This window comes from Lactuca saligna, chromosome 6 (assembly GCF_052625555.1).
Source record: "Lactuca saligna cultivar CGN05327 chromosome 6, ASM5262555v1, whole genome shotgun sequence".
In the NCBI taxonomy this organism is placed as follows: Eukaryota; Viridiplantae; Streptophyta; class Magnoliopsida; order Asterales; family Asteraceae; genus Lactuca; species Lactuca saligna.
In genome coordinates this window covers 103,966,928-104,111,106 of record NC_136422.1, presented here as the reverse complement: position 1 = coordinate 104,111,106, position 144,179 = coordinate 103,966,928, and the positions used below count along the sequence as shown (strand labels likewise).

General features: G+C 39.6%; 1 protein-coding gene across 1 annotated transcript; it reads left to right on the top strand.

Moving 5' to 3' along the window:
- Positions 1–92,720: 92,720 nt before the first annotated feature.
- On the top strand, positions 92,721–96,181 carry LOC145000165 (serine/threonine-protein kinase D6PKL1-like). Its single transcript, XM_078959357.1, has 3 exons — positions 92,721–93,029; positions 93,610–95,153; positions 95,254–96,181. Exons 2-3 carry the CDS (start codon positions 93,673–93,675, stop codon positions 96,026–96,028), a joined length of 2,256 nt encoding a protein of 751 aa, XP_078815483.1. The 5' UTR covers positions 92,721–93,029; positions 93,610–93,672; the 3' UTR covers positions 96,029–96,181.
- Positions 96,182–144,179: the final 47,998 nt, after the last annotated feature.

The window sequence follows — 144,179 nt, the reverse complement described above, 5'->3', positions numbered from 1 at the left end:
AGCTTTTTTTCAATATAACTCCCCAATTCAATCGGTTTTTGGCCAAGTTAAGGGTCGGGATGACCCGGATGACTATAAAAAGTTGAGAGAGATTTATTTTTAGTCAATATTATTATATGTGACAACCCGAAATTTTCATTCGGTCAAACCCTAAAGTCAATCACTTCAATTTATAAGTCAAGTTCATTTTTATTTGTTTTTAGCAAATTTAAAGTTCGTTTGATTATTTTATTAATTAATCTTTAAACGAACGGGTGAAAGGAAGTGTCGTCTCGAGTCTTAAAATTCCAAAACCGCAAGTACCACGTAGTTAAGAGATTCACGGCCAAACTTTTATGTTTGGTTCGCAAATCCCTCCAAAACCGTAAACTCATGCCTTAAGCATGAGTTTACTCCCCAAAATACATCACTTCTTACTTGCAATCTCAAGAGCAAACTCCAAACACTCTCAACTACCATCCCGTCTTTCACCTGATTTCCCAAAAACGTAAGTACTTCTTGGCTTGATTTGTTGTTATATCATAACAACTAGTGATTATACATCTTTTAATCCATCAAATTCCGTATTTTGATTAGATTTCCAAAACACCAAGAACACACACTAGTTTTCTTGGACTTTTAGTTCATTTCAAGCTTCCGTATAGTAAGTACTTCTATCCAAGAGTCTTATAAAGCTTTAACCGTAAAACCTTCTTTAACCTCAAAACCAAGGAAACACCAAGATGAAAGGTGTTTACGGTTCAAGAACTCCTTGAACCGTAAAACCTTCTTTAAGGGCCAAAGTGTGCCTTAGACCCTTCCTTCCTTGTGAAACTAGTCTAGATCCACTCCTTATTGTGTATAGGACTTGAAACATGAAAACTTTCCATATGGGTTTACGATAGTAAACCCAAAAGGAAATGGTATTGGGGCCGTAAACTCCTCAAAGGAGTGCAATGATGCCCTAATCTCTTCCAAAGGCCTAACCATCAAGTAGAAATGCTTCAAAGGACTTGTAAAACCTCAAAACAACTTATGGTCAAAAAGTGATGAGTTTACGACCGTAAACTATTGAGTTTACGACCGTAAACTCATTGGGTAATGGTCAAAAAAACCATAAACTCCAAAGGAGTTTACCCTTCAACCCCAAACACAATAGCAATGTCCTTTAGCACTTAGATGCAATCCTTATGACTTGTAGCACTTATATAAGGTGTTTTACATGCCTTAGGATGTCTTAACTTTGTCAATTAGTGGCTTAAAGTCTAATTGAATACATATATGGGTGGTTATATGTTAACGAGGATCATTAGGTGTGAACAAGTCTTCACTTGTCACCTAGCAATCCTACATCTTTCAGTTCATCCAAACCACCATCTACAGGTGAGTTCATACCTCTTAACCAATGTTTTAAATGATTTTAAACGCTTTAATGGGGGAATACAAGTAGAAAACAGTATGCTATAGAATCAATTATATGTGATTCATAACTGTGTTTTCATCCAACTGATTTCACTTACTTCAAAATGTGATGCATGAAATGGTTTTCTATCTTAAAAATACTTTGTTATCAAATGTATTAATTTTGAAATGTTTAATAAAATGACATCAACTCATTGTTATTTATTGTTCAAAACTTTTAAATGTCTTACAAAACCATTTTCATCATCTTGATCAAAACTATATCTATACAGTTATGTTCTTATATATATGTATTGATATGATAGCTTTCATCCTTCATTTAGTTCCCACACTCTTGTGTAGCAAGGGTGTATAAACCTTCTTGGACATCAGTTACCTCTCAGTAAACTATTGTAGGGATAGTTAGAAGATACAAAACATTATTCCTATTAAAAGGAATTACACCAGAGTCAGTTCATTCATGAGTCTATACTAAATGCTATATGAAGAGATATACTTACATGGATACTTGTACCTAGATACTATATGATGAGATACTATTACATATCATACGTGTAGTTTAGTTTTGTCTATCCTAGTACAAAAGGATATCATACGGGACTAACCATTCCGGCACCCACCTGTTAGCAACAGAGGTAATGAATATCTACGGATGCCTACGATTAATACTTATACTAGGGGACGAAGGAAGGAACTCGGCAGAAGATCGGTCTGCAAGAAAGGCCTACTTATCCACGGGTTCATTGACAAAACGCCATGGCCCAAACGAAAGTAAAAAGACTTCTAGCTCATAGTTCAATTGGACATGTAGGTTATATTCCCCGTAGCTCGAAAGAAAGAAAAAAAGCTGGCAAGGGACTCACTTATGAAACATAGTTGAAAGATGTTTTTATTTTGGATCATTGTTAAGTGGTAAGGGGTACCTTTACGGGACTAACCATTCCTACACCCTGTTGTTAGATACAGAGGATAATGAACATCTACGGACGTTCAAGGTTAATACTTTTCGACAGTCACGATGTCGTGTTTATCCTAATACAAAAGGATAATACTTATATGGCTATATTTCCTTATTACCTTTATTTTGTAATACATTCACATAAACGATGAGGTAGACTATATATTGTTAAATAGTTGTCATAAAAGGGAAAAACCATCATTGTTACTTTCAAAACATTCGGGTCTTGGTAGAAGACTACTTTTATACTAGTAGGAAATATGGGATTTTCTAGGGTTTTCATACTTATATCAAATGTTCATTCAAAGATTTACATAGCATTCATAACAGCTTTCCAAAACAGAGTAATGACACTTAAATACTTATGAATTCACCAGCTTTATGCTGATCTACTCTTTCAAAATAACTTGTATTCTCAGGTCACCAGTAGACAGGTACGATGACCAGGTTTTGAGAAGACGGAGCACAAACAAGACTCGTCTTTTATTTTGATTACATATTTTGGTGTCTTATTACTATTAAAGAACACACATGTATTAAAACTTTACTTTTAATGCAATGGATGATGTTGTAGCTTGTTTACAACTTTTCATTGTTGTGATACTGTACATGACGTCCTCCACCCCTGAACGTTTCCGCCGTTCTTGGTTTGGGGTGTGACGGATTGGTATCAGAGCATTGTTTATAGTGAATATAGTATATCAACCCATAAAAGATATACTAACTATAAATACATTGGGATTAAAACACTCTGACTAAGAGTTTATACTTTTAAATAATAAAATATTTTAGTAAGTTTACGTGCCTGCATTCATACTAAAATCGGTGTCACAACGACAAGAACAAAAGTATTACGATTGTTGAATATCACAAGTGAGCCTGGGGATATATGGTCAGTCTTGGGGGTGGCATAGCCTGATCAACTATGTTGGTCCAAGGAGTGATTAGCATATGGCCAAGAATGGTTGTGATGTGGAAACAAGTCTAAAACCTTACCAACACAAGTACAAATAAATACCATAGGGGTATTTGGTCTTACTGTAATTACTTATTTGAGAACTAAATAGATTTTTATTAATATGTCAATAGTTGTTTAGTGGATACACTAAACAAGTATTGAAGCAATTGATAAAGATCATCTTATAATTATCTTAGTTAGTTCGTCTAGTTAATTATTTCTTATATCCCTTTTCTCGCGTAGATATCATGGCTGGATTTCATCACGGCGACCCGTACTTCCCAAACCAAGGCAACATTGGATGGCTAAAAGAAGAACCAGAAGATGATCACCCAATCCCTTTGGATGATCACCATGCTGAGGGTTTTTCTGATAGTTCTGACTCAGAGCCTGAAGTCAAGAATCTACCTCCAGCTGCTCAAAACGCAAACCTGAACCCCCGTCCCGCATTTCAAGGACCAACGCCTCTGTGGGCCACAAACTTGAATACATGGAGTCGGGAACAGGGCCAACCTATCCCCTACAATGGAGACAAAAGCTTCTACAACCTCACTGAGGGAGGTTCTGCTGACAGGGTCCTACCCATCATGGTTTGTAAGATTTCTCGGAACACGATACTGAGTCAATCAACTATCAATCGAGTCTTGGAGATTGACACCAACTATGTTGTTAACACTGTCCACATTCGCCAACTAGAGTCTGCTCAGGAAAGGACTTTGGTCCGCAATGCAGCTATACAGAGAGAACTTGCTGAAACCCAAGCTGAAGTTAGGGAACTTCAAGCTCAGCAAGTGAGAGCTCACAAGAGTATGAGGGACATAGAATGCCTACTATCAGGATCAAGAACTCATGCTAGCAGTTCTCGTCGCCGATAGAATCTCATCGACTCATCTTTTAGATATAACCTAGTTTATGTAAAAACTTTGGTTTAATTTCCTATCCTTGTAAATCTTAGACCCGTTAGGTCTTGATCTAGTCGTAGTTCTGTCAAAATTTTCCTATCTTGGTTGATGTAAGGTCTACTTCTAGGCCATTTTCCCGAACTTGTTACATCTGTAATCCCAGTATTATTGACAGATATCTAATCATATGGAAATTATTATCCAAATTCTATCATCTTCATTCAATCATACTATTCATTGTGTTGTTGGACTATGGAGGGTTAGTCCATGAGTCACCCTCATTATTCAATTATTCTTATCAATGGTATCATCTTTTTAAACGTATAGTTAAAAGATGCTGCCATGCAGAAATCCAAGGCGTAACCCAAATAATGAAACACCGCTACCACCACCTCCTCCACCACCACAACAACCTCCTCCTTTTGATGCCACTATGTTCTAGGCAGCCTTCACAGCAGCCGTAGTAGCTGTTGTATCAGCCATCAATACTCCTACCCCTAGTAGATCAGGAACAAGTGCACATCCCTCCAACCACGACGAGAGCCATAGGAATCCCCGGGAATGCACCTACAAGGACTTTACGAATGCTAAACCCCGGAACTTCAATGGAACTGGTGGAGTTATGGTCTTAAGGCAATGGATTGAAAAGACGGATGCGGTCTTTGAAATTTGCGCCTGCCCGAAGGGCAACAAGGTCAAGTTTGCTACTTGTACCTTCTCTGACAGAGCACTAACTTGGTGGAATGGCCATGTTAAGTCTTTGACTATAGTGGTGGCAAACTCTATCAGCTGAGAAAAATTGAAAGCCATGCTGATGAGAGAGTACTGTCCTCGAGGGGAAATACAAAAACTCGAACAGGAACTCTGGGGTCTGGAAATGGTTGGTTCCGACATATCAACCTATACAAATAGACTCTGTGATCTGGCAATTCTATGCCCTGATATGGTTGCTCTCAAGAGCAAGAAACTAGAGAGAGATATATGGGGACTGTCGCCCCAGATCCAGTCAAGTGTGTTAGCTTCCAAGCCTGTCACTTTTGACAGCGCCAAGGAGCTAGCATAATCTCTCATAGATCACGGAAAACACTAGAACCCAACAATCCCTACACCCAGCCACAAAAGAGAAACAATGACGACAACAAGAAGAAGGGGTGGAACAAGAGAAAAAGAGGGGCTTTGCAAGAATCCTCAAAGAGACAACAACTTGTGGCGATCAATGCTGCCACGGTAACCCATATTGTCCCTGCAAATCCTTTACTAGCAAAAACTTATGTTGGAACCCTTCCGAAGTGCAACAAAAGCAACTTCTACCACCACGGACCTTGCAAGGAAATGCAGTGCTCTAACTTCAATAGGAAGGGGCATACAACCCGTTTCTGCAAGGCTCCAACAGCGCCGACCGCCCAAGTTCCTAACACCGGTGTGGGCCAAGCTTGCTACGGTTGTGGCGAGGTGGGCCACTACAAGAGGAACTGCCCTAAGGCGGGGATGGATGGTGGAGTAGGAAGAGTTATGGCCATGGGCCACAAGGAAGCAGTAGCTGATCCTACGATAGTTACTGGTACGTTTCTCCTCGATAACTCATATGCTTGCATACTTTTCGACAGTGGAGCGGAGAATAGTTTTGTAAGCCATAAATTTGCACAACTACTTAAACAAAAACCTCGTGCATTAGATAAATCATTCATTGTAGAGATGGCAAACGGGAAAACGGAAAGTACTAACTGCATATACGTAGGTTGTACTCTAACTTTAAATAGCCATACTTTCAAGATAGACCTCATGTCGGTCCCAATTAAATGTTTCGACGTTATCATCGGCATGGATTGGTTGAGTATTCTTGACGCCGACATCATGTGCTTTGAGAAAGCAGCTCGTCTTAACCTTCCTAACAATGAAACCTTAATTATCTACAGCTACAAACCGAGTACGAGCCATCGCATCATCTCATGCATCCAAGCTCATAAATTCTTACGAAAAGAATATCATGCATTCCTCGTACACGTCGTTCATACGAGTCAAGAAGTAAAAGACATTCAGAACATCCCAGAGGTGCGCGAATTTCCCGATATCTTTCCAGAGGAACTCTTAGGATTACCACCACAACGCCAAGTCGAGTTCAGGATCGACTTAGTGCCAGGGGCTACTCCTGTAGCCAAATCACAATGTCGTCTGGCACCGTCAGAGATACATGAACTTTCCAGTCAACTTAACGAGCTTCTCAAGAAGGGATTTATTAGGCCAAGCTTCTCACCATGGGGAGCACCGGTCTTGTTCGTCAAGAAGAAAGATGGATCGTTTCGCATCTGCATCGACTACAGGGAACTCAACAAGCTTACCATTAAAAATTGTTATCCTTTTCCCCGCATTGACGATTTATTTGATCAACTTCAAGGAGCCAACTACTTCTAGAAGATAGATCTACGATCCGGATATCACCAACTACAAGTGCTAGAGGAATATGTTCCCAAGACTTCCTTCCGAACTCATTATGGACACTACGAGTTTGTAGTGATGCCATTCGGATTAACTAACGCGCCCGCAGTATTCATGGATCTGATGAATAGGGTGTGTCATCCTTACTTGGATCAGTTCTTCATCGTATTCATTGATGACATACTCATTTACTCTCGAAGTAAGGAGGAACATGGTCAACATCTCCACAGAGTATTGGAAACATTACGATTGGAGAAGCTCTATGCGAAGTTCTCTAAGTGTGAATTTTGGATCCGACGATTCGAATTCTTGGGCCACGTTGTTAGCAAAGAAGGAATACACGTGGACCCTTCCAAAATCAAGGCCATTGAGAACTAGTCAGCACCAAACACACCTACAGAAATTCGTCAATTTCTAGGTCTCGCTAGCTACTATTGCAGGTTCATTCAGAACTTCTCCCGCATAGTGAAACCTCTTACAACACTAACCCAGAAAGGCGTGGCCTTTGACTGGGAAGAGAGACCGGAGAGAGCATTCCAAACGCTCAAGCGAGCCTTGTGCACCGCACCAATACTATCCCTCCCCGAAGGGATAGAAGACTTCATTGTCTATTGCGATGCATCAAATCAAGGACTCGGATGTGTTCTGATGCAGCGAGGTAAAGTCATCGCCTATGGCTCGAGACAGCTGAAGACACATGATGTTAACTACACCACCCACGATCTTGAACTAGGAGCAGTTGTGTTTGCTCTGAAGATCTGGAGACACTACCTGTATGGTACAAAAAACACGATCTTTACAGACCACAAAAGTCTTTAACACATTTTCGACCAGAAGCAGCTCAACATGAGACAACAACGGTGGGTCGAGCTACTCAGTGATTACGAGTGCGAAATTCGTTATCATCCTGGTAAAGCCAACATAGTAGCTGATGCCCTAAGTCAGAAGGAATACTCTGGTCATAGAGTCAAATCTTTGACTCTAACTATCCATTCACACTTATCCACGCAAATTAAGGAGGCTCAGCTCGATGCTTTGAAACCTGATATTGTGGTAAGTGAATCCCTGAGAGGGGTGGATAAGAACTTGGAAGTCAAGGGTGGCGGAGCCTTATACCTCATGGATCGGAACAGGACACCGAAACACGGTGGCTTCAAAGACTTGGTCATGACCGAAGCATGCAACACTCATTACTCCGTCCACCCAGGTTCAGATAAGATGTATCTGGATCTTAAAAAGTTATACTGGTGGCCTAACATGAAAGCAGGTATTGCTACCTTCATAAGTAAATGCCTTACTTGCACGAAGGTAAAGGTTGAATACCAGAAACCCTCCGGTCTTCTACAGCAACCGGAGACACCAGAATGGAAGTGGGAGCAGATCACTATGGAGTTCGTAACCAAGTTTCCCAAGACAACGGGTGGACTTGATTCCATATGGGTCATCATTGACAGATTGACCAAGTCTTCACACTTCCTACCTATCAAAGAAACTGAAAAAATGGAGAAACTTACGAAACCTACATTAGGGAGATTGTACGATTGCACGGTGTTCCCATATCCATTATCTTAGACAGAGATAGTAGATTCACTTCTAGGTTCTGGCAGTCGTTACAAAGTTCCGTAGGAACTAGGTTGGACATGAGTACAGCCTACCATCCACAGACCGACGGACAAAGTGAGAGAACTATCCAAACCTTAGAATATATGTTGCGAGCCAGTGTGATTGACTTTGGGAAAGCTTGGGATACTCATTTATCCCTTGTTGAATTTTCCTACAACAACAGTTATCACACGAGTATAAAGGCAGCTCCTTTCGAACCCTTCTATGGCCGAAAGTGCAGATCCCCTCTATGCTGGGCTGAGGTGGGTGATACCCAGTTAGCTAAGGGACGAGTTCCCGAAAGCACTCTCACAGGTCCGGATATCATTCGGGAAACGACAGAAAAGATTGTTCAAATTCGTGAACGATTGAAAGCCTCTAGAGCCCGACAGAAAAGCTACGTTGAAAAGCGAAGGAAACCATTGGAATTCCAAGTGGGCGATCACGTTCTACTGAAGGTCTCACCCTGCAAGGGCTTGATATGCTTCGGAAAGTGTGGGAAGCTTAATCCAAGATACATAGGGACTTTCTAGATTCTTGCCCGAATTGGCCCCGTGGCTTACAAACTCAATCTACGGTGCGAACTCAGTAACGTACATTCTACCTTCCATGTCTCAAACTTGAAAAAGTGTCTATCCGACGAGACTCTCGTTATCCCACTTGACGAGATCGAGATCAACGAGAGCCTCAACTTCGTGGAAGAACCAGTAGAGATCATGGACCGAGAGGTCAAGCAAACGAAGCAAAGTCGTATCCCGATAGTGAAGGTTCGCTGGAACGCCAAGTGAGGACCGAAATTCACTTGGGAGCGAGAGGATCATATGAAACTAAAATATCCTCACCTTTTCGCTTAGTTATCTGTAACTACTTTATTTTCTTAGACTTTAATTTCAGGACGAAATTCCCTTTAACGGATGATGTGACAACCCGAAATTTTCATTTGGTCAAACCCTAAAGTCAATCACTAAAATTTATAAGTCAAGTTCCTTTTTATTTATTTTTATCAAATTTAATGTTCGTTTGATTATTTTAATAATTAATCTTTAAACGAACAGGTGAAAGGAAGTGTCGTCTCGAGTCTTGAAATTCCAAAACCACAAGTACCATGTAGTTAAGAGATTCACGGCCAAACTTTTATGTTTGGGCCGTAAATCCCTCCAAAACCGTAAACTCATTCCTTAATCATGATTTTACTCCCCAAAATACATCACTTCTTACTTGCAATATCAAGAGCAAACTCCAAACACTCTCAACTACCATCCCGTCTTTCACCCGATTTCTCGAAAATGTAAGTACTTCTTGGCTTGATACATCTTTTAATCCATCAAATTTCGTGTTTTGATTAGATTTCCAAAACACCAAGAACACACACTAGTGTTCTTGGACTTTTAGCTCATTTCAAGCTTCCATATAATAAGTACTTCTATCCAAGAGTCTTATAAAGCTTGTTATGCATCTATACATCAAAGAAACTCAAGGAAACACCAAGATCAAAGGTGTTTACGGTTCAAGAACTCCTTGAACCATAAACCCTTCTTTAAGGGCCAAAGTGTGGCTTAGACCCTTCCTTCCTTGTGAAACTAGTCTAGATCTGTTGGATAAGGTGTCTAAGTCCATAACGTATTTGGTATATACTTGACCCGACCGGCATGGTCCATTTGGGTTGCATCTCATCCAAACTATTATGGATAATTTTATGAGAGTTATACACATATGTTTATTAATATATTATGAGTTATAATATATTAATATGAAGTTACGTTATTTAATTAGTTTTAGTCTTAAATTAATTATGAATTAATTTAGAGATTAAAAGGAAGACTAATTAAATTATGGGCTATTTGTTTTATATAGTGTGGGCTAATACTCATTTGTTAATGGGCTAGGCTTATATGGAAGTCCATGGATGATCCATGGAGCTTTTAACCCATGGATCCTTGGAAAAGGAAAAGACATGGGTTATTAGGGTTTCACCCTAACCATGCACACTATATAAGCATGCTTATGGAGCATGAAATGGACCCTAAGAGGAAACTAGTGAACTAGTGTGTGTGTGCATGTGTGTGGCCGATTTTATACAAGGTGTATACTCTCTCAAAGTTTTCCAAGAGTTTGTGGTGTTTGTGATTCCATTTGAGGCATTCACACTATTGGTGCTTGGCCCTCAAACTCCTAGAACCAAACTCACCAAAAGGTATGTAATCTCTTCTAACTCTTTTATGTTGAAATGTTCCCCATGCCATGTTAGATAGGTTATAAACCTTGGAAAATTATTATTTTGCATGTATTTAGACAAACATAGATCCAAGGTTTATTAGGGTTGCATGCACACTTAGGAAGTGTTAGATTGCTCAAAACCCAACAGTGGTATCAGAGCCTAGGCTTGCTTGTTTGATACTTGATGCAAAATAGTGAAAAAAGTCGAAATCGTTGCTGTCAGCATGGTGGACTCGCCGAGTCCATTGGGGGGACTCGACGAGTCCAAGGCAAACTTCAACCTACTCGGCGAGTAAGTTCATGCACTCGACGAGCAGGATCGAAAGAGTGCAGATTCTCGACTTTTGCTGCTGGAAATGGACTAGAAACATTACCCTAAATTGTTTTGGAGTTATAAAACTTATTTTAGTTGGTGTAATGGTTGTTCTAATCCATTTACAATAGCATATATCAAAATTCTATGATTTTATGTGTTCATATAATTCTTGAATTTTTGATGATCATGTTCATGTTCTTATGAATTTATATAGGAATTATTTGCTGAATTGTTTAGGATTAATTCTTTATCATTTATGTGTTTTAATGGAGTCCATAATTTGTCCTCAAGTTATGGATTACCAAAGGTCACTTTCATTTAACACACACTTAAAACACATAAGTTACATGAAAATGAAGAGCCTTCATTTTTATGAACCTTTAATTCATAAGTTATGAAATGAAGAGTTTTGCAAAGTTACAAAACTTGCCCTCAAGTTTTGGAATTTGTAAAGTTTCACACACTTTAATAAACTTTAATTCCAAACCTTAGAGTTTTAATAGTTAAAATTCAACCCTTATACTATTTATAACATTAATGGTTAATTATTATATATATGTATAAGAATAAGTCGTTTTACCGTTAGTAGGCCTCATTCACGAAGCCGGTCTATAAGGTGGGTATAAGGTTGTTGCCTATAAAATGGCAACTTAATGGGTGTATACTCTCACCCACCGCTTGCTTGATCGGTGGAGGGTCGTTAGCCGAACGGGTAGAACAATGACTTTAAATCCTCATTAAAAGTATAATGAATATTATAAAGTAACTAAACTCTTTTAATTCCCAATCTTAGTTATTTTAGGAAAATGTGAACATGGTGCTAGTCCATGGAATTCACACTTTGTACCTTACCAAGTCGTTGGTGGAGCGTGTGTGGTTAACCGGCACACTAACTAGGACTAGTAAGGATCACGAAGGGTGGCTTAATGTTTGTCATAGATCAATGGAGCGTGTGTGGTTAACCGGCACATTGATTAGGTGATAATATTAAGAGTACCAAGTGAATTAGCATGGTTATTCACACCTTGTTTTGTGATCCTCGGCATCCCAGTCACAAAACTTGAAGGACACAATCGAGATTGAAACATGCCATTGAAAAGTTCAATGAATCTCAAAAGAATCTAGGAATTTCAAATCCAATTAAACCTAATAAATCATTTCGTTTTCATGGTGGAAATTGGTGAATCGTCATTCACCTACCTTTCAAATATATTATTACTTAGATTACGGCATCCCTCTTCTAAGTGTAATATATTGTGATTGGATCCTAGCCTTAATATTACATTTGGGTGTCTTATTAAGGATCCTAAATATCTAATCTAAACTTACTTTCTTCTTTCAGATGTCTTCCAACACTAATGCTTCAGGCTCTAACCCAACTGGTTCTTTCTCTCTCATGAATCTTTGTGGGAGGGTCATCTTTGATGGTTCCAACTTCATGGATTGGATTAGGAACATCAGGATGGTTACTCGTTACGAGGACAAGGAATATGTCCTCAATAAGGAGTTAAAAGAACTTGATGAGTCTACTGCTACTCCTGAGGAGATCGCTGAATTCAGGACTCATGAGAGAGATGCTACTAAGGTGGCATGTATCATGATGGCCACGATGACAGCCGAGCTCCAAAAGTCGTATGAAGATTTCTACCCCTTTGAGATGCACCAAGACCTGATGGAAAGGTACCATCAGAGTGCTCGTCAAGAGCGGTATGAAATAATCTCCTCCATAATAACTACCCGCATGAAGGATGATGAATCCGTCACGGGCCACATGCAAAAGATGCAAAGGTATGTGGACCGTTTGCTGAAGCCGAATGTTAACATCCCCGAGGAGTTGGCAATTGACATCATTTTGCACTCCTTGCCTTCTTGTTATGATCATTTTCGAATGACATATCATATGAACAAGGAGGAAGTTACCCTCAGCAAGCTTCAAGGACTCTTGAAGACCGCTGAAACCGGTCTTAAGGGTAAAGCGGTTGTTACCTCTACTACCCCTACTCCAACTTCTACCCCTGTTTTAGCTATTGGGCAAGGCAAAGCGAAAAAGAGGAAGCACCCTTCGAAGGGTACCAAGGGAAAGTCTCTTGAAGGCTCCTCATCAAAGACTAAGAACGGTTCAGTCACTCCTTCTGCCATTCCCAAGGATGCTAAATGCTTTTATTGCCATGAAAAGCCACACTGGAAGCGAAACTGCCCTAAGTACTTGCAGGATCTAAAGGATGGGAAAGTGAAACCCACCTATGCAGGTATTTACACTATATTGTCTAATTACTCAACATACTCTAACTCTTGGGTGCTTGATACAGGATGTGGTATTCACATATGTTCTGATTTGCAGGGCCTAAGAAGAAGTGAGGATGTGGAGCACGGGAAGATAAACTTAATCATGGGGAATAGGAAGGCTTCACCTGTTTCCAAGATTGGAGTTTATACTTTGTTGCTTAATAATGGGTTAAAATTAGATTTGAATAAATGTGTGTACTCGTCTGAAATGGCGAGGAATATTATTTCTTTTCATGCTTTGTACAAACAAGGTTTTACCTTTTCGTTTGATAATGAATGTGGTGGTATTAATGCTTTCTTTAATAATGTGTTTTATTTTAAAGCATTACCTTGTGATGGTGTGTATGAAACTGTGTCGATTGTAGACAACTTAGGAAATAATGTGTTGTATATTGATTCTTCTACTAGCCTGGATAAAGCATCATTGTGGCATTATCGTCTTGGACATGTAAACAAGAAACGCATAGGCCAACTCCAAAAGGGTGGAGTCTTGGAATCATTTGACCTCAAATCAGATGATAGTTGTGAATCTTGTCTACTTGGAAAAATGACAAAATCACCCTTCACTGGAACTTGTGAGAGGGGTGAAGGTTTGTTGGACCTAATACATACTGATGTATGTGGGCCATTCAAAACCGCCACAAGGGATGCTAATCGGTATTATGTGACTTTTATTGATGATTTTAGTAGATATGGGTATGTCTACTTAATCAAACATAAGTCCGAAACCTTTGAAAGGTTTAAGGAATTCAAACAGGAAGTAGAAAATCAATTGGGCAGGAACATTAAGATGCTTCGATCCGATCGAGGTGGTGAGTATCTTAGTACCGAGTTCCTTGACTATCTTAAGGAGTGTGGGATTGTCTCACAATTGACTCCTCCCAGGACACCACAGCTGAATGGTGTAGCTGAGAGGCGTAATCGAACCTTGTTGGACATGGTTCGCTCTATGATGAGTCGAGTTTCGTTACCAATCTCTTTTTGGGGGTATGCCTTAGAGACTGCCGCCCATATCCTTAATCTAGTCCCTACAAAGAAGGTTACCAAAACACCTCATGAGATGTGGACTGGGAAGGTTCCCAATTTGGACCACATCAAAATTTGGGGTTGCGAAGTCTTCGTGAGGCGTGAAACTCATGATAAGCTTGAACCCCGAAGTGAAAGGTGTATTTTCATCGGCTACCCACAGAAATCCTTCGGTTACCTCTTCTACAGACCCAGTGAGAATGTGGTCTTTGTAGCACGAAGAGGGATCTTTCACGAGAAAGAATTTATAAGCCAAGGAGACAATGGGAGGCAGATTGATCTTGAAGAAATTCAAGAATCAATTGGTGAAGGAACCTCAGACACTAGCAATCAACCTGAGGAGGAAACTCCTGTTGATCCAGCTGACGAGTCTGTACCTCCAAGGCGTTCCACACGGGTTAGGAACACACCTTTGTTTTATTATGGTTTTCATATTACTACGGAAGGTGATACGTTTATTAGTGATAGTACACTAGTAAATTTGGATGAACCTAGCAGTGTTAAGGAAGCCATGGCAGGCCCGGAGTCTGCTAAATGGAAGGAGGTTATGGACAGCGAGATACAGTCCATGTATGACAATCAAGTTTGGAACTTGGTTGACAATGTACCAGGCCGTAAAACAGTCGGGTGCAAATGGATCTTCAAAAAGAAGACAAACATGGAAGGAAAAGTGCATACTTATAAGGCTCGACTGGTTGCGAAGGGTTTTACTCAAACACAAGGTGTTGATTATGATGAAACCTTTTCGCCGGTAGCAAAGATTAAGTCTATTAGGGTTATGTTAGCCATTGCAGCATTTCATGATTATGAAATATGGCAAATGGATGTCAAAACCGCTTTCCGAGTTGGCTGAGGATGTGTACATGAATCAGCCAGAGGGTTTTGTCAGTGCTGAGTACCCTAATAGAGTATGCAAGCTTGAGAAATCCATTTATGAATTAAAACAAGCATCTCGTAGCTGGAATCTTTGTTTTGATGAGAAGGTAAAAGAGTTTGGCTTCTCGAGAAGCGAAGATGAGTCTTGCGTGTATGTCAGAGCTAGTGGGAGTATAGTTAGCTTCTTGGTACTGTATGTGGATGACATACTACTCATAGGAAATGACATCCCAACCTTGCAGGAGGTTAAGTCCTGGCTTGGGAAGTGCTTTGCTATGAAGGACCTAGGGGAGGCTACCTATATCCTAGGGATAAGGATATTAAGAGAAAGGAGTAGAAGACTAATTGGACTTAGTCAGAGTATCTACTTGGATAAGGTGTTGAAAAGGTTCAACATGGAGAATTCCAAGAAAGGAGATTTACCAATCCAAAGCAATACCGAACTGAGTAAGACTCAGAGTCCGAGTACAGAGGCAGAGATAGCTGAGATGAGCCAATTACCATATGCTTCCGCAGTTGGCTCGATCATGTATGCTATGACTTGTACCCGTCCTGATGTGGCATTTGCTTTGAGCATGGTCAGCAGGTTTCAGGGGAACCCTGGCAAGGCTCATTGGACCGCGGTAAAGAACATTCTCAAGTACCTACGGAGGACTAAGGATTGGATCCTTACCCTTGGTGGCTGTGATGACTTGAAAGTATTAGGGTATAGTGATGCTGGTTTTCAGACTGATAGGGATAGTTTCCGCTCTCAGTCGGGCTGGATCTTTACCTTAAATGGAGGGGCAATTTCTTGGAAGAGTTCCAAGCAGGAGACGGTGGCTGATTCGACTTGTGAATCAGAGTATATAGCAGCGAGTGAAGCAGCGAAGGAGGCGATATGGCTAAAGAACTTCATCGAAGACCTTGGAGTTGTACCAGCTATTAAGGAACCTATAGAGATTTTCTATGACAACAATGGTGCGGTTATCTTAGCCAAGGAACCCAGAGATCATGGCAGATCCCGACACATTGACAGAAAATATCACTTCATAAGACACAAGATTGAAGAAGGACTCCTTGTGACAAGGAGGATATCATCGGATGAGAATCCTGCAGATCCCCTTACGAAGGGACTGACGAGGGTTAAGCATTTTCAGCATGCAAGACGCATCAGGCTGAGGGACGATATTAGTTTTACAGATTAGATAGTTTTCCTGAAACTTGAAAAATGTAATCGACGTTTGATGATGAATAAAATTTGTGATTTATTTATGAGTAAAGTGTTACTATCATTGTCAATTATTTACTATTGTTTCAGTTTTGCATGTTTTGACTTCCAGAATAATTAATTTATTCAAACCTCCACAATCGATCATACGTCGGAAGTAGGTATGAATCAAGATTGTCATGAATTGGGTTTGTAGATGCCTTAAAGGTGTTTAGACATGGAAATGGTTGCTGCAACATTCATGAGTACTCATAAGTTATGAGTATTGGTATAAACCCACGCTCACTTGTATCACTTCATGGAATTTATCTCGAGTGATCGTGAGACGATAACATCATATAAATCTTTAAACCTAGAGATATGAGTTGTTACCTATGAGTTGGTTGTGCATTGATTGCACGTAAACGCATCAGTAACTTGATGTTATAAAACGTGCCTTTATGTACAATTCAATAAGTAGTAGAACAAGCATATCAGTCGAAGTTTATCTGTTCCTTCTAGAAATAGAAGCGATATCTGGGCCCCTCGATGATTTTGTGTTGACCCATGTACCAGGCCTGGTCAGAACTAAACCGATGTGTTCAGTGAAGTTCTTCATCAAACAAATCGGAAAATCAAGAAACAACTTGTCCGGCTGATATCATGAGAACAGAGGATTATGTGATCACTTATCTAAAATGGCGCTTCATAGTTCGACAGAGTCTTCATTGTTCGAGGGAGTTTTCGAGAGCTATGATTGTTGGTTGGTTCCTGAAGTTATAGGCAAATATAGTTATTAGACTTATCCAAGTGGGAGTCTATTGGATAAGGTGTCTAAGTCCATAACTTATTTGGTATATACTTGACCCGACCGGTATGGTCCATTTGGGTTGCATCTCATCCAAACTATAATGGATAATTTTATGAGAGTTATACACATATGTTTATTAATATATTATGAGTTATAATATATTAATATGAAGTTACATTATTTAATTAGTTTTAGTCTTAAATTAATTATGAATTAATTTAGAGATTAAAAGGAAGACTAATTAAATTATGGGCTATTTGTTTTATATAGTGTGGGCTAATACTCATTTGTTAATGGGCTAGGCTTATGTGGAAGTCCATGGATGATCCATGGAGCTTTTAACCCATGGATCCTTGGAAAAGGAAAAGACATGGGTTATTAGGGTTTCACCCTAACCATGCACACTATATAAGCATGCTTATGGAGCATGAAATGGACCCTAAGAGGAAACTAGTGAACTAGTGTGTGTGTGCATGTGTGTGGCCGATTTTATACAAGGTGTATACTCTCTCAAAGTTTTCCAAGAGTTTGTGGTGTTTGTGATTCCATTTGAGGCATTCACACTATTGGTGCTTGGCCCTCAAACTCCTAGAACCAAACTCACCAAAAGGTATGTAATCTCTTCTAACTCTTTTATGTTGAAATGTTCCCCATGCCATGTTAGATAGGTTATAAACCTTGGAAAATTATTATTTTGCATGTATTTAGACAAACATAGATCCAAGGTTTATTAGGGTTGCATGCACACTTAGGAAGTGTTAGATTGCTCAAAACCCAACAAGATCCACTCCTTATTGTGAAACTAGTCTAGATCACGTTCTCCCTACCAGATATTCTGATTATAACTACAGGACTTTTCTGTTGTACTTAAGAGTACCATGAAGGTGAATGTCTTACAAATTTATCCATTAACAAGTTCACATAGTTTGTAATGAAATACCCGATTTGTAAATCGATTGTATTATTGTTTCTTTGTTAAACGAGGTGTTCAAAACTATGCCTATTATAGTTTATCAAGAGTGTTTTATGTTTTAATGAAAACTTGTTATTCATGACTTTTTATGTAAATAAAAATGAAATTGAAAATACTAAGTGTAAATCTTACACACCTTGCTCAGCATGTTACAAGGTGTGAATAACTCTTAAACTAGTTTTGACATTTTTACCTTTAACGGTCACTGTTTTAGAATATTTATAGAAAAATCATCGTAAGTCGAAAACTGAATCCATAAACTCTGAAAGTTTGAAAAATAATCTACTATGTTCATAAATTTTCCAATAATTTTTGGTGGTCTCAAACCAGTGTGAAAATGTTGATCTTCACAACCCAGTCCGATTTTGTTGCTGCAATGATAGGCAGTTTTGTAAAAACCACCATAAATTGCAGAAAAATCTTATGGGGATGTGAAAGTTGTCATTTTAAAGGTATAAACCTGAACTATTTGCATATTAAACAGCTCTGAAAAATATTAAGTTGATGTTAGGTAAAACAATTCTTAAATAGGTCACAATTTTTTGTTGTAAACTGTCAAGTTAAGTTTTAAATATGTTTTGGTGTTTTTACTTGTATCCCCCCCCCCCCCCCCCCTAAAAAGTAAAGAAAACTGGAAAATGTAGGGGTATGAACTCACCTTGAGTGATTTCTTGAAGAGTGGAAATTCAAAGATGAGGAGAATCAAGTCAAGAACACTTGATGAACTTGCGAAATTTAGGATGATCCTAAGAACGATTTTTGGTGTTAAAATGCGTGTAGATGATTCAAGGATGTTATGAAAACATGGAATAACATTTGAGTTTAGATAAAATACTTACCAAAAAGTGAAGTAATAGCTCAAGAACTCCTTCAGAAAGTGGCTGGAAGTAGAGAGAAAAAGAAGCTTTCTTGACGGGTAAGAGAAGTGTAAGTGTTTGATGGTGAAGGAAATGATCAAGGAAAAGCAAGATCCTCTAGAGATTCCTTTATATAGGAAGTATATGGAGCAATTTTCAATATTGATAGGAAGTTTTCCTTGGTTTGTGTGATGTGGATAGGGTTGGCTAATGAGGAGGTGACACGTGGAAGGCAAGTGGGCACACTTGACCGACTTGATATTCTAAGCTATTTTCTTTATTGTAAAATAATGATTTATAATTAATAAATCCTTGAGATATGAATAAAATATGAGTTTAGGGAGATTAAAATGATAAAAATATGAATTTGGTGAAAAATCCCCGTCAAAAACGGGTTTAACAGTCGAAAGTAGTAAAAAACCGAACAATAGGAGCGAACCTGCGAGGGTTCCGTTCTTGGGGATGTGGACCGAGACTGGGGAGATGGAACCGAAGGGAAGGCTCGAGCACGAAGGTGAAAAAAGCGAAAGTGGGTCTCGGTTCCGAAGGTGATAGGGAAGCGAAATGGACCGAAGGCTTGGTTCATTTCGGGTGTATTGAGTTTCGGTCCTGCTGATTTCGGTACAAGGGGCTAAGTTCAGTTCTGAAAGGGGAACTTCCGTCTTGAGAGGGTTCGGTTCTCCAAGTTTCAGCCCTATTTAACCTTTTTTTCAATATAACTCCCCAATTCAAGCAGTTTTTGACCAAGTTAAGGGTCAGGATGACCCGGATGACTATAAAAAGCTGAGAGAGATTTTGAGAGATATTTATTTTTAGTCAATATTATTATATGTAACAACCCGAAATTTTCATTCGGTCAAACCCTAAAGTCAATCACTTCAATTTATAAGTCAAGTTCATTTTTATTTGTTTTTAGCAAATTTCAAGTTCGTTTGGTTATTTTAATAATTAATTTTTAAACGAACGGGTGAAAGGAAGTGTCGTCTCGAGTCTTGAAATTCCAAAACCGCAAGTACCACGTAGTTAAGAGATTCACGGCCAAACTTTTATGTTTGGGTCGTAAATCCCTCCAAAACCATAAACTCATTCCTTAATCATGAGTTTACTCCCCAAAATACATCACTTCTTACTTGCAATATCAAGAGCAAACTCCAAACACTCTCAACTACCATCCCGTCTTTCACCCGATTTCCCAAAAACGTAAGTACTTCTTGGCTTGATTTGTTGTTATATCATAACAAATAGTGATTATACATCTTTTAATCCATCAAATTTCGTGTCTTGATTAGATTTCCAAAATACCAAGAACACACACTAGTGTTATTGGACTTCTAGCTCATTTCAAGCTTCCATATAGTAAGTAATTCTATCCAAGAGTCTTATAAAGCTTGTTATGCATCTATACATCAAAGAAACTCAAGGAAACACCAAGATCAAAGGAGTTTACGGTTCAAGAACTTCTTGAACCGTAAATCCTTCTTTAAGGGCCAAAGTGTGCCTTAGACCCTTCCTTTTTTGTCAAACCAATCTAGATCCACTCCTTATTGTGTATAAGACCTGAAAACATGAAAATACCACTTTCCATATGGGTTTACAGTAGTAAACCCAAAAGGAAATGGTCTTGGCTCCGTAAACTCCTCAAAGGAGTGTAATGATGCCCTAATCTCTTCCAATGGCCTAACCATCAAGTGGAAATTCTTCAAAGGACTTGTAAAACCTCAAAACAACTTATGGTCAAAAAGTGATGAGTTTACGACTGTAAACTCATTGGGTAATGGTCATAAAAACTGTAAACTCCAAAGGAGTTTACCCTTGAACCCCAAACACAATAGCAAGGTCCTTTAGCTCTTAGATGCAATCCTTATGACTTGTAGCACTTATATAAGGTGTTTTACATGCCTTAGGATGTCTTAACTTTGTCAATTAGTGGATTAAAGTCTAATTGAATACATATATGGGTGATTATATGTTAACTAGGATCATTGGGTGTGAGCAAGTCTTCACTTGTCACCTTGCAATCCTACATCTTTCAGTTCATCCAAACCACCATCTACAGGTGAGTTCATACCCCTTAACCAATGTTTTAAATGATTTTAAATGCTTTAATGGGGGAATACAAGTAGAAATCAGCATGCTATAGAATGAATCATATGTGATTCATAACTGTGTTTTCATCCAACTGATTTCACATACTTCAAAATGCGATGCATGAAATGGTTTTCTATATTAAAAATACTTTGTTATCAAATGTATTACTTTTGAAATGTTTATGAAAATGACATCAAGTCATTGTTATTTATTGTTCAAAGCTCTTAAATGTCTTACAAAACCATTTTCATCGTCTTGATCAAAACTATATCTATACACTTATGTTCTTATATATATATATATATATATATATATATATATATATATATATATATATATATATATATATATATATATATATATATATTGATATGATAACTTTCATCCTTCATTTAGTTCCGACACTCTTGTGTAGCAAGGGTGGATAAACCTTCTTGGACATCAGTTACCTCTCAGTAAACTATTATAGGGATAGTTAGGAGATACAAAACATTATTCCTATTACAAGGAATTACACCAGAGTCAGTTCATTCATGAGTCTATACTAAATGCTATATGAAGAGATACACTTACATGGATACTTGTACCTAGATACTATATGATGAGATACTATTACATATCATACATGTAGTTTAGTTCTATCTATCCTAGTACAAAAGGATATCATACGGGACTAACCATTCCGGCACCCACCTGTTAGCAACAGAGGTAATGAACATCTACAGATGCCTACGGTTAAACTTATACTAGGGGTACCTTTACGGGACTAACCATTCCTACACCCTGCTGTTTGCTACAGAGTATAATGAACATCTACGGACGTTTAAGGTTAATACTTTTTGGCAGTCGCGATGTCGTGTTTATCCTAATACAAAAGGATAATACTTATATGGCTATATTTTCCCTATTACCTTTATTTTGTAATACATTCACATGAACGATGAGGTAGACTATATATTGTTAAATAGTAGTCATAAAAGGGAAAAACCATCATTGTTACTTTCAAAACATTCGGGTCTTGGTAGAAGACTACTTTTATACTAGTAGGAAATATGGGATTTTCTAGGGTTTTCATACTTATATCAAATGTTCATTCAAAGATTTACATAGCATTCATAACAGCTTTCCAAAACAGAGTAATGACACTTAAATACTTATGAATTCACCAGCTTTATGCTGATCTACTCTTTCAAAATAACTTGTATTCTCAGGTCACCAGTAGACAGGTACGATGACCAGGTTTTGAGAAGACGGAGCACAAACAAGACTCGTCTTTTATTTTGATTACATATTTTGGTGTCTTATTACTATTAAAGAACACACATGTATTAAAACTTTACTTTTAATGCAATGGATGATGTTGTAGCTTGTTTACAACTTTGCATTGTTGTGATACTGTAAATGACGTCCTCCACCCCTGAACGTTTCCGCCGTTCTTGGTTTTGGGGTGTGACATTGTATAGCCTCGCAATGCAAGGTTCGTGAACCTCATTATGCATCGTTTATGATTATTTTAAGTCCCCAAAAGGGTCCATAGTCATTTTTTGATGCATTTAACTCCTATTATGGTTTTACATTGTTCAACACATAAAATATCCGAGACACTTGAATTCTTGACATACAAATGTATATTTTCATAGAATAACTTTTAATCATACAAGTACTTGTTAAGTTTGACCGGTTTGACTTGTTGACTTGAATTTGACGGTTATCACAAATCATCATCGGGATGGAATAACCTCGAACCTCAACCATCGAGTTTGAATGCCAACATACTGTGACATCCCCAAAATCACGGCCAGAAAAGACCGGTTTCATTTATGCTTTTAAAATAATTTCAGAGTAATTCTATTGATTTATAAGAGTTGCGGCATTTGTTCCCAAAACAAAATATGATAAAATAAAGTATATCAAAGTATTTCATCAAGAGATGCATTTTCATTATATAACAATATTTGGGATGTCATGTTCCGATACAGACCAAAAAGCATAAATGGCATATTACAAGCCATACAACAGTTATATACATATACAGGCTCATAAACAAAACAACTTGATGATTCATCCATCTTATGCCCTCGAGTCACTTCCTGCAATACAAATAAGACTGAGTGGATCAGGCTTGGGAGCTTGGTGAGCATATAGGGTTTTCAACCCACAATAAATAATTATATTTAATTTCACCAACCAACAATAACCCGATTACGCATTCCCGTTATCCTCACTTTACGTCCGTAAAACAACATCTATTACCAAGGACTTAATCTAGGATTTTCATCAGGATGAACAATACTACTAAGGGGTTTCCTCAACAATAGATGCCCTAAAGGCAACCATGATGGGGATAGAGTACACCGGTGAATACATCGTTCACAACACCTACAGGTTATGAACCTGCTAGCATTCCACTGGAATATCTAGAAAGAGTCTGTGGTCATCATCCATCCTCCGTTAGATGACTAGGTCAACAACAACAACATCGAGGCCTCTCATCTGTTTATCACACATCAACTATCTACCCATGTTCTACCCAAGATATTATTTGTAACAGCCCGGAATTTCAGGTATTGTTTTAAAACTATTTTTGGGACATTTTAGGAAGGGACTCGGCGAGTTGGTGCCTGACTCGCCGAGTAGGACCACAGGCTTGGTCGCGGATGCGCGACTGGACTCGACGAGTCCAGATATGGACTCGGCGAGTCGATGCTGTTCAGCAGAAACCCTAGCCGTTTAGTTTGGAACGTATATAATGCCTCTTAGGCCGTCATTGTACGTTTTTTTGGCCGATTGTGAAGAACCTAAGCATCTGTGGACGACTAGAGGATAAGGGAAGGCTATTGGGACCTTGAGGAGATTGTTAGGCAAGAAGAGGCAAGGTTTTGGTCAAAGGAAGATCAAGAGGATTGAGTTCTGAAGGTTAGGGACACAGAGAACACGTTTTTCAGGTAATACTCGGACCATTTTTGTTGTTTTGGTGGTGTACACGAATCTAGGGTTTATGAGATCCATTTGGGGATTAGATAGATTATTATGTTGTTACCCAATCGTTTATACCCCAGTAATAGGATGCTTAGAGGTCCAGAAAGTCCCATGATTGCATGTCTCGGGACCATGCGTATTTCAGGAGGCAGATGATCGACTGCATGGCATGGACTCGCCGAGTCCAATGATCAGACTCGGCGAGTAGCTTGAAGATTTACTGGGACTCGCCGAGTTGTTCTTCAGACTCGGCGAGTAGCTTGAGGATTCATTGGAACTCGTCGAGTTGTTCTTCAGACTCGGCGAGTGGAGTCGGGGTGGCCCCGCGATTCTTCCACGAGGATCTCGTCGAGTCAGGAGGGATACTGGACGAGTAGAAAGGGGAACAACATGGAAGTTGGGGAGGACGTCTAGACTCGTCGAGTCGCCTTTGCACTCGATGAGTCCGGTCAAGTTGACCGTTGACCAGAGTTGACCTGCATGTAATTTCGTAGGGTCAGTTGTCTTGTTTGATAAGATTATTAATAAGGGTATATGGTATTATAGGGAGACTGCAGATCGGCGGACCGAGTGCGAGTGGTTTCAAGAGTTTATAGTTTACATACTACGAGGTGAGTCTTCTCACTATACTTCACCCGAAAGGGGATGACTGTGAGACCGGAAGGTCATATATGATATGTGTTATTTATGCTATAAATAGAAAGGTAGATGCTATGCATGATATGTATGTTTATACGGGCCGGAAGGCGATATGTTATGTGACAGAAAGGTCAGGTATGATGTATGATGTATGTGCTATGTGTATTATATTAAATGTATTATGTGTTGTAAATGTTATGGGCCGGAAGGCAATATACTATGGGCCGGAAGGCAATATGATACGGGCCGGAAGGCAATATGTTATGGGCCGGAAGGCGATTATGTTACGGGCCGGAAGGCAATGTATTGTGGACCGGAAGGTCAGGGCCTGGAAAGGCGTATGTGTGTAAGTCGTATACTGGGGAACTCACTAAGCATTTATGTTTACAAGTTGTTATGTATGTATTTCAGGTACTAGCGAGGACCGTGGGAAGGCGCCGGCATGATGCATACACACTGCTGCTATTTGAGATCTTGGGGATTTTATATATGTATTTGATATGAAACATGAAATAAATATTATTGGTTGAATGAAACTACTTTATTTTAAATGAAAAATTTATTTGAAAATTTGCGTTGTTACAATTGGTATCAGAGCCTTGGTTTGAGGGATTCGGGTGTACCTTCGGGTGTAACTGAACTCAAACCGAGGATTTGAGGAAAAATCTTTTAAAAATAATAAATACATAAACTTTTATAAATGGTAAAGTGGTAAACAAGAAAGACGCAGTGTGTACGATCAGCCAGCGCCCGAACGGTAAAGATCCCCAGAATACCTTACAATGTTATGTTATGCACCGAATTATGAATTGTTATGCATGCTAGAAGACTAGGTATTCCTGATAGGACTAGAGTGGCCTGTTTTGTGATGCCTTAGTCTAGGGAGTTTGCTTATATGCGATATTTGATAGCGTGCAGGTAGGTAGTGCATATTAGAAGTAGAGTACTCACTATTCAGGGTTCGGGGAGGAAGATTTGGGACGAATGCTGATACGGTGTGGTTGGTAGTATTGGGCCCGTACTACCGAAGACACCGGGTCGGTGGGCGACCCAAGTAAGAATCCCTGGATGTCGGAGACTGAGTAGGGTTGCGTTATCGAGTGCAACAGTACTTGATGGAGTCTCTGATAATCTTATGTTATATTTCAGAGACATTATGGTTACGACACGCCACAGAGCGAGTTCGAGCAGTATGAGTGACGAGGAGATTCGTCAGATGATTCAGGAGGAGGTAGCTGCGGCGGTTCGGGCTGAGATCCCAGAGATGTTTGGGTCCATTAAGACCACCCTGATGGAAGAGTTTGAGGAGCGGTACGCCGCACTGACTGAAGCTGCAGTCGCTGCCGCTACCGCAGCTGTGGCCGCTGCTAGGCCGCAAGGGGGTGATTCGTTGCTATTCCGGGAATTCAGCAACACGAAACCCCCTGAGTTCGCTGGGACGCAGGATCCGATTGCGGCGATGAGGTGGATCGCCGACATTGAGGGGTGCTTTTATACTTGCTCATGCCCGGAGCACCTGAGGGTACGGTTCGCCTTGAACCAGCTCCGTCTGGGAGCGAAGGATTGGTGGAAGTTCGTAACGGCGAACTTCACTCTGGCGGAGATTTCAGCGGTGACATGGGAGAGGTTTACTGAGATGTTCAGGGATGAATACGTTCCCCCAGTGGAGAGAGAACGATTGATTCAGGAGTTCTTGACCCTTAAGCAGGGTACTGATTCCGTTGCGGTGGTCACACGGAAGTTTCACGAGAGGGCGATGTTCTGCCCCGAGCTGGTGTCTACAGAGCAGTCACGGATGAGCCGGTACTTGGGCGTGTTGAGGAGGGATATCCGGGAGTTTGTGTCAAACTCCACCTATCGTACTTTTACTAAGCTTCAGGTGAACGCCAGGAAGCGCGAGATCGAGTTAGAGACCCAGGCCAGGGAGGAGGCCAAGTCTCGGCGGGCGGACCGGCGACCGGCTCAGTTTCAGCCGGCAGCCAAGCGGACCAAGTCCGCTGATTCGAGGATGGGAGGTCCGAAGGGCCGCACTTGCGCGAAGTGCGGCAAGGGTCATGAGGGAGTGTGTCGGGCTGGTGGTTGCTACAAGTGTGGCAAGGAGGGACACATTGCTAGGGATTGCCCTAAGGGGTTTATGGTTTGCTTTCACTGCAACCAGACAGGCCATCGGAAGGCCGAGTGCCCGCAGCTTCGTCAGGGATCTACACCTACTACCAGGACTACTGAGACCCGACCGGCGAAGGTCGAGGCCCCGAGGGCTCGCGGGAGAGCCTTTCAGCTGACTGCGGAGGAGGTCCGCGCTGCGCCCGATGTTGTGGCAGCTATGCTATCATTCACGTATTTACTTTAAAGTCGAAATGTTATGCTTATGTTGATGTATGTGTAGGTACTTTTCTTGTGAACTCTATGCCTGCTCTAGTGTTATTTGATTCGGGTGCGAGTAGATCCTTTGTATCGTAGCTTTTAGTCAGCATATCGGCATTAGTCGTGAGCCGTTAAGTCAGCCTCTGAGCGTTTCTATTGCGGCCGAGAGGGTGGTTTGTGCCACGGAGGTTCTTCGGGGATGCGTGCTAGAGATTTTCGGGGTTGCGTTTCCGATTGACCTAATTCCTATTGCGATGGGGGATGTCTGTGTCATCGTGGGCATGGACTGGTTGAGCCGATTTAGCATCGTCATCGACTGCGAGCGTCAGCTGGTGACTATACGAGACCCTAGTGGGGGAGTTCTTACGGTATACGGCGAGGGTACCCGTTCGGGATCAGCTTTTTGTTCGGCCGCTAGGGCGAGGCAATGCCTACAGCAGGGATGTAGAGGTTTTGTGGCGTATGTGATGGATACGCGGGAGACTTCCGAGAGACCGAGGACAGTGGAGGAGGTTCCAGTGGTGCGCGAGTTTCCAGATGTTTTTCCCAAGGATTTGCCGGGAGTACCTCCTGCGAGGCAAGTAGAGTTTGGTATCAATCTGGTTCCGGGGGCTGCGCCTATTGCGAAGGTGCCTTATCGTCTTGCACCTCCGGAGATGCAAGAGCTGTCCTCGCAACTCCAGGAGTTGCTAGGGAAGGGATTTATTCGGCCGAGTAGCTCGCCGTGGGGAGCACCGATTCTGTTCGTCAAGAAGAAGGATGGTTCACACCGGATGTGTATTGATTACCGGGAGTTGAACAAGGTGACGGTCAAGAACCGCTATCCGTTACCGAGGATCGATGATCTATTCGATCAGTTGCAAGGGGCATCTTGGTTTTCAAAGATCGATTTGAAATCAGGGTACCATCAGGTAAAAGTGCGGGATGAGGACGTCTAGAAGACAACGTTTAGGACGCGGTATGGGCATTACGAGTTCGTGGTGATGCCTTTCGGGCTCACCAATGCCCCGGTAGTGTTCATGGACATCATGAACAGGGTATGCAGGCCGATGCTGGATCGGTCTGTGATCGTATTTATCGACGACATCCTAGTGTATTCGCGAACTAGAGAGCAGCATGAGGGACATTTGAGGGAGGTCCTTGAGGTACTGAGGTCGGAGAAGCTATATGCAAAATTCTCCAAATGTGACTTCTGGTTGCGGGAGGTCCAATTTCTTGGACATGTTGTTAATCAGGCAGGGATATTGGTCGATCCGGCCAAGGTGGAAGCAGTGATGAGTTGGGAGGCACCGAAGTCACCTTTCGAGATCAGGAGTTTCCTTGGGTTGGCGGGGTACTATCGGAGGTTTATTAGGGACTTCTCCAAGATCGCGGTACCGCTCACCAGGTTGACCCGGAAGGGTGTTACATTCTTATGGGGACCCGAGCAGCAGACTTCCTTCGAGACACTTCGTCAAAGACTGTGCGAAGCCCCGATATTAGCTCTCCCGGAAGGGATGGAGGATTTTGTCGTATATTGCGACGCGTCGATTTCGGGACTGGGTGCAGTGTTGATGCAGAGGGGCCATGTGATAGCTTATGCATCGAGGCAGCTAAAGCCTCACGAGGCGAGGTATCCCACGCATGACTTAGAGTTGGGGGCAGTAGTGTTCGCTCTCAAAATTTGGCGTCACTACCTGTACGGGGTTCGTTGTACTATATACACGGACCATAAGAGTTTGAAGTATTTGATGGATCAACCCAACCTAAATATGCGTCAGAGGAGATGGTTGGACGTGGTTAAGGATTATGACTGTGAGATCCTATACCACCCAGGCACAGGCCGAGGTTGTGAGATCCGAAATACAGAAGAAAGAGCGGGTCGTTGGGTTAGTTTCGGAGTTCGTTAAGGATGGACGAGGACTTCTGACGTTTCAGGGTCGGATTTGGGTACCATTCGTGGGCGGTACGCGTGCTACTTTGATGGAGGAGGCTCATAGATCGAAATTCTCGATCCATCCCGGTGCTACGAATATGTATTTGGACTTGAGAAAGGAATATTGGTGGCCTTGCATGAAGAGAGACGTCGCTTGGTTCGTTGAGAGGTGTTTGACCTGCCGTAGGGTTAAGGCCGAGCACCAGAGACCGCATGGTAAGTTGCAGCCCTTAGAGATTCCTGAATGGAAGTGGGAACAGATTACGATGGATTTCATCACCAAATTGCCGAGAACTGCCAGAGGAGTCGATGCAGTTTGGGTGATTGTGGATAGGTTGACGAAGAGTGCACACTTCCTTGCCATTAGCGAGAGTTCATCAGCGGAGAAGTTGACGGAGTTATACGTGAGAGAGATAGTATCTCGGCATGGAGTGCCGATCTCAATTGTTTCAGACCGTGATGTACGCTTCACTTCCAGGTTCTGGAAGAAATTCCATGAGGAGCTGGGTACTAAACTGCATTTTAGTACCACATACCATCCCCAGACAGACGGTCAGAGCGAGCGGACGATTCAGACATTGGAAGACATGCTTAGAGCGTGTGTGTTAGACTTCAGGGGTAGCTGGGATGCGCATTTGCCTTTGGCTGAGTTTTCCTACAACAACAGCCATCATTCGAGCATTGGTATGCCACATTTTGAGTTGTTGTATGGTAGGAGGTGTCGAACTCCCATTTGCTAGGGAGAGGTGGGACAGAGAGTGATGGGCAGTACAGAGATCGTACTTCAGACGACCGAGCAGATTCAGCAGGTTAGGCAGAGGTTATTGACCGCCCAGAGCCGACAGAAGAGTTATGCGGATAGACGCCGGTCCGAGCTAGAATTCCAGGTTGGCGACTTCGTTCTCCTGAAGGTTTCTCCCTGGAAGGGAGTGGTCCGGTTCAGAAAGAGGGGCAAATTAGGGCCCCGGTTCATAGGTCCATTTCGGGTAATTGCAAGAGTAGGTCGGGTAGCTTATCGGCTAGAATTGCCAGCAGAGTTGGGATAGATTCATAATACCTTTCACATATCACAGTTGAGGAAGTGTATAGCCGATGAATCAGCAGTGGTTCCGTTAGAGGACATTCAGGTGGATGCGAGCCTGAATTACGCCGAGAGACCGGTAGCTATCAGGGATCGGAAGATCAAGGTTCTGCGGAACAAGGAGGTACCTCTGGTGTTGGTTCAGTGGCAACACCGGAAGGGATCGGAGATGACTTGGGAGCCGGAGCGTGAAATGCGGGAGCAACATCCGGAGTTATTCGCAGAGTGAGACTTCGAGGGCGAAGTCTAGTTCTAGTGGGGGAGAGTTGTAACAGCCCGGAATTTCAGGTATTGTTTTAAAACTATTTTTGGGACATTTTAGGAAGGGACTCGGCGAGTTGGTGCCTGACTCGCCGAGTAGGACCACAGGCTTGGTCGCGGATGCGCGACTCGACTCGACGAGTCCAGATATGGACTCGGCGAGTCGACGCTGTTCAGCAGAAACCCTAGCCGTTTAGTTTGGAACGTATATAATGCCTCTTAGGCCGTCATTGTACGTTTTTTTGGCCGATTGTGAAGAACCTAAGCATCTGTGGACGACTAGAGGAGAAGGGAAGGCTATTAGGACCTTGAGGAGATTGTTAGGCAAGAAGAGGCAAGGTTTTGGTCAAAGGAAGATCAAGAGGATTGAGTTCTGAAGGTTGGGGACACAGAGAACACGTTTTTCAGGTAATACTCGGACCATTTCTGTTGTTTTGGTGGTGTACACGAATCTAGGGTTTATGAGACCTATTTGGGGATTAGATAGATTATTATGTTGTTACCCAATCATTTATACCCCAGTAATAGGATGCTTAGAGGTCCAGAAAGTCCCATGATTGCATGTCTCGGGACCATGCGTATTTCAGGAGGCAGATGATCGACTGCATGGCATGGACTCGCCGAGTCCAATGATCAGACTCGGCGAGTAGCTTGAAGATTTAATGGGACTCGCCGAGTTGTTCTTCAGACTCGGCGAGTAGCTTGAGGATTCATTGGAACTCATCGAGTTGTTCTTCAGACTCGGCGAGTGGAGTCGGGGTGGCCCCGTGATTCTTCCACGAGGATCTCGTCGAGTCAGGAGGGATACTCGACGAGTAGAAAGGGGAACAACAGGGAAGTTGGGGAGGACGTCTAGACTCGTCGAGTCGCCTTTGCACTCGACGAGTCCGGTCAAGTTGACCGTTGACCAGAGTTGACCTGCATGTAATTTCGTAGGGTCAGTTGTCTTGTTTGATAAGATTATTAATAAGGGTATATGGTATTATAGGGAGACTGCAGATCGGCGGACCGAGTGCGAGTGGTTTCAAGAGTTTATAGTTTACATACTACGAGGTGAGTCTTCTCACTATACTTCACCCGAAAGGGGATGACTGTGAGACCGGAACGTCGTATATGATATGTGTTATTTATGCTATAAATAGAAAGGTAGATGTTATGCATGATATGTATGTTTATACGGGCCGGAAGGCGATATGTTATGTGACAGAAAGGTCAGGTATGATGTATGATGTATGTGCTATGTGTATTATATTAAATGTATTATGTGTTGTAAATGTTATGGGCCGGAAGGCAATATACTATGGGCCGGAAGGCAATATGATACGGGCCGGAAGGCAATATGTTATGGGCCGGAAGGCGATTATGTTACGGGCCGGAAGGCAATGTATTGTGGACCGGAAGGTCAGGGCCTGGAAAGGCGTATGTGTGTAAGTCGTATACTGGGGAACTCACTAAGCATTTATGCTTACAAGTTGTTATGTATGTGTTTCAGGTACTAGCGAGGACCGTGGGAAGGCGCCGGCATGATGCATACACACTGCTGCTATTTGAGATCTTGGGGATTTTATATATGTATTTGATATGAAACATGAAATAAATATTATTGGTTGAATGAAACTACTTTATTTTAAATGAAAATTTTATTTGAAAATTTGCGTTGTTACATTATTAGATAAAAATATATATATTTTTATACATAGTTTAAAACCTATATAACATTCTCCTTCAATACATATTCCAAACAACAGATTTGACACATACACGTAATACGTATTTCATAGAGAATAAATCATATCTATGAGATAGAAGAAAGTGAATATACATTCACACATATAACCAACAAAATATACACATAACACGTATTTCGTATAAAATACTTCATAATTATGTATTAAAAGAAAGTAACTACACACTCACTTGATCAGAAGATGATCGGATAACACTACGACTTGTAAAAGTAGTATTCTTTGGTAGAACTGGAAGATCTTCACAAAAATCGGGCTTCTCGTGGGCAGAGCTTCGGCTCGGGAATTGCACTTCTTGGGATCTTAGGGGCTTCGCGACTTGCTTCGAGGCTCAGGAATGATACGGGGGCTTCAGGATATTTCTTGCATGTAAAACGAGGTAAAACGGGAGACAGAGAGAAGAGAAAATCATGTTATTTATAGAGGCTGAAGCCTCGCATTAAGCTGGGCGTAATGCTCTACGTGGGGCGTAGTGAGAAACTTCACTGCATGCATCATCGGAGCACTCGAGTGCGAGGCAGTGCATGCATCAGGGTACGTTGGGCGTAGTTCGGATCAGATCAATGACTCCTTCGGATATCCATCCGAATTAAAGATTAAATAATAAATATTAATTATTTAAAAAATTCATAAATTCATATCTTCCTCATACGAACTCTGTTTTCAACGTTCTTTATATCCACGTGTAGGTGAGACTACGCTCTACAACTTTCGTTTAGACTCCATCGGCTAATTTTGAATTTATTTTTATTATTTATTTTTAGTAGGCCGGGACAGGAAAAACTCCGTTATAAATTCATAACTTCCTCATCTGACGTCCGTTTTCGTCTGTCTTTTTACCGTTGCACTACCATTGATGAGATCTTCGATTCTCGTTTAGACTGTGTAAACTAAAAACCACTCTAACGTAAATTTTACTTTTTACGTCATTCAGCGTTGCCGCTTCTGTTGCGAAACTTCGATAGGTCATAACTTTTTCGTTATAACTCGGATTTCGGCATTCCTTATATATTCGGAAACTTCATTTCAACTACTATAACATTATCCATAGATATCAGCTTTATCTAACATTTCATTTTGACGCTTCTTTTCATACTTAATTCAATTAAGTCACACAGTTAAGCACAAAACACATAATACTCAAATAATACACTTCTATTATTTCAAAACGAGTTACAAAGGTTAACCTAGACTATTATATCAACATTAATGACAAGCCCAGAAACACAAGCGTTACAAATACTATGGGTCGAATCATCCTCGAGATGGAATATCCTCGGTGTATCGACCCAAATTTCCAATAAAGTTTTTCATTTTAAATAATCAAATCATTTCCATAAGATATAAATTTTCCATTAACATTTGTTTTCAAAATCCATAACATCAAATACATTATTCATAATATCATAGTGTCCCAAATAAAGCGCCAGAGAGTGCATGTCACGCCATCACGTCGGACTCTTTCCCTTAGATCCTGAAGTACCTGAAACAACCAACAAACTATAAGCTAATGTTTAATGAGTTCCCCAGAGCATACCCCACATAATCCATATAATCATATAATCCATATCAATCACATAAGTCATGTGTCACCCCCCAAAACCGAGAACGGCGGAAACGTTCTGGGGCGGAGGACATCATGTAATGTATCTCAACAATGCAAAGTAGTAAACAAAGTAACAACATCATCCATTGCATTAATAGTATAATTTTAATTACATTTGAGTTCTTTCATAGTATAATTCTACAAAATGAATATTCAAAAATAAAAGACGAGTCTTGATTGCTCCGTCTTCACAGAACCTGGTAGTCGTACCTGTCTATTCGTATCCCGGGAATACAAGTTATTTTGAAAGCGAGTATCAGCGATAATGCTGGTGAATTCATAAGTATTTATGTGACTTTGATTTGTAAAGCTGTAATTGAAAGACCTGTAAATGTTTTTGAAGGAAAGTTTGTACCAATGAACATGTTTGTAAATATTTGTAAACGTTTGAAAGCTCTAGAAAATCCCATATTTTCTACTAGTATAAAATGTAGCCTTCTACCAAGACCCGACTGTTTTAAATGTTTGCTTCAGAAATCCGATATTTGTTTGTAAGTGAGTGGTAGTTTAAAAGTCCCAAAATGAACTACCATGATGTTTTTCATGTCATAAAATAGTAGATTTGTGCACAGTTATAATCGCTAAGATATATGAAAACTCCATAAATCAACGTGTTTTTAATACTCCATGTGAGTTTTATAACCATACTATTGACACTGATGGCCTGTAACAACGTTCTTCAGGCGTTGGAATATTATGACATTTGTCACCCCAGACCTGCCGGTCTAACTGTAGCTAACAGTTTAGGTGCGGGGTTGTCAATCCCGTATAGATCTATACACAAGTATCATGCTCCCCCTACAAGGGATTATGGTATATAATACAGGACTTAATAATGCATACTTGAAAGTACGTGAAGCGTCTCACAACCTAGTATAAAACAGATTTACGTATGAAAATGTCCATTTGTTTATCTATGAAAATACCTTCTTGATATGGCACTTGTAGTATATAAAATGTTATGAATATCTAGTATACTACCTCACGTAATTGTATTCTTTTGTAATTGTATGCCTTAAGATTGTATGTCTTTTAAGTGTATATGATTGTATCTCTTCGCACAGTATGTAATGTATTTGTATAGACTCATGAATAGACTGAATCTTGTATGAATCCTGGTACTTGGAATGGTAAATAGTATATCTTAACTATACCTATTATAGTTACTAGTAGTGTGTGTGTATAATCGAAATATGCCTTTGTTACTCAAAGGTACTGAACCAACTGAATAGGAAACTTTTATATCTATATCTGCATACATGAGATATATATATATATATATATATATATATATATATATATATATATATATATATATATATATATATAACCATGCGTGTTTAGGCGCGCATTTGACAAATAAAATATAAAAGAGGTTTTGTATAACCTTTCAGAAGTTTAATAAATAATAAGAAGTGATGACTTGATGTCAGTTTATAAAACGGTTTGAAAGTAGTTTGTTTGACTAGAACAATTTTAAGTATAAGAAGACCTTTGTTTGAAATACGATTCTAATGGTGTTTAAAAGGAAATAGAAAGTATGTAAGATAGTTTGATAAATAGTTTTTAACATGTAAAAATGTTTGTCGTAAACTATTATAGTTTCTTTTTAAAAGTTCGTTTCATTTGTATAGTAAACCCTAGTGTGGTGCTCACTAGTATTATAACGTGTAACTTTTTGTGATGACATAAATGAACACATGTACTCGAGGTATAAATAAACCGTTTGTTTCGTATACGTATAACCACCTTTTTAATTTCAATGGATAATATGATATCGTGTTATGTTTTCCGTACGAAGGATTTCATATAATGGTTATGAATCACATATGTTTTACTTGATAAAAATGAGTATTTAGTGAATCTTTGAGTTACACACGATAATAATCATGTGTTTACTTGTATTCCCCCCCCCCCCCCCTCAAAAGTGTATGTTAAAACAATATTGATAACATATTTAAAAATGTAGATTATAGGGGTATGAACTCACCGAAGAAAGTGCGTGATTTGAAGAAAACGAGATTTTCCCGGGTGGCACCTCGACCGGAAAGTGACGAGATTCTCGGGAATCTCGGGGCTTCGGACTTTTGTCGGGGCTTGAATATGAAACCGGAAAATCATAACTTCCTCATACGAAGTCAGATTTGGGCATTCTTTTCATGCATGATCACGGTTTAACGTAATCTACGATTTTCGTTTAGATACCTAAGGCTAAAAATTATTGTATCGAAACTTTGCGTTTTACGTCTATCAGCGTTGCCGGCTTTCGCCGTGAATTTTAGATTGGTCATAACTTCTTCGTTATAACTCGGATTTTAGTGTTCTTTATATGTACGAAAACCTTGATACGATTCCTACCACTTTATTTAACCCAAATATGATTTTAGGAAAGTTTAAGTTTTGGCTTAAATTTGATTGGCATTACATTTTATCATCTCAAAATATTGGGTTGTCACATCATCCCCCTGTTAGAGGGAATTTCGTCCCGAAATTCGAGTTTTAAGTAGTATTAACAATCATGCTAATGACTGGAGTTTTATTTGATACTCGTGTTCTTAAGCAAACATTCGTCTTCGCCTGGCATTCCAGTGAATCTTTCACTAATGGGATACGACTTTGCTTCTTTCGTTTGACCACACTGGTATGATATCCTTTCCTTGTCGAATGTGTGTTGTGTGTTTCCGTGTTCGGTGAGAGTATTACACCTTGTACCCTACAAGTGGTGTCTCCAGATCTTCCAAGCAATTAACGCTGCTTCTGAATCAGGGTCATGTGTCGAACAGTCAAATTCTTGTGTCTTAAACTGTTTTGAGGTACATGTAGTGATCTTTCCTCTTGCATAAGAACACAACCAAGCCCTTGGTTAGAGGCATCGCATTACATCACAAAATATTCTATTCCTTTTGGGAGGGATAATATTGGTGCGAGGCATCAGGCTTAATTTAGCATTGGAACGCTCTTTGTTGTTTACAGAAAAGTCCGATGCTCCTCTAAGTGAGAAACTTGTCCTAAAGAATCCCCTTCTGAGGAGTTTGTTAAGCTCGCTAGGAAGTTCTCGCATCTCGGTTGGAGCTAGTCAATAAGGTGATTTGGCTACTGGAACTAAGTCGATTCTGAATTTGACTTGACGCCGTTTTGGTAGCCTCGGTTGTCCTTCTGGAAAGGTGTCGGGAAAAGTCGCGTACCTCTTGGATGTTCTGAATGTCCTTTACTTCATGGCACGTCTCGGCGATGTGTGCAAGGAATACATGATATTCCTTTCGTGAGCATTTTTGAGCTTGCATACAGGAAATGATGAGAGGGTTTGTACTTGGTTCGTGGCTGTAAATAACTAGGGCTTCGTTGTTTAGGGAGGTTAGGACGAACTGATTTATCAAAGCACCTGATGTTGGCTCGATGTAGACTGAATCAACTATTACTGATTATGATGTCAAAATCTGGGGGTGGATTAGCTGTCGTGAATATCTAATAGAAGTATGACTACTCATGATTTAGGGGAAAAGGATAGGTATTTCTAAGTTTATTCTTACGGACGCACGATCACTCGCAGTCTTGAGCAGTCTCCGTCTTGAAGTTCATAGTAGAACTCATACTTAGTTCATCCATCACAGTCTCGGTTATACGAGTCGTTTATAATTAAGGTTGAAAAGGTAGTCGAATAGGTGATTCTTCTTTAACCTCAATCCCATCGAGGAAAAAGAAGTTTAAAGTGGAATTGTCAATTTCAAACTTGTAGGACCTTGATTATATATCACCCCTATGTATACATTCATCAGCGAAGATCAACCGTATGGACCTTTGGATTTGAACTTGACGTACTGTATGAGTGATACTTCAGGGAGGTTTCTTCGAAAGGAAAAGAACTATGAGGTATTATATACATGGGTACTTCGGTGTTCTGGAATGACGGCTTTGCTAGAAAGGCGATTTCAAAGAAAAGGATGTACGTATGAAGCTATTTTTGTGAGGATCAAATTGAATCAAGTCGTAAGATAATGTTGGAATCATAAAGAAACTTAAAGACATTAGATTTGAATATAAAACGTTGGCAGACAATACACAACCGTGCAACCATCAACAGAGTTACAGTACTTTAGACTACTACAAGACTATTGTTGCGAATAAGGTATACTACAAAAGGCAAGTATATGCAGCACGTGCATCCCTATACCGACGGGATCCCGCAAAAGATAAGACTTTGGTTACACTAGTTTTGGATGGTTTATAAGTCTATTACAACGAAACGCCTAAATTACATTAACGTGGGTTCGGAGTAGATTCTCCTGTAGCTGTGATCCTGAGAATCCTACCGTCTGCGCCAGAGTTCTTTATTATAGGGCAATCCTTCTTGAGGTGCCCTATTTCCCCACATTGGTGGCATGACTGGCTAGTACTAGCCTTGGTGGCAGGAGTGAGGTGTTTAGTGAGTGTTATGCGGACACGAGTGCCTTCCTCATTACACCACCTTGGAAATTGCTTCCTAAAGCGTTCTGCAGGGGTTAGCATTGTTGTTGTGGCATGGTAAGTTTTTGGGATCTCTTGCGCTCCTTTAGGGCTTGACGATATCGTCTCTTCCTTTCGGTCTTATGGCTTCGCAAGTCTATGACTGTTTCCATTTGTTGCTTTCCTGGTTTGGTACTACCATCGGAACTCTCGACTCCTTTTTCGGTCTTGCTTGTGTTGCCTGAGTTGATGTGCGTAAGGAAAGTTGTCACCGCAGCTGCTACTGCAGCTTGTAATGAAGCGACATCGATATGGAGGATAAGGGTTTCGTTGTTCGGCTGATCGTTTCCGGATGACGACATGATTCTGTAACATGAAAGATAAAGATTTTTGTGAACGATTCTGGTTGACTCTAGATGTACTTCGATTGCTTTAAGTAAAGAGTAAGAGTATGTTCTCGAAAGTTTGACCTACATCCCTATGATGCAGTCCTAGTATAGTGTAGAAGTATGTTTGTAGAATGGTCTTAAGACGTTTGTCGTTCAAGCCGAGGTATCGTTGGTTGGTGATAACATGATCTTACCACTAAAAGAGACTTGGGAATGTCTCCGGAATTAAATTACTATATTCCAATGACTTGACTAAAGCATGTTTCGGATAGACTCCAACGAAGGTGTGATGAGTGTTTTTGAACAAAGATCGACACAGAAGTTAGCCGAATGTCAATATCATCGATGTCTCAGATGTAATAAGTTTAGGAAAATTTTATCTTGAAGAAGGTCTTACATTATATCCAGAGTAGGAAAGTTTTAGCAGCATAAAGGCCCAACTAAAAGTTCTTACAGTACAAGATAGTTTTATAGAAAATGTTGCATCGGGCCTAGACAGAAAAATAGTCCATTTAAACAAGGTGGGGAAACAAAGCCTTTCTTTCTGGCGGAGGTCATCCTTCTGGGGAACTCTCAGTTAGTCAATTAATGTTCCATTATTATTAAGAAGGTGTCCTTCGTACACCCATTGGAGTTCTTATGACTTCGGCTTGCGTTTCAGCTAATGCTTGTAGCAGGGTCTCATGGTCTCTCTTAGTTCTCTCACGAGTGTTTTCAAGATGATTGGTGTAGATGGTGTGCATTCTTGCGTTGGTATTTAACCTCTTTGATATAATGGAGCGTCGTCCTGCCTTGAATTTTGTTTTTACCAACTCTGCGGATCAGTATTGTTAGAACTTTGTCTGTTGAGTTTCCTTCGCTTAAGTGGTAGTAGCTTCGGTCTCCTTTTGACGACATAGGTCGATCTTGCTCTTCGCTCCATGTTTCCAAGTATTCTTCCTAAGGAGGTGTCGGGCCATGAAGAGCTAGACAAGGGTTAGGGTTTGAATTTGGAGCTACCGGGGTAGGTTCTCCTTCTCGAGTTCAGAGTTATCATTATCCGAAAGATCTTCAGTATGGTGATCATTCAAAAGGGACTGGATGATCATTCTCTGGTTCTTCTTTGAACCATCCAGCATTGCCTTTGTTCGAGTTGTCGTGGGGATGGGGTCCAGCTATGTTATTCAAGCGATAATTTGGGGTATAAGAATCTAACACATAAGTAGCTTATGGAATACACAAAATACTCCTATAGTATTTTAGGTTTATGTTCTATTGTTCTCATCGTGGTATTGTGGGTAAGTTTTTAGGCTTGTTGCAGCTCACAACCACACTTAGGCACATGCTAGTCAACCCTCAGATAACATAGTTGATCAGGCTATATCATCCCAGTTTTGACTATATGTCTCTAAGTCTACTTGTGTTGCCCAACAATCGTAATACTTTTGTTCCATCCTGGTGATACTGATTTTTGTATGAATGCAGATATGTATACTTAAATATTTTATCATTTAAAAGTATAGACTCTTTATCAGAGTATTTTAATCCCTATTGTATTTATAGTTTGTATATCTTTTATGGGTTGATATACTTAATTCACTATAACCAACGCTCTGATACCAATCTGTCACACCCCAAAACCGAGAACGGCGGAAGCGTTCTGGGGCGGAGGACATCATGTAATGTATCTCAACAATGCAAAGTAGTAAACAAAGTAACAACATCATCCATTGCATTAATAGTATAATTTTAATTACATTTGAGTTCTTTCATAGTATAATTCTACAAAATGAATATTCAAAAATAAAAGACGAGTCTTGATTGCTCCGTCTTCACAGAACCTGGTAGTCGTACCTGTCTATTCGTATCCTGGGAATACAAGTTATTTTGAAAGCGAGTATCAGCGATAATGCTGGTGAATTCATAAGTATTTATGTGACTTTGATTTGTAAAGCTGTAATTGAAAGACCTGTAAATGTTTTTGAAGGAAAGTTTGTACCAATGAACATGTCTGTAAATATTTGTAAACGTTTGAAAGCTCTAGAAAATCCCATATTTTCTACTAGTATAAAATGTAGCCTTCTACCAAGACCCGACTGTTTTAAATGTTTGCTTCATAAATCCGATATTTGTTTGTAAGTGAGTGGTAGTTTAAAAGTCCCAAAATGAACTACCATGATGTTTTTCATGTCATAAAATAGTAGATTTGTGCACAGTTATAATCGCTAAGATATATTAAAACTCCATAAATCAACGTGTTTTTAATACTCCATGTGAGTTTTATAACCATACTATTGACACTGATGGCATGTAACAACGTTCTTCAGGCGTTGGAATATTATGACATTTGTCACCCCAGACCTGCCGGTCTAACTGTAGCTAACAGTTTAGGTGCGGGGTTGTCAATCCCGTATAGATCTATACACAAGTATCACGCTCCCCCTACAAGGGATTATGGTATATAATACAGGACTTAATAATGCATACTTGAAAGTACGTGAAGCGTCTCACAACCTAGTATAAAACAGATTTACGTATGAAAATGTCCATTTGTTTATCTATGAAAATACCTTCTTGATATGGCACTTGTAGTATATAAAATGTTATGAATATCTAGTATACTACCTCACGTAATTGTATTCTTTTGTAATTGTATGCCTTAAGATTGTATGTCTTTTAAGTGTATATGATTGTATCTCTTCGCACAGTATGTAATGTATTTGTATAGACTCATGAATAGACTGAATCTTGTATGAATCCTGGTACTTGGAATGGTAAATAGTATATCTTAACTATACCTATTATAGTTACTAGTAGTGTGTGTGTATAATCGAAATATGCCTTTGTTACTCAAAGGTACTGAACCAACTGAATAGGAAACTTTTATGTCTATATCTGCATACATGAGATATATATATATATATATATATATATATATATATATATATATATATATATATATATATATATATATATATAACCATGCGTGTTTAGGCGCGCATTTGACAAATAAAATATAAAAGAGGTTTTGTATAACCTTTGAGAAGTTTAATAAATAATAAGAAGTGATGACTTGATGTCAATTTATAAAACGGTTTGAAAGTAGTTTGTTTGACTAGAACAATTTTAAGCATAAGAAGTCCTTTGTTTGAAATACGATTCTAATGGTGTTTAAAAGGAAATAGAAAGTATGTAAGATAGTTTGATAAAGAGTTTTTAACATGTAAAAATGTTTGTCGTAAACTATTATAGTCTTTTTTTTTAAAGTTCGTTTCATTTGTATAGTAAACCCTAGTGTGGTGCTCACTAGTATTATAACGTGTAACTTTTTGTGATGACATAAATGAACACATGTACTCGAGGTATAAATAAACCGTTTGTTTCGTATACGTATAACCACCTTTTTAATTTCAACGGTTAATATGATATCGTGTTATGTTTTCCGTACGAAAGATTTCATATAATGGTTATGAATCACATATGTTTTACTTGATAAAAATGAGTATTTAGTGAATTTTTGAGTTACACACGATAATAATCATGTGTTTACTTGTATTCCCCCCCTCAAAAGTGTATATTAAAACAATATTGATAACATATTTAAAAATGTAGATTATAGGGGTATGAACTCACCGAAGAAAGTGCGTGATTTGAAGAAAACGAGATTTTCCCGGGCGGCACCTCGATCGGAAAGTGACGAGATTCTCGGGAATCTCGGGGCTTCGGACTTTCGTCGGGGCTTGAATATGAAACCGGGGAGTCGTGATGTTGTCGGCACGAAAAACGAGGCGAAAATGAGAGAGAAATGAGGTATTTTTGTGAAAACAGTCGGCACCCTCGCAGCCTATTTATAGAGGCTGGAGGTCCTCGGTACGCAGGGCGTACTTCGGACTTACGCGGGGCGTTCTTCGTACGCAGGGCGTACTCTGAAGGTACGCGGGGCGTTCGTTTGTGTCACTGCTTACCGCATCCTCGGGCGAAGTGTCTGGTCGACGTGGCTGATCCGGAGCCTTGTATCCGAGTACGCGGGGCGTACGAGGGTACGCAGGGCGTACTCCTTCGGATAAGGCTTTGAAGTGCGTGCCAAGAACTTCTAAAATGTGTAACTTTCGCATACGAGCTCCGTTTTTGACGTTCTTTATATCTACGCAAAGGTGAGAAAATACTCTACAATTTCCATTTAGACTCCGTCGGCTAATTTTGAATTTATTTTTAATTATATTTTAATTAATAGGTTGGGACACGATAACTTCGTTAAAAATCCATAACTTCTCTATCCGGTGTCCGTTTTCATCAGACTTTTTATTGTTATACTCCTATTGTCGGGCTCTCCAACTTTCATTTAGGTTGTGTCGGCTAAAGATCGCTCGATCTCTGTTTCGAGTTTTTAGCTGTCTACTGTTAGGTTAGAAACTTCGGAAAATCATAACTTCCTCATATGAAGTCAGATTTTGGCGTTCTTTTCATGCATGATCACGGTTTAACGTAATCTACTATTTTCATTTAGATACCTAAGGCTAAAAATTATTGTATTGAAACTTTGCGTTTTACGTCTATCAGCGTTGCCGGCTTTCGCCGTGAATTTTAGATTGGTCATAACTTCTTCGTTATAACTCGGATTTTAGTGTTCTTTATATGTACGAAAACCTTGATACGAGTCCTACCACTTTATTTAACCCAAATATGATTTTAGGAAAGTTTAAGTTTTGGCTTAAATTTGATTGGCGTTACATTTTATCATCTCAAAATATTGGGTTGTCACATCATGTATATAAACATATAAGGATGTCATTGGCTCCCCAAGGTCTTACACCTATGTGTCATGGGCTCCCCCATGGTCTGTAACTGGAACGCCATGGGCTCCCCCACATGTTCTGACATCCAAGTGTCATGAGCTCCCCCATGGTCTTTACGTGAAATGTCATGAGCTCCCCCACCTGGTCTGATATCCAAGTGCTATGGGATCCCCCCATGGTCTTTCATGTAAATATCACATAAACAACTAGCATACCACATAGCATATAATCATCTAGTATACCACATATCACTACATCAACTAGTGTACCACATATCACAAAATGGGTCGGCCTTGGTGCCTTCGACCCATTGGTATAGTGAGGAGACTCACCTTAGTCTGCTAAACATAAAAGTTGCTCGCTTAACAGTCCGAAACCACCTGTGTTGAACAATAATGCCATTAACCCAAAATTAGGATTAAATACAATCTAATTAAAAAGCCAAATTACCTAAGCCCAAGTCCTTCCGTAATGGCCCAAGAGTCTTTCATTTTCTAATGGGCTCAAAGTCCATGTCCAAATATATTAATGGGCCACATGGACCAATAAGGCCCACCAAAAACAACTATGGCCCCAAAATACCAAAATCAGCCCAAAACTCAAAAATGAGTCCAAATCCAACATTTAATAGAGTCCGATGGTTTTCAGGCCCAAAACTCATCTGAGTGTGTACGCCTTGCATACTACTCCAGTACGCTTAGCATACTAGTTCCTTAAGCAGTACGCGCTATGTATATGCTACTACGTGCGGCATACAAGTCAGACATGTAGAAACGCCCATTAAGCTCTTAATGCTTGGGATTTTGATGTCCAACTTTAGATCTGGGTCCATTAAGATGTCTTAAGTCATAAAGTTGACAACTTTATGCCTTTGCATGTTCCATATGTTCCCAACAACCCCCTTATAACCCATTAAGACCCAAAAATCAAGGGTAAAAATTTCACTTTTATTATAGTCAAAACATAGATATCATTTAATCCAAACATTCCAAAACGTTGCTAATTAAAACATTTATCAGAGTCATCCCAAAATCATACATTGCGGAAAACACGGGCGTGTGTGTGTGTGTGTTGCGATCAAGCCAACCCTTCCTTCTTAAACCAATGATACCTGAAACCATAAACAAAACTATAAGCACGAAGCTTAGTGAGTTCCTCAGAGCATACCCCACATAATCCATATAACCACATAAACCATATCAATCACATAGGCCATATCAATCATATAAGCCATATCAAAGGGAGCCATGGAAACCCTCCAAGGTCTTATACACATAATCGCATAAATCATATCAACTACACAATCCATGCATATAAATATATAAGGAAGCCATGGAAACCCTCCAAGGTCTTACTATGGGTGCCATAGGAATCCCCTCATGGTCTTAGCCCACTGCCATAAGAACACCCACATGGTCTCAACTACCTGCCATATAAATCATACATACAAACATATAAGGATGCCCTGGAAACCCTCCAAGGGCTTACACCGGGTCACATAGGAACCCCATCATGGTCTTAGCCCACTGCCATGGGAACCCCCACAACATCATAGCCTGGAATGCCATAGGAACCCCTACATCGTCTTATATCCAACTGCCTCAGGAACCCCCCGGGGTCTTCCATGCAAGTATCACAAAGACAACTAGCATACCAGATACCACACAATCCACTAGCATACCACATATATAACTACTTGACATAGGAAGCCCCGCATGGTCTTCAAATAAATACATAATGTATCAATAGAAAATCAACAATAATCATCACAACTAGATAAATGGGTCGACCTTAGTGCCTTAGACCCATGGTATGGTGAGGAGACTCACCTCACACTGCTGAAGTCCCGCGGATAAAACTCCAGGTGCTGTTTGACAGATTTCCAAACTATCAGCATCAAAACAACACCCAATTAATAATTGGGTTCCAATACATAACCATAAGTCCATGTTTGGGGTAAAAAGACTATTTTACCCTTAACTGAACTTGGTCCAAAACCAATGTCCAAACACACACTCTAAAGGCCCAAAAACCAATCAATGAACCAAGGCCCAACATATGGCCCAATTTTCTAAATTGGGTCCAAACCTCTACAGGGACTTATCTTATCGCCCAACCATTTATCCTAGTTTAAACATTTCGCATTCCGATAGTCTAATATCTCATAATCATCAAGGCCCAATTATGGTCCACATATGGCCCAATTTTCCAAATTTGGCCCAAGCCTTTCTAATGGGCCTTATCCTAAATCCCAATAATTTTTGTAGCCTATAAACATGTTTCCATTTGGCCCACAAAGGCCCACAGCAACCCAGTCCAAGAAATGGCCCAATAAGAACCCAAACCCAATTAGGGTTTTCTCACCTAAAATGACAATTAGGGTTAAGTGTTCCTACTTAACCCATTAAGGACTTAATCCATTAAGTTCATCACTCCACTAGACCAAACATACAATACGGTCGGACATAATTCAAAATTCCAAATCCAACGGTCTAAACGCAGGTCCCGACAAATCCAAAGCACACATTTCCAAAATTAGGGTTTTCTAAACCCTAATTAGGGTTTCCAACCAAATAACAAAACCAATTAATCCAATAGTTAAGTTTTACATTAATTAATGTCTAATCAAGTCGGGTACCACCCACTACCACCTCAGGCAGTGGTGGTTGGCGGTGGTTCACGGTGGCAGCCACCACCTCACGGTGATGGTGGTTATGATCTTGGGCCAAAGCAACACCAAAAGCACTCCAAACATCAATCCAAACGCATCCGAAAGCCCACAGCCACCCGAGATGGTGGCTAACAATGGCGGAATGGCAACAGAAAATGGTGGTCACCACCTCATGGTGGTGGTGACGAGTTTCCTTCCGTTTCCTGGTCAAGAGAGATCCATACAACATTAAACCAATGAAATATGATCATACACACACTAAATCATGCACACAACCACCTCCTCACGGTGGCTGGCGGCGACAGAAGAAACAACATGGGCAGTGGCCACGATGGTTGGCTACCATTGTGGTCTTCTTGTGATTTTTGGCCATCTACACACCTATACAACCGAACACGTTACAGCAGCTCACACACACATTTACCTCAATTTCCACGAACATAGCCACCATTTCACGGTGGCATGTGGCGGACGGAGAACCTTGATAAAACGAACTAGCTGCAAGGTAGCGACGGCGACAGCTAGCCACAACGACAGCAGTGACGGATGCCGTCACTCCTCCGACCTTCCCGACGTGGCAACTTTGTCCATGTCTTTGTCGGCGACATGAACACTGGCGGGTTATGCAACAGCATGTAGGTGACGACCGAGCTGGTCGGCAGCGAACGGTCGGTAAAACATTACCGCAACATCGACAACGCCATGATGTGTTCCTCGACGGTCTATCGTCGGCGGCGACAGTGTAGCGACATTTCCGGGTTCACGACGGAGAGGCGGCGGCTGGAGGAGGGTCCAAAGTTAGTGGTGGCTGAAAAAGTGTAGCTAGGGTTAGGGTTAGGGACACAAGGTGTCGGGTTTATAAGTTCTGATCAATTCAAACTTTGATCCATAATGACACTTTTAGTCCCTCATTCTCCTTTTTCTTTTAAATTAAATCCAAATGTTACCAAAGGGCACCTCCTCTACAAAACCTTTTCAACTTAGGTCCAGAATTTACTCTTTAGCCCCTGCTTCCATAAATCCTTTCATATTAAATCCAATAATTACCAAACACCCCCTGACTTCTAAAAATCTTTACAAAATAAATCCCGAAAGTACACTTTAACCCCCGAAAATTCAAATCATGACATTTGGCTCCCCGAAACCAACACCTCGCTATATATTATGTATTTTAGGGCCATTATAAAATAATATAAAATATAAATTTACATCTTGGGTTTCAGGTTTATTATTTAATTACTCTATTTCAAACGAGATGTTACAAATCTCCCCCACTTAAATTAGATTTCATCCTCGAAATCATTCCTTACCAACCTCGACACACCAAACAGCCTAAGCAACATGGTCACAGTCCCGAGCATACCATAGTCTTTCCAAGGCAACCAAAACCAACCCCCACAGGGTTCTAAAACCCGAAGATGAATGAATTCCTTGCAACATGATCACCTTTACTCAATCTGAAATCTGGAGTCTCGAGATGGTCCGTCTCCCTGACAGACCGCCCACATTGAACCATTATCGAATTCATTGCACTTATCTCCAAACAGGCTACTCAACTTCCAATAACTTTAGGTTCCCACAAAACACCGAGTCACATACCAACTTTCCGTGCAGTACACTTATACTTGACAGAAAGCTCATCTGGAATACTGGATTCCTGCCCGGTTGCTAAACCAACGGGAAATCATGCAGTCGCCCCACGCAACCTCCGAAGGAAACTTTGACTAGCACTACTTGCCCTCGCTATATCGCCAATCATGGCTCCATCAATCCTTTTGGTCCATTCGATCATATTAGCTTGACAATCTGTTGCCACTGAATCTGACTAAAAAAGGTTATTACTACTAGAATAATTGTAGCCGTACCTCATGTCTGGTCCCCTTCAACCTACCGTTTCCTGATTCCAATTAAGTTGTGACCTACTCACAACCTTGCGAACTGGCCCACCCTGGCCTAAGTGATCTGAACGGCCCCATGAATGCCACGGCTACCCTGTAGTCTTTCTGCACTTCCCACATCCAGCCGCCTATGAATACTACGACTCCCCCGCAGTCTTATAACACTTTCCATACTATCTAAGTACTAGTGAATGTTACGGATCCCCTGTAGTCTTACAACACTTTCACACTATCTGACTGCTAGTGAATGTTACGGCTCTCCCGTAGTCTTACAACACGTTCACGCTATTTGACTGCTAGTGAATGTTACGGCTCCCCCGTAGTCTTACAACACTTTCACACTATCTGACTGCTAGTGAATGCTACAGCTCACCTATAGTCTTACAACACTTCCACCCTAACTATCCATTAGCGAATGCTACAGATCCATTGTAGTCTTACAACACTTTCACCTTACCACAATCACAACCCTATGCCTTATCCCCAATTTATCAATTCAGAACGCACATAGATTCGAGCACACACTCGACCGAACACCCAACTAAACTCACTTCATGAATGGAACCCCAACCTACTTCCCCCGAATTCTGCTATCAAGCACCAAGAAGACGCAATTCACGTGTTGGGAAATTTTACCAAACTCCAAACTTGCATAACCCTCAAACTAATCAGCTACTTGGGCCACCATTTTCCTTGATGGGGATGAGAAACTGATCCTGGTCTCATGCCCGCTCCTATCCTGAGTACCTGCATGATTCTCCCCCACTTAGATTCGACTAAGTCTTCGCTATACATGAGATTTAAAGGATTCCAAATCCTTTTTACTCTTAAATAACCAAACTGCTGACAACATGTGCTTACCCATGCTAGTGTTCTATTACTGGCCCAAGCCCCAAAGACCACACAACTCCTAAAGATCAGACGAACACTTCCTGAATCCTAGCAAAACTAATAATCTCAAACGCCTTGAAATGATGCCACCCTTATATCTTGAAGTCCGAATAACTTATGCCCAGACAAAGCCTCTACTGTAGACCACTTCCCCTGACACTTCCAAAAGTCAACCCAAGCACAATGATTGAGTCAGCAATCATGATCGTATACCTTCTGCATCACGTCCCTGAACCGATCTCAACCATAGACCCGACTAACATTGAACGCTCCAAACCAGCAAAGAAGGAAACAACCTTTCACTAACCTCCCCGCCACTCACGGTATGCAAATAGCATATGATAATGTTTGAAGGTATAACCCAAACACGAGCAGGGAAACAAACCTTTAGGTACACTTACCTAAACCCTTGGAACGAAAAAAACTCCATCATGCAGTTTCCCGCAAGTACTGCACTGAATTCGGCCCCGCTGGCCTCTCGAAAACTGATCTAAGATCTTGGGTCTCTTCTCGTGTCACACCCTCGGCTGCCGGCGGAAACGCCGAGGTGCGCGACGTAAATCAGTAATCACAGTTATTTAACATACATTGAACAATACAAATATAATACAATTGTATAATACAGTTGTTTAACATACATTGATAATAGCTATCACTAAATCGTGACACACGCCTAGCAATCCGGCGTTTACAAATGTATAATACAATTAATGAAGAATCTTCTAAGATTATACTTCCGATCTGTTAAATAACCTGAGAATTCATGCATTTAAAATACATCAACAAAATTGTTGGTGAGTTCTACAGGTTTTGACACATAGTATTTTTATACCCAAAATTGTTTGATAAAATTTAGTTGGACCAGCTTTTATAAATATTTACTTTTCTATTAAAAGTATAAAATAGTTGAGTTATGAAAATGTGTTATGACTCATTCATAAATACCATTTGTTCAAATCCAAATGTACAAAAGTTGGAAAATACATATAAGTCATTTAGACTTATATCAAAATGCATTTTTATATAAAGATTTTGAATATCAAATTATATAAAAATAGGAAATGTTACCCTTTGTGAGAACATAAAATAACCAACTTTACTCTTGAAACCTTATACAAGAATTTATATCATTTATATGGAAAACTCATAAGTCTTGAATTTATGAACTTTGTAAAATCGTATCGTGGCAATAATTAAGTATTATCTGACTTAATTTGAAAACCGTCACTTAACCGGTGAGGCTATTTCCTCCCATTGTGTTTTCTTATAAAAACAAATGGTTTATATAAATAACTTATTTCATGTAAGTTAATAAATCTTTTCGAGTCGTGTCATGATATTAATTAAGTGTTATATGACTTAATTTTTGGTGTTGACACTTATCGCTTTGAGTCATAACCTATCCCACTAAGTACAGTTTCTTTCAACTACAATAAGTGAACACAAACCTCGTATAAATCTAATATCAATTCTATACGGTAACGAAACAAAACTTGGATTTTATAATGAAATCATAACCGAACTCGTGACACTGTACTTTGTTATTCCACCGACACCATAATAAGGAGTGTTAAAGTCATTCACCCCATTATAACACATGATAATCTTCAATAATGCTAACGTCAGCGCCAAAATCCATCTTATAGCTAGCAACTCCAGGCGGGCGGTCATACCGTATAAGATCAATAATATGACACTTACACCTGATGTTAGTCGTTCCCTTGTGGATTAACGGTTATGAATTGGATGGTTTCTACTAAGTATTAAGATCTTAGTTTTCGCGAAACCGGGAATAGTTTATAATGGAAACTTAATCATATTGGATTTGGTAGTCGGAGTAGGTATGATAAATTTGTATGGAATAGGTATGATAAACCTATATGGAATAGGTATGATAAACCTAAATCTTCCATTATAAATTCACTAGATATGTAAAATTATTCACCGTTGAGGAAAACGATAACTGAAATTCTTATAATTTCAAGAATTTATCATACTAGATACGGTTTCAATGTCGTGTTAGCATAATAGCTCATTTTATAATTTATCCAAGTTTGGATCGACCGTAAATTTACATTCCCCATATTTTATATAAATTATGTGAGAATATTTCTAATACATTTAATTTGGAATAAATATAAAGTCTTTGAATACAATACTCGACAAGTATTTATTTCGTAAATAACGAGTCTTAATTCCTGAAATCGATCATGTTATTTATTACGATAAGAATAAATAACTAATATAATGAAGTTATATTGTTATAATTAATATAAAAATATATTAATAACTTCTCAATTCATTTTTACATAACTTTATATATATTAAAAGTTAAATCTTATAATTTTAACTAATAATAATAATTATATAATTTCATGAATTTAATCTTCCATCAATTATGGCAATATACATTCATTTTATACATGGGTAATATTTTTGGTCATTATCATATCGTTTCATGCTTCCATAAGATACTTTATTTTATACATGTATAGTCATCATTTTTGTGACTCATATATTCACTTGTGTAATTATAACAATCTACTTATAATCTTGTGATTTTTCTTAATAATTATATTCATATTTCACATATAGTATAATTATATCAACTTATAACAATCTATTTTAACTTAATAGATTTACTAGTGATTTATCACATTTTTATATTGCTATTTCATAAACGTTTGACCAATAACAAAGTTAAGATGTTATTTTGTATATAAAAGTTGAAAATCATCAAATTTTAATAGACACATATATTCTCCCCCAAATATTAAAACCATAAAAGAGGGGCCGTAGAAACTCACCCGTAAAGCGTAAGTTCAAGTTGTTCGAATTCGGTTTGTGTGAACCGCAAATCCATAATCGTTGAACTTTGAAGTATTCTCGGAACCATTTCGTAACAAATATAAACTATTAGGGTTTGTTTGGCAATTTCATAAACCAAAAATAAGACTACTTTGGTTAAAATAATTTAAGAGAGGGGCTGAAATGGTTATTTCTTCAAAGTTAAATGAAATTAGGTCTTTTATGAAAAAAAAAAAAAAAAAGAATAATAAAATAAAAAAAAATAATCCCAAGGAGGCACTGATTGCGTCTAAGTAGTCCAACTTATATCAAAGTTAGGGCTTTTAAGTCCATTTTCTCTTGTCTGATCGGCTATTGAAGGAAAAGGGAAACGTCTCCTTCGTCTGATCGGGGGATAATAAACGATGCGAATGGGGGCAGGCTTGAATGGGTCCGGCGGTGGCTCAAAGATCGCAAGGAGGGAAACGGGGATCCGTCAAGACCGACTATGCCGTCTGGTTTATTAGATTCGTCTCCGGCAGTCATAAATCGGGGAAAAAGAGCACAATTGAAGGCAGCAGAAATTGGAGGAGGGGGTAGTCATCGGTGATGGCGAGGGAGTTGCTCAGACGACTTCCTCGTCGTCTCTTCTTCTGATCCGGTCAGCAAACGTAAAAGAAAGAGGGAAGAAAAGTGGTAGCTGCAAGGGAGATGGCTGGGCAGTGCTTGTAGGAAGAAGCAAAGGAAGGTATCGGTGGTGGTTCTGTGATGCTCCATCGATGAAGGAGAAAACGAAATCAATGACAGGGGGTCTCCGGCGGAGGGAGGAGGTGTTGGAGGTGACAGGGAAACAAGTGAGGGTGGCTGGAGATTTGTCACAGCCGGATAGCTCGCCGATTCTTCTTCCGCTTCACTTCATCAAAACCGAAATCTAGCACAACAGCAATGCGGGGATGAAGGGGGTTACAAGCATCGACGTGGAGTGGTGACAGATAGCATCTACGACGAGCCCTTCGTGGCTCGTTCTTCGTCTTTGGTGGCTGTCAGAATAAAGGGAAAGGCATCATCGATTTACAAAGGGTGTTTGGGGCCTGTTTACCTCATCAAAACAAAAGGAATTAAGCTGGAATGAAAGGGTCCTCCGGTTTTGGTTTCTAAGAGAAGAAATGGGGATAGAGAGATTGAGATGAGTGGGGAGGAAGATTGGGGTGTTTGGTTAGGTTTTCACATATTTTTGCTAAAATTCTTTTTGGAAAAGAAAAAAAAATAGAAGATGTTTGGTAAACTAGTTTTAAAAGAAACTTTCAAACTCAGAAAATTCTAACTTTATCGTAACTTTTCCAAAAAAAAAAATGAGGTTTGAAAAGCTAAGCCAAACACCCCTTGGATGAAGCTTTGGATAATTGATTGCCTCCGCAAGTTATAACTCCTTCCTCATATTTTTCCATGATTTAATTGTACCATGTGATCAATTTTGAGAGATTTGAAGGTACAAGGCAAAAATCATTTAGATATTTTACATGCTTAGTATAAATGTGATTTATTACTTGTGTATTTGTTTGTATAAGGTAGAATACGTGAAATCGCTGATTACTGATTAGTCTAATGTAATTGATTGATTTTCTATTGACTTTAGTTTGCACTTTAATTCCTAATGAGATTGTATGTATGTGTGTGTGGAGGTTTAAGATATTTGGAAGCAATTTCCTACACACACAATACATATACATTTATGTATTGTGAGTTTAATACTAATTTATTTTGAGGAATCGAGATTTAATAGATTATGAACTTGCCAAATTTGCAAGATAAGCCAAAGTCTTGGTCTTTAAATATTGTATATGATATTTATATATAAATATGTTTATATATTATCTATTAGTTGTATGAAATTCGGATTTATAAATATAATATATTTAATATACATATTAAACATAAAATTACACATAATCAGTCATTAATACCTAACAGGTCGCGGTGGTTTGACCGCCGAACACTGATCGGTTTTTACCAATTGTTACATCCTGGGGCCCTCCAATATATACTCTCCCCAATGTGCTCCAAATCAACCTCTCGCTCTTGTCTCTAGAAATCATATCATCCAGTGTCTCGCACCCAGATACTCTCACTAGCTCAATCGTCCCCGGCTGAACTCTAATCTTGAAAGCGCAATAGATTGCACAATCAATCCTTGCCGCCTGATACAAGAGATCTAAGGCGAACTCAAAACCATGGCGGTCCTTGAACTAACTGGCTCACCACCGGAGTCTGGACCAAACCCTGATCCTTCCTCATGTGTGCTCATCCTCATCTAGCAAAGCAGCTATCCCCACTATCAGAGCATAACCAAGAACTCTCCTTCCCATAAGTTTCTTAGATTCTCCAAGACTCTCACCGATTCGAGTATGGATCCTGTTGTTTCAGTAGTACGGACCCAATACTACCTTCCACACATATCCATACTTTCCTCGGCAATCTTCCTGAATCCTCTAAGTCACCTACTCATTGATGCACCAAATATCTGCTAAACAACATCATAATACCCACCGAAGCAACTTCTAGGCTCTCCCTAGGTTCCCAATATCATCGAACCGCCTCACTAACTCACCGGAGCGTATCCTAGGCTTTCCTAGGTTCCCAACCTCACCCTACCATCAGCTGCTGAAGAACTCCTCATGATGTCAACCATCCATCTCCTGAATATCGTCATATTCACTTAGTAGTTGACTCCCATCATTCAAGAGTTCCACAAAGCACAAAGCAAGCAGCATTTGTGCAGTACCACTCCGATCCAAAGAACTATCATAGGACATTCAGCCCACATACCACAACTCGTGCTATCCACATCCATCCATCCTCACTGTCGGTTGCCTTAGTAGTTAACTCTACCCTAGGACCACAACTAGACAAGGAACAGAAAATAAGGCCAAATCAATCATTCTAAGGCTATAAGATCCTAACAATATACAATTTTTAAAGCATACACTTAGCGATTACCAATACCAATAGTCATTCTTATTCTAGCATGGTATCCAGTATCCCCAAGGCTACAAGCATCACATATCAGGCCAATCTATAGCTGACTACTCAACACTAGCATGCAAGTCTACCAACTCATACAACACATAAAGGCATCTCTCCTAGCCCTAACTAGCATGCGATTACCAGATTCATAAATCAAGTCATAACAGATAACATATATAGGTATTCTAGGGAAAACTTACTTGAGCTTGGCCGATTGCATGCACTACACCCTTTCTTGTCTTAGAAAACTCTTTCCTTGAAAATACTTTTGTAACATCCCAAAAATTATGGATCAAAAATTTCATTTTTAATTAAGTGATTTGCAAAACGTTAATAACAAAATATCATTTAACCATGTCATTTAATAAAACATGTCTTGCGTTTGTAAATCAGAACATAAATCATAATAATATCAGAGTACAAATCCCAGAATGTCTCATAGTGCGGAAAAACAAGAGCGTGTGTGTGATATGCCGCTACCACGCCAGCTCCTTCCCCTTGGCTGAAGAGGTACCTGAAACAACAACTAAAAGCCGTAAGCACGAAGCTTAGTGAGTTCCCCCAACGTACCGCATACCAAATAACCATATAACATACAAATGTTGTCAGGCATATCTGGGTGCCCGACCTCCCCCTTCGATCCTCTCGACCGGATAATGACTAGCATATATGGGTGCTGGTCTCCCCTTCGGTCCTTTCGATCGGATACTGACTAGCATATCTGGGTGCTGGCCTCCCCTTCGGTCCTTTCGACCGGATACTGACTAGCATATATGGGTGCTGGTCTCCCTTCGGTCCTTTCGACCGGATACTGGGGACTATTTCACCCCCTACTACTACCATATAACACGTATCATGTAATCTATTTAGCATGGCTGGGCATGACTGCCCCTTCGGCCCTATCGACCGGTAACCTGGGTACTACCTCCCCTACAAGCGCTAACACATAGCATCATATCGTACGAACACATAAACATAACACAGGTAGTGACAACCCTAGATGAATATCACAGAGACAATCATCTAATCATACAATTCCTACTAGTGGGCCGACATTTTAGCCTTCGACCCACCGCTACTGGAAGGTAACTCACCTCGAAGTAGCTGCTGAAAGTCTGCTTGCTGAGCACCTGACTGCTGAACCTGGACCCTCCGGCTACAATTTCCATAAACACTAAGTCAGATACCGATAACTAATCTTAAGGTAAAATGACTATTTTACCCCCAATCAAAGTCAACATCCTGGCCAAAGTCAACTTCCTGGTTGATCGGACTCGCCGAGTTGGCTTGCCAACTAGCCGAGTCCCTTTCATCTGATTTAGTTCTACACCCGATCCTACTCGTCGAGCTTAGCGAAGACTCGACGCGTTCTTCCTTGATGCATACTGTAACGCCCGTAGATCCGGGCTAGTCAAATTAGAGTCAATAGGGGTCGAAAACGACTTTTCGACAAAAGATTATTTAGAATAAATAATATTAAACAATTTGTGGAATATGTCTCAAGGTTTCCGTACATATAAAGAATGCCGAAATCCGAGCTATAACGAAGAAGTTATGGCCCGCCGAAGTTTTACGGCAAAACCGGCACGACACCGGGAGACGTAAATAGTGAATTTACGATAGAAGACTTTTTAGCCTTAGCAATCTAAACAAATGTAGTAGAATATGTTAAACTAAGAACATCGATAAAAAGAACGCCCAAATCTGACTTCGTATGAAGAAGTTATGATTTTTCTAAGATTCGGCTTAGCAGTGCACGGCCCGAAATTCGAATTTTAGTTTGAGCGGTTTTTGGCTTACGCAACCTAAATGAGAGTTTAAGGTCTCATTAATAGGAACTCAACGCTAAAAAGACAGACGAAAACGGAGTCCGGATGAAGGAGTTATGAACTCTTCGCGGTCATTTAACAGTCTAAACGCCTCCTACTGTTAAATTTGAGATTGGTCGAGAATTAGCTGACGGAGTCTAAACAAAAGTTGTAGATCTTGATTTTACCTACGCGTGGATATAAAGAACGTTGAAAACGGAGCTTGTATGCGAAAGTTATGATTTTTCTAAGTTTGAAGGCTGATACGCGAGGAGAAGCTTTAAGGATGTCGTGGGAAGAGTTTTTGGAACAGTTGAAAATGCAATACTGCTCGGAGATAGATCTGATAGACCTAAACAATGAGTTTCAGAACCTGAAGAAAGGGAAGATGAGTGTTGATGAGTATGCCACCGCATTCACCGAAAGGATGAAGCTATTCCCCTACTTGGTGCCTACTGAACTCTCCAAGATTGATAGGTTTGCTAACGGACTGCCCACTGACTTTAGCCCAATGGTCAAAATGGCAACTACTTTGAAAGCAGCTGTTAGGTCAGCTAAGAACATAGAGGCCCAGATAAGAGAAAAGGGTCTAGAAAAAGATAAGGTAGGAGAGAAGCGGAAGTTTGAAGGATCTTCGAGGCCGAACAAGGAAAGCAAATTCTCAAAGATTGGAGGAGCAGATGGAGGTGAAGCAAGATGGTGTGATAGATGCAAGAAGAAGCATGGTGGAAAGTGCAACGAAGAAGTGACTTGTTACAAGTGTGGGAGGACTAGTCACTATTCCAAAGACTACACACATAATGACAAAGTATGCTACGGATGTGGAGGCAAGGGGCACATGTCCAGAGACTGCCCAAGGAAAAACAAAGCAGCAAGACCAGAAACGCCACCAAGGCCGAGGGCATTTCACATGATCCTTGACGAGGCAGAGAACCATGCAAGGAATCAAGAATAAGGACTTCTTACCCGAAGATCGAATTATCCAGTAGCCATAGTTTCGTATGATGTAGCCTAGTAGAGGAATAGTCTAGGGTAAACCTGAACACCTGTGTAATAGTTTCGAGAAATAATAAAATCTTCGTTTTGTTATTTGATGTGTGAAATTGTTGTGTGATTTGCTGCATGGTGACTTGGAAAAACTGCGAGACAATACTTGGAACGAGTATGAGTAGGTGTGAAAGGTAGTAGAGGCCTATACTACCGGAAGCACATGACTCACACTTTGATCAGGGAAAGTCACAAGGTTACCAAGAAGCTAGTAATGGATTTCGTTTTATTCAAGTATGTTGTTACCATTGTTTCGGTAATGACTAAGAAGATTGTTGTTATCCTGGCCCTAGTGGTCATATCACATTGAGTCCGACTACGATGAGTAGGTTACGTGGTTCAGAAAACCAAGTTTGATGTAGCGTCCGACTTAAACCAAACGATTGAAATCAAAGCGATCAATAGAAATATCGCGCTCGTTGTTAAAGAAGTTGGTAGCTAGAAATGCCTAATGTTAAAGTGTGATTAAATCACATTAGAACATGAAGGAAGGCATAGTATGTTTTAGAATTTAACACTGAGAGACCTAAGTCTAAGTGTTGCAACATACGATGATAGGTCATTAGAATATGACACATCGATCTATAGTAGTAATAAGAGAAATCATCTCAAGTTCGTATCCAGTAAGGATCGAGATTTTTTACTCGAAGGTCATAATTTGGAGTCTAACCTTAGGTAGAGAGCAGGTGCACGATCGAGTACTGCTTGCAGTCAACGAGTCTAGGAGATAGACTTGAAGGAATGTAGAAGTTATAATTATTACCTAGGATGAAGAGATAACGTATGGATTCATTATACGACCCTGTTTCATTGATGATTCTGGGACGTAATCATCCTAAGGAGGAGATAATTGTAACGCCCGTAGATCCGGGCTAGTCAAATTAGAGGCAATAGGGATCGAAAATGACTTTTCGACAAAAGATTATTTAGAATAAATAATCTTAAACAATTTGTGGAATATGTCTCAAGGTTTCCGTACATATAAAGAATGCCGAAATCCGAGCTATAACGAAGAAGTTATGGCCTGCCGAAGTTTTACAGCAAAACTGGCACGGCACCGGCAGACGTAAATAGTGAATTTACGATAGAAGACTTTTTAGCCTTAGCAATCTAAACAAAAGTAGTAGAATATGTTAAACTAACAACATCGATAAAAAGAACGCCCAAATCTGACTTCGTATGAAGAAGTTATGATTTTTCTAAGATTCGGCTTAGCAGTGCACGACCCGAAACTCGAATTTTAGTTCGAGCGGTTTTTGGCTTAAGCGACCTAAATGAGAGTTGAAGGTCTCATTAATAGGAACCCAAAGGTAAAAAGACAGACGAAAACGGAGTCCGGATGAAGGAGTTATGAACTCTTCGCGGTCATTTAACAGTCTAAACGCCTCCTATTGTTAAATTTGAGATCGGTCGAGAATTAGCTGAAGGAGTCTAAACAAAAGTTGTAGATCTTGATTTTACCTACGTGTGGATATAAAGAACGTCGAAAACGGAGCTTGTATGTGAAAGTTATGATTTTTCTAAGTTTGAAGGCTGATACGCGATAGGGGGTGACGTGGCACCACCAGAATTGGACACGTGGCACCACCAGAAGGCCACCACATGGACCAACTCGACGAGTCATGACTCAGACTCGACGAGTCATGACTCAGACTCGACGAGTCCATCAGATTCCTCCCCTATAAATAGAGGTGCCGGGTTCCCTCATTCTTCACACCTTCCTAAACTATTCTTTCTCTCTCTAGACTCTCTCTCTAGCCCCCTAACCCCCCTAAAAGCCTAGGTAAACCCCCTAGCACCCGAAGGAAGCCCCGAGGCTCCCAGAGTCCCGAGAAAAAGGGTCTTTCGGCTTGGAAACGCTGCTCCAGCGAAGCCCGGTTTTCGAGAAAACCCGCTGTAAGTGAGCTATGCCTACGCTATCTTTAGTATAGCTTATGTTTTAATATAGTAACATTATTAGGAACTTATAATGAGTATTTGGGCTATTATTATGAGTTATATTGAGTGTTATTTAATGCTTGTATAATAATAATAATAGTCAGACTATTAGTTTGTCGCGGTTATCGTTAGACTAAACCCTAGTGGTATTGATACTAGGTTTTATCGAAGGAAATTGTTTTGGGAGTATCGAAGCGTTGTCCGAGTGCTGAGTCACCACTTTTCAGGTGAGTGCATAGTCCTTTTCATCTTACACATAGATATGAAGTATTTTATATAAACTACATGCTATGTGTGCATATTATCTGAATACTTGTTGTCTATGCTGGATGAACGTTTTATACATGTTTTAAAGGATTTAAACTGTATACGTATTTTATATATACGAATATGTTGGGTATGATGATGGGTAGATAAATGATGAGAGATAGAAGATGACGTGAGTATACATTGGCAACTATAGACTTAGTGCCTATGGGACAAACATTGGTAGCTATGGACTTAGTACCTGTTAGACGTTGGTAGCTATGGATTTAGTACCTGTTGGGAATTGGTAGCTATGGACTTAGTACCTATTAGTTAGACGCTGGTAGCTAAGGATTTAGTACCTATTGAACATTGGTAGCTATGGACTTAGTACCTATTAGATAAAGATTGGTAGCTATGGATTTAGTACCCGATGAATAGACTATAGCAGCTATGGAATTAGTGCTTTATGAACGAACATTGGCAGCTATGGATTTAGTGCCAGTCCTAGAACCCTGGAAGTAAGGGACTTCGGAATAAACGAGTGAAGGATAGATGACTCTTAGGTTAAATCCTTAAAGAGTAAAGAAGATAATGGGGATGGGTAATTGGGTTGATTGTTTGATTAAACATAATAATTATATTATTGTGGGTTGAAAACCCTATGTACTCACCAAGTTTCCCAACCTGACCCACTCAGTTTATGTATATCACAGGTGATGAAATGAAGTGACATTACACTGAGAGATTTAAAGAGATGTAGATCACTAGTGTAAATAATTGTAAGTTCTGTTTATGCTTATGTTTCTGTATTAACGATGACATCCCAAACGTTTTAAGATGAATAAAAATACGGTTCTTAGAAAATGTTTTAATAACGTATTTATCGTGTTTTTCTGGGAACAAATTCCGCAACCTTTTTATAAAATGAAGTACTCTGATTTTCATAAAGCATAAACAAAATCGGTCTTTTCTGGCCGTGATTTTGGGGATGTCACACATACATACTAAGTCCATGTTCATCTTACTCGCCGAGTTGAAGAACAACTCATCAAGTCTAAGGCAATCTCCATCGGACTCACCGAGTTGCTCATCCAACTCGCCGAGTCCACAGCTATCTTCATAGGACTCGCCAAGTCCATCATTCTACTCACCAAGTACATCCAGTCCTTTTTCCATATAGACCTAATTTGAGCCATGCAGCGGCTCCAAACCACAAATCCAAACTTCTAGGGCATGCTTATCATGTAAAGTTGCAAACTTTACGTGCATGCATAGCTTTAGAGGCTTCAAATGCCCAAACTAAGCTCTTAATGGGGTCTAAGCTCAAAAGGGACCTTATCACCATTATAACCGAAACTTAACACTTCAAGAAGGTAATGAGAGTCCAGAACTGAAGTATAACCCAACCATAAGGTTTCTCTTCAAGGATTTGGGGTTTTAGGACTTAAAAGCAACAATTTAGGGACAAACAAGATCTAATAGATAAATAACCAAGATGGAAACTTTATTACCAGAATGGATGACCACAAATGAATATGTCCTGGATCTAAATCCCCTTCCTTGGCCTCCTCAACTTCTCCCTTCTTCCACTTGCTCCAAAGTGCACCAAAAGTCCCTTCACAAGGCAACAAATCACTCTAACTCACCAATGGAGGCTAGTGTTTCGATAAGGATTGCTCTGAGGGTGATGGGGGCTGAGATGGGGCTGCAAGGATGTTTAAATAGGGTGCAAAACCTAAGGATTAGGGTCTCCTCCTGATTGGCCTACTCGCCGAGTCCAGGCGTGGACTCGCCGAGTAGATCACTTAAAGCCCGCGTCCAACTCGACATCTACTCGGCGAGTTAAGGCTACAACTCGCCGAGTAGCCCTTCCAAAGAAACATTTAATCAAAATAATTACGTACCAGGAACGGGGTGTTACAATTTTTCTTTTGAAAACTTTACAAATCCTCAGTTTGAGTTCATACACATCCGAAAGTATGTCCGAATCCCTCAAACCAAGGCTCTGATACCAACTTTAACGACCCAAAAATCAAGGGTAAAAATTTCATTTTTATTATAGTCAAAACATAGATATCATTTAATCCAAACATTCCAAAACGTTGCTAATTAAAACATTTATCAGACTTCATCCCAAAATCATACATTGCGGAAAACACGGGTGTGTGCACTGCGATCAAGCCGACCCTTCCTTCCCAAACCAATGATACCTGAAACCATAAACAAAACTATAAGCACGAAAGTTAGTGAGTTCCCCAGAGCATACCCCACATAATCCACATTGTCACATAAACCATATCAATCATATAAGGAAGCTATGGAAGCCCTCCAAGGTCTTACTTTGGGTGCCATAGGAACCCCCTCATGGTCTTAGCCCGTTGTCATATGAACTCCACATGGTCTCAACTACCTTCCATATAAATCATACATACAAACATATAAGGATGCACAGGAAACCCTCCAAGGTCTTAAATCGGGTATCATATGAACCCCTTCATGGTCTTAGCCCACTACCATGGGAAACCCCCCCCCCCCCCCCCATATGGTCTTAGCCTGGAATGCCATAGGAACCCTCACATGGTCTTATATCCAACTGCGGGGTCTTCCATGCAAGTATCACAAAGACAGCTAGCATATCAAATACCACCCAATCAACTAGCATACCACATATATAACTACTTAACATGGGAACCGCCACATGGTCTTCAGATTAATACATAATGTACGAATAGTACATCCGCAATAATCATCACAACTAGATAAATGAGCCAAACTTGGTGCCTTAGACTCATGGTATGGCGATGAGACTCACCTCGCACTTCTGAAGTCCCGCGGATAAAACTCCAGGTGCTGCTTGACAGATTTCCGAACTGTCAGCATCAAAACAATACCCTATTAATAATTGGGTTCCAATACATAACCATAAGTCCATGCTTAGGGTAAAAATGCTATTTTACCCTTAACTTAACTTGTTCCAAAACCAAAGTCCAAACACACTCTCTGAAGGCCTAAAAACCAACCAATGAACCAAGGCCCAATTTTCCAAATTGGGCCCAAAACTCTACATGGACTTATCTTATAGCCCAACCATTTATCCTAGTCCAAACATTTGGCATTCCGATATGGTCCACCTATGGATCAATTTTCTAAATTGGTCCCAAGCCTTTCCAATGGGCCTTATCCTAAAGCCCAATAATTTCCTTAGCCCATAAACATGTTTCCATTTGGCCCAAGAAGGCCCACAGCAACCCAGTCTAAGAAATTGCCTAACAAGAACCAAAACCCAATTAGGGTTTTTCACATAAAATGATGATTAGAGTTAAGTGTTCCTACTTAACTCATTAAGGACTTAATCCATTAAGTACATCACTCCACTAAACCAAACATACAAAATGGTTGGGAATAATTCAAAATTCCAAATCCAATGGTCCAAACGCGGGTCCCGACAAATCCAAAATACACATTTCCAAAATTAGGGTTTTCTAAACCCTAATTAGGGTTTCCAACTAAATCACAAAACCAATTAATCCAATAGTTAAGTTTTTACATTAATTAAAGTCTAATCAAGTCGAGTACCACCCACTACCACCTCGGGCAGTGGTGGTTGGCGATGGTTCCCGGCGTCAGCTACCACCTCACGGTGGTGGTGGTTATGATCTTGGGCCAAAGTGTGACATCCCCAAAATCTCAGCCAGAAAAGACCGATTTGTTTATGCTTAGTTTTTAAAATCAGAGTAATCGTTTAAACAAAATTGTTGCGGAATTTGTCCCCAAAACAAAATATGATAAGAATTTATCAAAGCATTTCTTAAAGAAAAGTATTTTCATTATATAACAAAATCTCGGGATGTCATGTTCCGATATAGACACATAAGCCTAAACGGAACTTACATTTATTTACACTAATGATTTACATCTCCTTTAATCTCTTAGTGAAATATGTCTTCGTATTGATACTTGTGATACAAAGAAAACTGAGTGGGTCAGGCTTGGGAGCCTAGTAAGCATATAGGGTTTTAAACCCACAATAATATAATTATTATATTCAATCATCAAACACCCAACCCAATTACCCATCCCCATTATCTTCTATATTTCTTAAGGTTTTACCCTAAGAATCGACTATCCTTCCTTCATTCGTTCCTAAGGATTGACCTAAGGAATTGGCACAAAGTCCATTGCTGCCTGAGGTTAATCTACATAGTACTAAATCCATATCTACCATGGTTCATCTACACTGTACTAAATCCATAGCTACCATTGTTTTATTATGAGACAATAAATCTATAGCTGCCATGGTTTTTAGAGTACACCGGTGAACATCAAGTCCACAACACCTACAAGTTGCGAGCTTGTTAGTGTTCCACTGGACTGTCTAGAATAGTCTGTGGTTGTCATCCCTACTCTGCTGAATGACAGGGGCCATCATTTGGGTAAAGGTTTCACTCATTTTTCACTTGTCACCCTCATCTCATGATCTAAATCATCTTTCGTCTCATCCTCAAACTCATCTTTCATCACACACCAACTATTTCATCTACCCATGTTGTACCCACATATTTGTAGATATAAATATAATTTAAATTATTTAAAAACCTGTATAAAAAATTCATTCAACATCCATCTCAAGTAAACAAACAACGTGTAAACACATAATACGTATTTCATAAAAAATACCTCATATCTATGTGGTAGAAGAAAGTAACTATACACTCACGCATATAAACAACAATATATATATATATATATATATATATATATATATATATATATATATACACACATAACATGTACTTTATAAAATACTTCATATCTATGTGTAAGATGAAAGTGACTATACACTCACTTGATCAGAAGATGATCGAACAACACTACGACTTGTAGAAGTAGTATTCTTGGGTAGATCTAGAAAATCTTCACAAAAACCGGGCTCCTCGTGGGTAGGGCTTCGGCTCGGGAATCTCACTTCTCAGGATCTTCGGGACTTCGGAAATTGCTTTGGGGCTCGGGAATGATATCGGGGCTTCGGGATATAATTAGCATGCAAATCGAGGCAAAAACTTAGAGAGAAGAAAGAAAATGAGCAAATAAAATGGCTGATCTCGGTTTCTATTTATAGGTCGTTGGGTCTGGGATTACATTGGGCGTAATTTCCAAGTATGTCGGGCGTACTCAGTACGTTGGGCGTAATATTGGTTACGCTGGGCGTACGCTTCGGATAAGCTTTGGTATGCGTGCCACGATCTTCAAAAATTCATATCTTTCACATACGAGCTCCATTTTCGACGTTCTTTATATCAACGCGTAGGTGAGATTATGCTCTACAACTTTCATTTAGACTCCGTTGGTTAATTTTGACTTTATTTTTTATTATTTATTTTTAGTACGCCGGGACAGGAAAACTCCGTTATAAATTCATAATTTCTTCATCTGACGTCCGTTTTTGTCTGTCTTTTTACTATTGGACTACTATCAACAAGATCTTCGATTCTCGTTTAGATTGTTTCGGCTAAAAACTGCTCGATCTCAAATCGAGTATTCAGGTTGCATACCGCTAAGTCGAAACTTAGAAAAATCATAACTTCCTCATACGAGTTAGATTCGGACGTTCTTTTGATGCACACTCTCGGTTTAACGTATTCTAATACCTTCATTTAGATCACTAAGGCCAAATATCGCTCTAACGTAAATTCACTATTTACGTCGCGTTGTGTCGTGCCAGTTCTGTCGCGAAACTTCGACATGTCATAACTTCTTCGTTATAACTTGGATTTCGGCGTTCTTTATATGTACGGAATCCTTGTAACATATATTACAACTTAGTTAAGATTACTCCTTCTAAATAATCTTCTACCAAAAAGTCATTTTTAACGCTTAATGTCTCTAAATTGACTAGCTCGGATCTACGGGCGTTACAATTATCTCCCCCTTAGGATGATTACGTCCCAGAATCATCAACCAAATAGGATTCGTATACTAAATCCATACGTTAACTCTCCATCCTAAGTAATAACCGTGATGCCCAATCTTTCATCTGCTCTTCATACTATGTTGGACTTTCAATCGTAACCTTCAAGTTACAAAACAAATCCTTATTGTGGACTGTTTCTTCTTCTCAGGATAAATACATTCCTTTATTTATTGTAATAGACCGATGGGTCGTGTCCCGATGACCTCTCATCATAGTCGGACTCAATTTGATATGACCGCTAGGGTCAGAATATCAATCATCTTTTTAGTCATTACCAAAATAATGGTAACGACATAGTTGAATAAAAACGAACTTAATTACAAGCTTCTTGGTAACCTTGTGACTTTCCCTGATCCAAGCGTGAGTCTTGTGCTTCCGGTAGTATAGATCTCTACTCCTATTCACACCTACTCATACTCGTTCCAAGTATTGTCTCGTAGTCCCGAAGTCCTAAAATCACAAAACAATTTAACACATATGAATGTGTCCAATTAATCATAAAAATTTTCCTAGACTCTACTAGGACTTCTTCCATGCGTATCTTCTATCATCAATTCTAATTCAATTCGGTTGGTGATGGAAATTCCAGGCGATGGGACAACTTCAAGAATTACGCCTACCGTTCCATCATCCTACCAATCGAAGGTGTACTTCAGACATACCGTTCTCCTTTAAACGTACTGTTATTTTATCAAACATAAACTAAAGGCAAGATACCACCTTCGATATCTTCCGATAGGTGTCACTCAATACATCAGGTCATAACTTCTTCGTTATATGTACGGAATCCTTGTAACATGTATTACAACTTAGTTAAGATTACTCCTTCTAAATAATCTTCTATCAAAAAGTCATTTTTGACACTTAACGTCTCTAAATTGACTAGCCCGGATCTACAGGCATTACAATTATCTCCCCCTTAGGATGATTACGTCCCGGAATCATCAACTAAATAGGATTCGTATACTGACTACATACATTAACTCTCCTTCCTAAGTAATAACCGTGATGCCCAATCTTTCATCTGCTCTTCAAACTATGTTGGACTTTCAATCGTAACCTTCAAGTTACAAAATAAATCCTTATAGTGGACTCCTTCTTCTCAGGATAAATACATTCCTTTATCTATTGTAATAGACCGATGGGTCGTGTCCTGATGACCTCTCATCGTAGTCGGACTCAATTTGATATGACCGCTAGGGTCAGAATATCAATCATCTTTTTAGTCGTTACCGAAACAATGGTAACGACATACTTGAATAAAAACGAACTTAAACTTTCCTTGATCCAAGCGTGAGTCCTGTGCTTCCAGTAGTATAAATCTCTACTACTATTCACACCTACTCATACTCGTCCCAAGTATTGTCTTGCAGTCCCCAAGTCATAAAATCACAAAACAATTTAACACATACGAATGTGTCCAATTAATCATAAAAATTTTCCTAAACTCTACTAGGACTTCTTCCATGTGTATCTTCTATCATCAATTCTAATTCAATTCGGTTGGTGATGGAAATTCCAGGCGATAGGACAACTTCAAGAATTACACCTACCGTTCCATCATCCTGCCAATCGAAGGTGTGCGTCAGACGTACCGTACTCCTTTAAACATACTGTTATTTTATCAAACATAAACTAAAGGCAAGATACCACCTTCGATATCTTCCGATAGGTGTCACTCAATACATCAGATAACAAAACCAGGGTTTATATTAATTCAAAAAAACTATTACACAAAAGTTCAAGTTCACCCTATATTATCCCTATAATAGGCTACACCATAAGTTACGTCATAATTTGACCTTTGGATATGAAATCTTTATTCCTGATTTCTCATGTTATTGTCTGCTTCGTCGAGGATTATGTGGAATGCCCTAGGCTTAGGTGGTGCCTCTAGCCTTGCTGCTCCATTTTTCTTTGGGAAGTCTCTAGACATTTTCCCCTTGCCTCCGCATCCGTAGCATACCTTATCATTATGTGTACAATTCGAGGAATAGTGGTCGATCCTTCCACATTTGTAACAAGTTACTTTTTCGTTGCATGCTCCAAAGTGCTCCTTCTTGCACTTTTCACATCACTTGTCTCCATATCTCTGGTTATCCAGGTTAGATTTTACGAACTTTCCCTTATTATCAGGTCTTGAGGATCCTTCAAGCTTCCTCTTCTCGCCAACTTCAACTTTCTCTAGACCCTTTTCCTTTATTTGGGTCTCAACATTCTTGGCTGCCCAGATGACGACTTTCAAAGTGGTTGCTTGCTTGACCATCGGACCAAAGTCTGCCGGTAACCCGAGGGCAAACTTGTTGACCTTGGAAAGTTTCGTTGGAAGTAGGTATGGAACAAGCTTCATCTTCTCCGTAAAACTAGTAGCGTACTCGACGACGCTCAATCTTCCCTTCTTCAGATTCTAGAACTCATTGTTGATTTCCAGAAGATCCAGCTCAGAGCAGTATTGCATCTTTAGTTGCACGACAAAATCTTCCCAATATATCTTGCTAGTTGTTCCCTTGGGCATCGAACCAACTAGTAGCTTGCACCAGTTTAGCACTCCAGACTTTAACAGAGGAATCGCGAGAGTGGTTTTCTGTCTGTTGCTACATTCGTAACTCTCAAACATTGTCTCCATCTCATAGATCCAATCCATAACTTGTACCAGTGTTGGGTTTCCAGAAAGACATGGGGGTTTGGATGCCATGAAGTCCTTGTACTTGCATCCTTTTCCATCGTTTCCTCTACCCTGGTTATCCTGCCTTACAATCGGTGGGTCGTCTTGACCAATGATCCCACTAAAGTTTCCTCCTTTAGACTACCCTCCATTTACTTCGGGCTCTTCAACTTGAATTGACAATCTTTCGCAATTCTGCCTAATCAGACGTCTGGTTTCTTCCATTTGACGATCCAGCATCATTTGAATCATCAATTGTACTCCAGCCATTGTTATCGGCTTAGGTGTTGTTGTTACAACCGGTGCTTGCTCAACCACAGGTGGTTGATTCCTGTTTCGTTCATGTTTCCAGCTCCACTTCTTGTTCTTGCCATTCTTGATCTATACACCAAATAAAGTGATTTTAGATCTTCATTCATGGTAGATATTTAAATCATCCTTATCACTCTGAAACGTTTACATGCTAGTTCTAATACCATATTCGTACGCTTAGAATCCTAAACACATAAGGTTTCCAGATCCGGTCGACAACAAAACATAGATCCGAACAAATAATAGCATCAATATAGCTATCACACAAAACATTTAGCACATAAAAGCATTTTAGGCATCATTCCTAAAATAAGCTAGTGTTTGTGTCAATTTAGGTGTACTACCTAACATATTTTAGACACACTCCTCACAATCATTACTTAGCATTTTAAGTTTAAGTCTAGAAATTTCCTACAAATTCCTAGTTCGCTTAAACTAATGCTCTGATACCAACTGTGACATCCCCAAAATCTAGGCCAGAAAAGACCAATTTGTTTATGCTTTGTTTTTAAAATCAGAGAAATTGTTTGCAGAAAATTGTTGCGGAATTTGTCCCCAAAACAAAATATGATAAGAATTTATCAAAACATTTCTTAAAGAAAAGTATTTTCATTATATAACAAAATCTCGGGATGTCATGTTCCGATACAGACACATAAGCATAAACAGAACTTACATTTATTTACACTAATGATTTACATCTCCTTTAATCTCTTAGTGAAATATGTCTTCGTATTGATACCTGTGATACAAAGAAAATTGAGTGGGTCAGGCTTGGGAGCGTGGTGAGTATATAGGGTTTTCAACCCACAATAATATAATTATAATATTCAATCATCAAACAATCAACCCATTATTATCTTCTTTATTTCTTAAGTTTTACCCTAAGAATCGACTATCCTTCCTTCATCCATTTCTAAGGATTGACCTAAGGAATTGGCACATAGTCCATTGCTGCCTAAGGTTAATCTACATAGTACTAAATCCATAGCTACCATGGTTCATCTACACTGTACTAAATCCATAGCTACCATCGTTTTATTATGAGGCACTAAATCTATAGTTGCCAGGGTTTTTAGAGTACACCGGTGAACATCAAGTCCACAACACCTACAAGTTGTGAGCTTGCTAGTGTTCCAATGGACTGTCTAGAATAGTCCGTGGTTGTCATCCGTACTCTGCTGAATAACGGGGGCCATCGTTTGGGTAAAGGTTTCACATATTTTTCACCTGTAACCCTCATCTCAAGATCTATATTATCTTTCGTCTCATCCTCAAACTCATCTTTCATCACACACCAACTATTTCATCTACCCATGTTCTAGCCACATATTTGTAGATATAAATATAATTTAAATTATTTAAAAACATGTATAAAACATTCATTCGACATCCATCTCAAGTAAACAAACAACGTGTAAACACATAACACATATTTCATAGCAAATACTTTATATCTATGTGGTATTAGAAAGTAACTATACACTCATTCATATAAACAACAATATATATATATATATACACACACACACACATAACACATATTTTATAAAATACTTCATATCTATATGTAAGATGTAAGTGACTATACACTCACTTGATCAGAAGATGATCGGACAGCATTACGACTTATAGAAGTAGTATTCTTGGGTAGATCCTGAAGATCTTCACAAAAATCGGGCTCCTCGCGGGCAGGGCTTCGGCTCAGGAATCTCACTTATCGGGATCTTCGGGACTTCGGAACTTGCTTCAGGGCTCGGGAATGATAACGGGGCTTCGGGATATAATTGGCATGCAAATGGAGGCAAAAACTTAGAGAGAAGAAAGAAAATGAGCAAATAAAATGGCTGATATCGGTTGCTATTTATAGGCTCCTGGGTCTGGGATTACGCTGGGCGTAATTTCCAAGTACGCTGGGCATAATCTTGGTTACGCTGGGCGTACGCTCGGATAAGCTTTGGTATGTGTGCCATGATCATCAAAAATTCATATCTTTCGCATACGAGCTCTGTTTTCGACGTTCTTTATATCCACGCGTAGGTGAGTTTATGCTCTACAACTTTCAATTAGACTCCTTTGGCTAATTTTGAATTTATTTTTTATTATTTATTTTTAGTAGGCCGGGACAGGAAAACTCCGTTATAAATTCATAACTTCTTCATCCGACGTCTGTTTTCGTCTGTCTTTTTACCGTTGGACTACTATCAACAAGATCTTCGATTCTCGTTTAGATTGTTTCTTTTAAAAACTGCTCGATCTCAAATCGAGTATTCGGGTTGCATACCGCTAAGTCGAAACTTAGAAAAATCATAACTTCCTCATACGATGTCAGATTCGGACGTTCTTTTTATGCTCGCTCTCGGTTTAACGTATTCTACGACTTTCATTTAGATTGCTATGGCTAAACATTGCTCTAACGTAAATTCACTATTTACATCGCGCTGTGTCGTGCCGGTTCTGTCGCGAAACTTCGACAGGTCATAACTTCTTCGTTATAACTCGGATTTCGGCGTTCTTTATATGTACGGAACATTACCCTAAACTGTTTTGGACTTATAAAACTTGTTTTTGATGGTGTAATGACTATGATAATCCATTTTCAATGGTTATTATCAAAATTTCAAGTTTTTATATGTGTTTATATGATTCTTGAAATTGTTGATATGAATGTTCATACTTATTAGTTTTAGAAGATCATAGGAATTATTTGCAAATTGTTTGTTAGTGGATTTCTTTATCTAAATGTCAATGATGGAGTCCATAATTTGTCTTCAAGTTATGGATTACCAAAAGTCATTTCTTTAAAAGTCATTTAAGAACCATAGGTTACATAAAATGAAGAGTCTTCATTTTAGTAAACCATTAAACTCATAAGTTATGAATATGAAAGGTTTTGAATAATTTCAAAACTTTCCCTCAAGTTTTGGAATTTCTAAAGTCACTTTAGAAAACTTTAATTCCATACCCTAGAATTTTAAAAGTTAAAATTCAACCCTTATACTTTATAGTATTATAAATTAATAATATATATATATATATATATATATATATATATATATATATATATATATAGGCTTAGGTTATTTTGTTTTTACTAACTATTGTGTGCCAGAATGAACAGATCTGGACCAACGGATGAAATTAATCAATGTATATGATTTGTGGGTGTATGATATTACAATGGGATAACATGTACGTGTACCATATAATCACACAAATTTTGGCAAAAGAGTATTTTGGACAATTAACTACATTTATAAAAGGAAATTTCGGATTTTTAGGGATAATTAATTCTCCTGATTTTAAAAATCTGAATTTTTTAAATTAATTTAATTTTAATTCTAACGTAATTTGTATACATACCTGATTTTATTCTGTCAGAATATTTTTTTTGTTAGAATGATGTTCTTTCAGAATTTTATTCCACTATAATATTATTGAAGAATAACAACATTCTTGAATCTGAGGTTGAAAAATAACAACATTCTAATATATTTGTATCCATCCGAACTTAAATACAAATTCATAAATATTCTTACAGATTAAAAGCCTTATACATTTTTAATATAATTATACATATTCTAAAAGAATATAAAAAAATGAATAAAATTCTTAAAAAATAACAACATTCTAAAATTGTGAGTATGATCAAACTTTATTCATTCTTCAAGTTATTCCTATTAGGTCTTCATAGCATTCTTCCAGTCATTACTATCACAAAATACAACAAAAACTAATAATGATTACAAACATGTTACTTGCAATTAACTATCACTTTAAATATTCTGGTAGAATACATAGAATATGACATAATACATAGAAAAAGAAAATAGGCAATCCAAGAGAAATATCTATTACAAAAAAAAAAGACAATCAAATAGAAACATCTATTACAAAAAAAAAATTAACAGGTAAACAAAGATTCTAAAAGAATCGTTAAATATAAAGTGTTGTTACCATTTAATTCTGATAGAATATATATATATATATATATATATATATATATATATATATATATATACAATTACCATTTATAGCATCATACAATTACCCATTACTATTGTGTAACCAAAGCATATTATAGAATTTTTAACAAACATTCTTAAAGAATCATCAAACCTAAAGTGTAATTATCATTTTAAATTCTAACTGAGTGCATTTTAACATAATACACTATACAAAGCATAATGTATTCTTACAGAATCTACTATATTGTGTATTTGATAGTTCCTAAAAAAATAAGTATTCTGTTAGAATACATTGTATAATAACTTGCAGTAACTCAGCTATATATCACTTTTCATTTCATCAATAAGCTAATTAAGCAAGCAATGTTTAGGGAAAATTAGAACCCCAAATGAAAAACAAAACCTCAAGTATACTTCAATCAATTTAGGAATTAAGGTTTAATTCTGACCTGATTACTTGCAATAACCTCTGCCACAAGCATTGTAGTCTTCTTCAACTGTAGTTGTCAAATAAGCCATAGTTAAATCAGCAACATCAAACGACTTCTCTTTCATCGCTTTAACAGTGTCATCTTTCTTCAGCATGGTGTGGCGGATGGGCGGGCGGTTACAGCGCTGACCACGAGAGAAGTATTTGATGTCGAACACGGTTTCTGGATCGGAGGTCGGGACGATGGCCTTAGTCGGTTTAGTGGCGGGACAAAACCTTTAGAGGTTAACATTCTTTATAATCAATTAATCCAATGCTTTTATAATGGAAGGAGAACTAATATTCACAAATGACAAGGATATATGTTGGAGGGTTTCTGGAGTAGCAAACGATGTCATAAGAGGATAACCGGAGGAGCAGAATGCGTAACATCGACTGGAAGGCAACGAAGAAGAGGCAGAGAAGGTTGGTAACGATGGTAGATGGTGTTGACAATTGTGATGAATTGGTTATGGGTTTCGGCAAAAGGGGTTGATGATATATAGGGTTTTAAAACTGGCTTTACTAAATTAAAAGGATATTAAATGGTTTAAATATTTACTATAATTAGATATAGCAAGATTACTATCATACCCTTATATTAATTAATTATGATTCAATTTTTATTAACTTCTGATTGGTGCATTTAGGCACACAATATTTGTTGGAAACATTTGAACCTCTCTCACTCTCTCTCTCTCTCTCTATATATATATATATATATATATATATATATATATATATATATGTGTGTGTGTGTGTGTGTGTGTGTGTGTGCGTGTGTGTGTGTATAAGAGCAAGTCAGTCTTACTATTAGTAGGCCTCATTCACGAAGTCGGTCTATAAGGGGGTATAAGGTTGTTGCCTATAAAATGGCAGCTTAATGGGTGTCCACTCTCACCCACCGCTTCCTTGACTGGTGGACGGTCGTTAGCCGAAAGGGTAGGATAAGGACTATAATCCCCATTAAAAGTATAATGAAAAACATAAAGTAACTAAACCTTTTATAAATTCCTAATATTAGTTACTTTAAGAAAATGTGAAATTAGTGCTAACCTATGAAATTACACTTTTTACCTTACCAAGTCATTGGTGGTGCGTGTGTGGGTAACCGGCACACTAACATGGACTAGTAAGAGTGGAAAAGGTGACTTAATATTTATCATAGATCGGTGGAGCGCGTGTGGGTAACCGGCACATTGATTAGGTGATAAACATTAAGGGTACCAAGAAAATTTGCATGGTTATTCACACCTTGTTTGTGATCCTCGGCATCCTAGTCACAAACTTTAGAGGGAACAATCGAGATTTAAACATGCCATTGAAAAGTTCAATTAATCTCAAAATAATCTAGGAGTTTCAATCCAATTAAAACTTAATAATTCATTTTGTTTTTCATGGTGGAAATTGGTGAATCGTCATTCACCTACCTTCAAATATTTTATAGCTTGCATTACGACATCCCTATTCCAAGTTATAAAGTATTGTGTTGGGTCTTAGCCTTAATATTACATTTGGGTGTCTTATTATGGATTCTATATCTAATCTAAACTTGTCTTTCTTGTTTTCAGATGTCTTCCAACAATGCTACTTCTGGCTCAAACCCTACCGGCTCCTTCTCTCTCATGAACCTTTGTGGGAGAGTCATCTTTGATGGTTCAAACTTTAATGATTGGATCAGTAACATTAGGGTGGTCACACGTTACAAGGACAAGGAATATGTCCTCGACAAGGAGCTGAAGGAAGTTGAAGAGTCTGCTGCTACTCAGAGGAGATCGCCGACTTTAGGGCACATGAGAAAGATGTTACCAAGGTGGCTTGTATCACGTTGGCCACAATGAAAGATGAACTCCAGAAGTCCTATGAGGACTTTTACTATGACAACCCAAAAATTTCCATTATGTACAACCGTCCACTTCAATAGACACCAAAACTGTTTCTGCTAACTTTCAAGCTTTTTGGAATAAGTTTGAGTGGTTTAAAGTTAATGCTTCAAGAGATAATTGGAGAGAGGATGCCCTAGTGTTTATTATACATCAATTAGGTTCCAAAAACCCCAAGAGTTTGGAGTTTACGGCCAAAATGGTATTAGGGTCGTAAACCCTAATGGCTATATAAGTAAGACTTAGTTATTTTTATCACTTTTTCACGATTCCAAGATCCAAACTCAAATCCTCTCAAGTAGCATCCGAATTTTCCTTCTTGATCTTCAACTTGTAAGTGTTTCAAGCCTTAATTAGTTTATATATACCTTAATCTAGTGATCTAACACACTTTCATCCTTGAAATCATTCCAAAAGTGTAGATCTTCAAGTTCACCAAGAAGAACACACACTAGTGTTCTTGGACTTTTAGCTCCTTTTCAAGCTTCTACCTAGTAAGTACTTCTATCCTAGAGTGTTATAAGCCTTGTTACACTTATAATCATCAAGAAAACACCCAAGAAAGGCAATATCAAGGGTGTTTACGGTCCAAGATGTTCTTGGACCGTAAACCCTAAAAATGGTGCCAATGTGTGCCTTAGTCCCTACCAAGCCTTGGAAACTAGTTTAGATCTTAACCTTGATGTGTTTAGGACTCAAAACAATAAAAAGACCATCATCCATATGTGTTTATGGCAACAAACACATGGAGAAGTGGTCCATGGGCCGTAAACTCCATTTAGGAGTGTTTTGATGGCACAAACACTTCCTAAGACTTAGACTTGAAGTTAGGATGCTTCATTATGAATTTTAGGACTTCAAACCACAAAATGGTCAAGGGAACATGAGTTTACGGCCGTAAACTCATGGGTTTACGACCGTAAACTCCAATGGAGTTGGTCTAATGCGCGTAAACACCCTTAGATGCCATTTCAGTTCCCTTTGATGAATCACATGTGATTCCAACACTTAATCAAGGTGTTTCCTAGTCCCGGAAGGTGTTCCTTTTCATATAGTTGTTTATAAACACTATATTCATGTCAATATGTGTCCTTATATGTCATTTAGGACTTATTGTGTCTCGTGACTTCATTCGTGGAACTTCTCATCCTTACACGCATACCCGATTGAATCACCCACATCAGGTGAGTTCATACCCCATAATGAATCTTTTAATTGTTTTAACTGTTTAAGGGGGGAATACAAGTTGAACACAATGATAATTGTGTAAATGTTTGTTGTTAAATATCTTTCAAAATGTTACTTATGTTCTTTATAAGTTGTCAAAACATTTCAAAACTCTTTAAATTTATGTTACTTTATAGTTACACAAAACTCCGTTTTTAAAGTACAAGCATAACTTAGTAGATAAATGAGTCTTTTCAATAACAGTCCAAGTAGAACATTAGTAAACTATAATAGGTATAGTTTAGGAGAATGCTATTCGTTACTTCTAGTACAATGAAGCACACAAAGAATCAGCTCATGCAAAAATCAAACAAATAGTGAAGAGAATTAAATAATACCATACAGAACATGTAGAAAAGAGATACAGAACAAACAAGTTAGGTTGCTATAGCATTAGAACACACAAACATGATCTAATTATACCAATGAATCACTAACTCATTGTTTTAAACAAAAGGTGATAGTTATATTGGGTATACATGATCATATAACTTTAATGTGAATTACACAGCTTGCAAGAATTTGCAGGGGTCGCGTTTGGTTCCCTTAATCTCTTGACAGGGAGAGCGTTTAGCAGGGATTCTAGCCTTCACATTATGACCGTAATAAAACAAATTTGTTTTTAGGTTATTTAGTACGTCCGTATGTCATTATAAACGACATCTGTGTACTTACTTTTCCCATTACTTTCATAAAGTGACAATACCACTTGAAGGTTGAACTACTTTCTAGCTAGGATAGTTATAAACTAGAGAGAATATACTTTTACGTTCGATAATCGGATCAGTCGAGTCTAGCACATAACAGAAGATGCGTTGGTAGAAGGCTACGATTAAAAGTTAGGACCATAATGCTAGTCTTATGATTCCTTAATGTATACATCATAGGATACATATATACCAATAGGTTCCGACAGCTAATAGGATGTGTGCTCTCCGCTTCATTTCCTGTTCCTCGTTGGGTTGTGGGGTTGGAACAGATTCGCCCAATCTATTATCTATCCGATGCTATATATATATATATATATATATATATATATATATATATATATATATATATATATATATATGTATGCTTAGTATACATTAAGTCATCATAAGAGTACCAGGTTTGGGTCAGGTTATAGAACACAGAGTCAGAGCACGGTTTTCTAGTACAATACATACTTTCCAAAGTTAGTACTTTTGAGTATTCAAAACTAGAAACTTCCCAGTAAAGGGTTTAATCTATTTTATTAAACCGGTACAATTTTAAAGACTTTAGGTGAGTAACTCTATAATACCTTAGTTTATACACCATGTTTATATATAAAACTAATACCCAATAGGTAGTTAAATGTGTATTCTCTGCCTTACATCCTATTCCTCGTTGGGTTGTGGGCTTAGGGCAGATTCACCCAATTAACTTTCTAATAGATATTAGATTATATATAGCAGTATAAACTAATCTATTATAAAAGTAGTCACTGTGGTCACTATTTTTACTATAAGAAATATAGGTTTTCTTAAAGAACTTTTCATTAGATATAAAGGAATCATTACAACTAACTCCATGAGTAACAAGTGAATACACCACGGTTATATATGTCAACGATCTAACAACCAATGCGATGTGTGCTATCCGCCTTACTTTCTATTCCTCGTTGGGTTGTGAACTTAGGGAAGATACACACAATCGATTGTTTGTTTACTCCGAGACTTATATAACTTGTACCCACTTACTACCCATAAAAAGGCTTGTAGTGTCATTTTACTTAACTTTCATTCAAGTAGGAAATATATGATTTTCTAGGAGGAACAGGCGACCCGTTTTCAAAACAAAACTTAAAGCTTACACCATTTTTACATATACATTTTCAACAACACTTTACAGCTTACTCATATCACTAAAGTCTTATGAACTCACCATCTTAATTGCTGATCAACTCTTTCAAATAACTTGTATTCTCAGGAGACTATTAGACAGTTGCTCGTGCTGGGAAATCAGAATATGGAGCATTATAGCTTCAAGTATTGTTTTGTTATTTGTTTATGAATTCTATGTTTTGTGAACACACACATTGTAAACACTTTCTTTCTAAATGAAATGGTTGTTCATTACTTGCTAACCATATACATATCTCGTGATACTAAACATGACGTCCTCCACCCCTGAACGTTTCCATCGTTCCGGTTTTGGGGTGTGACATTTACCCTTTTGAGATGCACATGGACCTAATGGACCGTTACCATCAGAGTATTCGTTAAGAGAGGTATGAAATAATCTCTTCCATGATAACAACCCAAATGAAGGATGGTGAACCCATCATGGGCCACATGCAGAAAATGCAAAGGTATGTGGACCGTTTACTGAAGCTGAATGTGAACTTCCCTGAGGAGTTGGATATTGATATCATACTGCACTCCTTACCTACTTGTTATGATCAATTTCGAATGACATACCATATGAACAAGGAAGAGGTCACACTCAGCAAACTTCAAGGGCTTTTTGAAGACCGCTGAAACTGGTCTTGTAACACCCATAAAATTCGAGCAAATTTAAAACTTTTTAAATCATTTGAAACCATTCAATTATTACGATTTGTTTTAAAAATAGTTTATACATCAGAGTTCCCAGAAATCATGATCGTCAATCGAGGAAGTGTACGGTCACGCCTTCGCCTACCTGCGACCATCCGTTGAACCTGAAACAATAAACTGAAACTATAAGCCCGAAAACTTAGTGAGTTACCCCAAAAATACTGATACACATACGGTCTACAACAATATTAGTAATATTATAACATAACAAACTGAACAACAAGCGATGGGTTCACAGATTTACAGACTGGATGACCCATAGGCCCACAGTGTGAGTCTGGACTGCCTTCCGGGCCCACAGCTCACATCTGGATTGCCACCGAGCCCACGGTACGAGTCTGGCATGCCCTACCCGGCCCTCAGCTCGTATATAGAATGCTCCCGAGTCCTCAGTATGAGTCTGGCATGCCTTGCCCGACCCTCAGCTTATATCTGGAATACTCTAGGGTTTGTTGGCTACCGCACGGAGCAGTACAACCTCAAACCATCCCACATAACATGTCGACATATAACATAACTAATGCACATAAATATAATCATACAGTATCACAGGTAATCCTACAGATCTACCCGACTAGCATATCAACTGGCATACATCAGTAACTCAAACCCAACATATCAAATAACTACTAGGATATCAAATCCAATGGGCCATCCTTGGTGCCTTAGACCCCTTAGTATAGTGTGGATAATTCACCTTGCAATGTCAGACTGAACCACGAAATCACGCTCCCGAAACACTGCCCCAAACTCCAACACCTATAACCATCAATGATCCAATTCATAAATATCCGCGTACCAATTATCCTCAAAAGTCAAAACGGTCAACCCTTGGTCAAAGTCAAAGTCAACTATCAAGGTCAACAGTCCTTGTTGACCTCAAAGCATCGAGTACCCTCAGGTACTCGCTGAGTTCCTTGCATAACTTGCTAACTCTCCGAGTCACCATGCCACTCGTCAAGCCCAAGGCAGTCTTCATCGGACTCGCCGAGTTGTTCATCCAACCCATCAAGTTCATGACCATCTTCATATGACTCGCCGAGTCTACCATGCGACTCGTCGAGTCCCTTCAGTCCTTCATCTATACATATGCTTTTTAAGCCATGCCAAGGCTCCATACCGCAGATCCAAGTTCCAAAGGCATGCTTATCACGTAAAGTTGCAAACTTTACGTGCATGCAAGCGTCTAATCACTCAAGATGCCAAAACCAAGCTTGAAATGGGGTTTTACACTTAAGGAGGGGTTCATGCTTGCCAATGCTGATAGCTTTATTGGCTTACAAATCAAAGAGAGTTTAGATCTGAATTTACAAATTCAGATCTGAGCTCATACCCAAGAATAGCTTCATAACCAAGCCAAGAAGTCCTAAACTTCATCCAAAGAGATCTAGAAAGGAATGAGGCCAAAATCATGAATTGATACCTCAAATGAAGCTAGCTGAGATAGACTTCAGACTCATAAACGTTCTTGCCTCCAACTTCTTGATCTTCAAGCTTCTTGCATCAAGGTCTTCTTTCTAAGCTTGAAATTTACACTAATATGGAGCACACACGCGAATTAGGGTTTATGGATTCTCATGGGGCTGCAAAGGAACTAAAGGAGGCTAATGATCCCTTAAATAGGGTGCCAAACCCCGGAAATTAGGGTTTCACCCTCCAGCTCCAGCTCATCGAGTCACTCTTCTGACTCGGTGAGTTGGTCACTTAAACACATGGCCCAAACCCGCTGCTACTCGACGAGTCAGGCAACCAACACGTAGAGTAGATCTTGAATTCATGAGAATTTATAACCATAAATTGGTATTCGAGAATCGGGGCGTTATAGGTCTTAAGGGCAAATTGGTTGTTACTACTCATACTCCTACCGCCGCCCCTGTTCTATTAATTGGGAAAAGTAGAGGGAAAAAAGAGGAAGACCCCTTCGAAGGGTACCAAAGGAAAGTCTCTTGATGGCTCATCTTCAAATGGAACCAAAGGTGGTTCCATAACTCCTTCCAACCTCAAGGAAGCTCAATGCTTCTATTGTTTAAGGAAAAGGGGCACTAGAAATGAAACTGCTCCGAGTACCTGCAAGATGTTAAAGATGGGAAGGTCAAAACTACCCATGCAGGTATTTACACTATATTGTATAATAAATCATCAAATTCTACTTCTTGGGTTCTTGATACAGGTTGTGGTATTCATATATGTTCTGATTTACAAGGCATAAGAAGAAGTGAAGATGTGGAGCATGGAAAGATAAACTTGATCATAGGGAATAGGAAAGTTTCACTTGTTACCAATATTGGAGTTTATTCTTTGTTGCTAGATAGTGGATTAGTGTTAGATTTGAATAAGTGTTGTTACTCGTCTGAAATGGCTAGAAATATTATTTCCTTTCATGGTTTGTACATACAAGGATTTACTTTTCCATTTGATAATGAAGTTGGTGGTATTAATGCTTTTTATAATAATGTTCTTTATTTTAAAGCATTACCTTGTAATGGTGTATATGAAATTGTGTCGGTTGTAGATAAATTAGGAAATAATGTATTACATATCGATTCTTCCACTAGTTTGGATAACGCATCCTTGTGGCATTGTTGTCTTGGACATGTCAACAAGAAGCGCATAGGCCAACTCCAGAAGGCTGTAGTTTTGGAGTCGTTTTACTTAAAGTCAGATGATAGTTTCGAGTCTTGTTTACTTTGAAAAATGACAAAGTTAGCCTTTACTGGTTCTTGTGCTAGGGTGAAGGTTTGTTAGACCTCATACACATAGATGTGTGTGGACTCTTCAGAACTGCCACTAGGGATGCTAACCACTTATATAAGACTTTTACTGATGATTACAGTAGATATGGTTATGTCTACTTAATCAAGCATAAGTCAGAAACCTTTGAAAAGTTCAAAGAGTTTAAACAGGAAGTGGAGAATCAGCTGAGCGGGAACATTAAGATGCTTCGATCCGATCGAGGATGAGAGTATCTTAGTACAGAGTTCCTTGATTATCTTAGGGAATGTGGAATTGTTTCACAATTGACACCTCCCAAAACACCACAGTTGAATGGTGTGGCTGAGAGGCGTAATCAGACTTTGTTAGACATGGTTCATTCCATGATAAGTCGAGCTTTGTTACCATCCTCATTATGAGGGTATGCCTTACATACTGCTGCCCATATCCTAAATCTAGTCCCTACCAAGACGGTTGCCAAAATACCTCACGAGATGTGGATTAGGAAAGTTCTCAATTTAGACCACATAAAAATTTGGGGCTGCGAAGCTTTCATGAGATGTGAGACTCAAGACAAGCTCGAACCTCGAAGTGAGCGGTGTATTTTCATCGGCTACCCACATAATTCTTTTGGTTACATCTTCTATAGACCCAGTGATAATGTGATCTTTATGGCAAGAAGAGGGGTCTTTCGTGAGAGAGAATTCATAAGCCAAGGAAACAGTAGGAGGCAAATTGATCTTGAAGAAAATCAAGAGTCAAGTGGTGAAGGAACCTCAAAACCTAGCAATCAACCTGAGGAGGAAACTCATGTTGATGAGTTCATACCTCTGAGGCGTTCCACAAGTGTTAGGAATTCGCTTGAGCATTACTATGGTTTTCATATTACTGCGGAAGGTGATGAATTTATCAGTGATAGGACACTGGTAAATCTGGATAAGCCTAACAACTTTAAGGAAGCCATGACAGACCCTTAGTCCGCCAAATGGAAAGAGGCCATGGACAACTAGATTCGGTCCATGTATGACAATCAAGTTTGGAACTTGGTTGACAATGTACCGGGTCGTAAGATGGTCGGGTGCAAATGGATCTTCAAGAAGAAGACCGACATGAATGGAAATGTACACACTTATAAAGTGAGATTTATTGCGAAGGGCTTTACTCAAACTCCAGGAGTTGACTATAATGAGACATTCTCACCAGTAGCAAAGATTAAGTCTATTAGGGTTTTGCTAGCCATAGCTGCATTTCATGATTATGAAATATGGCAAATGGATGTCAAAACCGCTTTCCTTAACGGAAAGTTGGCTAAGGATGTTTACATGAGTCATCCAGAGGGTTTTGTCAATGCAAAGCACCCTAATAGATTGTGTAAGCTTAAGAAGTCTATCTATGGATTGAAACAAGCATCTCGCAGATGGAATCTTTGTTTCGGTGAGAAAGTCAAAGAGTTTGGTTTTTCGAGGAGCGAAGATGAGTCCTGTGTATATGTTAAGGCTAGTGGGAGTATAGTTAGCTTTTTGGTACTGCATGTGGATGACATACTACTTATAAGAAATAACATCCCAACCTTGCATGAAGTTAAATCCTGGCTTGGGAAGTGTTTCGCTATGAAGGACCTTTGAGAAGTTGTTTATATCCTAGGGATAAGGATATTAAGAGAAAGGAGTAAAAGACTAATCGGACCTAGTCGAAGTACCTACTTGGATAAGGTGCTGAAACGGTTCAACATGCAAAATTCCAAGAAAGGATAATTACCGATCCAGACTAACGCCAAACTGAGTAAGACTCAGAGCCTGAGTATAGAGGCTAAGATAGCTGAGATGAGTCAAGTATCGTATGCTTCCGTTGTAGGCTTGATCATGTATGTTATGACTTATACTCGCCCTGATGTGGCATTTGCTTTGTGTAACATCCCCATTTTCAAGGCCAGAAAAGACCGATTTTGTTTATGCTTTATAAAAATCAGAGTACCTTTTTTAATAAAAATGTTGCGTAATTTGTTCCTATTAAAACATGATAAATACGTTATCAAATCATTTCCAAAGAAAAGTATTTTTAATTCGTTTTAAAACATTTGGGATGTTATCGTCAATACAGAAACATAAGCATAAACAGAACTTACATTTATTTACACTAGTGATCTACATGTTTTTAATCTCTCAGTGTAATGTGACTTCATCTCAACACCTGTAATATAAATAAACTGAGTGGGTTAGGTTGGGAAAACCTGGTGAGTACATAGGGTTTTCAACCCACAATAATATAATTATTATGTTTAAACAATCAAACAATCGACCCAATTACCCATCCCCATTATCTTCTTTACTCTTAAGGATCTATCCTACGATTCATCTATCCCGCATTCGTTCATTCTGAAGTCCTTTGCTTCCAAAGTTATAGGATTGGCACTAAATCCATAGCTGCCAATGCTCGTTCATAAAGCACTAATTCCATAGTTGTTGGGTATTAAATCCATAGCTACCAGTGTTTATCTAATAGGTACTAAGTCCATAGTTACTAATTCCTAACAGGTACTAAGTCCATAGCTACCAGTGTTTGTCCAATAGGTACTAAGTCCATAGTTGCCGATGTTATTTGTTAGGAACTAAGTCTATAGCTGCCAATGTTTACTCACATCATCTTTTATCTCTCATCATTCATCTACCCATCTCATACCCAACATACTTGTATATTTAAAATACGTATATAGTTCAAATCATTTAAAACATGTATAAAAAAACCGTTCATCCAGCATAGACAACAAGTATTCAGATAATATGCACACATAGCACGTAGTTTATATAAAATACTTCATATCTATGTGTAAGATGAAAGTAACTATGCACTCACCTGAGACGGTGGTGACTCGGTACTCGGACAGCGCTTCGTTTACTTTAAAATAATTTACTTCGACGAAACCTAGTATTATTACCACTAGATTTTAGTATAATTTACAGTGACTAATTATTATTATTATTATTATTATTATTATTATTATTATTATTATTATTATTATAATATAAGCGTTTAAACAATACTTTTCCAACCATTATGTACAGACAGGGGCCAGACATAAAACACCGGAGGGTAGGACCATTTTGGCGTATAGCACTTCTGAAATCCAACAACCCTATGTGACCCTTTAAACCAGATTCCCCGTACCGCGAGTAGTTAAAAAGATATTATAACGACACTTATATAAGTCATAATAATAGCTCAAATATTTATTATAAATTTATAATAGGGTAAGCATAACTTACTTACAAGGGGATTTTAGCTAGGAGTTGGACTCTGTAGGGGCAGAACTTCGTCGCTGAATCTTTCTAGGAAAGATTCGTGCAGTGCTTCAGCGCTCACCTTACTATACTAAAACTACAGAAAGAGAAGTCGAATCACGAGGGACCGAAATGCTCGGGGGATAAGAACAGAAAGACTCTTGAATCAAGAGAATGTTGCAAGAAATATGAGAGCCCAAGGCTCTTATTTATACTAATTAAATTTTCAAAAACTACCCTCCATAATTACTTAATGACCTTTTAGTTATATAAACAACTAAACACCACTTTATAATACTATTTTAAATAAATTTAACGATATTTGTACTAAAATAATGTCGAAAGAACTCAACATTAGTCTTATAATGACCGCATCGTCGATACCTTTCTAATGATATATACATATGTATATACATGTGTACGTATATATGATTTATACTTTATTTTAATACGTAAATATGCTATTATAATTTGTAACTCGTTTATACGAACTCCGTTTTTGATGTTATTTATATCCATGCGTAGGTGGAGACGTACTTTACAACTTTCGTTTAGACTCTGTCGACTAATTTTGAATCTATTTTTAAAGTTATATTTTTAACAGGCCGGGACAAGATTGGTCCGTTAAAATCTCATAACTTCTTCATCCGATGTCCATTTTCGTCTGTCTTTTTATTGTTACACTACTAATAATGAGATCTTTGATTCTCGTTTAGGTTGTGTCGGCTAAAAAGCGCTCGATCTAATATTCGAATTTCGGGCTGTATACTGCTAATCCGAAACTTCAAAAAATCATAACTTCCTCATACGAAGCCAAATTTGGGCGTTCTTCGGTTTAACGTATTCTAAGACTTTAATTTAGATCACTAATGCTAAATCTCGCTCTATCGTAAATCCACTATTTACGTTTCCCGGTATCGTGTCGGTTCTGTCGCAAAACTTCGACGGGTCATAACTTCTTCGTTATAACCCGGATTTCGGCGGTCTTTATATGTACGGAAACCTTGTAACATATACTAAAACTTGGTTAAGATTATTTATTCTAAATAATATTTTGCCGAAAAGTCGTTTTCGACCCCTATTATCTCTAAATTGACTAGCCCGGATCTACGAGCGTTACACTTTGAGCATGGTCAGCAGGATATCAAGGGAATCCGGGCAAGGCTCATTGGATTGCGGTGAAGAATATTTTTAAGTACCTAAAAAGGACTAGGGACTGGGTCCTTACCCTTGGTGGGAGTGATAACTTGAGAGTAGTGGGGTATAGTGATGTTGGCTTCTAGACTGATAGGGATAATTTCTGCTCGCAGTCAGTTTGGGTCTTTACCCTAAATAGAGGAGCGATTACTTGGAAAAGTTCCAAAAAAGGAACAGTAGTTGATTCAATTTGTGAATCAGAGTACATACAACAAGTGTGGCGGCAAACGAGGCTATATGGCTAAAGAACTTCATTGGAGACCTTGGAGTTGTACCGACTATTAAGGAGCCTATGGAGATTTTATGTGACAGTGAGGGTGATGTTGCCTTAGCGAAGGAACTAAGGGATCACGGGAGATCCAGGAACATCGACAGAAAATACCATTTCATTAGACATCGGATAGAAGAAGGAATCCTCGTGGTGAAAAGGGTATCATTAGATGAGAACCCAACATATCCCTTCACGAAGGGACTGTGTAGGGTTAAGCATTTGCAGCATGCGAGACACATCAGACTAAAGGATGATATTAGTTTTACAGATTAGATAGATATTTATGAAACTTGTAAAATGTAAATTGACATTTGATGATTGAATAAAAGTTGTTGTTTATTTATAAGTAAGGTGTTGCTATCTTATGTCAATTATTTACTATTGTTTCAATTTTGCATGTTTTGACTTCCAGAATAATTTCTTTATTCAAACTCTCCACAGTCAATCATATGTTGGAAGTAGATATGAACCAAGACTGTCATGAATTGGGTTTGTAGATGTCTAAGATTCTAGACATAGAAAATTGTTGCTACAACATTCATGAGTGCTCATAAGTTCTGAGTATTGGATTCAACCCACGCTTACTTGTATCACTTCATGGAATTTATCTCGAGTGATCGTAAGACTGTAACATCATATAAGTCTTCAAACCTAGAGATATGAGTTGTTGACTATGAGTTGGTTATACATTGATTGTACGAAAATGCATTGGTAACTCGATGTTATAAAACGTGCCTTTGTGTATGATTCAGCAAGTAGTAGACCAAGCATATGAGTCGAAGCTTATCTGTTCCTTCTAGTCCTTGAAGGGTTAGAAGCGATATCTGGGCCCCTCGATGATTTTGTTTTGACCTATGTATCGGGCCCGATCAGAACCAAATTGATGTCTTCAGTTTAGTTCTATGTCAAACAAATCGGAAATCGGGAAACAAACTGCTAGACAACAAGTACGGTTGATATCTAGAATAGAGGATTATATGATCACTTATCTTAAATGGCGCATCATCATCTTAGTTCCACAAGACTTTGAAAGAGTTATGATTGTTGGTTGGTTCCTGAAGTCATACTTGTAACTATAGTTATTAGACTTATCCAAGTGGGAGACTGTTGGATAAGGTGTCTAAGTCCATAACTATATTTAGTATGTACTTGACCCGAATTGGCATGGTCCATTTGGGTTGCTTCTACATCTCAATTGTTGGATAGACAAAATGAGAAAATTGACACTTACGATTTGTTAATATATTATAAGTTCTAATATATTAATACGAAATCATATTATTTAATTAGTATTGATCAATAATTAATTTGAAATTAATTTTGTGATAAAAATGAGACTAATTAAATATATGGGGTTGATTTGTAAATCATTCATTCTTATATAGTGGGATTATGGTTCATGATTCACTAGATTGGGCTAGGACCCATTTGGTGCTCCATGGATGCTCCATGGACGTTATAACCCATGGATCATGTGGCAAATGAAAAGCCATGCACATTAGGGTTTACATGGTGTAACCCTACATATGGCACACTATATAAAGAGCTCCATAACTAGCAAAATCGGCAACTAGGGCAAGACAAGCAGGGCTAGCCGCTTTTGTGATCGAAGTGTTCTTCTCTCAATTTATTCCAAGAGTTGTGGTTTGTGTGAAACATTTGTGGCATCACACTTGAGGTGCTAGGCTCACAAAGTCTTAATGAATCCAAGCAACTACAAAGGTATGTCATTCTACTAGTTTTATATTACATGTTCCCCATGCCATGCTAGTTAGGATGTAAACCTCGCAAAATTCTTATTTGCATGAATATTAGAGAAAACATAGATCCAATGTTTCTAGGGTTGCATGTACACCATAAGAGTGTTAGAATGCTCAAAACCCATCACTCACCTCCTCACGGTGGCTGGTGGCGACAGAAGAAACAACTTGGGCGGTGGCCACCATGGTTGGCTACAGTAGTGGCCTTCTCTCCAAAGGCCTCTCAAAAAGTTGTAGCTTTTTGGCTCTTCTTCATCTCTTCTTTTGAATTTTGTTTTGTGAAGAATTTGGTGCTTTTTTGTCTTCCCTTTTAGTGTTTATTTTATTGAGCACTTAAAGGCTTAAAGAAAAAACAACACAAGAAGAAAACTAGCATTTTTTGTACTTTATTCTTGTTGGTGGATGTCACACCCCAAAACCAAGAACGGCGGAAACGTTCTGGGGCGGAGGACATCATGTAAAGTATCACAACACAGTAAATGTAAATAAGCAAACAACATCATCCATTGCATTAAATATATAATTTTAATACAAGCATGTTCTGTACAATATAGACACCAAAAATAATGTATATCAAAATAATAAGATGAGTCTTGGATGCGCTCCATCTTCTCAAAAGCTGGCCTCGGTACCTGTCTACTGATGACCTGAGAATACAAGTTATTTTGAAAGAGTTTATTAGCATAAAGCTGGTGAGTTCATAAGTATTTTAGTGTCGGTATTTGTCATCCAAAAATGTTTGAACATGTATCAAGTATAAATTTGTAAAATGTATGTAAAGGTTTGTAAGTGTTTGTAAAAGTTTGAATCTCTCAGAAAAACCTATATTTTCTATTAAAGTAGCCTTCTACCAAGGCTTAACTGTTTTGTATGCTCGTTTGTTGTAAAAGTGTGTAATTTCCCAAGTGTAACTATCATTTATCAAAATATAGTTTGTACATTAATGTTTAAGTGAGGTTGTCACTAAAATATGTAATGGGTAAATCATTGTAGTACTGTAGTTTTGTATTATAGGAACTACTGATGTACTAACTACCTTAAACCGGATTTATATTAAGGTATCATGTGATAAATTGCACCATACTATCGACTGGTAACAACGACATATGAATGGTCGTAATAACGGAATGACGTTTGGCACCCGCAGACCTGTAGGTCCGGCTATAGCTAGCAGCAAGGTGTAGGATAGTCAATCCAGTATAGATCTATACGCAAACTCATGCTCTCCCTCCAAGAGAATTCTGGCTACAACTCGGGCCATGACAATTAAGACATGCTCCGATACAGTGGATCACAATTGTTAACGTATTCATGTATATGTAATGAAATGAACTGTTCTAGTATAGTTGCATATGTTCTTCCTCTAGTATAGTTGTATATGTTCTCTGCTAGTATAGTTGTATATGTTCTCTTTCTAGTATAGTTGTATATGTTCTCTTTCTAGTATAGTTGTATATGTACTAGTAGTAATAAGTATTAACTCATGAATGAACTGACTCATTTATCTAGAAATTGTAGTAGTATGATCCTATGTTACCCCGATGGTAACTTACTGATGATGTACTGATAAGTATGAATATGGAAGTACTTTTATGTCTATATATGTATATTTGATATATAATTAATATTGAAACGACCTTCGGACGGTCACCCGAAATCCCACCAGACCACATCTTAATGCGCGAAAAGGAAATAGGGTGGATAGCCTTCCTAAGACCTTTAAACATTTCTTATATATCTATACATATATGGGCATGCAATTTATAAGAAGTAAAACAAAGTTAAATAAAAGCATTTGATAAGTAAAATAGTTTGAAAACATTTTGAAGTAAAACAGTTTGAACAGTGATAAAATCATTGGTTTTCTAGTTATTAATCACATGTGATTAATGTAATCACATGTGATTGATGTAATAACTGTAAGTGTTTAACTTGTATCCCCCCATAAAGTATTTAAAACATTTAAAAGCATTTCAAAGGTTAATTAAAGGGGTATGAACTCACTTGTGGTGAGTGGATTGGATTGAAGTATCGGGTACCGTGCTAGGTGGCAAACGGAGACTTGTTCACACGCACGAGCCTAGTTATCATATAATGAGCATATATATAACTAATTAGTCAATTAATAACTTAATGAAATAAGTTGGGACACTTAGGAACATGTAAACACTTTGTATAAGTGTTATAGGTCCTAATGGTTGTATCCAAGTTGATATGGGACAAGGCAAAAGGGTTTAATGCTTCCAAGGACCTTGTATAAGAGTTTACCACCCAACAAACCCCACCCTTGGAGTTTACAGTCATAAACTCCTTGAGTTTACGGCCGTGAACTCCACTCTTGGTGGTTTTGGGTGTTTTAGGGTGCTAAACTAATCCTAGAATAAGCCTAGCATTTATGGAATAATCCTTGAAGTGGTTTAAGGCCGTAGAATGCTCCATAAAGGAGTTTACGGCCTAAAGACCTTAACCCCTAGAGTTTACGGCCGTAAACTCCTATGGGGTGGATGTTTTAATTCTTTTAAGTCACTTGCACATAAAGGATAACTTCTAGGTTTTTGATTTAGGCTAAGGGGGACTTTAGGCACACATTTGTGCCTTCACTTGGAGTTTACAGCCCAAGAGTATTTCTTGGCCGTAAACTCCCTTTTAGGGATGATCTTGAAGTGTTTTGGTGTCCAAATTAGGTACAAGCATTAGAGGGTAAATGTCTTAAGCCTTAGGGGTGATTTAGGCTCACTTTGGCCCTTGAAAATGGTGTTTACGGTCCAAGAAACTCTTGGGCCGTAAACTCCAAAAGCTTGGTGTTCTTGAATGATTTCTAGCCTCAAATGTTTATACACAATGTCCTTAACTAGCTATCTAACAAAGAAACGGGACTAGATAGCCTTTAGGCTTCGTTTTGGAGTTTACTCCCCAAGAACATTCTTGGGCGGTAAACTCCCGGATCTTACAAATTTGTCATATAAACAATGTTATAAAGCATATAATAAGCATTAAAACACATTTAGGAAAGTAGACTCACGATTTGGGATGAAAACCCGAAGATCCGTGAGAGAGAAAATGGTTTTTCTCTAGTTGGAAATGTGAATAATGAATGAATTTAGTTCAGAAATCTATTTATAGTCCTGAAATATTTTGACAGAAAATATTTTTATCCCGGAAATGATTTCTAATATATATGAGTGTTGGAATAACAGTGTTGCACAAAACCGTAGCGCATCCACTCTCCTGATGTTTACTGAAGTGTAAACCCTAAATTACTCCAACTTATACGAAAAGTCTGAAAATCGACTATGACTGTTATAACTTCTATTGAAGTGATACTGTTTGTATAGAATGGAAATTTCGGGTTGTCACAGTGGATTACTTGCAGAGAAGATCATGCTTCTTGTTATTGCCATCTACTTCAACACCCCAAATCCAAGAGGGTCCAAAGGCTTCAAAAATTGTCATTCTCAAACACCCTATGGTTGTTTTAATATCATTATAACCTCTTTAAAAGGATCTTTGATGAGTTAGTTTTGTTATATACTCGAAATTTATAATTAAATTTTAAAGCTTCTGTTGCCGGTTTTTATGAAACATTATATATTTTATGTATCAAAACCCATCAGACTTCCCTCTCCTCAGTTGTGTTTTTTTGCTTGTGTCCGATTTTTTGTTGGTTGTTTTCCGATTTTTTGTTGTTCCTCTAACTCCACAGAAACACATAAATCAATTCAGGTATCTTCTTAATCACATCGATTTCACTTGTGTTACAGTTGATAACACATCATTAAGTTAAAGATTCCTGACGCAATTGCAACTTTCTAATTCATCAATTTTATAGGTTATTTGAATAAAGGATTTTATGATGAAATTACAACTTTCTAATTCACCAATTTTTAAAAATATTGTTTAGTTGTTCATTTATAGTTTTCACAATTATGTTTCTAGATTCGTTATAGAACTTGAGATTAATCTTGGTAAGATTTAAGGGAATTTTTGTAAAAGTACATATGGCCATTGTAATTCCCAATATCGTATATTGCTTATTAGCATCATTACATGATGAGTTTGTAGTTTACTCTTTTGTTTCAGATTGTAGTTGATCCTATTGTTCTACCAAAAATAAAGTCATAAAACCATTTGTTTTGAACATAAAAAACATGACTTGGTTTAATGGTAAGCTTGTGAAGAGAACAGTATCATCTTTCGATCAATTTCCTGGAAGCTATCAAAACTCATGTTGGGTAAATGGAGTTAAAATTCGAAATGAAACTCTAGTAAAGGATCAAGATTTGTAGCCGATGCAAGAATTTAAGGTTTTGATGATCCAAATGTCAAGAATTTAGGGGTTAATTTGATACAAGTGTCCAACTTAAAAAGTTTTGAATTGCTAATTGGTGTATAGTTAATTTGTTTTCTTATTTATGACATTTTCTTGAGTAGCGGAATTTCGGGTACAAAAATATTATATATATATATATATATATATATATATATATATATATATATATATATATATATATATTTCCAAATGTTGAATCAAATTTGTGTTTAAAAATGTATGTTTTTATATCTTTTTAGCAATTCCATCAATTACTGTATAGAACGGAGTAAAATGATCATTTTTTATCAGTCAACACATTCACTCAATATGGTTTTCTTCTTTAGTTGAGATTTCTTAAAGTATATCTTTTTCAGTCAATAATTATTAAACGGAACCTAAGTTTAAAAGTAAATAATTTTAAAAATATACTTAGATAAATAAGTTGTTCAAAAACACCTGTATATTAAAAAACTCACAAAAAAATATATTAATTCTTAGATTTCATCGGCAAACCAAACACATTTCATATACAAGTAACACATATTTTATGTCCAAAGAAAATCTAAATGATATTAATCTATTAAGCTCAACTAATAATTATATTTTATTTTGTTTTATATATATGAAATAAATGCATTTGTTGTTCATTTTGGTGCAAGTGGGTCCACGTAATGTTTATACCATCTACGATCCGCTCAAGATACATCACACTCAAACATTGCTTTCCAATAAAATACTATTCACTGTATTCGATATTCACACCTCCATCTCTCTCATCAGGATACCTTGCTCTTCTCTTGTCACCTCGAACTCCAAACCTCCACCCACCGTTCGCTAGGGTTTCTACTTTCACACACTCCCATTCTCTCTGTGTTTTTTCACCCTAACTTTTCAAAACTTCAATTTCAACTCCTCTTTTCATCTCCCCAGATCTCTCATTCATCTAACTTATCGTCTATTCTCGATCCACTTTTTACTTCTTTTTCAGATTTGAAGCTTACCGGTATCAGATTCTTGAGGTTTGTTCCGTTGTCCTCCATTGCAATCTCAGCGTTTTGTTTCTTGAACCATTAAATCTTGCGCATTTTTGCTTGATGATACATGAATTAATTTTGACTATTTATACTGATTTTGATGGTTATCAATTTTATAACCGATATGCGTTTTAACAAGTTTATTTCAATGTCTTACTATGCTATTCGATTTAAATTTCTTCATTTCTTCTGTGGCTTTCTAGGAGTATTAGATCTCTTGCTGTTTACAAATTACAACCACTATTTTTTCGCTGTGATTATAACATATAGTGCTAGAGGGTTAGTTTTGTAACTGTTGATGTTCTGCATTCTTCAATTCTGATGTAGAATAGTATCGTTTTTCTGTTTTCTTGCTATGCGTTACATCTTTTCACATTTTGATTGGCCGATATATGTGTCGGATGCTTTTCTGTTTCAGTGCTTATATCATAATCAGCTGTTACTTTCAGTAATTCGTATATTTGAATATAGAAAAAGATAATTTGGCATATAAACTATATGCACCTCTGTTACTTATCAGGAAATTTTGTATATTTTTGCTGCTTAATTTTATCTTCCGTTGCAGGAATTGGTTTATATCTGAACTGAATTAAAGACTTTGATATCATGACATACTTTTTATAAAGTAATGGGGTCTGGTACTTGTGAGATTGTGGAGTTAGAAGATGATCCTAAATCAAGTAACTTTTCCAAGAAAAATTACCAAAAAACAGCAAACGATAAAGGGAAAAAGCCTCAAGTGTACACTAAATCAATAGAAGATGATATCAACAAGCTCTTTGAGGCCATTAATGTCAGAACATCATTTCATGGCTTCACTTTAGATGAAACAGGTGCCAATACACCAAGAAGAAACCCATCAAAGAAACCAATGAGAATGAGTACATCATCTTCTTCTTCTTCAGCATACCCAGAACCCGTATCCCTAAAACAGGCACTCCGGCGACAATGCATTTCTCATGCATCGGAAATTGCCGCCATGAAAAGATCATCAAAGCCGCCAGGCTCTCCCGCCCTCTCAGACGCCGGAAAACCCTATATAACCACCATGTACAGGTCATCACTGCCGCCATCTCCCACCTTCTCTGACACCAGAAAACCAGATATAACCACCATGAAGCGGACATCAAAGCTTCCGGAGCCTCCTGCCACCACCCTTTCCAACTCCGGCAAGCCACCAAATGTCTACACCTCAGTTAAAGCAAGTGAAGAAAGCACATCCAGTTCTTCAAGAAAGATGCTTCTAGAACAACAAGATTCCAAAATGAAGTCAAAAACCAATCTTTCAAATTCTTTTCTTCAATCAACCACGAAAAAGCCAACAAAAAAAGACGAAACTACCCTTCGGATAAACGAGATTTTACGCGAACCAGAATCTAAGCCAAGTAAGCCTATAAATAAAGCAACCCTTAAGCTAAGGCGAAAAGGGAAATTAAAGAAACTTATCATGAAAAAGAAGTCCCCTTCAGTTCCCGAAACAAGCCATTTAGTATGCCAAAAATGTCAATGCGCTTTAACACCAAACGAACCCAACGGGTCGAACCACGGGTCGACCCAAACCGGATGCGGTCCAACCGGGTCGAGTCTTTACAACCCGAATTCAAAACATGGAGATAAATCAGAGTTCACCCAAAGTTCAAATAGCAGCATTGGTGAATACAGTAGTAGCACTAGCATTAGTGAAGAAAGCAATATGAGTAGGTGTAGCATCAACAACAAACCTCATATGTCAATGGATATGAAATGGCAAGCAATTCATCGTGTCATGAAACAAAACGGGTATTTAGGTTTGAGGAATTTTAGTCTTTTGAAAAAACTTGGATGTGGAGACATTGGAACAGTTTATTTAGCGGAATTAGTAGGGACAAATTGTCTTTTTGCTATTAAGGTTATGGATAACGAGTTTTTGGAAAGAAGGAAGAAGATGCCAAGAGCACATACGGAAAGAGAAATTTTGAGAATTTTGGATCATCCATTTTTACCCACTTTATACGCGCATTTTGTATCCGAGAATTTATCGTGTTTGGTTATGGAGTATTGCCCGGGTGGCGATCTTCATGTTCTTAGACAAAAACAACCCGATCGTTATTATAATGAGCAAGCAGCAAGGTATGCTAAATATGATATTGCCAATTTGCCATTTACTTTTGGAATAAATAATTGTAAAAGTATGTTGCCATTTACTTTTTATATTTCTTCCTATTTTCAGATTCTATGTTGCGGAAGTCCTTCTCGCGTTAGAATACCTACACATGCTTGGAATCGTATACCGCGATCTAAAACCGGAAAACATTTTAGTCCGAGAAGACGGACACATCATGCTAACCGATTTCGACCTCTCTCTTCGTTGCACTGTGAACCCGACTCTCCTCCAATCGGGTCCCACGGACCCACCACGGGTCTCGGGTCCATGTGCGGGGTCCAATTGCATCGACCCGTTTTGCCTAAAACCCACATGCCAAGTCTCGTGTTTCGCGTCTCACCGGGCCCACAAACCGAAACCGGACCTTAAAGCACATTACCCGCAACTTGTGGCGGAGCCGACGGAGGCGCGGTCAAATTCGTTTGTCGGGACCCACGAGTATTTGGCTCCGGAGATTATAAAGGGAGATGGGCATGGAAGTGCGGTTGATTGGTGGACATTTGGGGTGTTTTTGTTTGAGCTTTTGTATGGGAGGACACCGTTTAAGGGTTTAGGGAATGATGAGACGTTAGCGAATGTGGTTTTGGAAACTTTAAGGTTTCCGGAAACGCCGATTGTTAGTTTTCAGGCGAGGGATTTGATTAAAGGGTTGTTGGAGAAGTCGCCGGAAAATCGATTGGGGTCGCAGAGAGGGGCGGCGGAGATTAGGCGGCACCCATTTTTTGATGGGTTGAATTGGGCTTTGATACGGTGTGCGGTTCCGCCGGAGGTTCCGGAAGGTTGTGATGTTGGAGTGAGTAATAGCGTTGGTGGAGGGAACCTCCAATTTGAGCTGTTCTAGGCTTATCTTGTGCCTGATACAATGTATGTATAAGACATAATGTGTCTTGATGCGTAATTGTATTAGACATGATGTATCTTCTTTGCTGTAGTTTCTACTACATAATGTAAATGTGGTTGAAGATGCAACAAAATGGTTTATAGTTGATGATTAGTCAAGCATATAATAACCGCATATTCTATTCTTAGATAAATTTTTGCCAATTCCTTAAAAGCGTCTGTTCGTTATTCAAATTTAAACCAAGACAAAATGGCAAGAGAGAGAGAAAGAGAGAACAAATATAATGTGACTTTTTTTATGCAAGTACACAGCAATAACTGGCACATTGTTACTTTCTGTAGTATGCAGATTCAATAAACCATTTTTTGAGACTTTTTAAAAGTATTAGTTTTTACTTCTATAAAAGAAAATCAATTAAAGAAACAAATTTTTGTTTAAGAACACAAACTTGTAGGCGTTAATATAACAAAAGACTTGTAAATAATATAAAAGTTATTTCAATTAACTTTTTGTTTTTAATTTTTATTTACATGGAATTTTATATATTTTAAAAGTTACAATTATTTTTCTCAACTTCCAGCTTTTAATTTAGTGTTTTGATATGTAGATTAAGATTTGTCTTTATAATTGTAGTTGGTTCTAGTGATGGCCCGATGGGAGTGTTCGTGAATGGCATAATTTTTTTGGTGATAGAAACACAAATTCAGTTTGATACAGTCGGTCTAGTTTCTAATACTATTTATTATTTTATTTTTTTTAACACAATACACAAACAAATATTAATGGAAATATAAAATGTGAGGGGAAAAAAAAAATACAAAACTAATATATAGAATAGTTCACGTTACCATCAAAGTTCAAAATTTAACTTCAAATGTGGAATAAATCCAACTATTTAAAGCTCTTATTTGAAAACATACTACAATGCGTCAGTCACGATTCACACATTATGTGAGATGCAACAATCCCGTGACAATTTTTTTATTTAACTCACAAAATCAGTTTGCATATATCAGTTTATGCTAAATTATAAAATTCGTAAAAGTATTAATAAAGCTTTTGACCTTTTCTAGTTTTGTGTTTGAGCGATTTTAAATTTGTTCTTTTAGAAATGTGATCATAGAAAAAGTGAAACTTTTTGAATTTTCTGGTTTTTTTTTTTTTTTTTTTTTTTTTTTTTTTTTTTTTTTTTTTTTTTTATGACCAACGTTGGCAACTAAAATTTAGACAATATTACACAACTAGTCCTTGTAGTTAACCAAAGATCACAAAGTCAGTCCATGCTAATTTATTTTGACGTAGATAGTCTTTGTGGTTTGTAAAACTTGCGTGAAAAATCCTTATTGTTTACGTCATCCATTTTGAGCCGTTAGTGCATATCACATGCCGCACATATGGGGGTATTTTAGTCTTTTGACAATCCACGCTCATTTAATGGCACTTAGCTTAATTAAACAACCCCTAACCATTCAAACTCACATACCCCAAGAAAACCCTTTGTTTACATTCATCTCTAATCACCATCTACATGAGGATGAAATCCCTAATTATTTCCATCTTTCTTCTGAAATTGGGTTTAACAGCAAAAAAAAATGGTATTTTGCATGTAGAATTTATGTGGTCCTGATACGACTGAACCAGACCTTGAACAAGATTACAATAAGTTCTTGCACTTGGTACTTTGCATGTGAAATTTGTGTTTCTTTGGTTTGTATAATGAAAGCATGTTGATGTTTTTTTTTTCCCAGATGGTTCTCACACTTGGATCACTTTAAAGATATATCATAGTGAGTTTTTTACCAAGTATCCAGGAAGAAAGTACATTGAGGGAAGGTTGGAATGAAATGACATGATTAAAGAATTAGGGTATGGTCAGGATGCCACAATATACTACCATTATAGAATTCCTAATCTAGACTTAGATTTTAGATTGAAGGCACTTGGAATGATAAAGATGTTATTTCTAGGGCTCAATATGTCCTTACAAATAGAGTGTTTAATTTGTATGTTGAACATGGTCAAACTAGAGTCCAAACTTATTTCATGCCCTAACTAAAATGGTTATTGAGCAACTGCATGATGACTCTTCTCTTGAACTTAATAGGATTAGGCCTAAGAAGAAGGAAAATGGTTGTTGCAGCAATAAATTGGACATGAATGTCCCACCTAAAGAGTCATTTTTTTAGAGATATGTACAAGATGAGATGTATGATTACTCCATATTCCTAGTTCCTTTTTAGCCATCTTAACTTACTAAATATAGTATGACTGACAAAGAACATGATGTTACTAATTTGTATGTCCCTATACCAAAAGAAGCTCATGTTGTTAATGATTTGTATGTCCATGATTAAAGAGAAAGACGAGATAATTTTGATCCTTTTAGTGACATCAGAAATGAAAATATGGATGCGTATGAGAGAGAGGTTGAATATGATGAAGAAAATGGTCAAGAAGAGGAGGAATAATAGGACGAAAAAGAGGAGGAAGATCTGGATGATGGTGAGTACCTAGTAGACCCATAAGCACTTGTAGATGACTGTGATGTGGATACAATTGAATTTACTAAGTATTGTGGATGATGTTGAATGGTTTAGACAAGCACCAAGGACACATCAGAGTTAAACCAACATGGGGGATGAATTAGAGGTGATTAATAATGTTGAGTTTGAAAGTGTAGGATTTAAGGAAGACTAGGAAGGGGATGTTAAGAAAGTTGAACAAGAAAGTTCCATGTTCATATGGGGTACTTCATGTTAGATCATTTTTCGTAGGACAAGCTTTTAAAACAAAAAAAGATATGCACGGTCAAATAAAGTTTCTTTCAATCCACAGTAGGAGGGGCCCTACACATGGCGAAAAATAACAAACTGAGAATAAGAGTAAAGTGTAAATGGGTGGTTCCAGATTCCAGTGATGGGCCTTTATATTTCGTAAAGTCACATCCCATGGCAAAACAGTCTTTAACAAAATAGGTTCTTGTCCATTCGCAATTCATATTTCTAGTTGTACAGAAGAAGAGCCTTGGTTGGTGAAAACACTTATTAATGAGCATTTGTTCTTACAAAGAATAAATATGAAGGCATGTATGTAACGTCCGTAGATTCGGGCTAGTCAATTTAGAGGCAATAAATGTCGAAAATGACTTTTTGGCAAAATATTATTTAGAATAAATAATCTTAACCAAGCTGTAGAATATGTTACAAGGTTTCCTTATATATAAAGACCGCCGAAATCCGAGTTATAACGAAGAAGTTATGACCCGTCGAAGTTTCGCGATGGAACCGGCACAATACCGGGAAACGTAAATAGTGAATTTACGATAGAGAGAGATTTAGCCTTAGCGATCTAAACGAAAGTCATAGAATACGTTAAACCGAAAGCGTCCATAAAAAGAACGCCCAAATCTGACTTCGTATAGGGAAGTTATGATTTTTCGAAGTTTCGGATTAGCAGTGTACAGTCTGAAATTTGAACCTAAATGAGAATCGAAGATCTCGTTATTAGTAGCGTAACGATAAAAAGACAGACGGAAATGGAAATCGGATGAAGAAGTTATGAGATTTTAACGGATCAATCCTGTCCCGGCCTGTTAAAAATATAACTTTAAAAATAAAGTCAAAATTAGCCAACGGAGTCCAAACAAAAGTTGTAAAGTACGTCTCCACCTACGCGTGGATATAAATAACGTCAAAAACGGAGTTCGTATGAACGAGTTACAAATTATAATAGCATATTTACGTATTAAAATAAAGTATAAATCATATATACGTACACACACACACACACACATATATATATATATATATATATATATATATATATATATATATATATATATATATTGTAACGACCCGTTCCCGGTATGTTGATTTATTGGTAATTATAGTGAGTTTTTCAAGAGGGACTCGGCGAGTTCTAGCCTGACTCGCCGAGTAGGGTCGCGCCTGAGGGCACGCGTGAGCCGGGGACTCGGCGAGTCCATATCCCTGACTCGGCGAGTCCATCTGTCTAGGTGAAACCCTAAATTCCCCGGGTTGCCCACTATTTAAACCACCTTATAGCCCCCATCCTCGCCTCCCTCACCCTGAGAACGCAGTGTTAGAACCCTAAACCTCCCTTGAAGAGCTTATATGTGTTTTGGAGCCATTTTGTGAAGGTGTGAAGAAGGAGAAGAAGGAAGAAGCAAGGAGAAGTGTTGTAGTGCAAAGATCCAAGGCCAAATCAGAGTTAATTGAGGTATTTTCGGAGTTCCATCTTGTTATACGCTTTAAACTTCCATTAGAGCTCTCCTAAGAGCTAGTTGATGCTTGTTCCAAGCCTTATGTTTGCATGAATGTCTTAATAAGCCGAAATAGCTATGGATCTGAATGTTGGGGTGTTGTAGAGCCCAGATCTACTGTCTTTTTGGAGTTATATTGCATGATAACCATAGATCTATCCATTTTGTGCATCTTTTAGCCTTATTTCCCTTATTCATGAGGTTGTACACATAAAGTTGGAAACTTTACGTGGTAAATCAGCTTATTGGACTCAGATCTATCAATTGTATGCATTGGATTCAAACAAAATCAAGTAAAAATCAGTTGCATGGCGGCAACTCGGCGAGTCGGAAGAATGACTCGACGAGTTGGGTCGCGAGTCCCGAGTTCTTCAGTTTTATCAGTGTCGAGTGGACGAGGTGATTTAGGGAGTGGACTCAACGAGTTGAGGGTAAACTCAGTGATGGGGGGGACTCGGCGAGTTGTTCATCAACTCGGCGAGTCCAAGGCAATCTTCTTAAAGATCAAGAACAACTCGTCGAGTTTGTTCATCAACTCGGCGAGTCGGATGAAGATTGTCTGAGTTCTTGGATCAAGAGGGTACTCGTCGAGTCGATGCCAGACTCGATGAGTAGCAGTGAGTAAGAGTGAAAAGTGAGAGTGGGACTCGGCGAGTTGGGTGGCCCAACTCGGCGAGTCAGCCCAAAAGATAATTGACTTTGACCAAGGGTAAAAGAGTCATTTTACCCCAAGCGCAGTGTTTAGTATTTGATTGAGTGTGTTTATGGACTTGTAGCCGAGGAGATTCAGGAGCAGCCGCCGTTAGCTTTCCGAGCCACACACTCAGCAGCCAACTTACGAGGTGAGTTTCCTTCCAGTAGGAACGGGTCTAAGGCCACAATGCCAGCACGTTCAGTTAGCAGTAGCTTCCGGATTTAGGACCGATGCAGTAGTTAGTATGTTCGATGCCTTCGTGGCTCGAACAGGATTTATGTGCTATGTTTTATGTGTTAAGTATTATGTGTTCCGGGCCACGGCCCGATGTAGCATGTCGTATATGTGTTATGCTAGTTGATGTGTTATGCTATGCCATGTTCAGCCAGTCAGTTCCGGACTTCGGTCCGATGCAGTTAGTTCCGGACTTCGGTCCGATGCAGGGGACAAGGTCCCAGTCAGTTCCGGACTTCGGTCCGATGCAGTTAGTTCCGGACTTCGGTCCGATGTAGGGGACAAGGTCCCAGTCAGTTCCGGACTTCGGTCCGATGCAGTTAGTTCCGGACTTCGGTCCGATGCAGGGGACAAGGTCCCAGTCAATTCCGGACTTCGGTCCGATGCAGTTAGTTCCGGACTTCGGTCCGATGCAGGGGACAAGGTCCCAGTCAGTTCCGGACTTCGGTCCGATGCAGTTTCCGGGCTTCGGCCCGATGCAGTGGGCAAGGCCCAATATGTGTTTATATGTTACTGTATGGTATGTGGTAGTTTGGGGGAGCTCACTAAGCTTCGTGCTTACAGTTTCAGTTTGGTTTCAGGTACTTCCGCAAGCAAAGGGAAGAGCTCGGGGTGACAGCATCGCACATACCACAGCATAGCTTTTATCCTGGGGATGTCTTTTGATGTTTGGATTGATGTTGTATGATACAGTTTTCCGCACAATATTTTGTTCTGTTTTGGGGATACATCGCGTATGTTTTATGTTATGATACTTATATTATGGTTTTGATTATATTGAAAAATGAAAATTTTTGGGTCGTGTTTTTGGGTCGTTTCAAGTTGGTATCAGAGCCCTGGTTTGAGGGATTCGGATACACTTCCGGGTGTATCTGAACTCAAACTAAGGGAAATAAAAGATTTTAGTAAAATAAAAATGTTTTACAAAAAGAATTTTGAAAGCACTTGGAAAGAAAGAATTGTTTTTAACAAGATAGAGGTGTGTGCATGCGGTCAGCCGAGCTCAAGTAAGTACTCCCAAATTACCCATACAAGTTATTTGTTCAGTTTCAGTTTCAGTAGAACAGCATGCTAGTATAGGGCTAAGGATCTAGGAGAATGCCTTATGTGCCTGCTTATGTGTTACAGCTTTATGAGTATTGCATGCTAGAATTGAGTAGACAGCAGTAGGATAGCCTGTTTAGGTTATGCCTGATAGTATGAGCTTAGCATCCTATGCTAGTGCAGTTTCTTGTTATAAGAATAGTTTTGCCTGAGTCTATTTTTCCTTTGTCCGAATGCTTCTTGCTTCGTGCTTGGTGGGGTTCTGAGTACTGGGAGTTAGCCATTAGGTGAACACGTCACACCACATGTAATCAGGTTTGAATAATCCCAGAGTGCTGGAACTGGCCCTATTGCGCAGCTCTTGTTTGAGTCCAACCGTTGTAGGGACGGATCTTTTACTTGAAGGATTATCTGATCCTCATCACATGTGATGGTGTTTAGGTGGTGGCTAGCTGGCATTATGAGGAGACCTACAGCAGCTGAGGACCAGTCGTGTTGAGCTTGAGGTTTCTCTAGGGCAAGCCTAGGATGAGAGTAGCAGAGAATAGCAGCGGTAGAAGTGACTTGGTGGAGTCAAGGCAGTTCTTGAGGAAAGTACGGATAGATGTGGAAGGTAGTAGGGGCCCATACTACTGAAAGCAGAGGATCCGTACTCGAATCAAGGAAGGCCAAGACAAGACCAGGAAGCTAGTAGTAGTATCATGATCCCTTGAGATATTTCAGTGTTCTGATGTGGTTATGATATGTTTCAGAATGGTAGTTTTGCGTCCGAGACCAGCAGTCGGCAGCTCAGATGCCGGAGGGGGATCAGGATCGGGATCAGGCCCGGAGGTCGGGCAGATGGATGAGCAGACTAGAGAGTTCCTTTCTTCTGAGGTTACCCGCATCATACTGGAGCAGACTCCTGTGATCTTTGGTTCGATCAAGGAGGGTATTTTAGAGCTGAGGGATGATAGATTGAGTACTTTCCGTGCTGAGATGGCGGCCGTGATGGGGTCGCGCACACTTACGTTCAGGGAGTTCAGGGCATGCGGGGCTCCAGACTATCATGGGGCGCGGGACCCTATAGCGAGTACTAGATGGTTGGCGGACGTGGCCAACACTTTCCGCACTAGCAGGTGTCCCGAGGGGGACAAGGTCAGATTGGCGTCCTGTCTTCTGAAGGACAGGGCACGGGATTGGTGGGAGGAGGTCGGACATGCCATCGGGGATGATGCGGCATTGGATGCCATGACCTGGGCTGATTTCTCTACCAGGTTCAGGGCGGAGTTTGCACCAGTCATTGAGGTGCAACAGTTAGCTAGGGAGTTTCAGAACCTTACCCAGACTACAGAGACAGTGGCGGAGATCACCGCCAAGTTCAGGGAGAGGGCCCTTCTTGTTCCTCAGTATGCAGCCGATGAGGAGATGAAGAAGGCCCGTTATCATGAGATGTTGCGGAGTGACATCCGCATGTTTGTGAGCCGGTCCAGTTGTAAAACGCTGGACGACATGATTGCTAGAGCTAGAGAGAGGGAGATTGATCTCGAGATGGAGAAGAAGAGGAAACCGGAGGCGGTTTCGGGTTCAGGCAGTGTGGGCAAAAAGCCCAAGGTTTCAGATCACAGGTCTAGGGGTCAGCAGAGCCACGGTCGGTGTGGCAAGTGTGGGAGATTGCACGAGGGGGCGTGCAAGGCAGGGAGTTCCGGCTGCTACAAGTACGGTCGGACTGGGCATTTGAGTAGGGATTGTACGGCCCCTGCTACTACGGTTACAGCATCAGATCTGATTTGCTTTCAGTGCAATCAGAGGGGACATAAAAGGTCCCAGTGTCCCAGTTTAGCTGCAGCAGGGAAGGTGGTTGCACCTGCCCCTGCCACCTTGAGGATTACGGATGGCCGGCAGGGCCGATCTGATGCGCCAGTGGCGAAGAGCAGGGCATTTCAGATGACAGCAAAAGAGGCGCGAGCGACTCCTGATGTGGTGATGGGTATGTATCCTTCCTCCATCTCTTAATTGTTATAATATCGTTTGAATATTACTTGATGATATGTTTTATTTAGGGTTGTTCTCGGTGAACGACATTTCTGCTTTGGTATTGTTCAATTCGGGGGCTACCCGATCATTTGTATCGCTTGCGCTTAGCAAGAGATTTAGCAGAGCTCCAGGGGAGCTGGATTGTCCACTAGAGGTTGAGATAGCAGATGATAGGACCGTGAGGGTCGGCAGAGTACATAGAGGGTGTTCCCTTCAGATATTTGATGAGCAGTTTTCAGTGGACCTGGTTCCTATTCCCCTGCGTGGGAATAAAGTTATTGTGGGCATGGATTGGCTGAGCCCCAATGGGGCGGTGATTGATTGTGAGCTTCAGCTAGTGAGGGTTCGCACTCCCAGTGGGGGAGAGATAGTGATTCAGGGTGAGAGGCCCCAGCGAGGACCGATCTTTTGTTCCGCCGCAAGGGCGAGGCGCTATGTTCAGCAGGGTTGCGCCGGTTTTGTAGCTTACGTCTTGGATGCCTGGGAGAAGGGCAAGACGACGATTGATGATGTTCCTATTGTTCGTGACTACCCGGATGTGTTTCCCAAGGATTTGCCGGGGATACCTCCAGAGAGGCAGGTTGAGTTCAGGATCGACCTAGTTCCTGGTGCGGCTCCGATAGCCAAAGCACCGTATCGACTAGCTCCCCCTGAGATGCAGGAGTTGTCTACACAGCTTCAGGAGCTGTTAGACAAGGGTTTCATTCGGCCGAGCAGTTCGCCTTGGGGAGCGTCGATCGTATTTGTGAGGAAGAAGGATGGGTCGCATCGTATGTGCATTGATTATCGGGAGTTGAACAAAGTAACGGTGAAGAACCGTTACCCACTTCCGAGGATAGATGACTTGTTTGATCAGCTTCAGGGAGCGTCTTGGTTCTCCAAGATCGATCTACGCTCCGGTTATCATCAGATGAGGGTTAGAGATGAGGATGTACAGAAGACTGCTTTCAGGACCCGGTATGGTCATTATGAGTTCGTGGTGATGCCATTTGGGCTCACCAATGCCCCAGCCGCATTCATGGATCTCATGAACCGCGTGTGCAGACCGATGCTGGATTGGTCGGTGATAGTGTTTATAGATGACATCTTGGTGTATTCCAAGACACAGGGGCAGCACGAGGAGCACCTGCGGGAGGTGTTGGAGACTTTGAGGAGGGAGAGACTTTTCGCAAAGTTCTCCAAGTGTGAGTTCTGGTTGCACGAGGTGCAGTTTCTTGGTCATCTCGTCAACCAGAAGGGTATTTTGGTAGATCCGGCCAAAATTGAGGCCGTGATGCAGTGGGAGGTCCCGAGGTTTCCATCTGAGATTCAGAGCTTCCTGGGGTTGGCAGGGTATTATCGGAGATTTATTCAGGACTTCTCCAAGATAGCAGTGCCGCTCACCCGGCTAACCAAGAAGTTGGTGGTTTTTCGTTGGGGGCCTGAGCAGCAGGCGGCATTCGAGACTCTTAGGCAGAGATTGTGCGAGGCTCCGATCCTTACCTTGCCAAAGGGAGTAGAGGATTTCGTAGTCTATTGTGATGCTTCGATCACAGGTATGGGAGCAGTATTGATGCAGCGAGGCCATGTGGTAGCTTATGCCTCGAGACAGTTGAAGCCTCACGAGGCTAATTATCCTACCCACGATTTGGAGCTGGGGGCAGTTGTGTTTGCCCTCAAGATTTGGAGACATTACCTTTATGGGGTCCGCTGTACTATTTACACGGATCAAAAGAGTTTGCGATATCTTATGGATCAGCCGAGTTTGAACATGAGACAGAGGAGATGGTTAGACGTGCTGAAGGACTATGACTGTGAGATCCTTTATCATCCATGGAAGGCCAATGTGGTGGCCGACGCCCTGAGCCGCAAGGTGTCGACGGCCCCTATCAGAGATCTGTGTATGAGGATGACAGTGATCACTCCGTTGTTGGAGCGGATCAAGGAGGCTCAGATGGAGGGCCTCAAGGAGGAGAGGCAGAAGTGCGAGAGGATAGTGGGCCGGGTAGCTTCGTTTGATTACGACAGTCGGGGTTTGTTGATGCTTCATGGTAGGGTGTGGGTACCGTACTGGGGTGGGGTACGGCAAGTATTGATGGACGAGGCTCATAAGTCTCGATTTTCTATCCACCCAGGAGCGACGAAGATGTATCGAGATCTTCGACCTGATTATTGGTGGCCCTGCATGAAGCGAGATGTCGCTTGGTATGTGGAGAGATGTTTGACCTGCCGGAAGGTCAAGGCGGAGCACCAGAGACCTCACGACAAGATGCAGCCGTTAGACATTCCCGGGTGGAAATGGGAGGATATCACCATGTATTTTGTCACCAAACTCCCCAGGACCGCACGCGGGGTGGACTCGATATGGGTAGTAGTGGATCGGTTGACGAAGAGTGCCCATTTTATTCCGATTCAGGAGAGTATATCGGCGGAAAAGTTAGCCGATATCTATGTGCGAGAGATTGTGGCACGTCATGGAGTGCCGGTATCGGTGGTGTCGGACCGAGATGTTCGTTTCACGTCCAGATTCTGGAAGCGATTCCATGACGAGATGGGTACTCGTCTCCATTTCAGCACCGCTTTTCATCCTCAGACTGACGGGCAGAGCGAGAGGACGATTCAGACTCTTGAGGACATGCTTAGGGCATGTGTTCTAGATTTTGGGGGCAGTTGGGATACGTATCTTCCGTTAGCGGAATTCTCGTATAACAACAGTTATCATGCGAGTATTGATCGACCTCCTTTTGAGATGTTATATGGCAGGAAGTGCAGGACCCCGATTTGTTGGGGCGAGGTCGGTCAGCGAGTTATAGGGAGCACCGAAGTGGTGCTCAAGACGACGGAATTGATCCAGCAGGTCCGTAGTAGGCTGCAGACTGCGCAAAGTCGGCAGAAGAGTTACCCCGACAGGAGGCGTTCGGACTTGGAGTTCCAGGTGGGAGATATGGTTCTTCTGAAAGTCTCACCTTGGAAAGGTGTCATCAGGTTCCGGAAGAGGGGCAAATTGGGCCTCAGATTTATTGGTCCTTTCAGGGTTTTGGCCCGGGTGGGTCGGGTTGCTTATCGGTTAGATCTCCCTGAGGAGCTTAGTCAGATACACAACACCTTCCACGTGTCGCAGTTGAGGAAGTGTTTGGTGGATGAGACAGCAGTCGTTCCCTTAGAGAACATTCAGGTTGATAGCGGCCTAAATTATATCGAAAAGCCGGTCGCGATTCTGGAACGGAAGACCAAGACCTTGAGGAACAAGGTAATTCAGCTAGTAAAGGTGCAGTGGCAGCACCGGAAGGGGTCTGAATGGACGTGGGAGGCTGAAGAGGAAATAAGAGCGCACTACCCGGAGTTATTTGCAGATCCAGCCGTAGCAGACTTCGAGGACGAAGTCTGAGACAAGTGGGGGAGAATTGTAACGACCCGTTCCCGGTATGTTGATTTATTGGTAATTATAGTGAGTTTTTCAAGAGGGACTCGGCGAGTTCTAGCCTGACTCGCCGAGTAGGGTCGCGCCTGAGGGCACGCGTGAGCCGGGGACTCGGCGAGTCCATATCCCTGACTCGGCGAGTCCATCTGTCTGGGTGAAACCCTAAATTCCCCGGGTTGCCCACTATTTAAACCACCTTATAGCTCCCATCCTCGCCTCCCTCACCCTGAGAACGCAGTGTTAGAACCCTAAACCTCCCTTGAAGAGCTTATATGTGTTTTGGAGCCATTTTGTGAAGGTGTGAAGAAGGAGAAGAAGGAAGAAGCAAGGAGAAGTGTTGTAGTGCAAAGATCCAAGGCCAAATCAGAGTTAATTGAGGTATTTTCGGAGTTCCATCTTGTTATACGCTTTAAACTTCCATTAGAGCTCTCCTAAGAGCTAGTTGATGCTTGTTCCAAGCCTTATGTTTGCATGAATGTCTTAATAAGCCGAAATAGCTATGGATCTGAATGTTGGGGTGTTGTAGAGCCCAGATCTACTGTCTTTTTGGAGTTATATTGCATGATAACCATAGATCTATCCATTTTGTGCATCTTTTAGCCTTATTTCCCTTATTCATGAGGTTGTACACGTAAAGTTGGAAACTTTACGTGGTAAATCAGCTTATTGGACTCAGATCTATCAATTGTATGCATTGGATTCAAACAAAATCAAGTAAAAATCAGTTGCATGGCGGCAACTCGGCGAGTCGGAAGAATGACTCGACGAGTTGGGTCGCGAGTCCCGAGTTCTTCAGTTTTATCAGTGTCGAGTGGACGAGGTGAGTTAGGGAGTGGACTCAACGAGTTGAGGGTAAACTCAGTGATGGGGGGGACTCGGCGAGTTGTTCATCAACTCGGCGAGTCCAAGGCAATCTTCTTAAAGATCAAGAACAACTCGTCAAGTTTGTTCATCAACTCGGCGAGTCGGATGAAGATTGTCTGAGTTCTTGGATCAAGAGGGTACTCGTCGAGTCGATGCCAGACTCGACGAGTAGCAGTGAGTAAGAGTGAAAAGTGAGAGTGGGACTCGGTGAGTTGGGTGGCCCAACTCGGCGAGTCAGCCCAAAAGATAATTGACTTTGACCGAGGGTAAAAGAGTCATTTTACCCCAAGCGCAGTGTTTAGTATTTGATTGAGTGTGTTTATGGACTTGTAGCCGAGGAGATTCAGGAGCAGCCGCCGTTAGCTTTCCGAACCACACACTCAGCAGCCAGCTTACGAGGTGAGTTTCCTTCCAGTAGGAACGGGTCTAAGGCCACAATGCCAGCCCGTTCAGTTAGCAGTAGCTTCCGGATTTAGGTCCGATGCAGTAGTTAGTATGTTCGATGCCTTCGTGGCTCGAACAGGATTTATGTGCTATGTTTTATGTGTTAAGTATTATGTGTTCCGGGCCACGGCCCGATGTAGCATGTCGTATATGTGTTATGCTAGTTGATGTGTTATGCTATGCCATGTTCAGCCAGTTAGTTCCGGACTTCGGTCCGATGCAGTTAGTTCCGGACTTCGGTCCGATGCAGGGGACAAGGTCCCAGTCAGTTCCGGACTTCGGTCCGATGCAGTTAGTTCCGGACTTCGGTCCGATGCAGGGGACAAGGTCCCAGTCAGTTCTGGACTTCGGTCCGATGCAGTTAGTTCCGGACTTCGGTCCGATGCAGGGGACAAGGTCCCAGTCAATTCCGGACTTCGGTCCGATGCAGTTAGTTCCGGACTTCGGTCCGATGCAGGGGACAAGGTCCCAGTCAGTTCCGGACTTCGGTCCGATGCAGTTTCCGGGCTTCGGCCCGATGCAGTGGGCAAGGCCCAATATGTGTTTATATGTTACTATATGGTATGTGGTAGTTTGGGGGAGCTCACTAAGCTTCGTGCTTACAGTTTCAGTTTGGTTTCAGGTACTTCCGCAAGCAAAGGGAAGAGCTCGGGGTGACAGAATCGCACACACCACAGCATAGCTTTTATCCTGGGGATGTCTTTTGATGTTTGGATTGATGTTGTATGATACAGTTTTCCGCACAATATTTTGTTATGTTTTGGGGATACATCACGTATGTTTTATGTTATGATACTTATATTATGGTTTTGATTATATTGAAAAACGAAAATTTTTGGGTCGTGTTTTTGGGTCGTTTCATATATATATATATATATATATATATATATATATATATATATATATATATATATATATATATATATATATATATATATATATATATATATCATTAGAAAGGTATCGCCGATGCGGTCATTATAAGACTAATGTTGATTTCTTTCGACATTAGTTTAGTACAAATATCGTTAAATCTATTTAAAATAGTATTATAAAGGGGTATTTAGTTGTTTATATAACTAAAATGTCATTAAGTAATTATAGAGGGTAGTTTTTGAAAATTTAATTAGTATAAATAAGAGCCTTGGGCTCTTATATTTCTTGCACCATTCTCTTGATTAAAGAGTCTTTCTCTCCTTATCCCCCGAGCATTTCGGTCCCTCGTGATTCGACTTCTCTTTCTGTAGTTTTAGTATAGTAAGATGAGCGCTGAAGCGCTGCACGAATCTTTCTTAGAAAGATTTAGCGACGAAGTTCTGCCCCTGCAAAGCCCGACTCCTAGCTAAAATCTTCTTGTAAGTAAGTTATGCTTACCCTATTTTAAATATAGTTTATATTTAAAATTAGTATTGTTATTATAAATTTATAATAAATATTTGAGCTATTATTATGACTTATATAAGTGTCATTATAATATCTTTTTAACTACTCGCGGTACGGGGAATCTGGTTTAAAGGGCCGCATAGGGTTGTTGGATTTTGGAAGTGCTATATGCCAAAATGGTCCTATCCGCCGGTGTTTTATGTCTGACCTCTGTCTGTACATAGTGGTTGGAAAGTATTGTTTAAACGCTTATATAATAATAATAATATGACTAATAATTAGTCACGGTAAATATTAGATTAAAATCTAGTGATAATAATACTAGGTTTCGTCGAAGGAAATTATTTTAAAGTAAACGAAGCGCTGTCCGAATACCGAGTCACCACCTTCTCATTTGAGTGCATAGTCACTTTCATCTTACACATAGATATGAAGTATTTTATATAAACTACATGCTATGTGTGCATATTATCTGAATACTTGCTGAAAGGACCTTAGATCAATCGATTTATCAAACAATAACTTTAATAAGAACAGAACAATGAAGTATCACAAAGAACTTTCACTAAGAATGATAATCTCACAAAGAGATTATTGTTCGCACAAAGCGGCTATTAGGGTTTGTGAAAGACAACCTCTTCACAAACCTGTACAAAAGACTATATAGAACTATTATAGACAATCCCTACAAATCAGGGATGTTCCAGCTAACTAATATATGATAACCATGGAAACAAGATAAATACTAAATCTGTTACATTAAAAAGATATACACTGAACAACTTGTATGCTGACGCTGATGCTGAGGCTGGATTACATGCTGATGTTGAGTGATCAGTTTCAAACATCATCATATTATAAGGTTCGACCTTACAATAATATGATGATGTTCAAAACAACAACTAAAAAAGAATACCTCTGGACAAAAATTCTTCATACTCAGCCTCAGCTTCTACTTTCACAGGCCAGTAAGGACTATCCAGTAGCTCCTGTCTTCTATTCAGTAACTCCATAGCAATCAGTATGTGAAATTCTCCAGAGAGATCTTGATGACTCATGCATATTTGTCTTAAGCCAACAAGATGTGCTGTTGGAGCTCTTGGAATTTCTATGGTCCGCTGAAAACACATTTTCTTGTTTTTATCAAGATAAAACATTCCATGTTCAGGAACAGAGATGAACTTATGTTGAACCGGCTCAACACCGATAGGAAGAGAGTTGTTTATTCCTTCAGCACCAAAATTTAGAACCAATACATCTTCACTATCAACTTGAAATCTGGTTCTTCTGATTCTTGGAACTGAGGAACTTTGGCCTTGCTGCTGAGGACGCTGCGTAGGAACAAGATCCAGACGCTGAACTTTCTTGATCAGTAAATGGAGAGCATAGGTCAGTTCTGAAGAGAGAGCCGAAGTTTGCTTGGATGCTAATTCGAGCAATTCCATCCATTCAGAATATCCGTATCTGATCAGCTCATCCCTTTTGACAACTTCAGTGTATGGATGTTGAAGACCTTGACGAGTGATCAACAAAGTAAGAATTTTCTCGTTATGAGGTTTAGAAGCTTTAACTTTGATGATCTTATCACTGCTCACTCGTTGTTTAAGAACATCTTGAAACCTCTTGCGATCAATCCTATCGAGAACATTTTCAATCCTTGACTTGCTGCTACTGGGAGGAGGCTGTGAAGATTTGGATTTGGACTGATATTCTAAGAACTTTTGCATCTGAGATTTAAATGATCCTTTGGCCTGAAGTTTATGCTGAATGAGAGATTCATCAACTTGAGCAATATTATTTAGAAGCTGAGCTTTATTGGCTTCATCAAGAATTTGCTTAACTTGATCAGGAGACATGTTCCATTCAGCTACCAAGTTGGATATGCTGACAATGGACTTAGGTTTCTTGCTAGGAAGAGAAGTATCAGTGTGTGAAACAGCCAATTCAGTATCTGCTGCCTTGCGCTTGCGAGATAGAGGTTGAATATCCTCGCTAGCTACATCTGAGTCTTCTCCTTGAAGTGGAACAATGGGATCAATGAAGTTCATATCTAGCATTTGACACTCATCATCATGATCATCTTCATTATCATCTGAGGCTTCTTCTTGAACTGGCACACGAGGATCAATGAAATTCATGTCCAGCATTTGACATTCATCATCATGCTCACTATTTTCAGCAAGCTTTTCAGTATCTGCTGGTCTATCAGACTCGTGCACATGCTGTGGTGGCTCGGTCTGGTTTAAAATGTTATCCTCAGATCCGAGCTCAACAAATTCAGTTTCTCCCTCTTTTTGATCATCATCAGTTTCTCCCCCTTTTTGATCATCATCATGTTGTAGGCCAGGGGAAGGAGTTGGCAAAAGAACTCCCTTCAATTGGTGGACATCGGCCTCAATTCGTAGAAGACGCTAACTCATGTCCCGAGTCAGTGTAAGAAGCTCATTAAATGCTGAGGCCGGTATATGAAGGAATTGAGTACCTGGAACTTCTTGTGAGCGATGTTGCTCCCCCTGGGATGGGTGCTCCCCCTGAGATGGTTGCTCCCCTTGAGCTGAGTGAACCCTCTCAGTGACATAAAGAGTATGATGAGAAAGTTGAGGGGAAAGATGACCACCATCCTGCGTTTCAGCTTGTTGATCAGCATGATCTTCGTTGTTACCATCAACTCCTTCATCAGTATCAGCGGTTAGTGAAGGAACAATATATGGATTTGCGATCCATTCTCTCATTCGATCAGAGATGCCGATGTCATTTTCCATTGGATCATCCTGATACATTCGCACTGACATGTGTGGGCATTGGATGGGGTTTCCAGAGTGGGAGTAGTAGGCTTCAGCGAAAAATTTATCTAGGACATGAGCAATCCAGTGTGGAAAGGGGACATGATCAACGCGTACATTGGCGAGAAGAAGTTGGACAAGCTGATCAAAGAAGAAAGCCCCATAATCAAGACGTTTGTTGAGAAGAAGGGAACAAACAACTTGTTGCTCATAAGTACTCAGTTGATCACCACTGCGAGATTTGTGACCCACACATTTGCACAGAGCCCCAGTGAAGAACTTCCATCCTGGAGTCATACATTGACGCAGAATGAGAGCTGATCGAGCACCAGCCTTTGAGTGATCATATCCCAGTTGATCAAAGAGGCATCGACAACGTTCAATAGTTGGAAGCTCATAGAATGGTTCAAAGACTGGTAACCTGAGCGCAACACTGAGGAGATCAACGGTGATAAAAACGGAGCGTCGGCCACGCTCAATAGTCCCGGAGATGACGTTGTTTTCATCATTAACCGTTGCAGTGTAGTAGAACTCACATACTTGTTCAGGAAAGAACTCTGATGGAACCTTACTGATGGCGTATCGAAGTCGGCAGGAGACTAAGAAATTGACAAAATCATCAAGTCCGAGGCCGCGATGAACATCTGGTATATCAGGGTTGAAAACAACATTTGTGGCTTTGATGTATATGGGAAGAGGAGGAGAGTTTGGAGCTGGGACGACTCTTCTTGAAGTGGAGGAGAAAGTGAACAGTGATGCCGCCATTGAAGAAATTTAGGATTCTAGGGTTTTCTTTGTTTTTATTTATTTATTTTTTTTTTTTTTATAAGGGAGAGAGAAGTTTGGAGGAAGGTGAAAAGGTTTGGGGAAGAGGTGAAAAGGTTTAAATAGGGGATGAAACGGTTAAAAAAGGTAATGATTATCTTTATCGAAAATAACTGCGTATCTTGACAGACTTTCAAATCAAAAAATATCCGTTGGGTAAAAAGAGCCGTTGTACTGAAGAGGAAACGACAATCAGTGACTGCGGAAGCCCTGAGATTACTATCACGGAAAGTTACATGCTGAAAGATAGTTTGTCGTCAATTCAAGGTACAACTTGCTTGTTTAGGGTTAGTAAGGTGATTGGTGCGTGTGATAGATATTGGTTTAATTATCTAACCATCGGCACAGAGTGTCGAGTCTTTATCAGTGAATGGTATTTCTTACTGAATCATTAGACACTGAGTGAGAAGAAGGTGAAGAGAGGATTGTTGCGTGCGATAGACCTTGGTGTTTTGGTCTAACCATCGGCAAAGACTGTTAGATTCTCATCAGCATGTGTTTTATCACGCTGAATCACAGAATCAGTGTAAGATTGGTAAGAGGGGATAGTTACGTGTGATAGAGCTTGGTGTTTTTCTAACCATTGGCAAAGACTTTTGGATTCTCATCAGTATGTGTTTTGTCACACCAAATCACAGAATTAGTGTAAGATTGGTAAGAGAGGATAATTGCGTGTGATAGAACTTGATGTTTTGTCTAACCATCTGCAAAGAGTTTCAAGTTGTTATCAGTGTGTGGTTTAATACAGTGAATCATTCAACTTTAGTTTAGAAGATTTGTAGAAGAGAGAGAGAGATAAGAAATCATACAATGTACTCAGCATGCTAAACATCATCAACGCATCATCATCAGCACAAAAAAAACATTAGTTTATAAGACAATATCAAACATTAGTAAAACATTTTTCAATCGAGAGTGATCATTCCAAGTTCGCCAATGATGTGAGCATTAGTTTAAGTATCCAGGGCCTTGGTGAAAATATCAGCTAGTTGATCGGAAGTCTTGACATGTGTTAAAACAACCTTGCCCTTCTCAACATTGTCTCTGATGAAGTGATGTCTGATCTCTATATGCTTTGTCTTTGAGTGCTGAATAGGATTCTGTGTGATCTGAATGGCATTGGTGTTATCACAGTATATAGGAGTCTTTGTGAATTTAAGCCCATAGTCTAAAAGTTGATTTTGAATCCATAAGATTTGAGCACAACATCTCCCAGCTGCAACATACTCAAATTCTGTAGTGGAGATAGCTACTGAGGTTTGTTTCTTGCTGGACCAACTGATTAGTCGATTTCCAAGGAAATGACATCCACCTGACGTGCTCTTCTTGTCTAAGTTGCATCCTGCATAGTCGGAATCAGTGTATCCAAAGAGTTCAAGCGCTGAGTCACGAGGGTACCACAGTGCCAAGTTCTGAGTGGCCTTTAAGTATCGAAAGATGCGTTTGACTGCAATGAGATGAGACTCCTTGGGGTTAGCTTGGAATCTAGCACAGAGAATGGTTCCAAACATGATATCAGGGCGGCTTGCAGTGAAGTAGAGAAGATATCCAATCATTCATCGATAAAGAGAGTGATTAATATCAGTGCCGGTGGGATCAGCGTGTAGCTTATCAGTCTTAGACACCGGAGTAGAAGCTGGTTTGCAGTCGTTGAGAGAGTACTTAACTAGCATGTCAGCAATATATTTACTTTGACAAATTGAAATACCTGATTTTTTTTGCTGAACCTCAAGACCTAAGAAGAAATTCATCTTCCCCATCATGCTCATTTCGAACCTTTGAGACATGATCTCAACGAATTCTTTGCTCAGCTTCTCATTTGGAGATCCAAAGATGATGTCATCGACATAGATTTGAACAAGAATCATTTCTGAGCCTTTCTGTTTGATGAAGAGAGTATTGTCAATTGCTCCTCTTCTGTAGCCATTTTCAAGAAGATATGATGTCAGTGTCTCATACCAGGCCCTGGGAGCTTGCTTCAGTCCATATACAACTTTATCTAGTCGGTACACATAGTCAGGGTGCTCTTTGTCTTCAAAGCCTGGGGGCTGTTTGAGAAATACTTCTTCTTGTAACTCACCATGAAGAAATGCTGTTTTGACATCCATTTGGTAGACAATGAAGTTTATGTATGAAGCATATGCGAGAAACAGTCTGATTGCTTCAATGCGGGCAACTAGAGAAAAAGTCTCCCCGTAGTCGATGGATTCAATTTGAGTGAACCCCTGAGCAACAAGTCTTGCTTTGTTGCGAGTAATAATACCATATTTATCAACCTTGTTGCGGTAGACCCAACGTGTTCCGGTGATGGTCTTTCCTGATGGTCTGGGAACAAGAGTCCAAACCTTGTGCCTTTCGAACTCGTTCAGCTCGTCTTGCATGGCCTTAATCCAGTCAGCGTCTTGAAGAGCTGAGTGTATCTTGGCAGGTAAAATCATTGAAACGAAATTAACATACATGCAAAAATTATTAGATACACGAGATCTGGTTCGGACACCATCATGAAGATTCCTAATAATTTGATCAACAGGGTGATCTCGATGTTCAGAAGCTGATTCCACTGGATTTGACACTAAAGTGTTATTGCTGAAGGGAACATCAGTTGCAGGAGAATCTTCAGTCTCAAGGGTTTCATCAGCGTCGGACAAATGAGTTGTCGAGCTGACCATAGTATCTTGATTTACAGAATTTGGATTTGGAACAATAGGATCAGGAATAATAGCTTCTTCTTCAGTATGAGAAACTTCATCATATGGGCAAGAGAGAAGCTCTTGAAAAATAGAGGAAGAATGAGCTACTTTTTCATCAGTGCATGATTCCTCATCAAACTTTACATGAATGGATTCTTCAATGCACTGTCTGTTCACATGAAAAACACGAAAAGCCTTTGAAATAGATGAGTATCCAACAAAAATACTTTTGTCAGCCTTAGGCTCAAATTTTGATCTTGGATCGCACTGATTAAGAATATAACAAATGCATCCAAACACGTGAAATAAGGATACGTCCGACTTTCGACCTTTCAGCATCTCGTATGGTGTCTTCTTGTGAATCCTTTGAATTAGAGATCGATTCTGAGTATAACATGTTGTATTAACAGCTTCAGCCCAAAACGACATAGGAAGACCAACATGAATCATTAAGGTCCTTCCTGCCTCAATCAGTGTTCAATTTCTTCGTTCAGCAAATCCATTTTGTTGAGGTGTGCGAGGAGCTGAAAAGTTTTGCCCAATGCCTTTATAATCACAAAATTCTTCAAGAGTTGAATTCCGGAACTCAGTGCCATGATCACTCCTTAGCTGCTTAACTTTGAGACCAGTCAGTGTCTCGTTTTGACGAATCAGCGAGATAATTTCTTGTGCAGCATGACTTTTCTTCTTCAAGAAAACCACCCATGTAAATCGAGTAAACTCATCCACAACCACTAGAGTATATTTGTTTCCTCCTTGGGAACGAACAGGAATAGGTCCAAACAAGTCCATATGTAGTAAATGAAGAGGAACAGATATGCTAGAACATGACTTGGGTTGAATGACGACTTGGTTTGTTTTCCTTGTTCACACGCTGAGCACATCTTGTCTTTGACAAAGCTGAGTTTTGGGAGACCTCTAACTAGATCTTGATTGGATATTTTAGATAGATTCTTAAAGTTCAAATGAGAGAACCTTTTGTGCCAAATCCAGCTGAGATTGGTTTGAGACTTTGTAAAGAAACATTGCATCAGCGCCTTGTCACTTGAGAACATGTCAAGAACAAATATATCATCTTTTCTACTTGCTGAGAGTACAATGTTCTTGTCAGTGTTAACAACTCTTCCTTCCTTCTTTGTAAAATGAACTTCATAATCAGCATCACACAATTGGCTGATTGAGATGAGATTGTGTTTGAGACCCTTTACATATGAAACATTCTGAAACACCACATTATTGCACTTGATGTTTCCATATCCTTTAGTAAACCCCTTTCCATTGTCGCCGTATGTTACTGCAGGACCAGTTTTCTTGACATAGTCTTCCAGGAGAGACTTGGATGCTATCATATGTCTTGAGCAACCGCTATCTAAGTACCAAAGATGCTCCTGAACCTGCAGTGCTGAGAAACTAGTTAGAACACACTGACCCATTGTAAGATGGGTAATTCACAAAGTTATTTGACAATATATTATAGAAATCTTTAGGAAGACAGTTTAAAGAATTTGATTTAAGAGTCCATCTTTCATTTCTAACTTTGATGTTATCAGCTTTTAATGATGTTTTATCAAACTTGCATTCACTGATTTTGTGAGTCGTGTCACCACATCTGTAGCAAATTCTAGTACCAAAGTTTTTCTTGGTAAGCACATTTCTAGATTTAACACATTTATATTTGAAAGATTCACCAAGTGAACTTTGAGTCCTTTTATTTGACATTGAATTACTAAAGAATTCAGTGTCAGAAGAACTACAATCAGTGATGGATGAGGAGCTGATATCAGTATCAGATTTAGACTTATGTACTAAAACACTACAATCAGGATATTGTTTAAGTTGTTCATGAACAACATGAAACACTCCGTTTGAGATAGGAAATGCGATAATATTTTCAGTGAGAGGAGTTGGTCTCACAAGATGTGCAGGATAAGAAGTATGATCAATTCCGGTAATTTCAATATTACACTTAGTAACACCATTAGAATCAGTAACATAGTGTTCATCAATGAGACTCTGATTAATAAAGGTGTTGCTAATAAATTTGTTTTTGAAACTATCTTTTAATTCATTCATGGAATAAAATTCAGATTCCTTTTCTTGAGATTTAAAAACCTTTTCAGCTTCAACAAAATTTCCCCCAAGGATTTTCTCACACGAATGAGGTATTTGAGTATAAATAACATAATTAACATTTTTGTGAGATTTAGCCCAAAGTTTTAAAACAATTTGTTCTTTGTTCAAGCGGTCTTTAACTTTATCAATTTCAACAGATAGTGAGGAATTTGATAAACTAGTAACTGTTAGATTTTCCTGAGTAGTGTCAATAATGTTATTTTTTAAGGGTAGTTCAGTTTTAAGAAGATCAATTTGATTCTGCATGTCTCTTATGATTTGATTCTTCTTAGAATTAAGAATACCCAAATACTCAAACATTTTGATTTTTTCATTCATTGAATAGGAAACAAAGTTTCGAACCTGATACATTGAAGGAGAATCAGTGTTGTGCTTCCTGGAGTTTTCAACTGCATCAAACATATCAACATCAAACGAACTGTTGCTGACTTTACATTCATCAGTGTCTTCTATCTTGACCATCAGACATTTAACTTCATCATCTGATGACTCCTGATCAGTCTTCCATTTTTCTTCTTCAGCGACAAGAACTTTATGTTCCAAGTTCTCCGCTTTCAGTTTCTCAACTAACTTGTTGTACTTCTGCTTCCAGTATTCATCCGAGCTTTGGGTTCTTTGCTTGCATTCTTTTGCAAAATGATCAGTGCTACCACAGTTAAAGCACTGAGCTTTCCCTTTCCTTTCAGTACCATGTTTCTTGTTAGCATCTGATCTTTTTGAAGATTTCCCACTCATCTTCATCTGAAACTTTGAGAAATTTCGGCCTGATTTCTCAAAAGTCTTCACAATCAAGGCCGCACTAGCAACAACCTTTTCGAGATCATCAGTCTCACTTTTAGAAGAATCAGTATCTGAATGGTTTTCAGTGTTTGACTCTGACACTTACTTTTTGTTTGAGAATAATGCTACTGATGACTCACGCTGAGAATCCTTCATCAGCTCCTTTCTCTGAAGCTTGGATTCCTCATAGTATCGAAGGTTTCCACAGAGACTTTGTAAGTCCATAGTGTTGATCTTCTCACTATTTTTCAGCACATCAACATGATTCTCCCAACCTGCACCCAGAGAATCCAAAAACGTCTTCACTAGAACAGTTCGATGCTTCAACTGATCTAGTCTTCGCAGATCATTAACAAGAGTATTAAATATGTTAAAGGTTTGAGTTAGGGTTTCACCTTTCTTCGCAAAAAAATGTTCATACCTTCTGTTTAGACCATTTATTTGAGTAGCCTTGACTTCTTCAGTGCCTTCAAAAGATACAGTCAGCGTGTCCATCATCTCTTTTGCTGAGATGCAATTCTGAACCAGCCCAAAGATATTGTATGGCAAAGCATAGCTGATTGCAGCCCGAGCATGAACATTGAGACCATTCTTTCTTTTTTCATCTGCTGTCCAGTTTTCTCTAGGTGTTTTCTTCATGGCACCATCAGGAACATTGTTTTTCAAGGGCTGATACATCGGAACATATGGACCTTTTTCGACGATGTCCAACATGTCTTCATCTACAGATTCTAATGCATAGAGAGCCTTTATTTTCCACATAGAAAAATTGGTTTCATCAAACAGAGGAATTTTAGCAGAAGGATGATTTGATGAGTTTGAAGAGGAAGAGGATGAAGCCATTTGTTTGATAAAAGAAACCTGCTCTGATACCAATTGAAAGGACCTTAGATCAATCGATTTATCAAAGAATGACTATTAATAAGAACAGAACAATGAAGTATCACAAAGAACTTTCACTAAGAATGATAATCTCACAAAGAGATTATTGTTTGCACAAAGCGGCTATTAGGGTTTGTGAAAGACAACCTCTTCACAAACCCGTACAAAAGACTATGTAGAACTATTATAGACAATCCCTACAAATCAGGGATGTTCCAGCTAACTAATATATGATAACTATGGAAACAAGATAAATACTAAATCTGTTACATTAAAAAGATATACACTGAACAACTTGTATGTTGAGGCTGGATTACATGCTGATGCTGAGTGATCAGTTTCAAACATCATCATATTATAAGGTTCGACCTTACACTTGTTGTCTATGCTGGATGAACGTTTTTTTATACATGTTTTAAATGATTTGAATTGTATACATATTTTAAATATACAAGTATGTTGGGTATGAGATGGGTAGATGAATGATGAGAGATAAAAGATGATGTGAGTAAACATTGGCAGCTATAGCCTTAGTGCCCAACAAATAACATCGACAACTATGGACTTAGTGCCTATTGGACAAACACTGGTAGTTATGGACTTAGTACCTGTTAGGAATTAGTAGCTATGGACTTAGTACCTATTAGATAAACATTGGTAGCTATGGATTTAGTACCCAAAAACTATGGAATTAGTGCTTTACGAATGACCATTGGCAGCTATGGATTTAGTACCAGTCCTATAACTATGGAAGCAAAGGACTTCAGAATGAACGAATGCGGGATAGATGACTCTTAGGATAGATCCTTAAGAATAAAGAATATAATGGGGATGGGTAATTGGGTCGATTGTTTGATTGTTTAAACATAATAATTATATTATTGTGGGTTGAAAACCCTATGTACTCACCAGGTTTCCTAACCTGACCCACTCAGTTTATTTATACTACAGGTGTTGAGATGAAGTCACATTACACTGAGAGATTAAAGAGATGTAGATAACTAGTGTAAATAAATGTAAGTTCTTGTTTATGCTTATGTTTCTGTATTGACGATGACATCCCAAATGTTTTAAAACGAATTAAAAATACTTTTCTTCGGAAATGCTTTGATAACGTATTTATCATGTTTTACTGTGAACAAATTCCACAACATTTTTATTAAAAGAGGTACTCTGATTTTTATAAAGCATAAAAAAAATTGGTCTTTTCTGGCCGTGAAAATGGGGATGTCACAATGTACATCAAAATTCTTGGCCATCACTATTCTCTAAATGGTGGATTCCAATCTAAGAATTCCAGTTTCAGCTATACATGAAGAACTTTAGATGGATTTTGAATTAAGATTGTCTAAAATGAAAGTGTTTAGGGATGAATCTATTGGAAAAGATCAGTTGTATGGTGACTATGAAAGATAATATAGTTTCTTGAGAGATTATGGTTTGGAGTTACAAAGCACTAAACTAGGTACAACTGTCAAGATAGAAGTGTATAGTAAACTAGATTATGGTGTTCAAACTAGACTATTCAAGAGGATTTATATTTTTCTTGGAACACTTAAGTTGGGGTTCGAAGCTGGAGATAGGGAATTAATAGGACTGGATGGATGTTTCCTGAAAGGACCATACCCTAGGCAAATCCTAACAATTACGGGTCTTGATTCCAACAATGGAATCTACCCAATAGCTTATGATATTGTAGAAGCTGAGACAACAAGTTCATGGACCTGGTTCATGGAGTGCTTTGGTGATGATCTGGATTTGGATGCATCATGTGACTTCACTTTTGTATCTTACAGACAAAAGGTATGACTTAAAATTTGTTTTAATGCTATGTTTTGATGATTCTAGTTGTACCAACTTCAATATAAAATAATATGCAAGGAGTTATACCTACCATAACAAAAGTGTTTCCAAGTTCAAAACATATATGGTGTTTGAGACACATACATGAAAACATGAAGCTACAATGGATGGGTGAATAGTTTGTGGATCACTTGTAGAGATGTGCTACTAGTACAATCGTTGGCCATTTGAAAGGGCAATGGAAGAATTCAGGGTTTTCAATGACAAGGCACATGAATGGATAAGGAAGATCTTTCATGTTCATTAGGCTAGGTCCCATTTCTCTGGTGAGTTATTGTTACCATTGTCCCATATCTTCTCAACCTTATTTCTCTTTGTTTAATTTTTATTTATATTACACAGGTAGAGCACATTCAAATTGTTTTCCAAATAATTTGTGTGAAGTATTCAAATCTAAGCTAGAACATGGTAGGGGCAAACTTATCATTATTTGTTTAGAGTATATTATGGTGTATTCGATGAAGAGACATAGCATTGTCCAAAAATGTAACACCCCCCTCTGGCACGTATCACAATATTGTCTGCTTTGGGCCACTCGGCACGAGGACTTCCCAGGGGGTCACCCATCCCGGTACTACTCCCGCCCGAGCACGTTTAACTGCAGAGTTCTTATGGGATCTGCTGCCCTCACGGCTTTAAAACGCGTTGTGACAAGGAAGGTATCCACACCCCTTTATAAGGAAATGTTTCGTTCTCCTTCCAAGCCGATGTAGGATCAGGTGCAACCCACCTTCACCCCCCATTATAGGGTTCGACGTCCCTGTCGAACACATCGACCCGTGCCCTAGGCCTCACACCTTAAGGTGGGTTGCACCTGATCCTACATCGGCTTGGAAGGAGAACGAAACATTTCCTTATAAAGGGGTGTGGATACCTTCCTTGTCACAACGCGTTTTAAAGCGGTGAGGGCAGCAGATCCCATAAGAACTCTGCAGTTAAGCGTGCTCGGGCGGGAGTAGTACCGGGATGGGTGACCCCCTGGGAAGTCCTCGTGCCGAGTGGCCCAAAGCGGACAATATTGTGATACGTGCCAGAGGGGGATGTTACAAAAAAGAAATAGATAAATATATAGGTATATTAACCCCTAATGCAACAAGTATTCTTGAATCAATAAAAAAGAAGCAAGCCAATATATGACACTTTTTGTGGTCTTGGAAAATATCAGGTGAGTGGTATGATGTTTGATCAATATGTGATGACCTTGAATGAGAGGACATGTAGTTGTAGGTATTAGGAGATAACATGGATAGTCTGCATGCATGCAATTTGTGCAATATGGGAGCATACTCAAAATGATGAAAAAGCACAAGAACTTGAACATTGGGTGGTAACACCCGTGAATATGTGTTGGGCGTTTAAGGGCCTAGAGTTATAATTATTCATAATTAAAATCCTTAAAGATAATTATATAAAAGAATTTATATAATTATAAACGAATAAATAATATTTGAATAAATATTATATTTATATAATGTTTTTTTTATCTAAATGTTATAAGTGTGTAAATAATGTTTAGAATAAACATTATAGTTTTATAGCATTTATTATAAAGTTTATAAAAATATGATTAATGTTATGCGAGTATTTATATCATCAAAATAAATATTACTTATGTATAAATTATATTTATAAATATTGTATTTATGTGTAAGGTCCTCAATACAAGGATCTTAACTAGTGATCAATTAAACAATCAAACGAGGTAAGAAATGAGTTGTAACGACCCAAAATTCAAGACCAAAAATTTCTTTTAATAAAACTTTACTTAAAGCAAAATCATTAATCCAAAACATAAACAGAGTATTAATTTCCAAAACACATGTTCGTTATCAGAGTAAAACATTCCCAGCTGTCTAATCAATGGTGTGTGCCATGCGATCACCCCGAGCTCTTCCCTCCACTACCGGAAGTAACTGAAACCAAAACTGAAAACCGTAAGCATGAAGCTTAGTGAGTACCCCACCCTACCACATACCATGCATAATCACATACTGCACATACTAGGCCACGTCCGCTATCTTGGGCCTCGCCCCCTGCCTCGGGCCTCGCCCGCTACAACGGCGCTGCCTAGCTTCGAGCCCTGCTCGGATACAGATCTGTTTCAATTAGGCCTCGCCTGTCACCGGGCCTCGCCCACTAACGAATAATAACACATAAACATATCACAACACATAAACTGGTTCTGTCCTAAGGCCTCGCCTATCCTGGGCCTCGCCCTTTTCTTGCTACTGATGAGTCATGGAACCCCGTCCACGCCCTTACTGATAGTGAGTTACGGGACCAGCCCACACTCACCCTTTCCCTAACTTGGGCCTCGCCCCTGTTCTGCTGCTAATGAGATATGGAACACCATCCACACTCTGCTATTGGTGAGATACGGGACCTCGCCCACACTCACCTCCCTACCAGGCACACACATGTATCACGCAGACAACAAGTATAAACAATCATATTAACAAATACTTGGGCACCCGCCCGCTATTAATGGACCTCGTCCTGAATATCATACTAGCATACTATGCCTAGGGCTAACCCCCGGCCTTCTACTCATCACTACATGGGCCGGCATTGTGGCCTTAGACCCATTCACACAAGGGAAACTCACTTGCACTGGTTCAACTTGCTGATGATATCACTAGCTGCCGCCCGACAACTCTCTGAACTCCTGCTCCCCTTGCTCCCCGAACTATCAATATCAAAGCAACACTGAGTCTAACCGACCCCCGAGAGACAACCAATTCAACTCTGGTCAAGGTCAAAGTCCTGGTCAAAGTCAACCTTCTAGGTCAACCCTACTCACCGAGTCACCCTACTGACTCGCCGAGTTCATATGTTCATAGTCCTTCCATTCGCGTCTCGACTCACCGAGTCAGTCCATGACTCGCCGAGTCTACCGATTTCTAAGTCCTGACCTGTCCAACTCACCGAGTCTCCACTCGACTCACTGATTCGAGTCTCAACTTGAAGGGTTTGGGGTTTCGCGACCTGACTCGCCGAGTCCAAGAACAGACTCGCCGAGTACAAGGCAATCTTCATCTGACTCGACGAGTTGTTCATCCCACTTGTCGAGTTGCTCCTGCTCTTCATGCTACTCGCCGAGTCCACTCAAAGGAGTCACCGAGTCCATTCAGATCTCCTTACATCCAGAGGACTTTTGAGTCATGCATGGACTCCAAACTGTAGATCTACCCTTCCCAAGCCTATTCCCCACGTAAATTTGCAAACTTTACGTGTAGAGAGGGAGATCTAGGCAAAATACACCATAAACTAGGGTTTAAGGCAAAGAGGCTCCATAATCAACTCAAGGGCTGATACTTTATGCTTCTCAAGAGCATAATATGCTTAGATCTGAAGTAGCAACTTCAGATCTGTCTTCTAACTCAAAAGAGGTAATTAATCATGGCTAGAAAACCCTTAAAACTCACATCCATACTAGATCTAAAGGAGAGAATGACTTAATACCTTCAATAACTCAGAAAGCTTCCCCAATCTTTAGATCTAAGGCCAATCCTTGAAGCTTCAATGATTCCCCTTCTTCTTCTTCCTTCAAATCACCCAAAAATGGCTTGGAAGCTTGAATGAGCAACAATGGGGATTAGGGTTCGATGTTCTGGGTGAAAGAGGCAGTAAAGGAACCCTACGAGAGAGAATGAGACATTTAAATAGGCTCTAAGTCCTGATTTTAGGGTTTTCCTCGCACAGACCAGACTCACCGAGTCCCCTTGGCTCACTCGCCGAGTCGGTCACTTACTCCTCGACCCGAATCCCGCTCGGACTCGCCGAGTTCCTTCTTGGACTCGCCGAGTCGCCCTTTAAAATTAGGGTTTTCTTTCCTTTCTTGGCCTTCCAGACTTTGGGTGTTACAACTCTCGCCCACTTAAACTAAACTTCGTCCTCGAAGTTTGCTATGATCTACCGCCTGCGATCTGCATCCAATACCCCACCAATTATTCTAACACCAGCTGCCTACCTTCGTTGGCCTTCCGCTCAGTCATTCAGACTAACATCAATCCTTACATATAATAATCTCGGGTCCATCCTGACCCTGAGCATTCTGGAAACCGAACTTACTCAACCGACAATCCTTCTTGTACTTTCCGAGTACTGCAACTGAACCTATTGGGGTTCACCCCTTCTTTCCTTGCGTGATTTCCTTGCCTTCCCAAGGAAATGCTCCATAACCATCTATCTCCTCTGCCACTGTGAAGACCCTGTCTTCACCCAATCTATTACTCCCGCTACTCCCAGTACGGGTCATCATCGCCAGTATCCACTGGGCATTCTCTATACTATCATTTGGTGTCAAGCACCCCACGATCAACTAACTGAATTCCACCATACGCGACATACTCGCACTACTACTGACTGGAAATTCTGCTATTCCTTATCTAGCTTCCGGGTGAACTGAGACCACCCTGGTCCCTACCATCCTATCAATATCTGGATTACCGGCTCCCACCGATCGCTGACCCAACACAACTACTAGTCGCTCCCAGCGACTTTCGAAGAAACTTCGACCACCTAATATTGCTCAATCTATCCTGCTATGCAGGCACTACAATTTCCTAGGATCCCAGATACCCTATCTTGACTCTAAGGTCCCTACCATGTCCCACCTGTGCTGCTAAAACTCACGGGCGTCGCCCACGGGTCTCACCCGCCCCTATCCTTCTAGTCTCACTTGCCTAACTACTCTCACACGGGCCTCGCCCACGGGTCTCACCCAACCATACTACTGAGCAACCCTTCTCTCAGGTCTCACCTACACTGCTACTCTCATACAGGCCTCGCTCGCGGGTCTCACCCAACTATATCCTAGACCGGCCTCTCCCAAGGTCTCACCTTTCAAGGGCTATACAGGCAAACTCCTTACCATTCTCATCCATTACCCCTTTCTGATCCCTATCTGAATGCTAGGAGATAAGGGCCTCGCCCCAACTCCACCAACGAAGCTACTATGGAATACTACGGCTTACCCGCAGTCTTACATCACCTTCTATCACCGTCTGCTAGTGAGTGCTACGGCTGCCCCGTAGTCTGACAACACTTCCCACCACTGACTGCTAGTGAATGATATAGTTGCCCCGTAGTCTTACAACACTTTCCACCACTGACTGCTAGTGAATGCTACGACTGCCCCGTAGTCTTACAACACTTTCCACCACTAACTGCTAGTGAATGCTACGACTGCCCCGTAGTCTTACAACACTTTCCACCACTGATCGCTAGTGATGAAGGCTGAGTCTCTCCCGCTGCTCTTCCATGCTCTACATGCTGTCTCTACCACTGCCTAATAACACGAAAGCATCCCATGCTATCTGTCCTCAAGATCTTCATCCCGACTCACACGATTCCTATAGGCGATCCTTCAATACTGAATTCCGAACCACATACTCACCATCACCATTACACGCACGGACTAATGGGGAGTTTCTCAAACTCCTAACCCCAAACTACTCAATCCATTAAAAACTGAACATCCTCTTTTCCTTCTCAGAAATCGCGTACTCGTTCTAGATTGCGTGCTCTTACCCTTGTACACCCGGAGGATTCTCCCCCACTTCGATCCTACTTACACCTCGCTGCTCAATGAATAGAAATCCTAATCCTTGCTACCATTCCATAATCAATCTGCTGAGGAATCCAAATCTTACCATATCTAGGGATCTAACCAGTCCATTTCTAAAACTTTTATGGCTCCGAACCAGCGAGACATAACGAGTCCCTCCCAGTCAGGCTATAGATACCGCACCCTAAGTAACCTTCTCCAATAGAACCCATCCCTTAACTACTATCCAAATATCCAAGGTATGCAGATGGCATATAACTCGATCACAATCAAACCGCTCAAAAATAAAATACTCATACTGATAATGATACAGAACCATAACAATATAATCATGCACAAATAAAAGATCTGAAAACGAAAATCGCATACCTGCAACATCCGGTGCTGCTCGCGTCTCCAAGGTAGCCATCTGAAAAGCCCTGCCTCCTACTGTAGGTGCCTCTACACGGCCCTGACGGCCGTCTGTGATCCTTAAAGTTGCAGGGGCAGGTGCCATCACTCGTCCTGTTGGAAACAAACTGGGGCACTGGGCCTTCTTGTGGCCCCGCTGATTGCAGTGAAAACATATCAAGTCTGATCCCTGAGTGGTGGTAACAGTATAATCCCTGCTAAAATGACCAGTCCGTCCGCACTTGAAGCAGCCAGAATCACCACCGCTACCACTCCTGCACGCGCCCTCGTGCGCCCTGCCACACTTCCCGCATCGACTGCGGTCCTGATAATCCCTCGATCTCGAATCCGATCCCTTGGGCCTTTTGCCCGAACTCGCGGCTACCTGAACCTCATCCGGCTTCCTCTTCCGGATCTGCTCCAAATCAATTTCCCTCTCCCTGGCCCGAGAAATCATATCTTCCAGCGTCTTACAACTGGACCTGTTAACGAACTCCCTAATATCAGCCCTCAACATCTTGTGATATCGGGCTTTCTTCGTCTCATCATCCGCAACATATTGCAGAACAAGAAGGGCCCTCTCCCTGAACTTGGCGGTGATCTCCGCTACGGTCTCAGTGGTCTGTGTCAAATCCTTAAACTCCCGGGCCAACTGCTGCACCTCAATAATTGGCGAGAACTCCGCCCTGAACCTAGCTGAGAAATCGCTCCAAGTCATCGCGTCCAACGCTGCATCATCACCCAAAGCATGACCAATCTCTTCCCACCAATCCCTCGCTTTGTCCTTCAGGAGACAGGAAGCGAGTCTGACCTTTTCCTCCTCAGGACACCGGCTCGTACGGAACGCGTTTGCAACATCAGCCAACCATCTGATGCTAGCAATGGGGTCCCTAGCCCCATGATAATCCGGTGCCCCGCAAGCCCTGAACTCCAGAAATGTCAAGGTACGCGCTCCCATCAATGCCATCATCTCAGTACGGAAGGCTCCCAGCCTCTCATCCAAAATCTCCAATATACCCTCCTTGACCGTACCAAAGATCACAAGAGTCTGAGATAGAATACTGCGCGTAACCTCAGTTGATATCAACTCCATCATCCAGTGCTCGGCCCCTAAACCCGAGCCCGATCCCTCTCCGGCGCCTGAGCCGCCCGCTGGTCTCTCTTGCAACGTCACCATGCTGAAACATACAACATAACCACTATCAGAATACTCCTCACTGTTGCGAGACCAAACATACGCACTACCAGGTTCCCGGTCTTGTCTCGGCCTTTCCCGAATCGAGTACAAATCCTCTGCTTTCAGTAGTATGGGCCCATACTACCTTCCACATCTATCCGTACTTTCCTCAAGAACTGCTTCGACTCCACCAGGTCCCTTTTCTACTACTACTGCTCCCAACACTACCTCATCCTAGGCTTACCCTAGGGAAACCTCTGACTCAACTCAAACCAGTCCTCAGCTGCTGAAGGTCTCCTTGTGATGCCAATTAGTCATCACCTGGATACCATCACATGTGACAAGGCTCAGATAATCCTTCAAGTAAAAGACTCGTCCCTACAACGGTTGGACTCAAACAAGAGCTGCGCAATAGGAACAAATCCAACACTCTGAGATTATTCATCCCTGATCACATGTGATGTGTTGTATCCACCTAATGGCTAACTCCCATCACTCAGAATCCCACAATGCACAAAGCAAGAAACATTCAGTCAAAGGGAAAAATCTAACCATAACATACTCAAGCAATCATAATATCATACCAAGAATCTGAACTAGCATGCAACACAAACTCATAAACTCAGGCATAACCTAAACAGGCTATCCTACTACTGTCTAACCAGTACTATCATGCAGCTCAAAAGCACATATAACAGGCACATAAGGCATCCTCCTTAGATCCTTAGTCCTAGTCTAGCATGCTGTTCTATTAACTGATAATCAAAACATAGACTTGTACGGGTATTTTTGTTGGATAAGGTGTCTAAGTCCATAACTATTTCTGGTATGTACTTGACCCGACCCGGCATGGTCCATTTGGGTTGCATGGCACCATGCAATTGGATAGACTAAATGAGAGAAATAACACTTGGAGATTATTAATATATTATAAGTTCTAATATATTAATAATATTATTTGATTAGTTTGGTCAATAATTAATTTAGAATTAATTAAGTGGTCAAAAGAGAACTAATTAAATATATGGGTTGATTATGTAAATCATCCATATCTTGTATAGTGGGCTAAAAGGCTCCATGGACTATCAAGTTGGGTTCCACCCATAGGATGCTCCATGGATGCTCCATGGGAGTTACAAACCCATGGGTCATGGAAATGAAGAGTCATGACACATTAGGGTTTACATGGTGTAACCCTAGATGTGTCAACACTATATAAGAATCATATTCTCCACCAAAATCGGCTACACTAAGAAACAAGAGGGCTTGGCCGATTTTTGAGAAGTGTGTGTTCTCTCATAAGTTCTTCCAAGAGCATTTGGTGTTGTGTGAAGCATTTGAGGCATCACACTTGGGGTGCTAGGCTCACAAGGTTTCAAGGAACACAAACAACAACAAGGTAAGTTATTCTATCTATACTTTAAGTTAAAATTGTTCCCCATGTATGCTAGATAGGAATATAACATTGGAATTCAACTTTGCATGATAATTAGACAAACATAGATCCAAGGTTATTAGGGTTGCATGTACACTTAGGAAGTGTTAGAATGCTCAAAACCCATCAGTGGTATCAAAGCCTAGGCTTGTTTGCTCTTATTTGTGCTTAAAAGTTGAAAACAGAATCGGAAATCTTGCTGTCTGCGAATGGACTCGTCGAGTCTATAGGGGGGACTCGTCGAGTTCATGAGTATCTTCAACCAACTCGGGGAGTCAGTTCATGCACTCGGCGAGTAGGGTCGACTGATTGCAGAATTTCGATTTAGTTGCTGGAAATGAATTAGAAACATTACCCTAAACTGTTTTGGTAATTGAAAACTTGTTTTTGGTGGTGTAATGTCCTTGCTAATTCATTTACAACAACTAGTTATCAAAATTACAAAGTTTTAAATGTAATTTTTGATTGTGTTCATATTCTTGTTCTTGTTCTTATGATGTTTTAGATGATCATAGGAATTATTTGTAACCTATGTGGTAGATTAATTCTTGATCATAATGTGTTTTAATGGAGTCCATAACTTATCCTTAAGTTATGGAAAACCAAGAGTCACACTTGAGTTAAAACCATTAAAACAAATACAAGAGTTAGAAAAATGAAGAGTCTTCATTTTATTACTCTATTAAACTCATAAGTTACAAGAAATGAAAAGTTTTGAAAGTTACAAAACTTGCCCTCAAGTTTTGGAACAAGTAAAGTTAAGTTAAAACTTTAAGTTCCAACCCCTAGAATTTTAAAAGTTAAAATTCAACCCTTATACTTATATTATGATGATTTAATAATTATATATATATGTATAAGAATAAAGTCGTCTTACCGCTAGTACGCCTCATTCACGAAGCCGGTCTATAAGGTGGGTATAAGGTTGTTGCCTATAAAATGGTGACTTAATGGGTGTCTATTCTCACCCACCGCTTGCTTGACTGGTGGAGGGTCGTTAGCCGAACGGGTAAGACAAGGACTTATAAATTCTCATTCAAAGTATGATGAATATAATAAAGTAACTAAATGTTTTTTTAAATTCCCAATCTTAGTTACTTTAGGAAAATGTGAATAAGGTGCTAATCCATGAAATTACACTTTACACTTTGTCTAAGTCGTTGGTGGAGCGTGTGTGGTTAACCGGCACACTAACTTGGACTTAACAAGGTAGGTAAAGGGTGACTTAAGGTTTATTATAGTATCGGTGGAGCGTGTGTGGTTTACCGGCACATCGATTGAGTGATAAACTTTAAGGGTACCAAGTGATTTGCATGGTTACTTCACACCTCATTTTGTGATCCTCGGTATCCCAGTCACAAAACTTGGAGGGCACTCTCGAGATTGAAACATGCCTTTGAAAAGTTCATTGAATCTCAAAGAATCTAGGAATTTCTAAAAACCAATAAAACCTAATATCTAATATTTTGGTTTTCGTGGTGGAAATTGGTGAATCGTCATTCACCTACCTTTCAAATATGGTATAGCTTAGATTACGACATACCTCTTCTAAGTTATATTATATTGTGATTGGATCCTAGCCTTAATATTACATTTGGGTGTTTTATTAAGGACTTTCTTATATCTACACTAAACTTGTTCTTCTCTTTCAGATGTCTTCAAATAATGCTTCTGGCTCGAATCCTAATGGCTCCTTTACTCTTATGAGTTTGTGTGGGAAAGTCACCTTCGATGGATCCAACTTTAATGAATGGATCAGAAACATCAGGATGATTACTCGCTACGAGGACAAAGAATATGTCCTTGACAAGGAGCTTAAGGAAATTGATGAGTCCACTGCAACTCCCCAGGAGATCGCTGACTTCCATACTCATGAAAGAGATGCTACCAAAGTGGCTTGCATCATGATGGCCACAATGACAGCTGAACTCCAAAAGTCTTATGAGGATTTCTACCCTTATGAAATGCACCAAGATTTGATGGAAAGATACCATCAAAGTGCACGACAAGAGAGGTACGAAATCATCTGCTCCATGATAACAACCATGATGAAGGACGGGGATTCCGTCACGAGCCACATGCAGAAAATGCAAAGATATGTGGATCGATTGCTGAAGCTTAATGTGAACTTCCTTGAGGAGCTTGCAATAGATATAATTTTGCGCTCCTTACCATCGTGCTATGATCAATTCCGCATGACATATCACATGAATAAGGAAGAGGTCACACTCAACAAACTTCAGGGACTTCTCAAGACTGCAGAATCAGGTCTTAAGGGGAAGTCGGTTGCTATCACTCCTACTCCAAACTCAACTCCGGTTTTGGCAATCGGGAAAAGTTGAGGGAGGAAGAGAAAGAGATCTTCGAAGGGTACCAAGGCTCGGACCCTTGATGGCTCTTCTTCAAGTGGAACCAAGAAAGGTTTCATTACTCCTTCTTCTGACCCAAAAGAGGCTGAATGCTTCTATTGCCATGAAAAAGCTCATTGGAAGCGGAACTGCCCAAAGTACCAGCAGGATGTGAAGGATGGGAAAGTCAAACCCAACCATGCAGGTATTTACACTATCATTTCTAATAACTCACCCCATTCGAAATCTTGGGTCCTTGATACCGGTTGTGGTATTCATATTTGTTGTGACTTGCAGGGACTAAGAAGAAGTGAGGATGTGGAGCAAGGAAGAATAAACTTGATCATGGGGAACAGGAAAGCTTCACCTGTCACCAAGATTGGAGTTTATACTTTATCGCTAAGTAGTGGGTTTAGTTTAGATTTGAATAAATGTTGTTACTCGCCAGGAATGGCAAGAAATATTATTTCCTTTCATGCTTTGTACAAACAAGGGTTTACCTTTTCGTTTAATAATGAAGTTGGTTCTATTGATGCTTTCTTTAATAATGTACTTTATTTTAAAGCATTACGTTGTGATGGTGTGTATGAAGCTGTATCTGTTGTAAGTAACTCAGGAAATAATGTTTTGTGTATTGATTCTACTAATAATAATAACTTGGATAAAGCATCATTATGGCATTGTCGTCTTGGACATATAAGCAAGAAACGCATAGGCCAACTCCAAAAGGATGGAGTCTTGGAGTCGTTTGACCTAAAGTCAGATGATAGTTGCGAATCATGCTTACTTGGAAAAATGACAAAGTCACCCTTCACAGGCTCGTGTGATAGGGGTGAAGGTTTGTTGGACCTTATACACACGGATGTGTGTGGACCATTCAAACATGCCACAAGGGATGCTAATCGTTACTATTTGACTTTTACTGATGATTACAGTAGATATGGATATGTCTACTTAATCAAGCATAAGTCAGAGACATTCGAGAAGTTTAAGGAATTTAAACAGGAAGTCGAGAATCAATTGGGCAGGAACATTAAGATGCTTCGATCCGATCGAGGTGGTGAGTATCTTAGTTCAGAGTTCCTCGACTATCTAAGGGAATGTGGGATTGTCTCACAATTGACACCTCCCAGGACACCGCAGTTGAATGGTGTGGCTGAGAGGCGTAATCGAACCTTGTTGGACATGGTTTGTTCCATGATGAGTCGAGCTTCGCTACCAATATCATTCCGGGGGTATGCCTTAGAGACTGCCGCCCATATCCTTAATCTAGTCCCTACAAAGAAAGTTGCCAAAACTCCTCACGAGATGTGGACTGGTAAAGTACCTAAACTAGACCACATCAAGATTTGGGGTTGCGAGGCTTTCGTGAGACGCAAGACTCATGATAAGCTCGAACCCCAAATCGAGAGGTGTATTTTCATCGGCTACCCACAGCAATTCTTTGGTTACCTCTTCTACAGACCTAGTGACAATGTGGTCTTTGTAGCAAGAAGAGGAGTCTTTCGAGAAAGAGAGTTTATAAGCCAAGGAGACAGTGGGAGGCAAATTGATCTTGAACAAATTCAAGAGTCAAGTGGTGAAGGAACTTCAAACTCTAGCCCTCAACTTGAGGAGGAAACTCCTGTTGAGCCAATTGACGGATCTGTACCTCTGAGGCGTTCCACGAGAGTTAGGAGTGCACCTGAGCATTACTATGGATTCCATATTACTGCAGAAGGTGAGACACTTATTAGTGATGGAACACTAGTAAGTCAAGATGACCCTAACAGCTACGAGGAAGCCATGGCAGGCCCCGAGTCTGCTAAATGGAAAGAGGCTATGGATAGCGAGATACAATCCATGTATGACAATCAAGTTTGGAACTTGGTTGAGAATGTACCAGGTCGAAAGACTGTAGGGTGCAAATGGGTCTTCAAGAAGAAGACCGACATGGATGGTAAAGTACACACTTATAAGGCTAGACTGGTTGCAAAGGGCTTCTCTCAAATTCCTGGAGTGGATTATGATGAGACCTTTTCTCCGGTAGCCAAGATTAAGTCTATTCGGGTTCTATTAGCCATAGCCGCATTTCATGACTATGAAATTTGGCAAATGGATGTCAAAACTGCTTTCCTTATTGGAAAGTTGGCTGAAGATGTTTACATGAGTCAGCCAGAGGGTTTTGTCAGCAACGAGTACCCCAATAGAGTGTGTAAGGTTGAGAAATCCATTTATGGGTTAAAGCAAGCACCTCGCAGATGGAATCTTTGCTTTGATGAAAAGGTCAAGGAATTTGGCTTTTCTAGGAGTGAAGATGAATCTTGTGTGTATGTCAAGGCTAGTGGGAGTATAGTTAGCTTCTTGGTATTGTATGTGGATGACATACTACTCATAGGAAACGACATTCCAACCCTGCAGGAAGTAAAATCCTGGCTTGGAAAGTGTTTCGCTATGAAGGACCTTGGTGAAGCTGCCTATATTTTAGGGATAAGGATCTTGAGAGATCGGAATAAAAGACTGATTGGACTTAGTCAAAGTACCTACTTGGATAAGGTGCTGAAGAGATTCAGCATGCAGGACTCCAAGAAAGGAGAATTGCCCATCCAGAGTAACGCCAAATTGAGTAAGACACAAAGCCCTAGCACTGAGGCTGAGATAGCAGAAATGAGTCTAGTACCTTATGCTTCGGCTGTAGGTTCGATCATGTATGCTATGACGTGTACTCGACCTGATGTAGCTTTTGCCCTGAGCATGGTTAGCAGGTTTCAGGGGAACCCTGGCAAGGCACACTGGACTGCGGTAAAGAATATTCTCAAGTACCTACGAAGGACTAAGGACTGGGTCCTTACCCTCGGTGGGAGTGATGACTTGAGAGTTGTAGGGTATAGTTTCCAGACTGATAGGGATAATTTCCGCTCTCAGTCGGGCTGGGTCTTTACCCTAAATGGAGGAGCAATTTCTTGAAAGAGTTCAAAGAAAGAGACAGTGGCAGATTCTACTTGTGAATCAGTGTATATTGCAGCTAGCGAGGCGGCAAAGGAGGCGTTGTGGCTTAGGAACTTCATTGGAGGCCTTGGAGTTGTACCAGCTATTAAAGAGCCAATGGAAATTTTATGTGATAGTGAAAGTGCTGTTACCTTAGCAAAGGAACCAAGGGATCACGGGAGATCCAGACACATCGACAGAAAATACCATTTCATCAGACATCGGATCGAAGAAGGACTCCTCGTGGCAAAGAGGGTATCATCAGATGAGAATCCGGCAGATCCCATCACGAAGGGACTGACTCGGGTTAAGCATCTCCAACATGCTCGAAGCATCGGGTTAAAGGATGATATTAGATTTAGTAGTTAGATAACCTCGAAATTTGTAAAGTGTAATTGACATCTGATGATGAATAAAAATGTTTTTATTTATGAGTAAAATGTTGCTATCTCATGTCGATCGTTTACTATATTTCTTTTTCATGTTTTGACTTCCAGGATAATTTTGTTTGGTATAACATATTATTCAAACCTCCACAGTCGGTCATATGTCGGAAGTAGGTATGAATCAAGACTGTCATGGTTGGTTGTAGAGGTCTTGGACAAGGCTACAACAATCATGAGTGCTCATAAGTTCTGAGCATTGGACTCAACCCACGCTCACTGGAATCACTTCATGGAATTCTATCTTGAGTGATCGTGAGACGGTAATAACATATAAGTCTTCAAACCTAGAGATATGATTTGTTACTTACAAGTTGGTTATGCATTGATTGTACGAAAACGCATTGGTAACTCGATGTTATAAAACGTGCTCTTGTGTGTAATTCAATGAGTGGTAGAACAAACATATGAGTTAAAGTTTATCTGTTCCTTCTTGGATTAGAAGCTGATATCTGGGCCCCTCGATGATTTTGTTTTGACCTATGTACCAGGCCCGGTCAAAACTAAATTGATGTGTTCAATGAAGTTCTTTGTCAAACATATCGGAAATCGGGAAACAAACTATTGGACAATAAGTAAGACGTTGTTCCGTGTATTTGTCTGATTGATATCTAGAACAGAGGATTATATTATCACTTATCTTAAATGGCGTACCATCATCTTCTCAGTTCCGAGAAACCTTGTAAAGAGCTACGACTGCCGATCGGTTCCTGAAGTCATACTTGCAGTAATAGTTATTAGACTTATCCAAGTGGGAGACTATTGGATAAGGTGTCTAAGTCCATAACTATTTTTGGTATGTACTTGACCCGACCCGGCATGGTCCATTTGGGTTGCATGGCACCATGCAATTGGATAGACTAAATGAGAGAAATAACACTTGGAGATTATTAATATATTATAAATTCTAATATATTAATAATACTATTTGATTAGTTTGGTCAATAATTAATTTAGAATTAATTAAGGGGTCAAAAGAGAACTAATTAAATATATGGGTTGATTATGTAAATCATCCATATCTTGTATAGTGGGCTAAGAGGCTCCATGGATTATCAAGTTGGGTTCTACCCATAGGATGCTCCATGGATGCTCCATGGGAGTTACAAACCCATGGGTCATGGAAATGAAGAGTCATGACACATTAGGGTTTACATGGTGTAACCCTAGATGTGTCAACACTATATAAGAATCATATTCTCCACCAAAATCGGCTACACTAAGAAACAAGAGGGCTTGGCCGATTTTTGAGAAGTGTGTGTTCTCTCATAAGTTCTTCCAAGAGCATTTGGTGTTGTGTGAAGCATTTGAGGCATCACACTTGGGGTGCTAGGCTCATAAGGTTTCAAGGAACACAAACAACAACAAGGTAAGTTATTCTATCTATAATTTAAGTTAAAATTGTTCCCCATGTATGCTAGATAGGAATATAACCTTGGAATTCAACTTTGCATGATAATTAGACAAACATAGATCCAAGGTTATTAGGGTTGCATGTACACTTAGGAAGTGTTAGAATGCTCAAAACCCATCAATTTTGGGGTACTTACATGCGCTCGGTTGATTGCATGCACCACACCTCTTTTCTCTTTTCAAAGTTCTTTTCTTTCTGAATTCTTTTTGCTTTTCTAAAACTGTTTTCTTTCTCAAAACTCTCTTTTTACAAAACTGTCTTTTCATTTTGAAAACTTCTATACCAATTCCTCAATTTGAGTTCAGACACACCCGAGAGTATGTCCAAATCCCTCAAACCAAGGCTCTGATACCAACTTGTAACGACCCAAAATTCAACACCAAAAATTTCTTTTAATAAAACTTTACTTAAAGCAAAATCATTAATCCAAAACATAAACAGAGTATTAATTTCCAAAACACATGTTCGTTATCAGAGTAAAACATTCCCAGTCTGTCTAATCAATGGTGTGTGCCATACGATCACCCCGAGCTCTTCCCTCCACTACCGGAAGTACCTGAAACCAAAACTGAAAACCGTAAGCACGAAGCTTAGTGAGTTCCCCACCCTACCACATACCATGCATAATCACATACTACACGTATTGATCCACACTCGCTATCTTGGGCCTCGCCCCCTGCCTCGGGCCCCGCCGCTCCAGGCCCCTCCTGGCTTCGAGCCCCGCTCGGATACAAATCTATTTCAATTAGGCCTCGCCTGTCACCGGGCCTCACCCACTAACGAATAATAACAAATAAACATATCACAACACATAAACTAAACACATACACTGGTTCTGTCCTAAGGCCTCGCTTATCCTGGGCCTCGCCCTTGTCTTGCTACTGATGAGTCATGGAACCTCATCCACGCCCTTACTGATAGTGAGTTACGGGTCCAGCCCACACTCACCCTTTCCTTAACTTGGGCCTGGCCCCTGTTCTACTACTAATGAGATATGGAACACCATCCACACTCTGCTATTGGTGAGATACGGGACCTCGCCCACACCCACCTCCCTACCAGGCACACACATGTATCACGCAGACAACACATATAAACTGTCATATAAACAAATACTTGGGCACCCGCCCGATATTAATGGACCTCGTCCAGAATATCATACTAGCATACTATGCCTAAGGCTAACTCCCGACCTTCTACTCATCACTACATGGGCCGGCATTGTGGCCTTAGACCCATTCACACAAGGGAAACTCACCTGCACTGGCTGAACTTGCTAATGATCTCACTAGCTGCTGCCCGACAACTCTCTGAACTCCTGCTCCTCTTGCTCCCCGAACTACTAATATGAAAGCAACACTGAGTCTAACAGACCCCCGAGAGACAACCAAGTCAACTCTGGTCAAGGTCAAAGTCCTCGTCAAAGTCATCCTTCCAGGTCAACCCTACTCGCCGAGTCACCCTACTGACTCGTCGAGTTCATATGTTCAAAGTACTTCCATTCGCGTCTCGACTCACCGAGTCAGTCCATGACTCGCCGAGTCTACCGATTTCTAAGTCCTGACCTGTCCAACTCACCGAGTCTCCACTCGACTCACTGATTCGAGTCTCAACTTGAAGGGTTTGGGGTTTCGCGACCTGACTCGCCGAGTCCAAGAACAGACTCGCCGAGTACAAGGCAATCTTCATCTGACTCGACGAGTTGTTCATCCCACTTGTCGAGTTGCTCCTGCTCTTCATGCTACTCGCCGAGTCCACTCAAAGGAGTCACCGAGTCCATTCAGATCTCCTTACATGCAGAGGACTTTTGAGTCATGCATGGACTCCAAACTGTAGATCTACCCTTCCCAAGCCTATTCCTCATGTAAATTTGCAAACTTTACGTGTAGAGAGGGAGATCTAGGCAAAATACACCATAAACTAGGGTTTAAGTCAAAGAAGCTCCATAATCGACTCAAGGGCTGATACTTTATGCTTTTCAAGACCATAATATGCTTAGATCTGAAGTAGCAACTTCAGATCTGTCTTCTAACTCAAAAGAGGTAACTAATCATGGCTAGAAAACCCTTAAAACTCACAACCATACTAGATCTAAAGGAGAGAACGACTTAATACCTTCAATAACTAAGAAAGCTTCCCCAATCTTTAGATCTAAGGCCAATCCTTGAAGCTTCAATGATTCCCCTTCTTCTTCTTCCTTCAAATCACCCAAAAATGGCTTGGAAACTTGAATGAGCAACAATGGGGCTTAGGGTTCGATGTTTTGGGTGAAAGAGGCAGTAAAGGAACCCTAGGGGAGAGAATGAGATGTTTAAATAGGCTCCAAGTCCCGATTTTAGGGTTTTCCTCACACAGACCAGACTTGCCGAGTCCCCTTGGCCGACTCGCGGAGTCGGTCACTTACTCCTCGACTCGGATCCCGCTCGGACTTGCCGAGTTCCTCCTTGGACTCGCCGAGTCTCCCTTTAAAATTAGGGTTTTCTTTCCTTTCTTGGCCTTCTAGACTTTGGGTGTTACATGAGTAGAAAAAGAGTAAAAATCAAGCTTGCACACGTTAATACTGAAACAACGTCAAGTACAACTCGATGACCGTAAACTCAACTGTCTGACAACCATGTAACCGACTTACTGACAGACTCTGACAAGCTATATATATATATATATATATATATATATATATATATATATATATATATATATATATATATATATATATATAAAGAGACGGACCGTAAACCTGATTATGGTAAGGCAGACCATAAACAGGTTTATGGTCACCACAGACCGTAAACACCCTGACCTTAAACACAACTACGACCGTAAACACTCCAACAACATGAACAAAAGCCCTATAACATTTATACATTAAATTTCCTAGCCCAAACTGCAAAATAAGACCTTTCATTATGAATTCGGAGTAGAAAAATATAAATACCCAAAGTTCTGGGGCATGAATATAACTTTGGCAGTTTTGAGAAATCTTTATAAAATTAGTCATTAAGTTACTTTTTAAGCACTTAATTGATAAAAACTGGATCAAATTTATTCCTAAAATAATTAGGAATACGTTTTTAAGCTTTAAACTCAAGATCTTAATGGATTAAGCCATTCTTTTTCCAGTCTTTTTATTAACATCAGAACTGCACCAAAAAAAAATTATAATTTTTTTGTTAAGAGTTAGGAGCTTAAAATTTATGGGAAATGTATTTATAATATTAGAAACATGTAAAAAATTATAAACCTCTAGTTTATAAGATATAAACCATGTTTTTTACTTCTTTTATCTATAAATCCCAATTTGGGGGAAGGGTGCCTTATTGCACTTCTTGTGATTTTTCTAACCAACTTCTTGACTTAATATCGCCTAAAACTCTTTCATTATTTTCCTAAGAGGCTATTCAAAGCATGTATGGCAAGTTAGGAGGTTGAAATGAAGGATAAAACCAAGAAGCAAGCTTGACTTCCATGCCATGAGCATGTGAAGTTTATTATGAATGGAGAAAAGTCCTAGAGGAGTTTGATGGAGATATGACTTTAGGACACCCTATAGACACTAAATAATCTCTAAATATAATTAATGTATAATATAAAAGAGTATATGTGAGTATTAGCTAGTAAAACAAGAGAAATACTAAAAAACAAACTCAAACTCGAGAGCAGATTCTACAAGTTAGAATAAAAGAGAGAAAATGTGAGGTTATAGACAAGATTTTTGGGATAGAGTTTACCACATGATTATTCGTAAGTAAACCATCATTTCTAGAGTTTTGTGGAGCATGTTGGTTAAGGGAAACACCAAATAGATGTCTGGAGAGATAGGGTATCTAGAGAGATGAAAGCAGAAAATAAGAACGAAAAGATAGAAAAGAATAAATAGATGAAGTTCTTAAATGCTTGGGTTATGAAGCTTAAAACTTCTGTGATTTTAAAATCATAAGGTATGTTTATGATTAAGATCATCTCTTCTTCAATTCTTGTTATTATGGATACAAGGATCAAGGTTATATCAAAAGTATACTTGATTTCGGTATAGAAATCAAGAAGTACTCTAGAATCTTCAAAGCTATGTTCTAATTATATTTTCTTGTCTTGGACAGGCACAAGACATCCTAATATGTTTTGAGTTCGAGTATGGAGGTATAATGCCTTATTCATACTTCCTTAAATATTCACAAATGGTCAAAACCAAAAAACTAATGTTTTAATTAGTTTATAACCATTATATTTTGTTTTGAATCCCTACAAAGTATTTTCTACTAAGTTTCACATGTATAATTATGTTTATGGTATTCCATAAAAGAATCCATGAATGCATGCATACCTGTTGTCAATATAGACTAAAAATAACACTACAATACACGAAAACCGTCGTTAAATCGTAAATTGAGAAAAGTGTATATACAATGTATGAGTACTGGATTTTACGATTTCAAGTCACTTTATACAATATTTATTGTATAAAAATTAAATGGTTTTGAATTGGTTAAATAGTGAAGCTTAAAGCTTCATATTTTCGTTTCATATGTGTGTTATAAGGTGCTTTTAGTGTGTGTATAATTCTAATGGTTTGTGTGAGTTATATAAAAGTATTTTTGTATAAAAATGAGATTTTACGATTTCAAGTCACTTTATACAATATTTATTGTATAAAAATTAAATGGTTTTGAATTGGTTAAATAGTGAAGCTTAAAGCTTCATATTTTCGTTTCATATGTGTGTTATAATGTGCTTTTAGTGTGTGTATAATTCTAATGGTTTGTGTGAGTTATATAAAAGTATTTTTGTATAAAAATGAGTTTTTGTACAGAATGAAATAATTACATTTGAGTTTGGGTTAATATAAATGAAATAAATAACTCAAACTATGAGTTCTATACAAATATGATTTTTAACCCAAACTCAAATGTAATTATTTCATACTCATAATAATTACTTAATGAGTTATAAATTAATAATAGAATTCAATCATGACTAACAATGATATAGTATTGGTACTAGGTTATTTGAAAGATAAATTAGAGTATTGTAACATCCCAAAAATCAAGGAAAAATTTTTCATTTTTAAAACCCATCCATTGGTTACAAAATATTGCTCCAAAATGCAATAATCATAAATCAGAGTATCCCAAAATCCAATTGGGTCCACAACCTCCTAGTTGGATTATCTGAAGTACCTGAAACATAAAACTTAAACCGAAACCAAAGCTTTGTGAGTTCCCCTAAATACCACACAACATAACGTATACAAAACAAATATTGGGTCCACAACCTCCTAGTTGGATTACCCTTGGCCCATAACTTTCCAATTGGATTGCCTTGGCTCACAACCTTTCGGTTGGATTGCCTAATACATACTGGGTCTACAACCTCCTCGTTGGATTACCACTGGCCCAGAACCTTTCGGTTGGAATGCCTTGGCCCACAACCTTTCGGTTGGATTGCCTGGGTTTGTTGACTGGCAGCATAAGGCAATACAATCTCAACCCAACCACACTATGTTGACATATATAACAGATAAAGCACATAACAACAACCAGAAAATCATGTAGATCTTAACAGATCACTAAAGCATAACAATATTCCAAACCATAATGCACAATCTATTGGCCCGACATTGGTGCCTTCGCCTCACAAGTACAGTGTGGAAAACTCACCTCATAGTCTGAAGAGATAGTAGAAAAGAACATTGCTCCAACTATCAACTCTAGGGGTCACCTACATAGAAAACAGTGACCTAGACTCAATTCACAACTCAAAATACCCAAAATACCCCTAGGTCAAACTTGGTCAAGGTTACAGGTCAAAAAGTCAACTGAGCCAACTTAGGCTGAGTACGCTCGGCCTACTCAGCTAGGCCTGGCGTAGTACGCTTCTTGATCAGATTGCGGGGTCTTGACCATATAAACGCAATGTACTATCAGGTACACCCAACATACGTGTCTGCCATTATGGGTTGGAGTAATCCATAGTCATGAACACTAAACAAATGGGTCCAAAAAGCATAAAGATTAAGAGTTAACAAGATCCAAAACAAATAAACATCAAGGTCTGAACTTCATACCTCAAAAAGATGTTTGAGGGAAAGATACTT

Coding starts and splice junctions, on each gene's coding strand:
- LOC145000165 (XM_078959357.1), top strand. CDS start 93,673: ATGGGGTCTGGTACTTGTGAGATTGTGGAGTTAGAAGATGATCCTAAA. Junction 95,154..95,253: donor TATAATGAGCAAGCAGCAAG/GTATGCTAAATA, acceptor TCCTATTTTCAG/ATTCTATGTTGCGGAAGTCC.